The following is a 144179-nucleotide window of genomic DNA, read 5'->3' as shown; positions in this document are numbered from 1 at the left end:
TCTGTACTCAAACATCTAATACGAATGAAGGCAAATATATAAACATCAAATATGTCCAATACATATATCCAACCAAAAATATATTTGTGTTCTAGCCATTTATCACCTAAGATCAACATATAATCGATTAAAACATTCACTTGTTTTTACAAGTTTCATCTACATAAATACACATACTTCATAACAAGTTCCCAATCCATTCATCATTTCCTTATAATTTATTAAAACCAACATACTAATTACAAAAATCTATCCAATACATAAACATAACAGAAAATGTTCTTGAAACCCCATACATATAATCATACTCAATCCATCTATTATTTGAGTGCAATATAAACTCACCACCTCCAAGAAAACAATCCACAACCATTCATACCACAACATATACCATTCAAACCTTATCAAACAACTATTGAAATTACCAATGTCTGCCCAAAAAAATCAACAAAATAAACACTTCCTCACAACTCCATACCTCATTCTAACACTTCATATAGCATCCGATCACTCCACAAAATTCACAATTATCCCATCATTGTACACAACATCCAATCATAATACAAGATTCCATTCATGGCCCCGATCTTTCTATGCAAACACTAAAACAACAAAACAAATACTTCACACAGTACGTCATAACCACCTAGCTCCTCCCAACACTTCATATGGCCTTCAGCCACTTCACAAACTACATACTTTTTCCTAACACTTCACACAACGCACAATCACATCACAACTACACAGTTCATCCCAACACTTCACACATCATACAGTTCACAACACAATTACATAGTTCATCCCAAGATAACTACATAGTTTATCCCAACACTTCATATAGTGTACAGTTCACAACATCATATTACAAATTCACAATTTTATAATTTCCACTACATTGAAATCAAATTCCTCATGATAAGGAGCTAGAAATTATGCCACAATTTGATAGGATGTTGCGTGGGCTCACAGTGCTAAGGTGGGTTTCAGGTCTGGGTTGTTGGGTTTCTAAGGGTGGTGTGACTGGTCGAGGAGCTAAGTGAGATAGACAGTGGAATGAGAGAGAGAGAGAGAAAGAGAGAGAGAGATGAACGAGAAAGGGAGAGATCAGAGGGACATAGAGGTTAGGATAAACAGTGGCTAACAGTGGTCCCACGGTGGAGCTTGCTGCCATGGGTGCCTTGCGACTGAAATCCTAGGGCTAAGAGAGAGAAATTGAGATTGAGAGGGGAAGGATCAGAGGAGGTGAAACTCAGGCTAGAGGTTTCTAGAATCGCCACCATTAGTGGTTGAGTGTTGTGGAAAGGGCCAGGGGAAGACTGGATCTACAACTTTGCAAGGTTGTGTGTTGCGGGCAGCGGATGTGGGCGTGGCAACTTGGGTTTACCCTATGTTTGGGTGGTTGAGCTGGCAGTGGCTTGCTCACGATGGTTAGTGGCTGTGGGGGGCGGTAGAGCATGAGAGAAATGGGGTTGCGGTATACGATGGTGGCTCTAGGGCTGTCATCGCCCCTTGGCGGCCGATGCTGGGTTTTGGTGGGTGGGGTTGTTGCGGCTGGCTAGGTTAGAGAAGTTAGGAGAAAGAGAGAGAGAGAGAGAGGTTAGTGAGGAAGAGAGGTTCTATTGGATCATACAAACTATTGATATGACTATGGTGATGTTGGGATTTGATGGACTTTAAAGGATTTCAATTGTTTTTGTAACTCTTGGACATGTTATCAAGGTAGATGTTGAATCAAATGGTTCAGCGTGGGAAGATGTCTTAGAGTGAGAGTTGCTATTGATATCCATAAGCCCTTGTCGAGAGGTTGTTGGTTGAGCTTTAATGGGCATCACTACTGGATCTCTTTCAAGTATGAGAGATTACAATCATTTTACTTCAATTGTGGTATATTATTCCATCAAGGGAAGGGTTGTAATAGGCCGATGAGTGAACAAATGAGAGAAGGAGTGAACAAGCAGCAATTTGGTCCTTGGCTTCAAGCACAACCAATGAACACAAATATTTTTTATCTAAGTATGGTGATGCAATAGATTCTAATCAGTATCAATGGAGGCATGAGACAGAGGCCAGTGATGGTAGAGGGGATGAGGTTAAGGCAGACATGATTGAAGTTAAGGGGGGTTCTAAGGAGGAAACGAAAGAGTCTTCACAAAAGCAGGCTATCAAACATGAGGATTCAGTGAGGAAAGGGGTGCAGTTGGCTGCTGAGAGAGGGAATATGGACAAAATAGGAATCCAACATTCCAATCCTATTGGAAGAAGCCACAAGGTCAGTAGGGGAGATGGAATAGTTGCCTTGCAACAAGTAGAGGATAAAAAAGGAAGATCTTCTTTATTTGAGGAGACAAATGAGTTACTACAAGATAGTCATGAGGGCAATATGGAAATGGAAGTTTCTCATCCAACTTTGTCTACACTCACCATATCTCGAGACACTGTGGACTCAGCACAGACAAATCCTGCCATGAAAGGGACTTATTCTAAAGGGTCCACATGGAAAAGAAGGGCCAAGGCACCAAAAGGTAACCATCCAATAGATCTTGAGATTGAGTCTCAAAGTAGAAATAAGAGAGATGGGAATACTCAGCTGTGTGATCTCGATCAAACTGGAAAAAAAAAATTGGTGAAGTGTTGGAAAATTACAGTTGGTGGAGGCTGTTGTGGAGGCTCCAACAATAATGATGGGCCTGAGTTGGAACTGTAGAGGGCTTGGGAACCCTCATACAGTTCGAGAAAGTAAGGAAGACTAAATGTCCCAAGGTGGTTTTTCTAATGCAAACCAAGTGTGGAAGGAAGAAAGTAGAAGAAGTATGAAACTTAGTGGGTTTTGATAGAAGTTTTGTAGTTGAGAGTAGAGGCCTTAGTGGAGGGTTAGCCTTTTTGTGGAATAATAATAATGATATTTCTTCAGAAACTTATTCTCAAAACCATATATCTTTGTCTGTTAAAAGATAGGAGACCAATGAGGACATGTTGGTTACTAGGTTCTATGGACACCCTTCCACCTCACAAAGGGAGAGTACTTGGCAGTTATTGTGATTGATTAATCCTAACTCAGATAAGTCTTGGATCTGCTTTGGGGATTTTAATGAAGTGATGCATCAACATGAGAAGCAAAGGGCAACTCTAAGGCCTTACAACCAAATGGAAAGATTCAGGGAGGCAATGGATTCTAGTGGTCTGAGTGATTTAGGGTATGAGGGAACTAAATTTACCTGGAATAATGGCAGGAAGGGAGCCTATTTCACTAAGGAAAGATTGGATCGAGTTCTTGGAAATCTAACCTAGATTAACCATTTTACTGATCCTTGAGTAACTGCTCTTCCTGCACACTCTTCAGACCATTGTCCTTTAGTGTTTTTCATAGGAAATGGAAGGGAAAGTAGAACTGAAGGAGGTGGCAGAACAATGATTTTTAGATACGAGGCAAGTTGGGATTTAAGGGAATAATGCAATGGAATCATACACAACTGTTGGTCCCAGAATGATTCATGGCAGGGATCTCATTTGAGGGGTGTACACAATAAACTTCTAATCTATAGGGACTCTTTAATTAAGTGGAAACAACATTCTCTTGATAAACATAGGAGACAGGCCTAGGACAAAATCAAATTGCTTTCTAATCTGCAGAATGCTAATACTGGTGACTTGACCAGGGAAGTGAAACATGTGCAAAAGGAGGTGGAAGTTCAATTAGAAGAAGACAATGTAAGGTGGAGGCAAAGGGCTAAGCAAACATGGCTCAAAGATGGAGATAGAAATATCAAGTTTTTCCACAGAGCTACTAATTAGAGAAGAAGAAGTAATGAAATCCATAAAATTGTGAAGGAAGATGGGAATGTGGCTTTAGCAGGGAAGACATTTAAGATACCTTCATAATACATTACAATAATCTGTTTTCTACCTCTCAACCAGATAAGATTTCTGAGTGCTTGATGTATGTAGAGAAAAGGGTGTATGAGCAAATGAACAGCCTGTTATCAAAGGTATTCACTGCTTCTGAGGTAAGGACAACTTTATTTCAGATGAATTCAATATGATCCCCTGGTCCTGATGGATTCTCAGCTATGTTTTACCAAAATCATTGGGATATAGTGGGAGCAAATGTCACTCGAGCTGCTCTAGAAATCCTTAATTCTACTGGTGACATGTCATGCAGAAATCAGACTTATATAGTGTTTATTCCCAAGGTAAAAAAGGCTCAAGTAGTGACCGATTTCAAACCTATTTCTTTATGCAATGTTATCTACAAACTAATCTCTAAAGTTTTAGCCAACAGACTTAAGCTCATATTGCCTTAGATCATATCTCCCACTCAAAGTGTCTTTGTACCAGGTAGATTAATTCTTGACAATGTGATTGTGGCTTTTAAGGCTATGCACTCCATGAGTTCAAGGGCCAGCAAGGCTATATGTCTTTGAAGCTTGACATGAGCAAATCATACGATAGGGTGGAATAGAGTTTTTTTAGAGCAGCAATGGATAAGATGGGTTTCAGCTCTAGATGGATTGGCTTGGTGATGGGTGTTTTTCAACTGTTTCATACTCTATACTCATCAATGGTGTTCTTCAATCATGGTTTCAACCCACAACGGGACTAAGACAGGGAGACCCCCTGTCTCTCTATCTTTTTTATCCTTGTATTAGAAGTTTTGAGTTCACTCTTATACCAAGCTGAAGCTTCTAAGCAAATTCATGGGTTCCAATTTGGCAGAAGCAATTTAGGTATTAACCATTTATTTTTTGCAGATGATAGTTTGCTATTTTGTCGTGCAAATGGTGTAGAGTGGGCTAAGCTAATTGATCTTCTTGATATGTATGAAAGGGGATCTGGACAAAAACTCAACAAGGATAAAACTTCAATCTTTTTTAGTGCAAATACCAGAAGGGAAACTAGAGATTACATCCTTTGCATGGCTGGATTTAAAGCTACCTTAAGCTATGAGAAATATCTTGGACTACCTGTCCTTATAGGCAGGTCAAGAATACAAGCTTTTAAAGGGATCCCAGATGGAGTAAGGGCTAGAGTGAGTAATTGGAAGAATAAGCTACTATCTCAAGCTGGAAAAGAGGTCTTACTCAAGGCTATCATTCAAGCACTCCCCACCTGCTGTATGGGAGTTTTTAAATTGCCCAAGGCTCTTATTAGAGAACTCAATAGAGTCATGCACAATTTCTAGTAGGGACAACAAGAAATGGAGCATTGGGTTTCTTAGCATCAAGTGGGAAAGGCAAAATCAGTAGGAGGGTTGGGATTCAGAGAATTTGAAAGTTTTAACAATGCTTTATTAGCTAAACAAGGTTGGAGTATACAAAAGCCACTCTCCTTGGCATCTTAGGTTCTTAAAGTGAAATACTTTCCTACAAGAGGATTCTTGAAGGCAAAGGTAGGTGGCACTCCGTCATTCATCTGGAGAAGCATTTGTTCAGCTAGACACTTGATTGAAAAGGGTTCCATTTGGAGAATTGGTAATGGTCAGAGTTCTCTCATTTGGCAAGACAAGTGCTTGCCTATTCCCTCTAGTTACAAGGTCCAATCTGTACCACAAATTCTGCCTGGGGATGCCAATGTGGCTTCTATTATCAACCATACTATGAAAGAATGGAAGAAGGATTTGGTTAAGGAGATGTTTGGCAAAGCTGAAGCTGAAACCATCAATAAGATCCCAATCAGTTTCACTGGTGCAGAGGATAAATTAATCTGGTTAGGAACCAAAGATGGAGTCTTTACAGTGAAGAGTGCATACCATCTACAAAAGGAGCTAAATGCACTAAGGTATGGTCAGTCATCTTCTGTTGTTAAAAAGAAAATTGAGTGGACTAACTATTGGAACTTTCAAATTCCAAATGCTGTGAAGACTTTTTTGTCGAGAGCTTGTCTTGAGTCTTTACCTACAAGTTTTAATCTGGCTAAGAAGCAAATCTATGAATCCCCTAAGTGTCCTATTTGTTTGCATGAGATTGAAACTGTGATCCATATTTTGTGGAATTGTCCAACTGTTATGGATGTGTGGAGTCAAGGTCCATCTAGTTTGCAAAAAAGTTCTATCAGATCTGGAAATTTTGGTGAATTACTTGAGGCACTAATCTCAACTTGTGATCAAGAAACTATTGAATTGTTTGCTTTAACAAGAAGGAACATTTGGCATAGGAGGAATCTATTTATTTTTTAGAACTCTTTTACTCATCCCTTTGAATTGATGCAGACAGCCTAGAATCTCTACAAGACTTTAAAGCTGCTCAACCCAAGTATAGTACATCTTCTTGAGGGATGATAGAAGAGAATTGGATCTAGAATCCTCCTCCTCTAGGTGTAACCAAGATCACTTGGGATGCAGGATTGAGTGCAAGACAAGGCATGGCTGGTTTTGGTATAGTAGCTCATGATTCTCAAGGGAAAGTCATGGGCTTCCAAAAAAATTTCCAGAGCAATTTTATTTTATCCTTTACTTGCAAAAGCTCAAGGTGCTTTATATGCTATAGAACTAGCTATAGAATTGGGATGCAGCTCAATTATCCTGGAGGGTGGTTCTCTTTTCAATTGTCAAATGCTTAGAGTAACCAATGGATAGATGGGATCAGGTGGGGATGATTCTGAATGACACTAAGATTAAACTTTCAGGTTTAGTGAGTTGGGAAGTACTATTTGTTAAAAGAGTTGCTAATGTTTATGCTCATCAACTAGCAAAAGCTGCACTATCAATACCTGATGATGTAGTTGCTTTGGTTGTTAGTCCAGAAATTTTGCATTCTGTAATGTTTGATGAAGTTTAATGAAGTTTATGTTTTCTCAAAAAAAAAAAAAAAAGAGAGGACACCGAGAGAGAAAGTCTTCCCAAGCCCAATCAGATTATAGACATCTCTCCAATGTCAAATGCGAACAAATGATTATGTGCCCATCAAAGAGACGAGGAAAATAACAAATGAGTCAACATAGAAGACATTATGGTCCCACCACCAATTCATTAAAAATCCCAAATACTATCAAAGTAAACCCAACATAGTAACATTTTATGTAAATTATTAATTAAAAGCGATACAAATAGTACTTACAGCTATGAACACGTGTGAATATTACCAAAGCAACATCTTTAATTCGTGGATAAGGCATCCGGTGCTAAACTAAATATGCCAGCCATATCATGTACGAATTTCAAACTAACGAGCAATACTTCCAATTAGATGATTACAGTTGAATGATGAAAAACATTCATTAGATTTGAAGGCATGAAGCTGCAAGCATACCTAATTTTACATGTAGAATTGACTATTAACCAATAAAATACACCCCAGCCAAAGCAAAATACTATCAATAAGAATTAATCAAACTACATATGTCGTATGATGCCCTAAGTTCAGCAGTTTTGATTAATCGCCACGGCTCTAAAGAAAAAAAGCAGGAGTTACAATTGGCAGAGCCTTTTATGTATGCATGGTGCCAATGACCAGACATAGAGGTTGAGAGGTAGAGATCGAAAGCCTCGATGTAGAGAGGTTGGACGGAGGAGGGTGACAAGATTGAGAGAGGGATGACTCACCAAAGAAAAAATTATTTGCAAAGAAAGTAGAACCGTTGCTAATCACATAATTGCAAGGAAAATAAACTCATTGGTAATAAAATTATTTGCAATGAAAAAAGGTTATCTTTTGAAATATCAAGTAATTTGTAAGGAAAGCTCGAATGTTGCTACTGAACATTATTAGGACGGATGCCATGTACAGTGTCAAATCCCAACCAATAACCATCTCAGATCTATTGGTAATATCTAAGAAAAGTCCAGACATTGCTACAAAACATTATTATTTATGTGGAAATAGGACGGATGCCATGTATAGTAAGTCCGGGCGTTGCTACTGAACAAAACATGAATATAAAATGCAACGAAAATATGTCATCGCTACTTTCTTGGAAAATGACCATTTGTAAAGAAAATATCGTTGCAATTCGCATCTAATTGTTACTTCCAAGAATAAATGTAGTCGTTGCAAATAACTTTTTGATATTTGTTACGTAAAATTTTGTTGCAATTACATGAATATGTTTATTTGCAACAACAAATTTCGTTAAAATTAATATTCATATTTTGTTGCAACTATTAAATTATCTGTAAGGAGTTAATTCTCATTGGCAAAACTTGTTATTTGTTGCAAATTTTGATTCGTTGTAAATAAATTTGTAGGAAATGAGGTTTCTTTTGCAAAGATGAAAAAATCGTTGGAAATATCTATTATATATTTACTACGCAATTATGATCGTTTAAAAACTCTCGTTGCAAATATATATCCCATGAATATTCTGATCAGCTCACAACTATAATGTAATACAAACAATCTTATTCAATTTGGATATATACATGCGAGCATTTATCCGCCAGTTGGCTGTGAGAAGCAACATGTGATGTGAGAATACTTCCCTCTTGAATCTTGTCTCGGATTAGGTGACAATCCAACTCGATGTGTTTTGTTCTTTTCTGGAAAATAGGATTTGTAGCTATGTGTAAGGCAGCTTGGTTGTCACAGTAAAGTAAAGCAGCTTGAGGATGTGAGATCCTTAGATCAGTGAGCAAGTACCTCAACCAAGTGAGCTCGGATTAAGTGGAAGCCATGGAACGATACTCGGCTTCAGCTGAAGAGCGAGAAACCACGATTGTTTCTTTGCTTTCCAAGAAACAAGTAAGTTGCCAAGGAAGATGCAATACCCCGTGACCGAGCAACGAGTGTTAGGACACGAGGCCTAATCAGAGTCACAAAATGCCTTGAGTTGGAGTTGAGTTATAGAGGATAGCAAAATTCCTTGTCCTAGGGCAGCTTTGATATATCAAGTATCTTGTGAGCAGTGGCCAAATGTGTTGATGTGGGGTGATCCATAAATTGACTCAAAAACTGGACAGCATAGCATATGTCAGGTCTAGTAAAGGTTAAGTACAGCAAATGTCCAATGAGTCTACGATAAGAGCTAGGATCAAGAAGGGGATCACCAGAAGCTTGACTGATTTTAAAATTTTGGTCAAGAGGTAATTTGAGAGGCTTACTTCCAAGTGTGCCCGAGTTGGCTAAAATATCCAAAGCATATTTTCTTAAGCATAGGTGAATGCCTTTTGAAGATTGGGCAACTTCCAACCCGAGAAAATAACGCAAGGATCCAAGGTCCTTGATCTTAAAGTGAGTGTTAAGAAAATTTTTGAGAGAGGCAATAGAAGCTGAACAATTTCCAGCCACAATAATATCGTCAACATAGACTAATAATGCAGTAAATGAAGTGCTATCTAGTTTAGTGAGCAAGCTGTAATCAGCTTTAGATTGCTCAAAACCAAAAGCTATAAGAGAGGAAGAGAACTTTGAATACCATTGTCTTGAGGCTTGCTTAAGGTCATAAAGACTCTTAAGCAATTTGCACACTTGGTGAGGTCCTCCTTTGTTGTAGCTCGGTGGTTTATGCATGTAAATCTCCTCTTCCAAATCATTGTGGAGAAATGCGTTGTTAACGTCAAATTGGTGGAGAAACCAACCTTATACTACTGCCGCCGAGAGTAGAACTCTAACCGTGACCAGTTTAGCAATGGGAGAAAAGTCTCCGTGTAGTCTATCCCTTCTTGCTGTTTAAAACCCTTGGCGACAAGCCTTGCTTTTAGTCTTTCAATAGTCCCATCAGAATTGAACTTTGTTTTGTACATATATTTGCAGGCGATGGCTTCTTTTCTAGGAGGTAGATCAGTGATGAGCCAAGTGTGGTTTTGTTCTAAGGCTTGCAGCTCAGAATTCATAGTTTGACACCAGCCAGGGTCCTTCACTACTTGCTTATATGTTTGTGGCTCAGAAATATTGGAAATGTAAGTGGAAAAAGCAGTAAAGGATGGAGAAAATTGCTAGTATATAAGAAAGTTTGCTAATGAATAAATGTTACCAGATTCAGCAATAGGAGACTTGGACAGCGATGGTTGGGCAGCAGGAAGTGAAGCCTGTTAACAGTGAAATTCTTGTAGATACTGAGGAGCTCTCCTTACTCGTGTCAACCTGCGAAGGGGTGGATTAAGAGGGGAATTGGAAGTGATAGTTATGGGAAGTGTAGGGACAAAAGTTGAAGGTGAATTAGGAGAGATTATGGTTGCAGGTGGTGGAAAGGTGGTAGGTGAAAGAGTGGGTGCAGAATCAGTTGATGGAATAGGATTAGAGTTAGGAATGGAAGTTGGGAAATCAAGAAGGTTTGGTAAAGGTTTGGTAAAAAAAAAAAAAAAATCTGGTGTGTGAAATGTAGGGGATGATTTGGAAGACAATGAATGAAATGGAAATATTAACTCATGAAAAACAATATCCCGAGGGACAAATGTTGTTTTTGTGTCAAGATCTAAGAGTTTATATCCCTTGATACCAAAGGGATATCCAAGGAAAATACATATGCGACCTTGGGAATCAAACTTTTTCCTACCATGAGATAGTGTAGTTGAAAAACAAAGAGATCCAAAAACTCTCATGTGAGCATAAGTGGGTTTGGAGTTAAATAAAAGCTCATATGGAGTTTTGTTTTGAAGAAGGGGACTAGGGGTCCTATTAATGAGGTATGTGGCTATTAAGACACATTCATTCCAGTATTCAAGGGAAATGCCAGCTTGGATTTTTAGTGCTCAAGCCACATTAAGTAAGTGTTGATGTTTCATTTCCACAATACCATTTTGTTGAGGGGTGGCAACACAACTCTTTTGAGAGCTAAATAGTAGAGAGCATAAGGCACGGAGGTCTAGAAAATATTCTGTACTATTTTCACTAAATGGAAATGCACGATACAATGGAATCCTCATATAGATACTCTGCCCTAACAACCTAACAGAACCGTATACCCAAAATAGAATCAGCCAATGAAATGAAAAGTGAATAAGAAAAAATACATATAAACAGAAATAAAGGAGATGAATAAGACAAAGTACATATAAACAGAAATAAAAGAGAGTTTATCCTTTTCCAAAATGACTTCTAGCTGCTGTAGAACGACTTGTAATAGCTTGTTCATGCACAGTGTGTAATATAGAGATGCATAGATAGAAAGATTTGATTTAGAGAGATTGGACAGAGGAGGAAGACAAGACAGAGGGAGGGATGACTCACTAGTAGTGGCGCTCCAAATGATGTTGCAGCATGCTCCCAGTGGTGGTGTCGCAGCATCGAGGGGAAGAGAAGCGAAGTTGAGAGAGAGAGAGAGAGAGAGAGAGAGAGAGAGATGTGGGCTAACCATGCAGCGGTGGCAATGCTTGACCTTGGCGGTGAGGATGGACTTCAACTCCGACAATGGACCTACGACGTGTCTGATTTAATGTTGCAAATAACTTTTTGATATTTGCTACATAAAATTTTTTTGCAATTACAATATGTTTATTTGCAACAACAAATTTTGTTAAAATAATAATATTTTGTTGCAACTATTAAATCTTTTGTAAGGAGTTAATTCTCGTTGGCGAAACTTGTTATTTGCAATAAGTTTTGATCTATAACGTTGAAATGAAGTTTCTTTTGTAAGGATAAAAAAATCTTTGCAAATACCCATTATGTACAACTTGATTATGATCATTATAAAAATTCTCATTGACATATCTCTTGTGCCGGGAGGACATACCCTCCGTAGTATTGACATCATATGATTTGCTTTAAAAGAGAGTTTATTTTAAAATTATTTTTCAATTCAAATTTTTATATGTATATTTAATATTTTTAACAATCATAATGAGCTTCACAACAAATGATATATTTAAACAACAAATAATAAATATATAGTGTAATGTGCATGACTTGAGAGTGGTAATCATTAGAGGGGGCAATAAATTAAACATGATATACTTGATCAAGCAAGTCACTTGCTTAAAATGTCACATTCCGAGCCAAATATAAGCCTAATCATTCTTTTAAATTGTTTCAAAGTCTTTGGGACTCCGTTGGCTTGTAGAAATTAAGCAATTATCGATACTAGTTATGAGAATTTCTAGCTAAATGGATGTACCTATTACAATGCAAAATATTGATGAAATCAGGTTGATTGTCATTGGTAATGAGCAATGATTTCTTGCATTTCAATTGAAATACTAGTTGGACACGTGCCCCGTTCACTCTATATCGATTATTTGAAATTTTAAGAAATAAAAGTGACATTTTCAAAATAATGCGGGAGGAAAGTGCTAGCCCCCCAGGACAAGCAAACAATGCTTACACTCTGGGCCAAGCAAAACTACTCAAACCTGGAGCTAGCATAATGTGCTTGAACCCCAAGGCTAGCAAAGACTGCTTGAACCCATGGGCAAGCAAAGAGTGATATCACCCTGGGGCTAGCAACATCAGTAGCTCGCACCTGAGACAAGTAAAAGTCTTTGCACCCTAGGCCAACACCATGGAGGGCAACAGTGCTCCCCCCAGGGAGGCAACTGTGCTTTCCTTAGGCGCGCACCATAGAAAGAGCATGAAACTCATCCCCACGGTGAGCACAGTGGAGGAGCATGAAGTTAGCACTCGGGTTCCCCACTAGAGGCCCTTCGTCCAATCCTGTCGGGTGTGCTGGTTAAGCTAGAGTGAGTGCCTCAAGGAGGGGGGGGGGCAAGGCGGCATGGGGACTTCCGGTACCAGCTTGGGCCAACGCGCCACTCAGAGGGAAGCCATTCGGGAAACAGCAGGCCAGCTCAGAGGAATCTTGTCTCTATTATGTCTTTTCCATGGGCCTTCTTTGTTTTGTTTGTTCTTTGTCTTTCCTTTTCATTCCTCCTTTTTTTTTTATTATTATTTCTACTACCCACGTCTTCCAGAGAATTGATCATATGGTGGCCTGGACCATAGCTGGACGGCCTGACTTAGAAGTCCGTGGGCTGCGAGCTTTCACAGTCCAATCCCGCAAAAAGATACTCCAGGCTCAGGCAAAGAGAGATTGAATGGTGGAAGCCTTCATCGGCGTCTTTCAATGGTGGCACAGGGAGGAGAGGGAGAACTCCTACCTTCATGATGAGGTTGGCCGCCTCATGGGTGAGCTGACCAAGAGGGACGAGGAGGTAAATTGGTGCCACCTTGAGGCCAAGTCGCTTAGGTAGGAGCGTGAAGCCATTCAGGACAAGTTGTCCTAACAAAACAATGAGCTAGTAGAGAAGGAAGCATTGCCAGGGGCATGGAGAAGTCATCTGGGAGCTTGTGTAGTCCCTCAAATTCTTGGAAGAGCAATGCACGTTGGAGCTTGAGGAGCAAAAACGGCTTGAGGGTGAGGTCGAATCTCGGGGTCGACTGATCGAAGGTCGTAATGACTCCCTCTGGTGAATTCAGGAAGAGATCAGATCCCAAGATGAAGAATTAGGGTCCCTACGATCCAAGCTGACCATGGTCCGAAGTGAGGTCTGAAGGGCAGCCGTATCGACCTAGATAACCAGGTGGGAGTTGGAATCGATCGCGCTAGGTGGCGAGGAGAGACTCAGACACTTGGGGGAAATCTTCCCTCCTTTAATGGTTGAGGTGCGAGTGTGGAGCATTGACCTAGAGAACCAGGTGGGAGCTTGACTCGACTGCGTTGGTTGGTGAGGAGAGACTGGGACACTTGGGGAAGTGTTCCCTTTTTTGATCGTCGTGGAGCAAGCGTGGAGCATCGACTTAGGTAATTCTTGTGACATGTTAGCAAAGTGGGAATAATAGAGCACTCATATTGAAAAACTTGGTTTTCATGATCCAAGGGGAATCCCCCCTCTTTTGTGAAGTTCTTAAACAAAATGCTTCCTGAGGTGCTTAGTGTTTCACTGGCATGGCAGCCTCTTTCCTTCGGCGTCCTTAAGTCAGTATGTTCCGCGTCGATGGCAGGCCGTAACCATGTAAGACCTTCCCACCTTAGCTGAAGCTTTCCTTCTTCCTAGGAGGTCACTCTCGTTTCCTTCAGCACCAAATCCCCTTCTTTGAAAGACCGGGGTCTGACTCTTTGGTTGAAGTACTACTCTGTTTTCCTCTTGCCGGCTCCTATCCTTACCTTCGCTTCATCTCTCTTCGGTTCCGCTAAGTCCAAGTTTGCTAGCATGCCTTCTTCATTTGCTCTTTCTTCGAAATGATGAACTCAGAAACTTGACATGCCTACCTCCTGTTCATATTCATTAATGAAAAACTGGGTAGTCCTCAGATTTAATGATTGTTGGTGTTTATAAGAAAAGAGTTAGTAACTTTATTTTCTTGTTTCCTCTATCTCTTAAAGCTACTTTAATACATGTGTGTTCCCAGTCCGAGCAGATTATATTGATCTGGGTTTAATGTTTGTTGTTAGATGTGCCCAAATTAGTAGCAATTTTTTCGGAAAGCTTGATAGGAAGTACTTTTTGTTAGGAACTAAACGGGTCCAAACTTTGTTCTTGGTTGTGGTTTATGGGAGTTTTTTGGGTTTCATAAGCTTTTTGTTTGATTTCATTTGAAGGGTCATAGAAATCTTCAAAAAATTGACTAGTTTTTTTCTTTTTTCATTAGCTTCAGCTTCAAACTTTTATGGAAGAAAATTGAAGAAAAACTAAGAGAAGCAAATGGAGTCAAATATTCAACAACACCAAATGGAGGCAGATATTCAATGACACCAAATGGAGGGATAAAGGGTTACGGAAGTGAGACAGGGAGAGAGGGCTCGAGGATACTCAAACAGGAGGGAAGTGAGAGACAGATCGAGTAGATCTGGTAGAGGAGTGAGAGACGAATTAGAGAAAGGACTCCAAGTTACTTAGATGAGAGACAGGAGGGAGAAAGAGTTGTACTTAGACGAGAGATGGATGTAAAATCGTGATGTGGCGACCAGACCGGGTTTACCACATCGCGGTGTGTGGTGTTAGAGTAAACGACTGGCCTAGGAGTAGAATTTCTCAATAGGAAATAGCATAAATCAAATAACAACATATGACAACATTTTGGGCCTGGGCCCTAAGCCCATTATTTAAGTAAACTATTAGCTAAATTGGTATTTGTCCAGCGGCCCACTTGAAGCTTTGTCCACCGAATTAGAGGCTTGACAATAGAATAAGCCCAACATCATAGCCCTTCCAATAAGCCCTTCACCCAACTCAATCTCCTTCTAAGTATATTCCCCAACACGACAGACTCCTTCAATCTCCAGAGGCTTCGTGACATGTGGCCATCGAAATTGAAGTTGAAGCCATCTACAAGGCTAGCGCCTGGCATCGTAAAAGTCTTTCCCACCATTCTCTACTAGCCATGTTGATTTCCGCCAAAGATGCGGGTGTGGATTCTTTGGGTGCTAACTCAAACTCGATTGTTGATAGTCGAGGTTTCTTTGTGAAAGTTATTCTAGCGGATTGAGCAATACTTGCCTACGTGTATATATATAGAGAGAGCAATGCTACGTATAGTCTCCATTTGAGGATTGTATATTCAAGTCTAGTCAATTTTGTCTTTAAAATTTTTTAAAATTACAATAATATCATTCTCAAAATAATATTTTTTTCTATTTAATGAAAGGTTTGCACATGTAGTCCCTATTTGAGGACTGTAAATAGAATTTCTCATACATACATATATATATATATATGCGCGTGCATGTCCAACACAGAAAGCCAACATACCCATGAGTAGGGGTGATAAACGGTCCGGTCGGACCGAACAGACCGATCGGACCGGACCGAGACTAAGACTGGTCGGTCTCGGTCCACATTTTAGAGGACTAAAAAGTTTCGATCCGATCTACGTTCCACGGTCCAGCTTCTAATGTAAGAATGACAGAAACCTCATGTTATGGGTTAATTTTATCAAAATAAGCTTTTGATGGTATATTATCACAATATAGTAGTACGTAGTATGTAGTATATACTCACATGAATGAATGAATGGATATATAGCCACATGTGAAGATGGAATAGCTGCATACAGAAAAGCATGCACAAGAAATTTATATAATTTGCGCATTTATTTATTAATTTTCTATATGTAGTAATTCATTAATTATTATATGTTACATTAAGTCAATTATTGTAATTATTATAAAGAGAAACTGGAAAAGCATGCAATATGCATGAATGCATAACTCTTGATCTCATCTCATGATCAAGCTAGACGTTATTCAAGGGCAGAAAGTGATAACGTAATTAGGTGCACCGGAGCAGGTGAAGGTGCTATTCGCATCATTATAAGCATAGCTATAAGCTTGAGGGCACTGGTCCTTGAAGATCCTGGAATAGTTTGTGGGAGGACAAGAAACTGGAGTATTGAAATTTCTAGTACAGCAGTATTGTGGCTGATTGAATGCTATGCATGCGCTCTTGCATGCAATCACGCTCCCATTCCCATCTTTCACTTGCAGCTCTACTGGGCAAACTGCGTTCACATTGGCCGGACAACTCGAGGTCTTGCAATCACCGCTCCCGCCTTCTATGCTCACTGAAATAGGCAGGTTGAAGCCGTTGACAAGGCTGACATCGTAAAAGTCTTGACCACCATTCTCTGCTATGGTGATTTCTACCAAAGACGCTGGCGGCATGGCACCATTGCCATTGCATGCAACTTGGCCAGAGTCACAATTCGCAGTAGAGCAAGAGAACTTTCCTGAGGCGTCCATGGAGCAACCAGTTCGTGCCCAAAACCGGCCATTCCATGGAGCTTGGACATCTAGTGATCTGGATGTAGCTTTGGGTGCTAACTCAAATCTAGTTGTTGATAGTTGAGGTTTCTGATTAGTGGTTAGGGTTCCTAGCCAAATGGTATATGTACAGTTGTTGTTGAAAGTTATTCTAGCGGATTGAGCACCTGCAACATTCATACATATGCAACATCAAACAAAATAATCCCTTGCCACCACCAGTGAGGAAGCCAAGAGTGGGCGGGGCCAAGGGGCAGGCACTCCCAAGGCTCTAAGCAAAGGTTAATATTTAAGCATTCTTAATAAAATTTAATATTTTAAGTATATTATTATTCATTTTTATTTTATTTTATATAATACATTAATAGAATTCTTAATTAGGAGATTTATTAGAAAAATAATATTTACTTTTATACACATTTAAGACATAGGAGAAGATAAATAAAGTACTTTTATTTGTAGTCATTAATATTCTCTAAAACTTTTGTGAAGATTTTAAATCATAATTTTTATTTTTATTTTTGCTTTAACTTTTTGTATACACTTTTTAATTAAAACATTAGGTAAACTTTTTTTCTTTAGGTTTTGAGTTTATTTTTTATTTCTTGCGATTTAGTCATTTCTTTTGTTTATAATCATTTTGTTAGGGTTGTTCCTAAATTTCTCCAATTGAACTATTTATTCCAATATTCTAAAATACTTGGCCCCTTCAAAATCATAATCCTGACTTCGTCCGGCCTGCTTATCACCGTGCATATTTGTCGAACATCAGAGCCATTAGATCCTGCATCTTAGATATATGAAGCAAATGAAGTTAGTCAAATATATACCATATCAGCTAGTAAGTCACACATTCATTTCACTACTATTCACAGATATACTGAGATATTCTAAATATTCTAGAATCACCATACGGGAGAGAGAGAATCTTGGAACAAATCAAAGCACAGAGATAGTTAAATCCACAAGTACGTAAATTTTGCACTTCTCTGTAGTGTTTACATAGTGGACAGATTGAGGGTGGTTCTGTTAGTGCGTGTGGGGGTTGGGTGAGGATGACTGATTTTCAAATGTTGCAATAGAAACCTGAGTCCACCGATGCCTACTCTGAGTTTGAGCACAAGATGGAGGAATTGGTGCGTGGCCACTTGGATGATTGTATGTCATTTGCTTCATGTACCTCTACACACACTCCTGATGACGAGGATGATGAGGGTTATCAGCTAGTTTGGAGGAGGAGGAGGAGGTCTAATTTGGTGGTGATGATTTGGCAGAGTCATCTGCTACATGGTGTTCCCACTCTCATATTATGACTAGGTAGGCTTCCCGATAGGCGCAGGAGATGATAACCACAATTGAGAGGAGAAACCGCGAGTCTGAGTTGATGGCGCTTGCACGTTTGTCATGTTGGAAAGTCTAGTAAAGGGTTGAGAGATTACCTCAAGAACCACACCTTAATTTTCCATTGTACCGGCACCATTGTAGCAACGGTTGAAACTTGAGAGAGGAAAAACTTCTCTCTATCCCTAACCACCAACATAAAAGAATTCAATTGGCTAATTCTATTATCTATAGGGTGAGAGAAGGGGTTTCCAATATCTATTAATATTTTTTTCCCATCCGATTATGAGCCTCAAATCAATATAAGATCTATGCTAATCTATAATAAATACAATACGCATCCAACATAAATCATTCAATCACAAAATGAAAACTAACCAAGCATCTTCATCACATAATAAGTCCAAAATGTATTTGCAAGTATTTAATTAGTTACAATAACCATACAACGACAGGATGTATGAAGCTCAACAGGTACTCACAATCACATGACTTAGATAGATGAGATGCAAGTATGACGAAGAAATAATATGAAAGTGGTTAACACTTACTTTCATTAGAAGCCCAACATGATAAATCTGAATGTCCTGTGCTACGACTATGTTAATGTCATAAACATAATGTGCACACAATAACATATGACAACATAGTCAAAATTAACAATTCTCACACACATACAAAACTCCTACTAACTAAATACAATAGAAGGCTCAAACAAATGCATATTGGTTACTTGCTCCTGAAATATTTTTGCATCCAAAATTTTTGTCAGTAGATCAGCCAACATATGTTATGTGTAAATGTACTCAACACAAATATGAGACTCATCCATTCTCTTTAATAAATAAATATTCAATGTCAATATGATTGGAGTATGAAGAGCTCTTAGAGTTTTGAGAGAATGAAACTACAACAAAATTATCACAAAATATCTTCCATGGTCTCATAATAATATACACAATACTCAATCCTGAGAAAAAAGTTGAGGAAGCTATTAGTGCTTGTTTGACATTTGTACACAAAAAAAAACCCCTCCTGTCATCACGAATTCATAACCTTGAGTTGATCTCCTATCATCTGGACAACTTATACAGTCAACATCAAACTATCCAACTATATCTAGAATGTTGGATCACTAATATGTTAGCAAAAAACTTCTTTGCCCTGTAAGTACCTCAGTACATTTTTAGTAGGTTTCTAAAGATTCAATCCAGGACCACCCAAGTATATCCCAAGTACACTAACAACATAGGCAATATCAGGATGCTTCAATGCTTATTCATACATCAAACTGCCAATAAATAAGGTATATGGAATAAGTTGCATTTGGTTTCTCTCACTATCATTTTGAGGGTATTAAGATTTAGTTAGTTTATCACCTTTTACAAAAGGTGTTGTCCTTAGAGAACAATCTTGTATATTAAACCTATTTAAAAGACGAGCCCAGAGTGCCACTAGATATGTCACGAACAATCTGTATACCTAATACATAAAGGCTTCACAAATATCCTTCATGTCAAAATGAGAAGACAACATATGCTTTGTCTCAAATAAGAGCTCAATGTTATTTGCTACGAGTGATGTATCATCTATATACAGTACGAGAGGAAACATATTTACTCCCATTGAGCTTCAAATATATACTTTGATCAACAACATTCTCTTTAAAAAAAACACACAAAACCGAACAATCTCATCAAACTTTAAATACCATTTTCGTGATGTTTGTTTGAGACCATAAAAAAGAATTTTTCAGTTTGCACACTATATGTTGCTTTTCGTTTGTTATCAACAAAGTCCATAAGTAGATATGGAGTTAGATAATGATTGAAACGTCAACAATCTCCCAATATGTTCATCAGTGATGCACATATAAAGAATTAATCTACAATAGAGCATTGCTCAGTGAGTTGAGTAGGCAAGACCACTCTCAAAGCTAAATCCAAGTTCTTGATAGCTAAATTAATAGCAAAAGACTTGTACCAATCTTCCTAGTTGGTTCCGATTCGCGTCTTGATGACAGACAATTGTAGAGGCATGGTAAGATTGCCAAAAGTCAAGAATAACACAATTTATTATACATACACAAGAGATACTTACCCATAAATATTTTCATAATGAAAATATGATCTTCATCTCAAACATATGCTAGAATCCAAATGAGATAGTCCAAAATTCCCAAAAGCTGAGAATAGTACAAAGAATTATTATTCATACACAAGAAGTATGCACCCATAAATATCCTCATAATGAAAATATAATCTTCTTTTCAAACATGTTTACCAAAAGCTGAGGATAACATAAACTTTATTATGCATACATATAAAGTATGCACCCATAAATATACTCATGATGAAAATAATTTTCATTTCAAACATATACTAGAATTTGAAATAGAAAATAAATTATTATCCATAATCATGTCTTAATTTATGCTAGAGTCCGAAAAATATAATGGACTCCTACGCATGATAAAGAAAAAAAGTTAAATAAAACGACTTAGGGTGATCCCTTTATCAACTAGATATGTATGCGTCACCAAGTACTGCAAAATACTTAAAAAAAGAATTTATCATTCTAAGCATCCTCCCAAATAATTATTCACAGATAGGATGGAAGTAAATATTCCCATTGATCTAAGAATTTAAAAGTTTCATTTTCATCCTTTTGTTATAAACAACAATAAAATTCAATGACAGGTAAATACATAACCAATCAGAATTGTTGAATTGTTGATTTTATCCATCTTTCATTGTTTATGCATGCAAACAATGTACAAGTCTTAAAAGAAAATGCATGAAAACGTGCACAATATTGCAAATATGCATTTATTTAATTAGTTATTGGGAAATAAGGATGACAAAAAATAAGAATATTTTTGAATTCTTTTTCTAATAAAAAATTATTAAAGTAATAATAATAATAATAATTATTATTATTATTATTATTATTATTATTATTATATTATCTCGGATCTGGATTGGGATTCAAATCCGTGTTAAACAGGGCGACCCGATCAACTGGGTCAGCCGATCAAACAGGTCATTGTCAATGATCAAACAACGTCAAATAGTTCAAGGTAGGTATGGTTATAAGATTTGATCTAGGCCAATAAACTTAAACCCAAAAGGATTAAATTGAAAGCAACAATGGGCGGAATCACATCTACAAGCTTCAAGCCCAAAAACAAATAACACAAGCTTCAAACTCAACTTAATACCAAATACTGACTCAATGTGGGGCAGCGTCGTTTCTTTTTTTTTTTAAGAAAACCCCAGATGTAAAACGACGTCGTTTTACATCTGGGTGTTTTAAAAAAATTTCAGAGTCGGAAGTCGGAGCTCCATGAAGATCCGAACTCCGACTCCGACTCCGAGATCATTTCGGAGTAGCTCCGAACTCCGACTCCGAAATCCGACCACTCCGACTCCGTCGGAGTCGAAATCGGAGCGGATGTCGGGCGGAGTCGGAATTCTCAGAATTTTGCCTAGTCCTACTTGCATGAACCAGAATTTTATATAACAAATCTTATAATATTTATTGATTATTTAAAATTATTAAAAATATTTATATAAATAATGATCAATATTATAAAGATTATTTTTATATTTTTTTGTCTGTAAGATTTTGAAAAGAACCTAAAAAGACATTCGTCCTTACAAATTCTCCTCTCATTTTAAAATTTCTCATAATTTTAATTTCAAAAATTACTCAAATACAAAATATTTTTCAATTTTTATTTTTCAATTTTTTTACCTAATCATTATTAAATCATTACAATTTTTCCGAACTTCGAAACGAAACATAAAAAATAGTACAACTTTATCAAATTTAATAATAAAAATAATATTAAAAAATTTATATTCTAACAATATTTTTTAACTTTATCATATTTTTTTTTAATTTTTTCTCTCTTCTTTTCCTAAACTCAATAAAATATCTTAATTTAAACCATTTTATTATTATTTACAATCAATTTTATTATTATTCACAAAATTATCATCTCATGCATCTAATTTCTTAAGTCCCTTGACGTACTTTAATTTCATTGTAGAAAAAAAAGGCTCGACATAATGATCAATGTTTTAAATTCCATACTGTACCGACTGGTACGATTGGTATTTACCGTACCAAGTAGTGACCAGTACAGGAAATTTATGTATCGGGTCAAATACAGATCATACTGGTGCGTCTCAGTCAATATCGACCAATTTTTTATGTACAGGCTGATTACGGAGTACTGGCCGAAATTATTATTTTTTGTAATTAATGTAAAAATTCTGAGTTTTTCAAAATTTTTACTATAATTCTCACATCTGAAGACTATTTTTTTAACTTTTTTTAAAAGTAATTCTACATACAACCATGAAGTGTGTAAACGTCGCGTAATCGCTTTGAAAAAGAGTAGGGTTCACTATTAAAAAATTAATTTTTTCATGTGGATTCTATATTTTATTCACTTTTTTCAAAGTGATTACGCTGCAGTTACACAATTTACGGTTGCAAAAATATTTTCTCTTTTTTTAATCCCCTTTTCTCGAAGACTGAAAATCAAACCCCTACTTCCCTTTTGTGGTAAAGATGAGTAATTATTATTTTTAAATAATTGGATTGAGAACTTAGAAGTATTATTGAGTTTTATAAATATATGTTTTAACTTTTTAAGACTTGTATTGATATTATTTTAAAATATAATTTATATATATAATTAATTTATTATATATAGACTACCCCAAAACGGTACCAATACCCAAATATTTCACTAGTGTCTTAACCGAAATGGTATTCAAACCTTTGCTATTGATTATTCAATGATCTGTAATGCAGGACAAGCAAAGTTTAATTTGCGTCTATCTTGGTCTGATCGAATGAACGAAATTCATCGTCTAGCATATTTATAGCATTGCATCAATTTTCTTTCGGACAAATAATAGCAGTAATATCTGTTGAGATTATAATATAAATAATTTTTTTTAATATCAGAATAACTTTTAAAAAAGAGTAATTCTACATACAACCGTGAAGTACGTAAACGCCGTATAACCGCTTTGAAAAAGAGTGGGGTCTACTGTTAAAAAATTAATTTTTTTAATGTGGGTCCCATGTTTTATTCACTTTTTTCAAAGTAATTACGCAGCAGTTGCATAATTCACGGTTGCAAATATATTTTCTCATTAAAAAGAGTAATAATTGTAAGTAATATCACATAGAAATATGACTTTAAATTTGAGTAATTTGTTCTAAATGACGGAGAAAATATGGAACAAAGTGTTCCCCAATGATAATACTTTTGTGACGGCATGTTTCATCCGTTCCAAACGGCAAAAATGCTTATATGAGGTGAAAGTTGATCCCCAAGATAAAAACCCGATCACAAAAAAATTATTTCTGGCAGAAAGATCCTTGACAAGATTAAAAAAAAAAAGATAAATTATTTATGCAGTGTTGAGTGAACTCTCTATATGAACTTCTGCTCGACCTCCATGTTGGGTGAATGTCGAGTGAACACTTTGTATGAACTTCCACTCGAGCTCCATGTCGAGCGAGTGTTGAGTAAACTCTCAGTATGAGCTTCGTTGAGTACTATTTCAAGCGAGTGTCAAGCAAACTCTCTGTATGAGCTTTGCTTGAGTATGTTGAGCGCAGATCGAGTGAACTTTTTGTATGGAGCTTAGCTCAAGCCATGTTGTGGCAACGAGGATCTCCTGCATGTCCTTGAAGCGACGTATCACCAGTTGTTCAAGGTTATTGACTCGAGCATCCAGACAATCAAATCGAGCATCCATGTGGATCAAGTGATCAAGCACCATCTATATGGTTGGCTCAATAGAATCCGGTGCAGAAGTGAATGGTGTAGAGTTGGATGGAGCATAATTGGATGGGCAAGTAGTAGGTGCAGGAAGATCTAAAGGATGAGGACGAATATGTGCACGACTCAGCTAGATGGTCTTACGACCAATAGAAGCCTTAAGAATAATTCTAGGCTCGTGAGAATAAATAGTAATTGACTGGGACAAAACAATACGCATGATAAGATATGCAAAAGGTAATCCAGTCTTGGTCTTACTCGATTGAATAATTCGACAAAGGTGACTTTCCAAGTAAATGGGAACGTCATTGATCAAATCATAGAGCAGACTAGGTTTGTCTAGGCCTATATCACTCTGATGGTTTGTAGGGTAGAGATTAGTTAGCACTACATGAATGAGAAGGAGATAGTCATGTGGAAACTCGACTGTATTAATTGGTGTCCGACCATCCCAATTAATTTCATACCCACACGAGAAAGTGGCAATGGCGACCTTTCTGGGAGCAAAAGTGGAAGAATAAGGATAAGGGGGATCGGTTACATGAGGGACATTAAGCTAGTTAGCTAACATGCTCGGAGTTACTCGAAATTGAATGTTACGTAGGCTAACTCCAGATGAGTCGTATTTCGAGATGGCATGAATATTGGAGAAAAGCTCTTGAACCAACTCCACAGAAGGGGAGGGATGACCAGTGGTTAATGAAACTCACTGACGAGACTCAAATATGCGAGGCACTATGGTCTTGTGAAACTCACTCAAAACAATTTCACACTCAAGAATCAGATTGTAATGAGAGAAGTTTTGAGCGTTTCTTGCCCGAGGATCATAAAATTGTGTTTGGATTAATTTTTATCTCCCGTGATAGCAGTATCATAGAATTGATGGGTTGTTGCCTAGCATTAGTCCACAAAGCAACTAGTTGTTGCCTGTTGGAGATTCAACTGATCCTTAGAATTGATGGGTTTAGCAAGTGGAAATCAATTTAATGGACTTGAGATGACAAATCTTTCAATTTACTAAACAAACTTCTCAATGCAGGAATTTAATCAGAACTAAAAATTTCAAATTGTTTTCCCAAAGTAGAAACCTTCACATATTTGAGTTTGGAGTCTTTGAAAATTCTCACATATTAGCCATTATAATATTCTCACATTTCTTTCTTGTACTCTTAATTTACCTGTGAATGGACTGATGTTTTGGTTGATCGATAGAGCACTGCCCTATGGTTTTATGTCTATAGAAAGGTGAGTAAACACGTACGTTACTTGTTTCAAGATTCAGTACAGATATAGAAAATCCAAAAATTCATTACAGTTGTTGAAAATTCAAAACAAATGGTTAAAATAGTGAGATAAGATGAAATAGTTATAGATGATAACTAAAAGTTAAATAAAATATTATTTTTTAATATTATTATTGTTTTGAGATTTAGAAAAATAAAATTGTTTATTATATTTTATGTAAAAATTTTAAAAATTTGTAATGATAGGATGAGATAAAATAAATGAGATAAACAATTTCTGTATTTTAGAAAGTGATTATTAGTAAATTATATATGTTTTTGTTTTTTTCTTAATGATTAAGAATGTTAAAAAAAATTAAATAAATAAAAAATTTATAACTAGCGGTATCCCCAACTGTAAACCTAGGAGGCCCGCTAATACCATCCTGTAGAAAATTCAAAATAAATCTCGTTTACTTTCACAAAACTTTTAATCTCATCTAATCATTACAACTTTATCAAATTTTTATACAAAATAAAATAAACAATTTAACTTTTTTAAAATTTAAAACAAAAATAATATTAAAAATATTTTATTTAATCTCATCATGGGCGATACTGCTGCCACCAGTCACTTTAAACCAATGAGTGGCTCTACAGCCACCGCTCCCAGTAGAGCCCCCGCTAGTTTAATTTTTTTTTTTTCATACATGTATTTTTTAACATTTTAAAATATTTTTTTAAAAAAATAAAAAAATACAATATTATTAAAAAGTACATCCTTAATTATTAAGTAAAAAAAAATTAAAAAAAAAAAAAAAAACTGGGAGCGGGGGCTACCAGCAGGACATATACCATTTCCACCAGTCACTTCTTTTAAAGTTAACAAAACAAGAAGATAAGAAATACCCTCAGCTACTGGGGAAAGCTAATCTTCTCGGAGAAGTGAGCAAAACAAATACATGAACCTGCCCAAGGGGTAGCCAAATTATTGCAATGATGGAATGGGACACACCCAGTCCATATACTGTGTTGGACATTGAAGAAACATCACTAATTGTTACAAAAGTAATGAGATGATCTCCACCGACACAACGCCTCTCATTCCAAGTAATATCTTCAGCAGTATACGTCCATCACTTCTATTAAACATACATGACTTTTCCACCAGTGTAAAAGAAAAAAACATGACACTATCACCACAACAAATCATTCCGTCTCTACAAAGGAAAGAAACAAAACAAGTCAATGCAGACAACGATAACATTACGAATATGAAAAACTCCATTACGGCAATCAAAGAGCTGGCCACTGGTAGGAAAACAGCTCCAAACAGAGCAACCAATATCAGCTTCTTTAATGTATTTATCCTTTCCTATTAGGTTGTTTACAGCTTGCAAACCATTATAAATACTCTTATACAATCATGATTCAGGACAAGTTTGGATAATGGAATATACTATTCAGTATTTTATTATTATTTTTTTACATACTATTCATTGTTATTTAATATTATATAATTATATTTTCACTACTATTCATAGAATATCTGAAATCACCTCAGTACTCAAACACAACCAAGATTTCGTTTGGATCCTTGAATGAGCTCAGCTCATCTCAATTAGGTTTTGTTTTTTATCTATCCTAACATCTAAATATATAACTCTCAAATTACTAAATACCATTCAATTCAAAATCTCTTTATAAGTGTGATCCACAATTTATTTCAACTCAACACCTCTTTACACGTGTGATCCACAACCTTTTTCAACTTCTCATAAATACATCTACTCATTTTAATATCCAAACATATGAATTCATCTTAGGTGACTCCCATAAAACTCGTTCTACCATCTCAACTCGCTACTATTTATAAAAAATTTAACTCATTTCAATTCAGTTCAACATGGAGCTTAGTGATATCCGGTATCGGTAGTTGTTTTATGCAGAAGGACTTTAATTCAAATTCGTGTAAATGGGTGCAAGTTGGCTTGTCAAACATGCTACGTTTGCGCTTGAAGAAGATATAAACAAGTTTAGGTATTGAAAAAGAACTCTCTCAAAAAGACATAAGAAGCCCTTGTTCTGACTGTCTATCATATATACTATACGGGTGTTTAAAGGAGTCTAGGTGCATTTATGTAGAAAACAATACAAAATACAAAGAAATTACGAGAAATATGCATTATGCAGATCAATCCATGAGAATAGCGTTGCCTTTTAATGTGGAGTAATAATGTTGATTTTAGAAGAGATGAACCCAAGAAAAATGCATCCCTATTCCCAAACTGCCTCAATATCATAGATCTCACTCATAATTCTGAAGTATTTTCTGTGTTTCGATCTATCTAGACTGAAAAGGAGATATTAAATAGGTGCCGATGAGCGTTCTTAGCAGATACTTGTAATAAGATAATTTTCAGGGCAGCACAACCCTTAAATTCATAATCCAAGAAACAAACCAATGGTTATAAGTAAATAATCGAAGTGAAAAGATTAAAGTTGATTGGTAGCAGGAAGATTCTCCATTTTTAGCAAGGTTGAAGGCTAACTCCAAATTGTTTAACTGTACAAATAACCAGAGAAGAGAGACAGAAAAAGAGAGAGAGATGGATGACATGGCAATAGTGGAGTGGTCTTAAGATTCAGCTCTTTTAAACGTATAAGTCATTCATCCATCGCAAATAATGGATTGTGTTTGATTCTAAGTCAAGCTCTTACTCCAATTGGATTCCAAGGTCATTCAAAGTTGAAGATAGATGAAGATATTCCAACCAAAAGAAATAGTAGCAACAGAGGGGCGACTTGGGTTCATTTGTTGAGGACTTCATGGAAGATTGATTTCAACCATTTTTCTGTTTTTTACTTGGTCTCCTATAATGCTTGTATACCACATTGGCTTAAAATGGTACCCATCCCTGGATGATCATTGGGATAAAATCCAACTCGCAAGTTGTCCAAAACCTTTAGTCCAAAAGATGCTACATCGGCGTTCCCCAACCATACACGATATTCGAATCTCCTTCTAATCCAAAAATCATTAACCAATTCCACCTTATTTTCTTGACATACATGATTTGAGCTGTTATGAGTTATCTCAGCATCATAAATAAAACACCTAAACATACCATGTTCTTAAAATAACAGAACATGATACAATACAATTCCACTTATCTCCTCAAACTAGTGTGGCCCTTCAACATCTATTACCCATGCTTCTCTTCCCTTCAGTTGGGTATTAACCGAACTCTTAACAATTTCAATTTCTAATAAATCATCAAGATTGTTTGTTGGGAATAACTGTATATCTAAGACTAACTCGAAGTATAGTAGCGAAAATAAGCAAAAGAAAATACTGACAATCACATAGAAACAACACCAAGATTTAAGTGGTTCGGCTCAAAGTGAGCCTACGTCCACTGGTGGGGTCGGTATCAGAGCTTTCACTATCAACAAAGATGGAGTACAGAAGAATAATACAAAACTTCTTTCTCAAAGAAGTTATCTCTCTTGCTCTCTCACTTCTCTCAAGAAATCACTAAAACAAAACAAAAATGATTTCTAAAGTCTATTGTGAAAAGGAGGCGCCGTTTGATATTTATAGAAATAGTGAGAATTCACTTCTGTGAACATTGGCTAGAGCGAACTCTCGAGCGAGCGTAGGTTTAGGACATTTCGCTCGAGCTGAATGTCGAGCGAGTGTCGAGCGAAGCTCTCTGCCTGATTTCACTCGAGCGGGCATACGACATAGCACTATTTCAACTGAATTCAAGTCACCTCTTAACAAATATCCACCTTGGCTTGAACTCTGCCAATTCCAACACAAAAAAAACCTCTGACCACAAAACCAACCCCCACCACCAAATCCCTTACGGGAATCACAAAATGCGAACACCAATTAAGTCCAAACAGAGTTTGAACTTGTACACTGCAACTGGCTTTGTCATTATATCTGTTGGATTCTCAGTAGTAGCAATCTTCAGAATCTGTATAACACCCTCTGTAACAATCTCTCTGAGAAAATGATACCTGACATCAATGTGCTTCGTTCTCTCATGATACATTTGATTTTTGGTCAAATGTATTGCACTCTGACTGTCACAGAATACTAAAATCTCATCTTGCTGTAATCCCAAATCATTGATTAAGCCTTTCAACTAAATGGCCTCCTTAACAACCTCTGCTACTGCCATGTACTCTGCCTCTGTAGTTGATAAAGCAACTAATCCACTGTTGCTTTCCAACTGATAGCAGACCCACACAAAGTGAAAACATAACCTGTCAATGATCTTCTTTTATCTTGGTAAATAATCTGAATCAACAAAACCAGTAACTTTGGAACTGAGATCAATATCTCTATCAAATATTAAGCCAAAGTTCAAGGTTCCTCTTAAATACCTAAGTATCCATTTCACAGCCTGCCAATGAGTCTTACCCGGATTAGCCATATACCTGCTAACTACGCTCACTGCCTGTGAAATGTCCGGACGAGTGCAAACCATTGCATACATTATACTGCCAACTGCACTGGAATAAGGAACACTAGCCATGAACTATTCCTCTTCATCTGTCTGAGGAGATAGGGAAGCTAAAAGTTTAAAGTGTGTAGCAAGTGGTGTACTTACTGGTTTGGAATCAAACATTCCAAATCTCTAAAGAACTTTCTCAATGCACTTTCCCTGGGACAAGTACAACTTTCTAGCTTTCCTATTTCTGAAGATTTCCATCCCCAAAATCTTCTTTGCAACACCTAAGTCTTTCATTTCAAACTCATTTCTGAGTTGGGTCTTTAACAAACCAATGTCAAATATGCCTCTAGCAGCAATAAGCATATCATCAACATATAATAGCAAATAAATGAAAGACTTATCAGATAATTCCTTATGATAAACACAACTATCATAGTTACTTCTCAAATAACCATGATCAATCATAAAGGAATCAAAACGTTTATACCATTGCCTTGGAGACTGCTTCAAACCATATAATGATTTCTTCAATCTGCACATATGATCTTCTTTACTTTCAACAATGAACCCCTCTAGCTGATGCATATAGATGGTCTCGTCAAGCTCACCATGTAGGAACGCTGTTTTAACATCAAGTTGCTGTAGCTCTAGGTCATACAATGCTACTGTAGCAAGTAGCACTCTGATCGAACTATGTTTCACAACTGGAGAGAAGACTTCATTGAAGTCGATGCCTTCAATCTGACAGAAGCCCTTAGCAACTAAGCGTGCCTTGTATCTTGCATCTGTGTCAACCTGGATTCCCTCTTTCTTTTGAAGACCCATTTACAGCCAACAGTCTTCACCTTCCTTGGCAACAAAGCCAAATCCCATATTTGGTTTTTGTGAAGAGACTCAATCTCTTCAATCATAGTTGCGCACCACTGTGCAGATTCTTCGCTCTTGACAGCTTCTGAATAACTAGAAGGCTCCTAACCAACAGTATTCTCTGCCGTAGTAAGAGCATACATCACCATATCTGCATGAGCATATCTCTAAGGTGGTCTAATCTGCATCCTCTGTCTACCAGTCGCTATATTGTAGTCTTGCTCACCTTGTGCGCCGCTACTCGAATTAGAGTCATGCTCATCTGCAATAGCATGATCTTGGGTGCCACTGGGCAACCCTTGTGGTGCTTCCACCTGAAACTCCACCTGCTTTCCAATATCCTGTTCTTTACATGTAGACACAATAATCTCCTTTCTCGGATTAAGCATGGATTTTTCATCAAATACGACATCCCTACTGATCACAAACCTGGGTGATTTAAGATCAGCACACCACAACTTAAATCCCTTCACCCCACTGGCATACTCAATGAATATGCCTTTCTTTGCACTTAGCTCAAGTTTTCCATCATTAACATGGAAATATGCAGGACAACAAAAAATTTTCAAATTTGAATAATCAGCAAGAGTATCAGACCATACCTCATTTGGAGTCTTCAAACCAATAGTTGTGGCTGGAGAACGATTGACCAAGAAGCAGGTTGTGTTAATTGCTTCAGCCCAGAAATCTTTAGACAAGCCTGCATTGGAAAGCATACTGCGGGCTCTCTCTAAGAGAGTCCTGTTCATCCGTTCAGCTACCTCATTTTGCTGTGGAGCATGTCTAATTGTACGGTGTCTGGCAATACCTTCATTTTTGCAGAATTCATCAAACTCACCTCCGCAAAACTCCATACCATTGTCAGTTCGAAGTCACTTGATTTTCTTGCCCGTCTGATTTTCAATAAAGCTTTCCACTGTTTGAAGTTAACAAATACATCGTTTTTCTGCTTCAGAAAATAAACCCAAACTTTCCGTGAGAAATCATCAATGAACGTAAGCAAATACTGAGCTCCACCTTTTGATGGAACAGAAGATGGACCCCAAAGATCAGAATGAATATAGTCCACAGAACTTTTGGTTCTGTGAACCCCTGTAGAAAACTGAACCCTGCACTGTTTTCCAAACACGCAATGTTCACAGAAATCTAGTTTCTCTATCTTCTGGTCACATAACAAACCTTGCTTACTCAGAATAGACATCCCTTTCTCACTCATATGACCCAAACGCATGTGCCACAAACGAGTGACATCTGAGTCTGGATCATCTGAAACAGACACTGCAGCTGCACCTGTCACTGTAGAGCTCTGAAGGAAATAAAGACCATTTGTCTTATCTCCTTTCATCACAACCATGGAGCCCTTACTGACTCTGATAGCTCCACCTTCACCAGTATACTTAAAATCCAAAGAATCAAGAGTACCCAAAGAAATAAGATTCTTTTTCAACTCTGGAATGTGTCGAACATTAGACAATGTCCTAACAATTCCATCAAACATCTTTATCCTGACTGAACCAATCTCAGCAATTTTACAAGCCATATCATTCCCTAACAAAATGGAACCACCGTTGACTGATTCATAATTAGTGAACCAGTCCCTCTTGGGACACATGAAAAGTGCAAGCTGAGTCCATGACCCACTTGTCACTAAAGCGACTACTGGAGTCGCTAATTGCTAGAACAATATCTGAGTCGTTAGACCTTTCATCAGCAACACTAATGGCATTAAAGGAACTAGTGCCATCCTTTTTGTTTTTCAGTTTTGGACACTCATTTTTGTAGTGACCAAACTTATGGCAGTAATGACATTTGACATTTTTCTTACTAAACTTTGTCTGTGAACTGCCCCTGAATTTACCCTTATACTTCTTTGAACCCCTGTCAGTTGATCTACCCCTACTTGAGAACCCCTTAACAAACAAGCCACTAGCTTGTTCATTAGTGCTCTTCACACTCAATTTATTCCTCAATTCCTTAGAATTCAAAGCAAATTTTACATCTACCAAGGAAATTGTATTTCTACCATACAACATGGAATTTACAAAGTTCTCAAAAGATATGGGTAATGAACACAAAATAATTAACGCTTGATCCTCTTCTTCAAGCTTAATATCAATGTTCCTCAGATCCATAATGATTTTATTAAATTCATCTAGGTGTTCAGAAATAAGAGTACCTTCCTTTATTTTGAGAGTGTATAACCATTGTTTCAAATACAAACGATTGGTGAGAGATCTCTTCATGTATAGATTCTCAAGTGCAGACCAAAGACCACTTGCAGTCTCCTCGTCAGCAACCTCCCTTAAAACTCCATCAGATAGTGACAAAAGAATAGTACTATGTACCTTTTCTTCTTCTTCTTTTGAAGGAGCCGGAGAATCGTCTAATACCTTCTCTTCTAATACTTTTGACAAGCTCTGTTGTCACAGTAAAGCCTTAATCTTGATGCGCCATAAACTGAAACTGTTCTGACCGTCAAATTTCTCCACTTCAAACTTAGCCATAGCCATCCCACCAGATCATACTGAGCCAAGCTCTGATACCAATTTGTTGGAAATAACTGTATATCTAAGACTAACTCGAAGTATAGTAGCGGAAATAAGCAAAAGAAAATATTGACAATCACACAGACACAACACCAAGATTTAAGTAGTTCGGCTCAAAGTGAGCCTACGTCCACTGGTGGGGTCGGTATCAGAGCTTTCACTATCAACAAAGATAGAGTACAGAAGAATAATACAAAATTTCTTTCTCAAAGAAGTTATCTCTCTTGCTCTCTCACTTCTCTCAAGAAATCACTAAAACAAGACAAAAATGATTTCTAAAGTCTATTGTGAAAAGGAGGCGCCGTTTGATATTTATAGAAACAGTGAGAATTCACTTCTCTGAACATTGGCTCGAGCGAACTCTCGAGCGAGTGTCGAGCGAGCGTAGGTTTAAGACATTTCGCTCGAGTTGAATGTAGAGCGAGTGTCGAGCAAAGCTCTCTGCCTGATTTCGCTCGAGCTAAGTGTCAAGCGAAGCTCTCTGCCTGATTTCGCTCGAGCGGAGGTTCGCTCAAGCTAAGTGAACCTCCGCTCAAGCGAACATACGACATAGCACTATTTCAACTGAATTCAAGCCACCTCTTAACATTGTTGGTATACAAAATTGATATAAACACAAAATACAGAGGGTTAGTACCATATGAGTCTGGTGTTGGATGATGAATTTAGAAAACAACACAAAATACAGAGACATTACGACAAATATGTATAATGCATGCATATCGATGAATACTTATTTGTTTTTGTAGTATATGTTGCTCTCCAACTTAATGGAAATTTTATAATGGAATGAGAAGAGGTGTTTTCTGATTTTTCAGCTGAGATATACTTGTTGTAATAAGGATATAGAAGTAAACTTTCAGAGCAGCACAATACTTGAATTCATCATCCAAGAAACAAACTAATGGCTATAAGTAAATGAACAAAGTAAAAACCTTCCAAGCTAATTAATGTTTGAAATGCATGCTTGATACCAAGATGAAGCTCTAACTCCAAGTTTACCTTTGGATCATCATAGTCCTTCTCCACCAGATTTGGAAGTTTGATGCCCCTAGTTTAAGAATCCATCTTTTCTTCTGTGTAAGGCTACTGATTGGATTCCAAGAGTACTGTGAGATAGTGACATCATTGAGCTAATAAAATGGGCACTTGTTTCCAATGGCAAATACCAAATCAAGTCTAAAAGGCAGATAAAACAAACAAAAATGAAAATCCCAAAATCATTCAATCCATTTTTCGTCTTTCATGTGCATAGCTCTCGTGCTTGTATACAACATTGGCTCCGCAACTTCTATAAAAGGGTACCAGCAAATGATAAGGATCCCAAACATCGGGATCAGGACGAAGGTCTCAAATTGTCCAAAACCTTTAGCTCAAATGATTCTAAATCGGAGTACCCCACCTTTACATCATATCCGCTTCCACCTGTACCATCAATATTAATCAAATTGACCACTTCATCGAAATCGATACGGCATACATGATTGGAGTTGTTACTGGTTATCTCAGCATCATAAATAAAATCTGTACTTTCACAAGCTTCTTTATAAAACACAAGGGCATATACTACAATCCCACTTATATCTTCCAAATAGTGTGGCCCCTCAATATTTATTACCCATTCCTCATTTTTCCTCAGTTGGAAAACATCATCATTCCCACTCTTGACAATTTCATTTTCTAAAAATTCTTTCTGATACCGGAACCACTCTGGAATCTCATTTTCCAATAACGCAGTGGCCTTATAATGTCTCTGTTAAACCAATATCATCATCAGTTTACAAGTCATGCATCTTATAAAGAATTAAGAGAGAATGAGAAACATATATACATACCTTCCACAGTAAAGGATTTGGCACTTTATAATTACAAATCTCCTCATGCATTTTTTCGCATCCACCCAATTGAATCATTCTTAGCGACCTGATGTGGCTTCCATTGAATTTCAATATTCTTGATACTACGGAAAATCTTTGTAACGACATGCATCCCGTTGCATCTACACTTTTAATATTTGGTGGAAGTTCTAAGATTTCTTCAAGTTTCTCACAATCCCGCAAGTAGAGTTCACTGAGTGCAACAAATCCTTCGATGCACGTGGGAAGGCTAACCATCTCACTTTCCGATAGAATTAACTTGTTGAAAGTGGCCGAGGAATTAAACTTGGTAAATAAACTTGATTTTGGAAAGAAACTTGATTCTGTTTGGGGACAATTTGGAAGATTCAACACTTGTAATGTAGTTCTTGAATTCGTTGGATGCGACAATTCAAGGAGTTTTTCTTCCCTCGATAAAATCTGGTCTTCCACCTTTGGACCACCAATTCCAAGCGTGTGTAAATTTTGCAGTACAAGAATGTTGGTTTTTATAGCCATTTATAAATAAAACATCAAGTCCAGTGAGGTTCCTAATAGATAAAGATAGTTCTTCCACTGCGGTGCAAAGTAGATTTAATGAATGTAAATACTTCATTTCACAACCAATTTCAGGAAATTCATGAAGGTTTGAGCAATAACAAAGATTAAGGTCGCGTAAAGATCTCAACTTGAGTCTTCTTGGAAATATTCGAAGGTTAGAGCATTCGCAAAACTCAATTTTAAAAGATTATCCAAGGATCCAACAGAATCATGCACCTCAACTAAACTTGTACACTTTTCAACAATCAATTCCTTCAAATTTGACATGCTTGAAAGATCCGGGACTTTGGTTAACAAATTACAATCATCGAAACCCATAGTTGTCACATTCTATCAAAAAAGGAAAAAAATAAATAAATTGAAAGGAGTTAAAAAATAAATAAATTTAAAGAAAAAAAGTTATTGAAGATTATATTGGTACCTTGAACTTGATGAAGCTTAACTCCCTGATGAAGCTACCATGCATTTTGAAGATAATGAGTTGATTTCCATGAAAATTGGGTGGCAAAGACTGTAGTGAATATTCAAACCAATCAAGTACTTTCAACTCGTTGGAGAGATAATTAGGTCCATTTGAAAAACCTGCATTACGATTGATAAACACTCTAAGTCTTTTCATCTGTACAAATGCTTCGGGACTCAAAATAATCATTTCCTCGCCTTTGGGCATTTCTACTATAATGCCTTCGATTTTGTTTGTACCTTGAGACATGAGAAAATACATGACAAGAGTGTTAGTAAAACTAATGCATAAATAGAAATGCTTTGTTACCCGAATTTGGGTCCCGAAGAAGTGTCCCGAATGCCTTTTTTTTTTTTTTTTTTTTCCTTAGTGATTAAGGAAGTGTTTTTTAATGATATTGTACTTTTTTAAAAAAAAAAATTTATGATGATTAAAAAAATACATGAAAAAAAAAGAAAGAAAAATAAAAAAGTAAAGTATAATGTTTGGGACATTTTTTCGGGACAAAACTTCGAGAGCCGTAGCATTACTCATGCATAAAATGAAGCTATTTTTGGTATTTTCTGATTGTTGAAATTTAAAATACTAAATAGTCTCTCGTATAAAAAAAATAAAAATAAAAAAAATCAAAGAACGTCTCTTCCCAACTGACATGTGACTCGAAAACTTTTCACAAAATAAAGACACTCATGAAGAAAATAATAGGATATTTGAAATAAAAAAGGATGTTTGATACTTTTATTGACGCAACTTAATTAAAAAGATTCTATATATAACTTAAAATCATTTAGATTTATAAGATATATATATATATATATATATATATATTCCAGTAGGTTTCACTACTAAAAAAGGTAATAAATGTAAAACTAAATAATTTTTTTTTGGGACTCTTACCGTACTTTCTTCCAACACGTGATGAACATCCTCATGAAACCATAATCTACTACGTTCGCCAGGTTCTGTTGGTGATTGTAGTCGAACAATTTCTCGACCCATATATTGTAGCAAGTCATGCATCCAAACACTTTTATTCCACTCATCAACAGTGATAAGACACTTGTCTACAAGCCTCCGTATACCATAATCAGAAGAGAAACCACAATTTTCAAATATTTTAATGACATCAGCCAAAGGTTCTCCTTTGAAGAAACATGCAATATCAAGAAACATGTCCTTCTCATTATCTTCCAATCCATTGTAACTTACTCGAAGTACACTCTGAATATTTACATCGGGGATTTGTTTATATTTATTCAATACACTTTTCCATTGATGAATGCTTCGATCTTTTAGAGTTGAACCTATCACTGTTAAAGCAAGTGGAAGACCTTGAGCATATTGCAATACTTGTTTAGAGAGTTCCACATAATTGTCAAGCGGTTCATCTTTCTCAAAAGCATGCAAGCTAAAGAGCTTAAGAGCTTCATCTTTAGCCAAAATCTCCAACTCATATTTTGAAACAGCTTTAGAAAAATTTAATAAATGTTGATCTCTTGTTGTTATGATGATTCTACTTTCTGAACCAAACCAATCAAGAGCTCCAGCTAATGTTACTAGTTGGACCAATTCATCCACATCATCAAGAATTAGGAGAATCCTTTTAGAGCAAAGTCTATGCCTAATCACATTGATGCCTCTATCAATGTCATGAAAATCCAAACTTATTCCCAAAATCTTAGAAAGAAGTGTTTTTTGCAACTGGATCAGACCTTCTGCTTTTGAAGTTTCTCTAATATTTTTCAAGAAACAACTTCCTTCAAATTGATAAGAGATCCTGTTATAAATTTCTTTTGAAATAGTTGTCTTACCAATTCCACCAGTTCCAAATATCCCTACCATGCATATAATATCATTCCTTCCTATACTTAAATGTTGATAAATGTCTCGTACACGTGACTTTTTTCCAACTGGATACTTTGCAACATTAAGAAATGTACAATTCACCATTATTGACTCCACCCATTTACTGATGTCCTCAATAAACTCTGATTCATTCCTATCAATATAAAAGACAAGAAATTAAAATAGTTAAGACTTTTCACCGTAATACATGCATAAAGATGATTTGGTATACATTGTCTTTTTTTATCCATTGCAAAATGACACTAGTAGATTACCATGTCAAAGGTAGCCTTTCTTCTTCCTTATGCTCTTCTCATACTTACATTTTTCATTCTTTATATGAATTATTAAATATTTTATAGCTATTTTTTTTCCATTCTTGAATTTGTCCCTCCCTTAATTCTGAAACTTATAACTAAGAGTATTTTTCAGTCTGTATATCTCTAAACAAATGGATGCATAAAACATTTGTTTATTTTTATAGAACCCAAAAATAAAAGAAAAAAAAATAGAGAGAAGATTTCGATTTGTATATTTTCATGTTCTTCTGTTCTGTTTCTCCTCTAAACTTCATGTGAAATGAATGTGGTAGTACGATCTTAAATCCCTCAATAAGAAAAGATTTCTAATTTAAGTATGGTATGCAAAAGACTGATAAATATCAAATAGTTTGGAAACGCATCATATCTTAATCAATTTGCAAATTCTTAGATTCTCTTTAACATCACATATAAACAAATATAAAAGCATAGCTCATTAAAAGTACCTGTCCCCTAATGTGAATCCGAAAAAATTGGCTACTTTTTGTAAAGTTGCATTCCACTTTGTAACCTTTACTTCATCCTTGATCTTACATCCAAGTTTGGCAAATGCTTCTCCAAAATTTCCTTTTTGATGTCGTACTTCTGACGGAGATACATCGTAAAGCAAGGGTAGGACAATTTGTTTTACCTTTTCCTTACACTCAAGGATCTTTAGTAGCTCATCTAAACACCATCTGGACGCTGGATAGTTTTTAGAGAGTACAATTATAGAAATCATTGATCTTTCAATATCTTTAAAAAGTTTCGGCAAAATGTCTTATCCTCTTTCAAGATTCTTGTCTATACAGGTGTTGATTCCCCTGTGATGCAAAGCATGGTATAGATGAGAAATAAATTTTTGGCAAACATCCTCACCTCTAAAACTCAAGAATACATCGTGAGTCCACGAACGGATGGAAGAAGAAGAAGACGAGAGCGAGGAAGAAGCTCCTTGTAAGGCCATGGAAGAAGTCATCTTCTGATGCTCACGAGAGAGGTGCAATTATAAAGAAGTGGGTCAAAGAAAGGGGAAAAGTGGGGATGTGCTATTGATAGTAATGGCTGTTCAGAAACCGCGTGTGTAGGTAGTCCGAGTCCCCACATGAGCTCCCTTGTCCGTCCTTTACATAAACAGTACTCTTTCATGCACCTGCCTTGCACATATTTGGAACTTTGAACTCTGATTTATGCGAAACTTGTTGGGGTATATGTGGAGACTGGTTTGGAGCTGAAAAAGTGTTTGCTGAAAGTTGGCTCGACAGTTGGCTCGAGCCAAGTTCGCTCGACTTCGCTCGACAGACCGCTCGAGCGAAGGCAAGTCAGAGAGGTTCGCTCGAGTCTCGCTCGACACTACGCTCGAGCGAGACACAAACCCTAGTGTTCGCTTGACACTCCGCTCGAGCCAATGTTCATTTGGCTGTTCGCTCGAGTCGCGCTCGACACTCCGCTCGAGCGAAGTACGCAGATTTTGCCATATTAGGGTTTCCAGCGCCACTCACTATATATATGTCATATTAGACTTGTGTTGTACGGCCAGAAACATATTTTGAGAGAGAACAATTGTCTTGTGAGTGCATATTGTGTGAGAGAGCAAAAGCCCTAGAGAGTGTGAGTTGAGATTGAGTGATTGTAATCTCCTCTGGTTAATAAGATTTCTGCAGCTCCTGTGGACGTAGGCAATTTGCCGAACCACGTAAATACTGTGTTGTGTTCTTGATTGTGTTGCTTTTACTTTATTTGTCATCGTTGGTGTGTGTACTTTGCATAGTATTTCACAACAACTGGTATCAGAGAGCCAAGGTTGGATCTGAAAGAGAATGATGGCTGGAGATAAAGTAAACGCACCCGAGATCGAGAAGTTTGATGGCACTGATTTTGGATACTGGAAGATGCAGATTGAGGATTATCTCTATGGGAAGAGGCTCCACCTTCCACTGTTGGGAAAGAAGCCGGAGAGCATGACTGATGCTGAGTGGACCCTGTTAGATCGACAGGTTCTAGGTCTTGTTCGGCTGACCTAGTCCAGAACAGTGGCACACAATGTCAGTAAGGAGAGAACCACGGTGGATCTCATGGCGACTTTGTCAGGTATGTATGAAAAGCCGTCTGCGAACAATAAGGTGCACTTGATGAAGAAATTGTTCAATCTGAAGATGTCTGAAGGTATGTCTGTAGCCCAACACTTGAATGAATTCAATACGATCACAAATCAACTGTCTTCTGTAGAGATTGAGTTTGATGATGAGATCAGAGCATTGATTTTGTTGGCATCGTTGCCAAATAGTTGGGAGGCCATGAGGATGGCTGTGAGTAGTTCAGCCGGCAAGGCAAAACTGAACTACGATGACATACGTGACATGGTGCTTGCTGAAGAAGTACGTAGGAGAGACTTTGGTGAGTCCTCGGGTTCAGGATCTGCCTTGATTGTTGACAATAGAGGCAGAGGACATGGCAAGTCAAGCTCCAAGAGCAGGGGAAATAGCAAGATGAGATCTGGGCAGCAGATCACATGCTGGAGTTGTGGCAAGCCGGGCCACATCAAGAGAAACTGCAGGAATCAAGAAATTTCTGATGATGATGTTGTAAATGTAGTGGCTGAAGAAATTCATGATGCCTTACTTCTTGCAGTGCACAGTCCGATTGATGATTGGGTGTTAGATTCAGGGTCTTCGTTCCATAGTACTTCACATCGAGAAATCATGCAGAATTATGTTGCTGGTGATTTTGGGAAGATGTATACGGCTGATGAAAAGACACTAGATGTAGTGGGAGTGGGTGATGTGCATATCACACTTCCAAACAGGAGCGTGTGGACTTTACAGCAAGTCAGACATGTTCCAAATTTGAAGAAAAACCTGATCTCTGTGGGACAGCTTGATGACAGCGGTTTTGCAGTAGCGTTCTCTGGAGGGGCTTGGAAGATCACTAAGGGTGCGCTGGTCTTAGCGCATGGTAAGAGATCTAATTCTTTGTACTTGACATCAAGATCCAGTGATGTGCAGGGAAATACAATAGTACAAAAAGGCAGGTTTGATCGCGCGAAACATGTGAGGAAGCCAAAGGGAGTCAGCTTTGTCGTTCCTCATGAAAGTCTGGGAAAGTTGGCTAAGGTTGCCAAGATCGGTTTGAGACCGGATACTCCTAGTGCAGTGGGAGTTGTGAGTCGCCCTAAGGGCGATGTATGTAGAAGACTGAAGTCGGGCTTGACTTCAGTGCGTCTTCTAGCTTGAAGACGGGAGCTGTGAGCTGCAGAGATGATAGGGCTTGGCTAGAAACAATGGCTGGCATGTGGAGACCCAGTCTCCAAGTGGGAGATTGTTGGGGTATATGTGGAGACTGGTTTGGAGCTGAAAAAGTGTTTGCTGAAAGTTGGTTCGACAGTTGGCTCGAGCCAAGTTCGCTCGACTTCGCTCGACAGACCGCTCGAGCGAAGGCAAGTCAGAGAGGTTCGCTCGAGTCTCGCTCGACACTCCGCTCGAGCGAGACACAAACCCTAGTGTTCGCTTGACACTCCGCTCGAGCAAATGTTCATTTGGCTGTTCGCTCGAGTCGCGCTCGACACTCCGCTCGAGCGAAGTACGCAGATTTTGCCATATTAGGGTTTCCAGCGCCACTCACTATATATATGTCATATTAGACTTGTGTTGTACGGCCAGAAGCATATTTTGAGAGAGAACAATTGTCTTATGAGTGCATATTGTGTGAGAGAGCAAAAGCCCTAGAGAGTGTGAGTTGAGATTGAGTGATTGTAATCTCCTCTGGTTAATAAGATTTCTGCAGCTCCTGTGGACGTAGGCAATTTTCCGAACCACGTAAATACTGTGTTGTGTTCTTGATTGTATTGCTTTTACTTTATTTGTCATCGTTGGTGTGTGTACTTTGCATAGTATTTCACAACAAAACTAGTCCAACAGCTGAGAATCATATAAGATATTTGATTAATTAAAGATAATATATATATTTTTATAATATTCACTATTTTTAAATATTATAATATTCTTTTAAATGTTTTAAAGAATAAAGATGCAAAGAATTTTTTATTTATTTTTAGCAAGAAATCAAGAACAGAGTTGAGGAACCATGCATTCATCTTTGTGAAATCTCAAAAGTCTTAAAGTTTGTACGGGGAATTAATTAGTAGGTATCCGGTCTGGATGTTAATTTTACACACAAGAAGTTTAGTTCAGATCAGAACTCTGTGTGAATGGGTGCAAGTTGGCTTATCAAACATCCTTGTAATGCATGTTTGTGCATGAAGAAGATAAAAACAAGTTTAGGTACTGACAAAGAGTTTTCTCAAAAAGAAATAAGAAGCCGACCTGGTCGATCCACGAACGGATAGAAGAAGAAGTGGACGAGAGGCCGGAGGAAGAAGCTGCTTGGAAGGCCATGGAAGAACTAAGAAGACATCTTGTTCTTGAGTTTTTAATTTACAAGGGAGGTACTTTGTATGCTTTTTAAAGTGATTGGTTCGATCTGAAAGCACTACTAAAGCAGACTACTGCCAAAAATTTAAAGCACTTGAAGAAATCAATAAAGAAGAATCCAAAAGTCTACAAGTTGATAGTAATGGTTGTTCAGAAACCGCGTATGTGGGTCCGACTCCCCACATGAGCTCCCCCTGTCCCTCCTTTACATAATTAACAGGACTTTAAGCGAGCAAGTAGGAAACAGAGTGACTCTGGAGTCGACACCAAAACTGTTTGACAGAACCAAACAACATCAGCTACTTCTGCAGATTATTCCCAAACTCAGAGAGAGAGAGAGAGAGAGAGAGAGAGTAAAGTCCCAAATAAATTGAGTTGCAATGCACTTGGTATTTCAAGCCGTGATTGTTTAGCATAGCATCAGTTCACTTCTGCAGATTTCAATGGCAAAACATTATTTGATATGTTATAGATTTAAATACAAGACGACAGGTCACATATCTTCATTTAGGTTTATATGTTCTATCATTTTGAAGTTTTAAATGGTGGCTTTTTCATACCCAAAAGGAAATCAAGAAAATATTGTAGAATTTTCAGAGGAAAAATGTCAAGGGTTGTGCCGAATTAAAAATGTCAATGGTTTGCTGGTATTTGTGTTGTTGGGTTCTAGGCATATAATCTTAGATAATACATGCTCATGCCGAATTATTATATTTTCTCATGTTTTAATATGATAATTATATGTCAATTCATACTATAGATTCCTTCAGAAGTGACACTTCTACGAATTTAACATATTTCTTACTTACATATCTATTATACTTTTTATATCATTTAATAGTTTTTTTTTTCAGAATTTGATTCCAAATCGAGCTTTATTTATGTTGATGATGAGTCACTCAAAACTTATATTCTGCATATTCTATATTGTATATTTGTTCAGTCATTTGGGACCCAATCTATGCTCTGGCTCCACGTTTTCCTTTTGTTACCTTTGCTTATCAATAAATTAACTATCATTGACAAAAGGAATATAATTATATATATATATATATATTTGTACGCATTATTTAGAAAAAGGATGAGAAAAAAAAAATCGAAAGAACCAAAGTGATGACATTACTTTTTTATAATGGAATAAAAAGAACCAACGACGGGTGCGGAATTTTCAAAAGTAGAGGAATCATTTCTCTTACGTAGGAAGAAAAAAAAACCGACGAATTTCTACCCGGCTCGAATGGGTTGGGTCGGGTCGTATTTTCCTGGGCATGGTAGCGGGTCAACTGGGGTCGGGCCAAAAAACTAGTGGGAGGGCCGAATATGCAGGCCTGGTTGTAATTGTATCATTTTGACATAAAAAAATTACTATGCCGCCCTATTGTTATCATTCCATATGACCGCTCAGCGAATTTTTTTTTTTTAGTTTTTACTTTTTATTTAATGATTAAGGAAATAATTTTTAATATATTGATGTATTTTTTATATATTTTTTAAAATATTTAAAAATAATAAATAAATGTGAATAAAAAAAAAATCATTAATTTTACACTAACGGTCACTTGCAAGGGTAACTATTATTTATTATATTTTATTTGTAAGTCTATCATCTAATATCACCTCATAGAATGACGAGAATTAAGATGATGAATAGATTTTTTCATATTTAAATGGTAACGTGGCACTACCATATGTCCCCTCGTGGCAGTGCCACGTCTGCTGTGAAATGGCGTTTCTGTCCCTTAATTATCCATTGCAGATCAAATTGTGCGAGGAGAAATTTCAAATTGTGTTCTTGCTTGTTGATGTTATCAACAGGTGAAAGGTTTTATATATACAAGAATTCTTACGTTTTCCAGCGATTATAAAATCGCTGCGAAACATATCGACGCAAAGAGATCTTTTTTGCGTCGATTTCGGACTCGCTGCGGGCGTCTAACGCATGTGTACTTGCACGCTAGGTTTTAATTAAAATGTTTTTTGTGGCGATTTAATGTTACTTACGACAATTTTGTGTGTCGCAAGATAAAATATTGTTTTATGTCGCTGTGATTTTCGCCGGGATTGAAGCATAGGGGCGCCAAAAGCCATGTTTCCCCCCAAACTTATTTCCCCACATGTTTTCCCTCCTGCACTTCGACCCTAAGCACCAACAGACTCCATTTTCAAACCCTGCAAACTCCACCCTTACAATGTTCTCTCACGACGTCCACTCCTCTGTAGTGAGCTTTTGGCTCATTTTCCGAGTCCCATTTCCCCACACCGGCCTTCTCCCTTCCGTCGTTCTTGGTTCACCAACTTCACAGAACTTCAAATCCCACAATTAACTACCCTAGTGTGCACTCGACCTTCTTTCCACTTGAATATTGTCTCTCTTTGGAAAGCTAGGTCCTACATTTCCAGCTTCCCTTACAAATTTCAGTTTCGTGCCTCCATTTCGACATAGAACTTATGATTTTGGGGTTTTCAAGAATGATCGATCGAGGCTCCAGGTATCTCTTTTTGCCATTGCATTTATCTTTCCCCTTCACGATAGGTTGCATTACAAAAGTAGTTGTTTTTAGACGTACAATCATTATTTTCCCCTGTGAAACTAATGTGCATGTTCCTCTGTTTGAGGTTTAATGTTGTGTATCTGCCTCTTGTGTTTGAGCTACATCAGTTGTGGGTATTAGATAATTTTAATTCACCAAATATTGCTTTTTTTGCTGAATCAGAAGCTTTTTCTTGTAGAATTTATGGCCCTGTTTTTTTACCTTATTTATTGTAAGTAAATTAATTCTTATAATGCTTGAAGAAAGTGCTGCAATTTTTCCTAGAGTATATGAATTTGTGAATTGCTGCACAAAGTTGGGGATTTACATACAATACGGGCATTTCACGTAGCTGGCCCTTGTATATTTCAGAGTTACCCACCTTGTTTGATTTCTTGGTTCTGTTATGCTGCTAAAAAACATAATGATAAACAACGTGCAAAACTTGAACTTGCTAAAAACTAGAAAGTTCACTATCATCAGCTATAGGTCAAATGGCATCTCTTTCCCTTGTACGAATGTTCAGAGGGTGTCATGATTGTTTTAAAAATATACATGTCTGCTTATATAATTTAATAATGACAAGGGAAAAAAAAAACAGTTAAGGCTTGAGTCTAAAGGTCCAAAACTTGGCCTCATTAAGATAGAGGGATTGATGATCACACCTCAACTATTAGCAATGCTTAAGCCACTTATCTGTACCATCACCACACATAGAAGAAGTATACGCTTGGACTTTTGGTGACGAAAAGCCCCTTTTCATATTGACATTTAAACACGTATAATAAACAATGAATAGGGTAACATACAAGAATTGTGGGTCAAAAGAAATGTGGCCACTACAACAGAACTTTCCCAAACCCCATACAACTGGATATTTCACCCTTGGAATCAAAACATCTATAACATGCAAGCTGCTTAGTCTGAAAGAGAAGTCCAAAGTTACTTTATTCCAGATATCGGGCTTGCATAATGCAGCGATTAATATTTGAAAACTTGAAGGTTGGGAATGCAAAATAACATTAAGGCATGATCCATAACGTAGGGATTGTGCAAAGTAGAAGCAACCTTTTACATTAGAAGTAAAAAGCAAAATGTTTCCTAAGAAATATCAAAAGAGCACTAGTTTTCATGCTTTGTGAAGCGTTTTGTAAAAGAATAACTTTTCCTTCTTTGATTTTCGTAGCCCCAACAGTCTCTTCTTTGGAAAGCATTGTCAAGTTTTGGTATTAGGGCACACAATAAATAAGTTAAAGTTAACAAGGCATAAAAAAACAGGGTTATTAAGAAAATCATATATGAGCATCTATTCCTTAAACCTTAATTATGTTGCTACTTTAGAATCACCAACAGAGCATTTTGTGGAGGACTAAGGTAGGTTTTGATCACTTCTAAACTCTCTCGCTCTCTCTCAAGCACAAACTAGCTCTCCTTATCTATATTGTTATATTCTCTTCTACTTTTGATCTGTTATTTCTTTTATAACTTTGCTCCCATCTATGAAGAAGCTAGCCACCCTTTATCTTATACTGCTTTTACTTTCATTTTACAAGATTTCCCCTTTTATCCAATATTTTTCACTTATTTACTGGGAAATGTTTCTCTTTTCCTTCTTTTAAAACTGCTTCCCGATCCTCCTTAGCTGATCTCATCTTGATTCTACTTTTATTATCCTTCCAAAAACTATTACTATCTAGGCCTACGAATGATCTATTTTAACCTAATAATAGAATGCACATAGTCTACCTTCACTTGCTCTAGAAGCAACATGAAATAAAGTGAAAGAAATATAAACGGTTTAACTTTGTTAATATGAATTGCATGTTTCTTTTTTTTTGGTAAGTAATAAATTATTTCATTGATAAAGAAAGCAGGCATAGCCCAGGTACACTGGAAGTATACATGTAAATACACCTATTTAGAACTAGAAACAGTTACAAGGAAATCATGGAAGCTGAGACCATTCAAATCTAGAGCAATGGCCCACAAAAACAAAGTCATCCAGAAAAAATTCCTAAACTCTTCCATGGAGCGCTCATGATCCTCAAAAAGTCACTCGTTTCTTTCACACCAAATACACCAAAACATACAAATGGGAGTCATCTTCCACACAGCCTTGATCTGTGGTGTTTCAGTGATCCCTCTCGAGCTTGCTAACAGTTCCACCACCCTACCCCGCATTACCCAAGCTATTCCCATTTTGCTGAAGAAATAACTCCATATATCTCGAGTAAAATCACAATGTAAGAGTAGATGGTCCGTCGTTTCACCACTATTTCTGCACAAACAGCACCAGTCCATGATGATAAGGCCACAACGTCTAAGATTATCTATGGTCATAATTTTCCCTAGAGCTGCTGTCCAAACAAAGAATGCTGCTTTGGTTGGTGCTTTACTCCTCCATATGGTCTTCCATGGAAAATTATGCCTTTGTTGCATAGTAATAGAGTCATAGAAGGAGTGTACCGAGAACTTCCTTTCCTAGAGGGTCTCCATTCCAACGAATCTTCAGCTGTGGCCGCAATAGGATTGCTGTACAACAAGTTCAGCAACTCCACCAAACAAATCACTTCCCAATCATTAGCATCCCGAGTAAGGCTAATATTCCACTCCTGTGAACCTTGGTTAATTACCCGCAAATCAGCCGCCATAGCTTCCTTCTCCCTTGCAATACTGAAAATTATGGGATAAGCCTCCTTCAAGGCCGTGTCTCCCACCCACACATCCTTCCAAAAGCTGATCCTACTCCCATCCCCCAAACACAACTGAGTATGACTAGCAAAGGAGCACCAACCTTTCCGTATATACTTCCATAGCCCCACTCCATAAGACCCCCTACCTTCTTTAGAAACCCAACCCCCTCGTTCACGACCATACTTCAAGTCAATCACCCCTTTCCATAAGGCTCCCCTCTCATTGTTATAACGCCACAACCATTTACCTAACAAGGCCTTATTAAAATCTCTCACATTCCTAACCCCCAAGCCACCATCCCTCAAAGGAGAACATACTTTGTCCCACCCCACCAGGTGGAATTTAAATTCATCTCCTATTCCACTCCATAAAAAGTCCCGTTGAATTTTCTCCATTCAAGTTGCAATACTTACAGGAAGAGGAAATAAAGATAAGTAGTATGTGGGAAGGTTGGATAAAGTACTTTTGATAAGCGTGATACGCCCCCCTTTAGATAAATACAATCTTTTCCACCCGGCCAGCCTCCGCTCAAATTTTTCCAGCACCACCTCCCAAATTGTCTTAGCTTTGAAGGAAGCCCCCAACGGAAGTCCAAGATACTTCATTGGCAACGAAGAAACCACACAACCCAATATGTCAGCCAACCCTCTGATATTGTTTACATCACCAACCGCAACCATCTCCGTCTTAGTAAGATTAATCTTCAACCCGGATACCTCTTCGAAACAAAGTATGATGGCCTTCAAAGATTGAATATACCCTACATTTGCCTCACAAAATAGCAAGGTGTCATCTGCAAACAAAAGGTGAGAAATAATGGTAGAGCCGTGGATATCTCCTACTGAGAAGCTAGAGAAAAAATCTCCCTCTACTGCAGCCGACACCATTCTACTTAGCGCCTCCATAACTAGAACAAACAAGAGGGGTGACAATGGATCACTTTGACGTAGTCCTCGCGAGCTATTGAAGAACCCCACGGGGTCCCCATTTACCAAGACTGAGAAGCGAGCCGTTGACACACAATACCTTATCCATTTCCTCCATCTTTTCCCAAAATCACATCTCCCCAACATATAAATCAGAAAATCCCAATTAACATGATCATAGGCCTTTTCCATATTTAATTTGCATATAATACCTGGAACTCCCGACTTGATCCTGTTGTCCAAACATTCATTAGCTATAAGAACCGGGTCCAAAATTTGTCTCCCTTTCACAAAGGCATTTTGTGACTTAGAAATGATCTTCGTCATGACCGAACTCATCCTATTAGCAAGGACTTTTGAAAGTATCTTATAGACACTACCCACAAGACTAATCGGCCTATAATCTTGTACCTCTATTGCAACAGCCTTTTTAGGAACTAGAGCAATAAAAGTAGCATTTAAGCTTTTCTCAAATTTGCCATAAGTGAAGAATTCCTGAAAAACCAACATTACTTCCTCCCTCACCACTTCCCAACAAGATTGGAAAAAAGCCATATTGAAACCATTCGGACCTGGAGTTTTATCTTTATTCATTTCCTGATTACTTGTTGTACCTCTTCCTCTTCAAATGGTCTTTCCAACCAAGCCGAACTATTTTGATCAATGGCCTCAAAGGCTAAACCATCTACAGTAGGCCTCCAGGTCTGGGATTCCGACAACAGATGTTCGAAATGGGCAGCCACATACTCCTTTATCACAACCTGATCTGAGGATGCACCACCATCTATATTTAGGGACTCAATGGAATTGAACCTCCTATGTGCATTAGCAACTCGGTGAAAAAACTTTGTGCATTTATCCCCCTCCCGAAGCCACAATGCCCTTGACTTTTGCCTCCACGAGATCTCCTCCATTAGAGTTAGACGTTCAAGTTCAGAAACTACTTGATCTTTTCGGTTGTTCACATCTTCTACACCCTCCAAGCTTTGTAATTCTTGAAATAAGCTCTTCTTCTGTATAGTTACATCACCAAATACCTGTTCATTCCATGTCTTCAAATCCTTCTTCAAAGCTTTCAACTTTCCAGCCAATGCATTGCTCAGATTACCCTCAAAGCAGTATGAATTCCACCATTGTCTAATCATGTAACGCCCCAATGGAAGGCCCAACCCACATGGCCTATACTCCAAAAGGACTAGTCAATGATACAATTGGAGCCCCATTAGAACCTTATAAAGAGCAAGAACTTCTCCTTCCCAAGCAATGTGGGATCCCATACACCACCTACCCTTATCCATATCATATGGGGTATCGCAAATCAAGTCCACAAACCCCTCCGTTTTTAACCACATATTCTCAAACTTGAACGGCCTTCTACTCCCTTGAATGCCACCACAATCTAACAAGACAGGGAAATGATCTGAACATATCCTTGGGGGCCTTTTCTGGCTTAAGTCTGGATATTGTAGCTCCCACGAGGGAGAAATGAGGAATCTGTCTAGTCTTGACCAAGCTTGATAATTAGACCAAGTATAATCACCTCCCATTAGAGGTATATCCATCAAATCTAACTCAAAAATGAAATCCGAGAAATCCACCATAGCTTGATTTTGTCTTCCCCCCCCCCCCCCCCCCCCCCCCCCCCCCCCCCCCCCCCCCCCCGATTTTTCGTTGGGAAATCTTGTCACGTTAAAATCCCCTCCAATACACCAAGGAGCCTCCCACCAAGAGCATAAGCCAACTAGCTCATCCCAAAGCAACCTCCTCTCATTGTCTAAGTTAGGGTCATATACCCCAGCAAAAGCCCATATGAAGCCATCCTCAATATTTTTATACAAGCACCCCACCGAATATTCTCCCACAAACTCATCAATACTCTCCACCACCCTCTTATCCCACATCATCAACACTCCACCCGAGGCCCCCTTCGAAGGTAAGTATGCCCAATCTACAAATTGACAACTCCAAATACTCCGAATAATTCTTCTATTGATAAGTTTCAACTTTGTTTCCTGCAAGCAAATGATGTCCAACTTCCATTGCCTTAATAAGGCTCTTATTCGAAGGCGTTTATTAATTTCATTCAGACCCCTAACATTCCAACTCAGAATTTTTGGCTTCATTTATCAATTGTTCCAACCCTCCCCTCGTTTCTACCACGACTTGCACTTCCCTCATTTCCATCGTAATTAATGGACCATGTCAACCTCTTCAACTCCCTCTCCCTTTTTAACCCTGCACCTTGATGTCCTGCCTCCATGGCTATAATCAATGCCTTGAACTGCTCTTCATAGCCCTCACACGAATTCCCATACAACTTTTCAATTCTTCTATCCTTTTCAACACCCAATCAGAGGACACACTAGGAGGTATCATACTTATAGGGGTAGGATCCTTTCCTACTGACTCCTTCCCCTCTTTTGAGTTTACACAAGGATCATAAAGCATCAACTGCTGCCCTTCATCTAACTCCCCCTTATCCGACGTACCCCCACACACCGTAGTCTCACCGTGAGTCGAATCTGCCCCCCTCACTCCAGAGCAGCAAAATGATCTCCTCAGACTCCCTCCAGAGGCTCACCGTGAGCCATATCTGCCCCCACCACCTTAGTTGTACCTGACCCAAGGGAGATAGGTCAAGGTTTGTGACAAGGCTCGTCGGAATATTCTGAGGCAACCCACCCAACAACGGCCCTCCCTAAGCACCCCCCGAACCTTCCACTTCAACAATACACAGTTCCTCTGCATTGATTTCCCCCACCTCCACTTTTGGCGTCCGTAAGACCACCGACGGACCACCACCTGAGTCGCCGGAAGTGGTCGGCCCTTTCTGTGTCAGACCCGACTCATAACTCGGGCCCGGAGTAGGCGTATCGGGTACCACTGGTTCACCCGATACACTGCCCGAAATCGGGCCTCTCTGCTTCCAGGCCTTACGTGGGCTTCTACTTGGGCCCGACCCATGAGCTATCTTCTTCCCCTTCCGGTCTTCTTCATGGCCCACGACAGTCTTCTTTCCAAACTGATCCCAACACAATACTTCTTCCCGTATGCTATCTTTCTCCCCTGCTGGAACAAATTTCCTCTTATCATCACTTGGACCACAGCCCACTCCCAGTCCCAAGCCCATTCGTCTTTTCTCCTCTGCACACTGTAACAACCCATTGATATTCCGTTGCAACAAATCTATCTGACATTTCATCTCCTGTAGTGCACGCAACTCCTTTTCCTCAAACAAATCGACAGCCACTCTATCACCTTTCTCTCGAGCCTGCACCCCCTCATAAGTGGCGGCCCTCCTTTGCAGACCTGCTCCACCTCTTGAGCATGTCAAGGTGTCAGAACTATGGCCTCCCCTTGTACTGTCTTTGTGTAGCAGTGCCTCCCGATATGACCGAAATGGTGGTTGTTGTGGTGGCTGAGACACAGGACCACCTGTCCATGCAACCTCCCTCATAGTCTCCCCCAGCTTCCTCCACCCCCTTCCCTCCCTATCTTCTGGTATGAATAAGATGTTTCGATACCCACCTCCACCATATTCCATCAATGCCATGAAGGAACCTCTTGAGTTGTGACGCCTCTGTGCAATATAGCCCCTATCTCCTTCCCTATGGGCAAAATAAAAGTCCTTCCTCACAGTCTTCAAGCAATCTTCCAACGCTTTGATGAACCACCATGCTGTGCCTATCCCCAGTCTAATCTCTTTCACTACCTTCCATCCTTTCTCAATCAAATAAACAAACATCCCATCCCTTACTACCTCAAAAACTTTAGATTCAATGAGAATCTGCTTCACAGTACCCATAACTCACTACAATCAATCACTAACTACCACCACATACACCAGAAAATCACCAGAAGAAAAAACTAGGATTTTCCTTCATTAGAGGTTTTTGTCACAAGAATTGCAGATTTCTGCTCTATGGTTTCTTTAGCCTTCTGTACTGCATTTCATCTCTAAGCTGCGCCTTCCTGGAAATAACATCTCTATAAGTGAATCAGGACTAGTTTTATTAACTCCTCACTTTCATGCCTCTCCTCATTGTCCATACAAGCATATTTGGGGGATCCGATTAGCCCCCCGGGGTGATTATTGTTGTAGAAATTTTTTAGCCTCTCTCTCTCAAAAATGCAAAATCAGTTCCTACATTTGTTGGCGTAGTTAATTATTATTAAGAAAGGATACGAGAATAAGAACATACCAGTGTTATCTTCAATCTGGTTTAGAACCAATCTGTCTCACCTTAGTTTCCCCACTTTCCTTCTCCACTTCAACCTTAGGCCTTCTGGTTAAGTAACAAACCAGTACGTTGCTGGTTTCTGCCTTACTTTCACCAATTTCACTTATATGTGTCTCTGTTGCTTCAATAAACCAGTGGAAGATTGCTCTTCCACTGGGTTACTTTGCAGTAACTTATCCTGCATATTGGTTGTCTTCCACCAAAGGCTGGCCTGGATTCATTTGCACTCTGTTTGCTTTTGGTTGGGCCAAGCTTTCCTTGGTATATTACATGCTCATTCCTTGCTTTAATCATCCTGAACTAGCAGATAATTACAAGCAGACCAACACAGCAAACATGTTGGACAAAATGGATTGAGATCCACTAGGACCACCTCTCAGAAAGGCCTTATCCTCTTCCTCTCCCTCTCGCTCTCTCTCTCTCAACATTAAAGGGTTTATACACAATGCCAAAGTCCATACAAACTGTATGTTTAAAATAGGTAAGGATTGGAAGGCACATATATATTTGTGACTGCATATATATATATCGTTGTCAATATATATGTAATGTATTACCAACTATCCATTCCAATCCTTTATACATAAATCATGAGGACTTTATATAATATCCATGGAAGCATTGTCTGTAGTTCTGACTTGCTTCTGCCAGTATATTAAAAAGCATTTTAATATACTGGCAGATTTACAATGGCCTTGCTCCTATTAGAAACGAAGTTTTGTCTTTGACTTCTTGAACTTGAGAGTATAGTGCCTTTAATTATGTAAGAAGGGAGTGATCCTTTTTCTTTCACAAACGGCTAGTATCAGATTTGTTGCTGTTGGTGTACTCATATATAGGAGTATATATATATTATATTGAGTATAAAACGGACTATTGCTACTGGTCTGTCTAGTAAATATATTTCTATGCTTAATTTCCATAGAAATCTGTTAAACACATGCACCAGCTTAATATATATGACTATATATATGGAAATTGAGATTTTTTTTTTTAATACGATAATGAACTTCCATTCATGATGTCACATTACAAAGTTTTCCTCAGATAACCTTATGCACAATTTACTCAGCACCCTTCTCGGTCCAACATTGAAATCATTCTAAGATAAAGCAAATTTTTATAATATATGTGAAACCCTGTTGTTGCCTTCCCTCTTCACAAACTAGATCTGCCCATTCCTAAAAGCTCTATCACTTATCACATCCTTAAGCTCTATGCTTAGCAACAGATGCTCCTATCTTATCACTGTATATCATTTTTTTTTTTGAATAAAATGCAAGTAATATACTTTCAATATTTATAGCCTGAATTGCAGTGGCTTGTTAAAAATCCATAGTTCTGATTGTTGACTATGCAATGAGGAGGATCTCACCAGAACTATTAATGTAATTCATGGGAACAAGTGTTATTGCTGCAATTGTTGTCCATCCAGTCATCATTCTAGTGCTACCCCCCAACCTTGTAGTTTATTACCTTCTGGGAGAGATATAAAACCTGTAAAATAAGAAAAACAATGTGAATGAAAAGGACAGGTGCAAGATTGCACTCTCCCCCACAAACCACAATTGGAAGACGAGTGTGGATTTAGGCAGATACCTGACAAGCCTACTTCTTGCTAGATCTCAATATTTAGAGTTTGAAGGCAAAAATAAGTGCTTCCATGGAAAAAAGGTTGACTATGACTTCATAAATTACACCCCAAAATTGGACAAAGATTCAGTGAGCTACACAATTATAGAATTGGCCATCTTTTTTTTTTTCTTTTTTTTTTTAAGAAAATAGCCACCATGCACCCACCAATTAAAAAATGGCAGCATGTTGTTTAATTTGTATTTTATAGAGTTATTTATAAAAAAAAATAGAATGGTATAGAATTATAATATAAAGATTATGATAGACATGTACATGAAGACATAGCATGTTGACTGGAAAATTCAAAACAAATATGTTTTTTTGTTAATGATGGATCTTGAAAAGTTCCCGGTATGAGGTGAAGGACACTATCCACATTTTGGGAATCCAATGCTTAATTTTTTTTTTTTTTAAGAAAAACATGGGATTGTTTGCTACCCTCACTAGCTAATCCTAAACCATTTCACCTAAATCAGTCATTTCTATCTTTAAAAAGTTATAGATAAAGTCACTTTTTTTATGGAGTTAAGTGCAGTGGATTAGAATATGAACACTATAGTTGATTGCAAATGCAAAAATAATGGACAAAAAGCACTAATTATATGTCATTTTTGTTTTTATTGGTTTTGAACTACATGATGGATATATGTTTGATAAAGAAAGATGGATGCTCATTATTCCTAAAAGGGAAATTATATGTCAATATGTAATTGTTCAAATTACATATGATTGGTTGGGGGATTGGTATTCCTTCTCATGAGCTTACAGTCATGTCTTTAATGTTAAATCAAATGTTTTTCACTAGATAAATGATGCTCCCACTGTAACAGAAGGAGGCTACTGTTTATACACTCTTTGTAATGACATTATGCAATCTGAGAATAATCCCAATAGGAAAAAGTTACTTTATTGATGAAGATTTTCAGCAACCAAGTTCCTCTCATTTCAACTTTCTATAAAGTTGTTTAATAATACTAATACTTATGGCATCTACTCAACTAATTTTTATTCTCAATGTTGAACCCCCATGCACGACTACTCATGTTGTTATTGTGGTGCATGTTTTTCCGTACTCCTTTTTTTTTTTTTGATGGATTAAGGGATAGGACTAGATCATTTTCAGGTTAAGCACCATTTAGAATCTCAAGTCTTTGTAGAGCGACTACTTTTGTCATTGACATGTTTGCTATTGGAATTACATTGTAATTTTTTTTGAAAATAAATGTTTACAATTTATTCATCTTCCATTCATTTATCATCCTCTCATTATTCCATAGGGTGATATTAAATGTTTGATAAATTTTTTGCCTTATTTTCCACTTGTTAATCAATCATTAAATCCAATATAATGATAAGCGGGTATCACTCAAATAATATTTTTTTAAAATATTAGTTATGATTAGAAAATAGTAAAATAAAAATGAGTCGGGACGAGCTTTCATATTATAGATGCTTTGTCATATCAAGATTATACAGATTGAACTCTTTGATTTAATAGATCTCTTATAAGAAAACGCAATATGGATGAGTGAAATTCATAAACTCCTCTCCACTTGACACTCATCCCAGGATCTAAATCATTTAGATAAAAGTAGGTTGATTCCAAATCACAATGAGTTTGTGATATATACATTGGACCCAAATAAAACATTTTTCATGTTTTGGGTAACCAACTTTTAATTTTCTATGGAAGCTTATGAACAAAAAATTAACAACATTATTCTATCCTCTTATCTTTGTGGAATGGATCACATGGAATTTGACTAGAAATATTTTGTCTTCTAGGGTTACTTAATTAGTGTTATAAAATCTTCATATTTGATGACAAGTTCCTACCTCCTAATTCATACAAATTACAGTCCATAATTAAGCTATAAAAATCTCTTAACAATCTCTTGAAATCTCTTACCATATGTTGGTTGGACAAGCATATCTGAATTGATTATTGTTCTCTTTCCTATCTTTACTATTGGTCTCTATATATATGTTGCTGGTATTAATATTAGATTCTGGTAAATATATCATGGCATTTTCTTTATGCATTCCTTTTTATTTCTTACGATTAGTTGTTTCCTAATCAAATGTGTATGTGTGTATAATTAGGAAAATTTAAAGGATGAGGTGACAGAGATAGTTGGCGCTTTCCGTGCGAGCATCTTCTTACTATATTGGAAGGGGGCCCTTTTGAGGTAATTACCTTAGACATAATTTTCCATGACTGTTTATTTTTTCTACATAAACTGTTTATATCTGAGGAACAATAAGCATTTGTTTGACTGAAATGTGCTATGCCCGTCTCGGCCAAGCCCAGTTGTTGTAGCATATGGCTTCTTTTACATGTATACGTTACTTTAATGTAAAGACTTAGTTTTAAAACTAAGTTTTCTTAATTTCTGGAAAAGAAGCATACCTTTGATTAATTTGGACTTACTTTGTATTGCTAAGTTGTAATACACAAGGGGAACATGACATAATGCAATGATGAGCCATAATTTTTATCGAATATTGGTAACGTTTTACGTTAATTGTGGTTTGATTCAAGTTAATACATTCTGTCGTGGTATTATGGTGTGTATATATGTTCATGAAGATATGTCTCAGATGCCGACATCATGGTAGTTTCGGTTTGCAAGGTTTTCAAGCATGGGTTTAGGCATAATTCTCATTTAGTGAAATGTGCAAGTTAGAAATTTCAAATGCATTTTGGGTTTGCCGAAATTGGTTTTGTGATACTCATATTTTAAGTCCATCACTATTTAGAGTATAATTACATGTAAGTTTGTGAGTCAAGGTAATTTCGGCGGGTCAAAATTCAACTTCTCAAACTTTTATAGGTCCAATTGAAATTTCTGAACATTGAAGTATATGAGCATATTGCTGTTTTTAAAAGTTTAGTAGTGGATGATGAGTAACAAAAGAGGTGTATTAAGGCTTCCTAACTTACTGTAGCATTATTGAAGTCGTCGCCAATTTTTATGCACTAACTTGCTTCCATACCCAGAGTATATGCTTCGTGTTTAAGGAAACATTATGACTTTCACATCATGTGATCTCAAGGTTTAACTGAGATTAAAATTTTTACAACGTTGAATGAACTTCCTTTCTGAACCATATATCCACACTCTGACCCTCTCTCCATATTGAGGATGAGGTCGACATAAAAGTACCATATGACATGAAAGGATAATCATTTCAGAACACTAACAATCCCCCCAATCGCATCACGCTTCGGTAACTCCTCCAAAATTAAAGCCTCGTTAGATGTTATGGCTACCTCCTACCATTATAAATTCATGATCAATGCGGGGAAAAGGCGTCCATGAACAAAAGGTCATTTAAAAATTAGTTCTACAAGAGTCATTAAACAATCATCCATATTAAGAAACTGGTCCTTCCTTTTCACAACCTCCCTATTACTGCCCTAGTACCGTCGTTTACATTCAAGTACATATGAGCACGAACTTACTCATTGATTAAATAATTGTTTTCCTTATAAGTAATGATAATATTCAAGTATACCAACTACACGCTTAGTTCCAACTCGTGTGGGTGGACCATCAGTTAGCATCTTTATATGCGCCAGTCTGCCCTATACCAACAAATATCACATATAGTACTTTGTTTAACATTATGACATATTTTCTGCAGCACTTCACTACTCCTGCCATAAACACAAAAACCTGTTCAACACTACCTTCATCGCTCCACAATGATCTGCATGACAACCCCGGTTAGTAATTAGTATCGTTTTCTCCATTTTCTCTTGTGGTCCATAGGCAAGTAACTTCGACTTGGCTGCTTATTTTGCTCACCAAAGCACTTTCTCAAATTCTTTACCTGTCGTCCTATAGCTAAATTGATGCATATTATCTGATTAACTAATATGCTGATTTCAACCATTTTAGATGGACGAAAGCTTAAAGTTCGTACAGGAGAGCTGATATGTTGATTTCAACTAATATGCTCATCTTAACATTCAAACGTAGCCTTAAAGTTCATATGGGAGAGCTAATTAGTGGATATCTGGCCTGAATGCTTGTTTTACGCAAAAGGACTTTAGTTCAAAACCGTGCGTAAATGGGTGCAAGTTGGCTTATGAAACATACTTGTAATATATGTTTGTGCTTGTAGAGAAATAAGAAGCCGACCTGGTCCTGATTGTGAATCTCTGCATATATACTATATGCGCAGTCTTACAAAGTTTACAAGTCTAGGTGCACTTTTATGCTAAGTTTTGAGCCTAGCGTCCAATAGATCGAATAAAAAGTGATATATATAGGCGCAATATCCAGAAAGGTTACTATAAGAGACATTACGATAAATATGCGTTATGCATATCAATCCATGAGAACAGTGCCGCCCTTAAATGTGGAGTAATAATGTTGATTAGATAAGATGAAGCCAAGAAAAATACATCCCAGTTCCTAAACTACCACTAATATCATGAATCTCAATCATAATTCTAAAATGCTGAGAAAGCATCAATTCTAGGTTGTCACACTACTATTAAACCTGTTCTAAACAAGGTGTACAATACCAAAATAATACTAATAACACATATAATATATAATTATTTTGAAAATATGTCCAACAAGTATAGCTCCTGAAAATTATTTAGGAGATTAAATTGGAAGGGAACAACCCAAGTGAAAGAGCTTGGACTAGGAGTGCATTGGTTGTTTCCTTACTCCAACGACTGCAGTAACTAACATTCGGATAAAATCCATTGATTCAATAATTTAGTTATGTTTTAAATTTCATATAAGAAGCTGTTTCAGTCCTACTGATGTGATGCTCTCAAACTCTTGCTTGGGATGGAATGGAGAGTTGAAGTGTCAGGATATGCAATATATGGTTACATATTCCCGTTCATGACAATTAATATGTAATGCCATTTTAGTGTACAACTAGCAGTATGTAATAATTACAGCGGAATAAGGGTGACTTATAAAAATTTTATGCTAGAATGAACTAAATATCCCAATAGATGAATTAACCAACAATAGATATTGTCTTACTTAAGAGGTCCACATAGTAATGCATGTTTAGACAAAAAGTGGGAGATAGAATCTCCTTAATACAGACATTGCATCAAAGTTCATAGTCAAATCAATTCTCTCATCCTCTCTATGGTGTATAGAGCCATTGCTATAAACACTAATCCAGCCTCCACTCAGGATTGTGCTCATCCTCAACCATGGTTCATCATGTTCGTCGTATGCTGATCCTGACACAACTTCTACCATTCCAGAAGAAATGATAGTGGGACTACTACAGTGAGATTTTTTGAAATCTCAGTAAGTTAAACAACCAACTTGCATAGAGATAAGATATGCATGATTATGATAAACATGAGACGCATGCAGAAAAATCTGTATTTGTCTCCCGTGCATCCAGATTCCTCAACATCTTTCATAAAAACTTTAATGCACATTGTCTTTTAGAGAACATTTTTTACTTCATCTTTTCAAAAACTTAACATTTCATAGTTATGAAATCCATCATGAATATAACATATGGTATCGTCACAACTCCCTTATATGCACCGTGAGTACCTGTCGGTGATCGTAGTACAACTCATGTTGAAACTACGTCTTTATCTGCAGATATTGTAACCCAATGCATTGGTATCGTAACATTTTATTATAACATATCATCATTATAACATATCATCATAACGTATGAACCTATCATCATTAGATGCCATATTCCACTTTGCTCCGGCATTCTTTAAAAAGAATACATTCGAAATCCGTTGACGATTCTTTGTCAACTTAGGGGTTACGACTCTATTTTTACTCACTCTAGAGTGTACAGATGAGTTCCATTAGGATGATTCTCCATCATAGCTTTTGGGGTCGTGACCAAAATTTATTTTCATGCCATGTTTGAAAAATGCAGTTCATGACATATGCATATGTAGTAAACTTCATGTGAAAAATGACATTTATATGCAATATGCTAAAGTGGTGAGAATTTCATATGTCATGTAAGCAAGTAATCAAATCCTCAATGATGTATCATATGATGTTTCATGCTCAAATAACATTTAATAATAAATGTGGCGTTTATACAATAATCATAAATAAATTCTCTAATAGTAAGTTCTTTCCGGGTACTTAGTAATTTGGTGCGGCTGTAATAAGAGTTTTTCTAAGTTGGAAATTGTAAAGTTAAGGAAGATCTTCATAATCAAAAGGGTTCATACAATGATATTTATAAAATTGCTCCTACATTTCTCGAAATTGCCACTTAGGCCCAAAACATTCATTATTTGCATTTTAGACCCAAATTTTACCAAATTTCACAAACCTTATATTTTCCATGTTCTAAATCTATATATGATCTTAGAATTGCAAGAATCCATCAACTACTATACAAAAATCTATCCAACCCGTGACATGCATTTTGTGGGCCTTTCTGTGATTTCAAGCACATAACCTCTTTGGATGCATGTGTGATCAAGTTTTATCAAGTAGAAAACGTTAAATCTGATCTTGGAAACATGTTTGTAACTTAGGTTCAAGTCACACGAGTTTACCCCAACACTTATACATTGGTTAACACCAAATCATCATAAAACCTTCAAACTGAGTGCATGCATGATGTTTCTAGCTTCTCTTTGTCAATGTGGGTTTTAAAGCCTAAATAAATCATGCATTCTAGCTCTCATCTTGATAACAAAGCATTTCTAGATGCTTATGACTCATACTTTCCAAACTTAGCCAAGATTTTACAAAATAAACTTGAAACAAGTGGAAACTGAAACATGTTGGATGATCAACACAAGATATAGATTTATAAACCTATGATGACATGCTATTTTCCTCAAATTTAAACCTTCAATAAATATTTCAAGATATTAGTAAAACATATAAGATCATAACAAGACATGTCATGGCTAAAATTTCATCCCAAAACAATTTATTCAATCAAAACTCCAAATCTGAACTGAAATGCATCTCTTCAAGTTAAACCTCATATAACTCAATCAAATCTTCATTCTCACGGCATAATTCAAAGCCTAACAAAAAGGTAGGGTAGGATTACTCACCAAACCGTGGCTTTTGATGCTCCAACAAATCAACTCACTCTAAGAACTCACTCTCAACCACTAGGTTTCACCCTTCTCTCACACTAGGAGTATTTTGCTCCTAGGAACACAGAGAATGCAACCTGTGTAGATTAGGGGAGTTTTAACATCAAATCCCAAATGGCAACCTTAATTTCAATGGCAAAGATGAAATAAAGTCATGAATATCATGTTTCATTGAAGTTTGAAGAGTGTAGTTCTATGATAAAGTCACTATACCACAACATAAATTGGTATCAACATGGTGCAACAATATATCTCAAATAACAAGTCAATATTTCTTTAAGCAGAGGTCATAGAAGTAGTGGATATGTGAAGGAATATGTTTATCGAACTTCAGGCACCAAATTCATGGGGGCAATGTCAAAAAAAGGAAATAGATGCAAGCTATCTTTGTTTGTGTCCACACTTGCCCTGGGCCTTTTTACTCATAAGTTAACGTGAATGACATATCTTTCATATTGTTCATACCTATCTTGCTTGATGGACAAAGAGATACACTCATCACTGAAAACTGTGTAACTGAAGTGTTGAACTAGTTTCAATTGACACTATTAATTATATATTTCCAAATATTTCTAGATTAAATTGAAATATTGATATATTTCCAAAGCTCTTACTTGATCAAGAAAAGACAGGTTTATACATTCTTGAAAATGTAAAAATAAATGAGTGGTAAAATCATTGAGCTAACAAATGAATGGCAAATACCAAATCAAGTAAGTCTTAAAGACCAGAGACAACAAACGAAAATCTCACCTGAAATTCCACTTGGGCTATCATTTAATTCAATCCATTTTTCTTCTTTTATGTGCTCTGCTTTCATGCTTGTATACAACATTGGCTCCCATACTTATATAATACCATACCGAGAAAGGTTCCAGAAGAGAATCACTTGGAGTGGGAGGAATACGAAGTTGAACCCTCAAGTTGTCCAAAACCTTTGACTCAAATGATTCTAAATCAGAGTACCACATCCATACTTCGTATTGGTCAAAGGCTTTGATACAACTCGATGGACTATCGATACAGCATACACAATTTGAGCTGTTAATAGTTACCTCAGCTTCCAATAAAAATTCCTCGTTACTAAGATCTTCATCAAAAAATGTAACGACATATATTACAATCCCGCTGATATCTTCCAAATAGAGTGGCCCCTCAATATTTATTACCCAATCTTCATTTCCTTTGATCAATTGGACATCATCATCCCCTCTCTGAGCAATTTGATTTTCTAAAAATTCTTTATGATGCTGGAACCACTCTGGAATCTCATTTTCCGGTAACACAGTGGCATTATAATGTCCCTGTTAAAACAATATCATCATCATCATTTATTTTAAAGTCATGCATCCTATATAGAATAGAGAGAGAGAGGATAAGACACATACATACCTTCCACAGTAATGCATTTGGCACTTTATAATTCCAAATCCTCTCATGCAATTTGTCGCAGCCATCCAAGCTAAGATAATATAGAGATCTATTGTGGCTTCCATTGAATTCCAATATTCTTGATAGTTCTGGAAATCTTTCTAATGACTCGCATCCAGAAGCAAATACAGATTTTATATTTGGTGGAAGTTCTAAGATTTCTTCAAGTTTCTTGCAATATCTCAAGTCGAGCTTATCAAGTGGAACAAATCCTTTTATACCCGTGGGAAGGCTAACAATTTGACTTCCCGATAGATTTAAATAAGGCAAAATGGCTTTGAAATTGGAAAAAAACTCAGTAAAAAAACTTGATATTGGAAAGAAATCTGATTCTGATTGCAAACAATTCATCCAATTCAACACTTGTGATTCCTCCAATATTTTCTGGAGTTGTTCTTCACTCAATGTTATCTCGTCTTCCATTGTCGGAGACTCAATAGCTAGAATGGATTGTGGATCATCCACCATCTTCTTTAGCAGATTTGCACAACCACTAATCTGAAGCTCTCTTAAATGTTGCAACAGAGGAATGATGCCAATTGGGAGACGCTTAAGGTTTTTGCAGTTACCTAAATATAAATACTTAAGTCCAGTGAGGTTTCTAATGGACAAAGGTAGTTCTTCCACTGCACTGCGATCTAGATCTAAATATTTTAAAGATTCCATTTCACACAGAATTTCAGGAAAGCAACGAAGGCTTGAGCAATATCGAAGATCAAGGAACAATAAAGATCTCAACTTGAGGCTTCTTGGAAAAATTCTGAGGTTAGAGCAATCGAAAAACGACAAATAAGATAGATTCTCTAGGGATCCAACAGAATCATGCACCTCAACTAGACTTGTACACCTATGACAACGTAAATCCTTCAAATTTGGGACGCTTGAAAAATCTGGAATTGTTATTAAGACATTGCAATCATAGAAATGCATAATTGTCATATCCTGTTAAAAAAGAAAAAAACAAATGGAAAGGAGTTTAGCACATACATAGATTATAGAAAAAAAGTTATTGAAGATGATAATTGCAGGCGCCTTAGATTTGATAAAGCTTAACTCCTTGACGAAACTACCACGCATTTTAAAGATAATAAATTTATTTTTGTGAAAATTGTACGTACCTTAAAATTGATGGAGGGCTTGATGAAGCTTAACTCCTTGATCAAGCTACTATGCATTTTAAAGATAATGAGTTTTTTTCCATCGAAATCGGGTGGCAAAGATTCTAGCGGATATCCAAACCAATCAAGTACTCTTAACTCTTTGGAGAGATAATTAGGTCCACTTGAGAAACTTGCATTACGATTGACAAACACTCTAAGTCTTTTCATCTGTGAAAATGCTTTAGGATTCAAAGTTATCTTGTCCTCGCCTTCGGGCATATCAATTATCATACCTACAACTTTGTTCGTGCCCTGGTATGTAAGTGAATGCACAAAATTGTTAGCAAAATTACTGCATAAAGTTAAGCATCAATTTTCTCATTACTGAATTATTAGGATATTAGAAACGATAAATGATACTTTTATTGACTAATCTTAATTAAACAAAATGATCTATTATATATAACTACAAATTCATTTTGATTTACAGAATATATATATATATATGTTTACATATTTCATTTATATATATGTATATTAGTTTATAAGGCCAGAATTTTCTGTTGGATTTCACTTTTAAAAACGGAAATAAATCTAAATTAAACTCAAGTTTTTTTTACTCTTACCATGCTTTCTTCCAACACTTCACGGATATCCTTGTGAAACCAAAGTCTACTACGTTCACCAGGTTCAAGGGGTGATTCTAGTCGAACAATTTCTCGACCCATATCTTGTAGCAAGTTATGCATCCAAACATATTCACCCTCAATATTAATAAGACACTTTTTTATAAGCTTATCAATACCATAATCAGGAAAAAAATCACAACTTTCAAATATTTTCTTGATCTCAGCCAAAGATTCTCCGTTAAAGAAAAAGGCAATATCAAGGAACATTTCCTTCTCCTTATCTTCCAAACCATCATAACTTATTTGAAGTACACGCTGAATATCTTTGTGGGGAATGCTTTTATACTTATCCAATGCTCTTTCCCAATGGGGTATGCTTTGGCCTTTTAGATCAGATCCAAGCACTGTTAAAGCTAGTGGAAGACCTTGAGCATATTTTATTACTCGTTTAGAGAGTTCCATATACTCATCAAGTGGTTCTTTTTTCTTGAAAGCATGCAAGCTAAAGAGCCGAAGAGCTTTGTTGTCATCCCAGTGCTTCAACTCGTATTTTGAATCATCATCTTCAAATAAATTTAGTACTTGTCGATCTCTTGTTGTTACGATGATTATACTTCCTAAACCAAACCAAGAGCGATCTCCAGCTAATTTTTTTAGTTGGTCCAACTCATCCACATCATCAAGAACTAGTAGAACCTTTTTAGAGTGAAGTCTTTCCCGAATCATATTGACTCCTCTGTCAGCATCATTAATATTTATTTTTTCCCCTAAGATCTCGGAAAGAAGTATTTCTTGCAGCTTATCCAGACCTTCTCTTTTTGATCTTTCTTTAATATTACTCAAGAAAGAACGTCCTTTAAATTGATCTGATATCCTGTTATAAATATCTTTTGAAAAAGTTGTCTTTCCAATTCCACCAGTTCCAAAAATCCCCACCATGCGTCTGATATCATTCTTTTCAACACTTAAATGCTGAAATATGTCTGGCTCTATTTCAATTGGATATTCAGCAACGTATAGACGTGTTTGGTTTTTTATTCTTGAGTTGACCCAATCAACGATGTTTTTGATAACTTCTGACTCATCATCCCTATCAATAAAAAAGAGAACAAAGTTTTAAAGAGTCAGACTTTTTTCACAGGTACATGACATGTGTGAAATTATATCTTGTTTCTGCTTTTTTTTTTTTTTTTTAATTTCTCTGCGACAAAGTGACAGCATTAGATCATTACTATGTGAAAGGGTAGCCTTTCTCCGTCCTTAATCTGAGTGTTTCAATATCAGATTGTGCATTCGTCAAAGGGTAGACTTACTTTTCATTCTTTTGTATGTATTAATAAAATTTTTAACTTTTTTTTGTATGCAGACTTAGATCAGACTTATAATCATTTAAGAGTATGTGTGAGTCTTTAAATATATGTAGAAACAAAATGAAACTAAAAACCAGTACTACTTCTAATTTAAAGCCCTTTTTTTAGTCATCAGTACTCCAAATCTTATTCTTTCTATAGCTATAACACAAATAATAAACAATTCCCACCCTTTTTTTTTAATTACCTAATTTTTCTAACAATCCGATCATTGATCAGTTATTTGATGGACGAAATTCCATATATATTCCTCTATTCCTTTGCTTTTGCTAGAAAGAAAATATATGTATTTTTATTTATCTCATGTTCTTCGATTTCTCCAATAAACTGTATGTGATCAAACTAACTTGGTAGTGGTAATATATATTAAATCCCCTAATATCTCAATAGCATCATACATATATATATTTATATATATATATATATATATATGCTCACACATACACATGCAAAGAACATCTATATAGGCAAAGCTTACCGGCCGATCGCTGTATATTCAAACCCGGACAATTTGACTACTTCTTCTAAAGCTTCCTTCCAAGACTCCAGTTGCTTTATGTCTGCATCCTTGATTTTCTTTCCAAGTTTAGTGAATGCTTCCCCAAAGCTTCCTTTTTGCTCTCGTATGTCTGATGGTTTTATCTCATAGAATACGGGTACAACAATTTGATTGAATAATTTTTTGCACTCAAGAATCTTCAATAGCTCGTCTAAACACCATTTGGATTCTGCATAATTTTCAGAAAATACAATGATCGCAATCCTTGACTCTTCAATGGCTTTAAAAAGTTCAGACGAAATTTGCTCTCCTCTCTTAAGGTCGACATTATCCTTGTAAGTTTTGATTCCATTTTGAAGTAAAGCTTGGTATAGATGAGAAATAAACTTTCTGCGAACATCTTTACCTCTAAAGCTCAAGAATACATCATAATTCCGTAGAATGATGGATGAAGGAGATGATGATGAAGAAGCTCCTAATTGAAAGGCCATGCGGAAGGAGATGATGAAGAAAGAAGAGGAAGAAGCTCTTAATCGAAAGGCAGACCAAGCGGAAGGAGATGATTATGAAGAGGCCAGGAGGAAGGAGGTCCAATTATAGATCAATAGGCATAGCAAATAAATAATTATAGAGAAGTGGGTAGGCAACAAAGTCGACCACGCTAGTTGACTTACCAATAAAAATAAAATAAATTTAGATGTTAAATTATTTGTAATAATACGCCAGTGTCACATAAAATACCAAATTGTGGCTCTATTTTTAGGAATATATATATACCTCACCCATCTATCATTTTACATATTTGTACATATATAAATTGATTTTTATAAAGAATAAAGTTAACTCAATTTCAGCCTATTATCACTACAAGAGAATTGGTTTTTTGGAGCCAATCATTTCGACCCAAAAAATCTCATTTCTTGAAACGAAAAAATTTCATTTTTAAGTTATCTCAAGAATTCTTTCTCAAAATGTTTTTTTCTGACTAAATTTGATTTTCGCTCCAAAAAAAAAAAAATTTATAGACGAAATTGGGTTGAGCCAATCGTAGGTGTTCGAAAGGACTTTATTTGGAGATAAAAGATTTTTGTTCCAAAAAACTGTTCGAATAGAAAGAAATCAGTTTGAAACACGAAACCGTTCGAACTATATAGAAATTTGGTGTCTTCTGCTATAGATGTCTATCTGACTCAATTGGGTTGTTGTGGCTTGGAATGAAATATGAGAATTGATTGGCTGAAGCCACAAAAGCCAAATTATGATTTAATTCATGTTTTGTTTCTTAAACTGAAAATTTCAATGCCTCTTTCGCCTCCGGATGATTAAGTATCAAACGAATTTAAGTATCAAACGAATTTAAGTATCAAACGAATTTTGAAGTCTAGTTTGGTAGGCTGTAAAGTAACATTAAAAACAAACAAAGAAATATATAATTAGCCCTTCATCTAGTTTTTGTTGTTGTCGGATTCCTTTGTTGATCAGGTCACATGGTAAGGGTCCACAACGCCGGCCTCTCATTCCAAGTAATATCTTCAGCCGTGTAGGTCCATCACTTCTATTAAACATACAATTGACGATGACTTTTCCACCAGTGTAACATAAAAAACAGGGCACTAATGCACTATCACCCCAACAAATCACTCCATCTCTCTTAAAAAAAAAAAAAATGTTAATGCAGACAACGGTAACTTTACAAATATGAAAAACTCCATTACGGCAATCAAACAGCAATCAATATCAAATTTTTAAATGTATTTATACTTTCCTTTTAGGTTGTTTACAGCTTGCAAACCATTATAAATAATACTCTTATATAATCATGATTAAATAATAGAATATACTGTTTAATATTTTATTATTTATTTTTTACTACTATTTATTATTATTTAATATTCTATAATTACCTTTTCATTACTATTCACAGAATATCTAAAATCACCTCACTACCCAAACATATATGAGGCTGGTGTTGGATGATGAATTTAGAAAACAACACAAAATACAGAGATATTACGAAAAATATGTATTATGTATGCATACTCACGATGGTTTATGAATATTATGAATATTCAGTAATTTAAGATGAGTTAAATATTATGAATACTCAGCTGATTAATTATCGATGAATACTCAAATATGTATCATGAATACTTAGCTCCTTGTAAGGCCATGGAAGAAGTCGTCTTCTAATGTTCACGAGAGAAGTGGGGATATACTATTGATAGTCATGGTTGTTCAGAAACCGCATATGTGGGTCGTCCGAGTCCCCACATTAGCTCCCCTGTCACCCCTCCTTTACATAAACATGCAGTACTCTTTCATGCACCTGCCTTGTAAATATTTGGAACCTCTGATCTCTGATTTATGCGAAAGTACTAGTCCAGTTCCCGAGAATAATATAAGATGTTTCATTAATTAAATATAATATATTTATTTTTATAATATTCACTATTTTTAAAACTTATGACCGGGTCGAAGGCGATGGGAAAGTCAATGATGCATGCCATGAAGGTATGGTCGTCTTCTACTAATTCAAACAAAAGGACAAAGAAATTAATAATGAATTTATCTACCGACTTCCAACGTAAAACAAACGACTCTAATGCTAATTAATTCATTTCCTTATGAAAGCACATATACTGCCCAAAGAGCTGTTTTCACATGACCAGGAAATCAATATATAGAGAATAATCCATAAACATGACTCTAGCCAAAGTCCACATGGGAAATATAAAGAATAATTTTGTCATGTGAAAGGAAAACTCTACTCCCACCGAGGAGAGTCACGACTCTAACCACTCGCATCATAAAAGATAAAAAAAAGGTTATTTCCGACTTGAGGAAATCAATAAAGAAGAATTCAAATTCTACAAACCACGTATGTGGACAGTGTGTTAGACCCCCACGTTGAGTTACTTCTAGAGATGCTGCACATGCCCTAGTCTTGGTGGGGACATGCACCTTGGCTAGCCCACAAGCATGCCTTGGCTCGTGGGGTGACACGCACGGGGCGCCTAGCATGCATGCATGCCTTAGCCCGCGCGATGACACTCACGAGGTGCCCAGCATGCGGGCTGGCAAGACTAGTGACTGCCTACCCATGCGCGCAGCCTTACGCCGCGCGCCCATGTGGGCGGCATTGCGCACAACAGCGTGCCGCGCGCCCATGCTAGTTCCAGTGTGCAGGCCCATGCGCACGCTAATGGGCAGCGTGGCCCTGCGTATGCCCATGTGCGGCAAGGCCATGTGCGCCCCCATGCAGCTCACGGCCAGCCTAGCCAGCGCGCGCCCTCCCATGCCCACCATCCTACCGCACGCCAACGAGGTTAGTGGCATGCCATCCAGCGCACGACCCCAGCCCGTGCCTTGCAGAGCAGGCTAGTGGCATGCCCACCAGGCATGCCATCCAGCGCATGACTCCAACTCGTACCTTGCAGAGCAGGCCAGTGGCATGCCCACCAGGCATGCCATCCAACTGCATGGCACCTAGGCCACCAACCTGGGCCATGCAGAGTGCACACACATGGCTCACCATCAGCAAGCCATGCCGCACCACCTAGCTATGGACCAGCCCGAAGACCAACATGCAACCACTTAGCCCACCATGGGCCCATGCATGCCACGGCCAAGAGTGGTCCATGCCACTATCTTATTTCTTTTTATTTATTTAATTATTATTTATTTTCAAGGGACCTATTGGGGGGTTTTCAATTTGTAACTCTTACAAATAGGATCTTTAGTCCTTTCTTTTACATTTTTTTGGAAAATTCCTATAGGAAAGACTATTTTTTGAGAGATCACAAACCGGTGCCATAGCACTTGGGCTTTTTGGGTGAAATCCGTGGATTCCAAAGAGAGAATCACACTTTGCAATTCTTTGAATAAGTGTGATTCATTTATCTTGTTATTGCAACTTGATTTAATTCATGAATCCAAGTTGTGTTAATCAATATATCATGTTTATTCAATTCTTGTGCAATTCGTGAATCAAGTGTTGAATAGCTTTGTTTGTTCTTTTGTTCATTCAAGTTCATAAGTATTTTTACTTTTGTTCTTGAGTGTTCTTCATATTGTTCTTGGTGTTCTTCATAATTTTGCTCTTCCAATCCATCCAATTCATAAAAATCGACCAACCTAGTGTTTGTCAACTTTCCATATTTGATTTGCCTCATCAAACCCTAGCCTACCCGAAACACACTTTCCCCCTTGGTGCAAAATCCTATTCGGCCACTACTTGCCATAATTGGACTTGACCTAGCCGCCCACTCCACTTGCCAAACTAGTGTTCCTATAATTTAGGAACCCTAGTTGACCCAAACACTTCACCATAGTCGGTCAAGTCCTTTCCAAATTGAGTTCCTAGATTTTAGGAACACCTTCCTAAAATCACTCTCTAGCCTTGTTTGGCCAACCCTAGCCGACCACACCTTTGCCCTAATTCCAAAACCCTAAACACAAACCCTAGCTGTCCATCATCACTCTCCTAAACCCTAAACCTAAAACCAAAGTGGCGCCAACCCTAATCCCTTCCATTGCCGTGCACCACTTTCCACCAAAATAGCCATACACTTTCCCAACCATTCCCACCATTCCATACACCCATTCTAGCCTAAACACTTAACCTCACCATACCTAAATGGTCATCTTGGCCACCATTGATCAAGAATCAAGCAAGAGAGGAACAGAGGTTCGGTCATCACAAGGTCACCATTGGCGTGGAGTTCATAGTGTTTAGGGACTTGACCGAGGTTCCTAACACAGTGGCAGCGCTCCCCTGTCCCACCTTTACATAAACAATATTCTTGCATGCACCTGACTTGCAAATATTTGGATTTTTTTTTTCATTTAAATATAAAGAATAATGCTAATGCACTGCAAGAAAAATGAATATTTGTGACTATTTTTTTTTACAGCGAAAAGACTATTTACGACGAAAACAGACTCATTTTAACTAAAAATAATCATTTCGCTGAAAATACCTGGTCCCAAATAAACAGTTTTTCTTGTAATGAAATATCCCTAATTTATAAGACTATAAAAATAAACCAGAGAATCGGCCTAGACTGACTAGTTCGGTCCAAGACCCGTTCCTTCATTTTAAAAACCAGTCAAAATCAGTCTGCTTCCGATTTTACGTTTTCCGGCACCGGACTGAATGGTTCATATGTATATGTATATATATTTTTAATTAATTTTTAATATTATATATAATTTTTATAAAATATATAATTATATATGAAATAATGTTATATTATAATCTATAACATAAAGTTTAAATATTAAATATCAACATTTATTTGATCATATGTTTTAAATATAAAGAATATATGTATTATTACATTTTATGGCTTAATAAATTCTTAACATATTCATTTTGAGAAATACATTAGTAATACAAATACTAAAACTGGAAAACCGAACCGGACCGGAACCAATAAAACCGGAAGTACCGGTTTAAGAGGATAATTGGTGCGATATCGATTCTAGAAAATGCAAAACCGGTGTATACGAGTTCAGTCCCAAAATTTGTCCAAAACCAGACTAAACCGGATCAGTTACGCCCCTACTAATTTATACCATTCACTTTTTCTCCTTAACTTATTAAAAAAATTAAAAATACAAACATAAAATGATGAGAGAATATAAGATTTTAGTCTTCCTCTTTTTGGATTTTCTTGGGTAATTTTATTTTGAATATATATTTTTAAATTTTTTTAATAAACCACGTGGCACAAAAGATTCTACATCAGTGTACCTGGCCCACCCATACATGATACCTCACTCCCCTTTTGATCCAAAAATCATGAACCAATTCAACCTTATTTTCTTCATTTCTAATAACCGGTAAAAGGTAGTTGATGTAACGCCCCGTCCTCGAGGGTCCGGAGAGTTAACTCATATAACTTGATAATCAACTCTAACAAGACTAGAGTACTTCCAAATTCAAGAATATATATTTCCCAAACTTCAAATCAAACGTAAATACTTCAATTAAATAAACCATATAAACTCATTTATCCAATTTTCAATCTAACAACCCAAATAAAATCAACTCTTCTTCATGTCTCAAATAACAAACTAGAAATAATGTAACATTAACATAAGTCTCCATAAACCGTCTAAATCCACTGAAGCAAACTTAAGAAAATATAAACAACTTCTAACATCAACACTAATACTACGGGATACCCAACAACCATTCACTGCTAATCTTCTCCATAAACTCTAATACTGATCCTCAGCTGAACCATCAATGTCATCTGAAATATTATGAAGATTAAAGGGGTGAGTTATCAACAACTTAGCAAGCAGAGAGCATATACTAGCATGTAAACATGAGCATTTATAACATTTGATAAGCAGAACAAAACATTTACTTTTGGAATGCAGAAACAAAACTTTGTACAAAAACATTAGAGCGAAACTTCCAGAAAATAAACTTATTCCCAAAAAAAAAAAAATCCGTTGGCATTTCCAAATTGAAACATTATAATTAAATCATCTCTTAGTATCACATCGGAATAATACCATGTTTAACCTCTGTGGTAGGGTTATAAACCACCATTATAACCGTGGCTAGGCCATATTCCATGTTTCACCCCCGTGGTAGCGTTATAAACCACCATTATACCCGTGGCTGGGCCATATTCCATGTTTTACCCCTTTAGTAGGGTTATAAACCACCATTATACCCGTGACTGGGCCATATTCCATGTTTCACCCTCGTGATAAGGTTATAAACCACCATTATACCCGTGGCTGGGCCGTATACCATGTTTCACCGCCGTGGTAGGGTTATAAACCATCATTATACCCGTGGCTGGGCCTTAATAGAAACAGAACAGATATCATCGGAATCCGATTACAATCATATACAGAATCAGAACTTCATGCTAAGTTTTTCAGATGACTCATCATATCAAAACAAAATACTTAATTGCTTTAGATCATTTCACGTGTTCGAAATAAACGGACACCAAAACATCTACATTTATTGAAAGAAAAAACTTTTAGACTTTCATATTCGCTCTTTTTGCATAGTTCAGAAACATAATGCACAAAACTAGCTCATGTCTACACCAGTCATGACAGAAAATACTTTCTCTTATAGAATTTATGCATATGCAGAATAAACATCTGAGGTCGTTTTTAGATTTCTTTTCAAAAATAAACATGAATATTTTCAAAGTCAACCTCATTTCATTTCTTTTATGCAAAACTAGTATATGAATCCCGCTTACTTGACTTCTTCGTATTATCAACACCTTGAGTCGGAACTCTAGTAGTAACACCACCTAAACAAAAACATATATCCAACATTTAATAACCAATCTAGTAGGCTACTATTTATTGATAAATAAATCAAAACAGTCCCTTCACAACTCAATGACTATCATAACAATTAAACCCGAATAGCTCTTTCCTCAAACCATTCGAATTTAAAATCCAAAACAACCACCTTTTATCAACACCAAATCAACCAAAATTATTTCCAAAACCAACGACAACAACCCCAAAGATTATAACATACCCAACCAAACTTCACCTCCAACCTTCAAATAAAGTTTTCAGTGTCCGCATCAATATTTTATTCACTCAACAATTTAAGACTTGCATAAAAATTCAAAACAACTAGCTCAAAACACCCATCAATTTACACTAAATAGTCTCAAATAATAGTCCAAAACATTCTCACAAATCCATCCAAAACCATACTCCTCAACATCAAGAATTCCATCATACTCAACCACCATCAAATCAGTAACTCTATTACAATTTCATAGTCCAAACCTAACATTCAAAACCACCAAAAGCTTCGGGGAACTTATCCCAAAAGAAATCACAAAACTTTAAACCACTTCGAATGAGCCGTTGCAATTCACTGCAATCCACGCCCCAAAAAGAAATATGAAAAACTCCATTTCGGCAATCAAACAGCGATCAATATCAAATTTTTAAATGTATTTATACTTTCCTTTTAGGTTGTTTACAGCTTGCAAACCATTATAAATAATACTCTTATATAATCATGATTAAATAATAGAATATACTGTTCAATATTTTATTATTTATTTTTTACTACTATTTATTATTATTTAATATTCTATAATTACCTTTTCATTACTATTCACAGAATATTTAAAATCATCTCACTACCCAAACATATATGAGGCTGGTGTTGGATGATGAATTTAGAAAACAACACAAAATACAGAGATATTACGAAAAATATGTATTATGTATGCATATCGATGAATACTCACGATGGTTTATGAATATTATGAATATTCAGTAATTTAAGATGAGTTAAATATTATGAATACTCAGCTGATTAATTATCGATGAATACTCAAATATGTATCATGAATACTCAGCTCCTTGTAAGGCCATGGAAGAAGTCGTCTTCTAATGTTCACGAGAGAAGTGGGTTGAGAAGTGGGTTGAGAAGTGGGGATATACTATTGATAGTCATGGTTGTTCAGAAACCGCATATGTGGGTCGTCCGAGTCCCCACATTAGCTCCCCTGTCCCTCCTTTACATAAACATACAGTACTCTTTCATGCACCTGCCTTGTAAATATTTGGAACCTCTAAACTCTGATTTATGCGAAAGTACTAGTCCAATTCCCGATAATAATATAAGATGTTTCATTAATTAAATATAATATATTTATTTTTATAATATTCACTATTTTTAAAACTTATGACCGGGTCGAAGGCGATGGGAAAGTCAATGACGCATGCCATGAAGGTATGGTCGTCTTCTACTAATTCAAACAAAAGGACAAAGAAATTAATAATGAATTTATCTACCGACTTCCAACGTAACACAAACGACTCTAATGCTAATTAATTCATTTCCTTATGAAAGCACATATACTGCCCAAAGAGCTGTTTTCACATGACCAGGAAATCAATATATAGAGAATAATCCATAAACATGACTCTAGCCAAAGTCCACATGGAAAATATAAAGAATAATTTTGTCATGTGAAAGGAAAACTCTACTCCCACCGAGGAGAGTCACGACTCTAACCACTCGCATCCTAAAAGATAAAAAAAAGGTTATTTCCGACTTGAGGAAATCAATAAAGAAGAATCCAAATTCTACAAACCACGTATGTGGACAGTGTGTTAGACCCCCACGTCGAGTTACTTCTAGAGATGCTGCACATGTCCTAGTCTTAGTGGGGACATGCACCTTGGCTAGCCCACAAGCATGCCTTGGCTCGTGGGGTGACACGCACGGGGCGCCCAGCATGCATGCATGCCTTGGCCCGTGCGATGACACTCACGAGGTGCTCAGCATGCGGGCTGGCAAGACTAGTGAGTGCCTACCCATGTGCGCAGCCTTACGCCGCGCGCCCATGCTCGTTCCAGTGTGCAGGCCCATGCGCACGCTAATGGGCAGCGTGGCCCTGCGTACGCCCATGTGCCGCAAGGCCATGTGCGCCCCTATGCACCTCACGGCCAGCCTAGTCAGCGCGCGCACGCCCATGCCCACCATCCTACCGCACGCCAACGAGGTTAGTGGCATGCCTCACGGCATGCCATCCAGTGCACGGCCCCAGCCCGTGCCTTGCGGAGCAGGCTAGTGGCATGCCCACCAGGCATGCCATCCAGCGCACGACTCCAACTCGTGCCTTGCAGAGCAGGCCAGTGGCATGCCCACCAGGCATGCCATCCAACGCATGGCTCCAGCCCATGCCATGCAGCCAGCGCCTAGGCCACCAACCTGGGCCATGCAGAGTGCACACACATGGCTCACCATCAGCAAGCCATGCCGCACCACCTAGCTATGGACCAGCCCGAAGACCAACATGCAACCACTTAGCCCACCATGGGCCCATGCATGCCACGACCAAGAGTGGTCCATGCTACTATCTTATTTCTTTTTATTTATTATTTATTTCCAATGGACCTATTGGGGGTTTTCAATTTGTAACTCTTACAAATAGGACCTTTAGTCCTTTCTTTTACATTTTTTTAGAAAATTCCTATAGGAAAGAGTATTGTTTGAGAGATCACAAACCGATTCCATAGCACTTGGGCTTTTTGGGTGAAATCCGTAGATTTCAAAGAGAGAATCACACTTTGCAATTCTTTGAATAAGTGTGATTCATTTATCTTGTTCTTGCAACGTGATTTAATTCATGAATCCAAGTTGTGTTAATCAATATATGATGTTTATTCAATTCTTGTGCAATTCGTGAATCAAGTGTTGAATTAGCTTTGTTTGTTCTTTTGTTCATTCAAGTTCATAAGTATTTTTGCTTTTGTTCTTGAGTGTTCTTCATATTGTTCTTGGTGTTCATCACAATTTTGCTCTTCCAATCCATCCAATTCATAAAAATCGACCAACCTAGTGTTTGTCAACTTTCCATATTTGATTTGCCTCATCAAACCCTAGCCTACCCGAAACACACTTTCCCCCTTGGTGCAAAATCCTATTCGGCCACTACTTGCCATAATTGGACTTGACCTAGCCGCCCATTCCACTTGCCAAACTAGTGTTCCTATAATTTAGGAACCCTAGTTGACCCAAACACTTCACCATAGTCGGCCAAGTCCTTTCCAAATTGAGTTCCTAGATTTTAGGAACACCTTCCTAAAATCACTCTCTAGCCTTGTTCGGCCAACCCTAGCCGACCACACCTTTGCCCTAATTCCAAAACCCTAAACACAAACCCTAGCTGTCCATCATCACTCTCCTAAACCCTAAACCTAAAACCAAAGTGGCGCCAACCCTAATCCCTTCCATTGCCGTGCACCACTTTCCACCAAAATAGCCATACACTTTCCCAACCATTCCCACCATTCCATACACCCATTATAGCCTAAACACTTAACCTCACCATACCTAAGTAGTCATCTTGGCCACCATTGATCAAGAATCAAGCAAGAGAGGAACAGAGGTTCGGTCATCACAAGGTCACCATTGGCGTGGAGTTCATAGTGTTTAGGGACTTGACCGAGGTTCCTAACACAGTGGCAGCGCTCCCCTGTCCCACCTTTACATAAACAATATTCTTGCATGCACCTAACTTGCAAATATTTGGATTTTTTTTTTTCATTTAAATATAAAGAATAATGCTAATGCACTCACTGCAAGAAAAATGAATATTTGTGACTATTTTTTTTACGACGAAAAGACTATTTATTACGAAAATAGACTCATTTTAACTAAAAATAATCATTTCGCTAAAAATAACTGGTCCCAAATAAACAGTTTTTCTTGTAATGAAATATCCCTAATTTATAAGACTATAAAAATAAACCAGAGAATCGGCCTAGACTGACTAGTTCGGTCCAAGACCCGTTCCTTCATTTTAAAAACCAGTCAAAATCAGTCCGCTTCCGATTTTACGTTTTCCGGCACCGGATTGAATGGTTCATATGTATATGTATATATATTTTTAATTAATTTTTTATATTATATATAATTTTTATAAAATATATAATTATATATGAAATAATGTTATATTATAATCTATAACATAAAGTTTAAATATTAAATATCAACATTTATTTGATCATATGTTTTAAATATAAAGAATATATATATTATTACATTTTATGGCTTAATAAATTCTTAACATATTCATTTTGAGAAATACATTAGTAATACTAATACTAAAACTGGAAAACCGAACTGGACCGGAACCAATAAAACTGGAAGTACCGGTTTAAGAGGATAATTGGTGCGATATCGATTCTGGAAAATGCAAAACCGGTGTATACGAATTCAGTCCCAAAATTTGTCCAAAACCAGACTAAACCGGATCAGTTACGCCCCTACTAATTTATACCATTCACTTTTTCTCCTTAACTTATTAAAAAAATTAAAAATACAAACATAAAATGATGAGAGAATATAAGATTTTAGTCTTCCTCTTTTTGGATTTTCTTGGGTAATTTTATTTTGAATATATATTTTTAAATTTTTTTAATAAACCACGTGGCACAAAAGATTCTACATCGGTGTACCTGGCCCACCCATACATGATACCTCACTCCCCTTCTTATCCAAAAAGCATGAACCAATTCAACCTTATTTTCTTCAATTTCTAATAACAGGTAAAAGGTAGTTGATGTAACGCCCCGTCCTCGAGGGTCCGGAGAGTTAACTCATATAACCTGATAATCAACTCTAACAAGACTAGAGTACTTCCAAATTCAAGAATATATATTTCCCAAACTTCAAATCAAACGTAAATACTTCAATTAAATAAACCATATAAACTCATTTATCCAATTTTCAATCTAACAACCCAAATAAAATCAACTCTTCTTCATGTCTCAAATAACAAACTAGAAATAATGTAACATTAACATAAGTCTCCATAAACCGTCTAAATCCACTGAAGCAAACTTAAGAAAATATAAACAACTTCTAACATCAACACTAATACTACGGGATACCCAACAACCATTCACTGCTAATCTTCTCCATAAACTCTAATACTGATCCTCAGCTGAACCATCAATGTCATCTGAAATATTATGAAGATTAAAGGGGTGAGTTATCAACAACTCAGCAAGCAGAGAGCATATACTAGTATGTAAATATGAGCATTTATAACATTTGATAAGCAGAACAAAACATTTACTTTCGAAATGCAGAAACAAAACTTTGTACAAAAATATTAGAGCGAAACTTCCAGAAAATAAACTTATTCCCAAAAAAAAAAAAAATCCATTGGCATTTCCAAATTGAAACATTATAATTAAATCATCTCTTACCATCACATCGGAACAATACTATGTTAAACCCCTGTGGTAGGGTTATAAACCACCATTATAACCGTGGCTAGGCCATATTCCATGTTTCACCCCCGTGGTATGGTTATAAACCACCATTATACCTGTGGCTGGGCCATATTCCATATTTTACCCCATTGGTAGGGTTATAAACCACCATTATACCCGTGACTGGGCCATATTCCATGTTTCACCCTCATGATAAGGTTATAAACCACCATTATACCCGTGGCTGGGCCGTATACCATGTTTCACCGCCGTGGTAGGGTTATAAACCACCATTATACCCGTGGCTGGGCCTTAACAGAAACAGAACAGATATCATCGGAATCCGATTACAATCATATACAGAATCAGAACTTCATGCCAAGGTTTTCAGATGACTCATCATATCAAAACAAAATACTTAATTGCTTTAGATCATTTCACGTGTTCGAAATAAATGTCATTTATTCAAAGAAAAAACTTTTAGACTTTCGTATTCGCTCTTTTTGGATAGTTCAGAAACATAATGCACAAAACTAGCTCATGTCTACACCAGTCATGACAGAAAATACTTTCTCTTATAGAATTTATGCATATGCAGAACAAACATCTGAGGTCATTTTTAGATTTCTTTTCAAAAATAAACATGAATATTTTCAAAGTCAACCTCATTTCATTTCTTTTATGCAAAACTAGTATATGAACCCCGCTTACCTGACTTCTTCGTATTATCAACACCTTGAGTCAGAACTCTAGTAGTAACACCACCTAAACAAAAACATATATCCAACATTTAATAACCAATCTAGTAGGCTACTATTTATTGATAAATAAATCAAAACAGTCCCTTCACAACTCAATAACTATCATAACAATTAAACCCGAATAGCTCTCTCCTCAAACCATTCGCATTTAAAATCCAAAACAACCACCTTTTATCAACACCAAATCAACCAAAATTATTTCCAAAACCAACGACAACAACCCCAAAGATTATAACATACCCAAACCAAACTTCACCTCCAACCTTCAAATAAAGTTTTCAGTGTCCGCATCAATATTTTATTCACTCAACAATTTAAGACTTGCATAAAAATTCAAAACAACTAGCTCAAAACACCCATCAATTTACACTAAATAGTCTCAAATAATAGTCCAAAACAGTCTCACAAATCCATCCAAAACCATACTCCTCAACATCAAGAATTCCATCATACTCAACCACCATCAAATCAGTAACTCTATTACAATTTCATAGTCCAAACCTAACATTCAAAACCACCAAAAGCTTCGGGGAACTTATCCCAAAAGAAATCACAAAACTTCAAACTACTTCGAATGAGCCGCTGCAATTCACTGCAATCCACGCCCCAAAAAGAAATTCACAGCAATCTCTAGTTAAAGAGAATGTGACCTGCACAAGGAAGGCTTGAGAAGTTGAGTGTGGGCGACGGCAAGCCAAAGTGGAGTGGTTTGTGTGTGTGAGCAAAATCGAGCAGAACCAAAATAAAGAGAAGCCGCGCGAGCAAAACCAGAAGAACAGGGAAAAGAAAGAAGAAAAACCATAAAAAGAAAGAGAGAAAAGCGGGATTGAAGGAAGAAATTACCAAAATTTGATCAGATGCTGAACGAAATTGTAGTGGAAATACAATTTGAAGTTCCAAAACCTTGAGTTGAGCGCACGGTGAAGAGATGAAGAAGAGGAAAAACAGATGAGAGGAACCGATTGAAAAGTCTGCAGAAGTGAGCGAAACCGATTCTTGAGCGTGGTAAGAGATGAAAATCAACTGCTAGAGTAATGGGTTGGTGCGCACGGTTGAGTAAGATGCGGAAATGCAGAGCAGTGGGGGAGAAAACGCGAAGACGAAGAACAGTGCATCCGGAAAAGGGGAATTAACCAATCATCCAAACGACGCCGCTCGGTCTCGCATCACATGCTTGTGGGCTGGGCTTCGTGCATCCGACTAATTTCAAAGGGGCTGGGCCTAAAGCCCGGTTATTACAGTTGATATATGTAGGATCATCATCTGTTTTCGAAACACAGAGGTTCAAGGACTCTTAACAATGGAATCTGATTTTCCGAAACCAAAGTGGCATCACAATTATGTTCCTGTTAAACCAATATCATCATCAATTTTAAGTCTTGCAAACTATAAACCAAGGCACCCACAAGCTAGAGTGTATGAGAGAGAGAGAATAAGACACATACATATAGGGGTGTAAATTGGTCCAGTCCGGCCGGTCTAATAATTTTTGGTCCATCCTTTTTTTCAGACCGGACCGGACCGAACATCTATAGGAACTAGACCGATAGCTATTGGCCCGATCCAGTTCGGTCGATCCGACCTAATCATTTTATTATTTTTTCATCTTTTTTTTCCAAATAAAATAAAAAAATTATTTAAATTTCTAAATTAAAGTTAAGTGAATTATTAATATGGATTATGTGACTAAATCATTAAAAAAATATTTTACTATAATTATATTTATGATGTTGATAGTTGCTACTTACTAACTTAGACTTTACTCTTTAGTATACGTAATTATTAATAATGTCATACATTTTATATATTATAAATGAATATCAAATAATTTCATTATACATAAATTATTCATGCTTGCTTGCAACTTAAGCATTTAAAAAAATGACCTAATTATTTTAATTAAGGGTAAATAGTAGAATATTTATGAATGTATCATATATTAACTATTTATATATAATGACATAAATTATTACATGATTTATAATTTATTATTAATTGATAATATATATTATTTTATATTTTATATAATGAATGATAATAAATTTGAGTAAAAGGACGAGGAAATTACGGGGCATTAATTTAGGACTGAGAAAATAGGTGGGAAAGTCATTGATGCCATGAAGGTATGGTCGTTTTCTACTAATTCAAACAAAAGGACAATAAATTAATGATGAATTTATATACCAACTTTCAACGTAACACATATGACTCTAATGCTAATTAATATGCTAATGATCATTTCCTTATGAAAGCACATATACTGCCCAAAGAGCTGTTTCCTTATGATTTAATTCATGTTTCTTTTTTAAAACTAAAAATTTCAATGCCCTCTTTCCCCTCCGGATGATTAAGTTGTGAAAAAAAAAATTAATTGAGAAATAATAATTTAAGCTAATTAGGTTGATGAAAAAAATTAATTGAAAAACAATAATTTAAGTATCAAATTAAATTATTACTTAACATATGGCTAGTGAAATTGCAAGATATGAAAGAAAAAATTAAAAATATTATTATTAAAAAAATAATATTATATTATTATTTTGATGAATCTAATAGCTAATCCAATGTAAGATTATAGATAGGAAGGTTTTATATTTATGAAAAACATGTACTTCATCAAATTTGATGAGTAGAATGCTAGTACTTTGAGATGACACATCTTTCAATTTAATAAACTAATTAGTTCTTAATGCAGGAATTTAATCAGATCTAAATTTTCAAATTGTTTTCCAAAGTAGAAACCTTCACATGATATTTGAGTTTGGAGTCTCTGAAAATTCTCACATATTAGCCATTATACTATTTTTGATAAGATGAATATTTCTTTCTTTCTTTCTTTCTTGTACCCTTAATTTACCTGTGAATGGACTGATGTTTTCGTTGATCGATAGAGCACTGCCCTATGGTTTTATGTCTATAGAAAGGTGAGTAAACACATACGTTACTTGTTGCAAGATTTATTACAGATATAGAAAAGCTCAACATCCAAACGGGACCTAGTGGATCAATATGCGGTCTCGATAGTTGTTTTTACGTATAAGGACTTCAGTTTAGATTCATGTAAATGGGTACAAGTTGGCTTGTCAAACATGCTAAGTTTGTGCTTGAAGAAGATATAAACACGTTTAGGTATTGAAAAAGAACTTTCTCAAAAAGACATAAGAAGCCCTTGTTCTGACTGTCTATCATATAGTACTATACAAAGTGTTTAAAGGAGTCTAGGTGCATTTATGTAGAAAACAACACAAAATACAATGACATTACGAGAAATATGCATTATGCATATCAATCCATGAGAATAGCGCTCCCTTTAATGTGGAGTAATAATGTTGATTTCAGAAGAGATGAACCCAAGAAAAATTCATCCCTATTCCCAAACTGCCTCTAATATCATGGATCTCACTCATAATTCTGAAGTATTTTATTTGTGTTTCGATCTATCTAGACTGAAAATGAGATATTAAATAGGTGCTGATGAGCGTTTTTAGCAGATGCTTGTTGTAATAAGAAAATTCTCAGGGCAGCATAACACTTAAATTCATAATCCAAGAAACAAACTAATGGTTATAAGTAAACAAACAAAGTGAAAAGCTTACAAGCTAATTGGTAATAGGAAGATTCCTCACTTTTAGCAAGATTGAAGGCTAACTCCAAATTGCTCACCTGTATAAATAACCACAAAGAGGGACATAAAAAGATAGAGAGATGGATGACAGTGGCAGTAGTGGAGTGGTCTTAAGATTCAGCTCTTTTAAATGTACAAATCATTCATCCCTCGCAAATAATGGATTGTGTTTGATTCCAAGTCAAAGCTCTACTCCAATTGGATTCCATGGTCATTCAAAGTTGAAGATAGATGAAGATATTCCAACCTAAAGAAATAGTAGCAACAGAGGGGGGCTTGGGCTATCATTAATTCATTTCTTGAAGACTTCATGGAAGATCGGTTTCATCCATTTTTCTGTTTTTTACTTGGTCTCCTTTCATGCTTGTATACCACATTGGCTTATTGTCTAAAACCTTTAGCCCAAAAGATGCTACATCGGTGTACCCCAACCGTATATGATATCCGGATCTCCTTCTAATCCAAAAATCATTAACCAATTCCTCCTTATTTTCTTAACATACATGATTTGAGCTGTTACAAGTTATCTCAGCATCATAAATAAAACACCTAGACATACCATGTTCTTAAAATAATAGAACAGGATACAATATAATTCCACTTACCTCCCCAAAATAGTGTGGTCCTTCAACATGTATTACCCATGCTTCTCTTCCCTTCATTTGGGTATTAACTGAACTCTTAACAATTTCAATTTCTAATAAATCATAAAGATTGTTTGTATACAAAATTGATATAAACACAAAATACAGAGGGTTAGTACTATACGAGGCTGGTGTTGGATGATGAATTTAGAAAACAACACAAAATACAGAGACATTACGACAAATATGTATTATGCATGCATATCGACGAATACTTATTTGTTTTTGTAGTATATGTTGCTCTTCAACTTAATGGGGAATTTTTTAATGGAATGAGAATAGGTGTTTTTTGATTTTTCAGTTGAATGTTTTTAGCTGTTTTTTGATTATTCAGCTTAATGTTTTTAGCATATACTTGCTGTAATAAGGATATAGAAGAAAACTTTCAGGGCAGCACAACACTTGAATTCAAATTCATCATCCAAGAAACAAACTAATGGCTATAAGTAAATGAACAGAGTAAAAACCTTACAAGCTAATTAATGTTTGAAATGCATGCTTGATACCAAGTTGAAGCTCTAACTCCAAGTTTACCTTTGGATCATCATAGTCCTTCTCCACCAGATCTGGAAGTTTGATGCCCGTTTGGGTTCGTAAGTGATCTCAACTCATCTCACTACTATTCATAAATTAGTCTACTTACCATATGTACAACGTTCTATACTTAGTCTCTTGTACATCTATTTATTTGTAAAGTTGAATACAAATCAAATATACAGTTTGAACAAAATACTTCTCCCTCTTGTTTCTTAACAAAAGTAAAAACAACGCTGAATTTTTATTTACTATATTCTTTTTCTCAAGCCAATCCATCCTCCTTCATTAACTTATCCTGTTTTATTGTGCTTTCAAAAGGAAGTAAAACTAGTGGGATTGAGGCACTTTGAATTTAAATTGTAAGTTATATAAGTTTATAGATCATAAATTTTAAAAAAAATTATCTGTTAGTTTATTTAGGACACCCTCAATGGTTAGCACACCACCAATAAAGATGTTAGAGTACGTGTTTAATCTAATAAAATCTATAATGCTCTCATATTATGAAATCTATAAAGTCTAGCGTCTATTTGATTGTTAAACCAAATTCAACTCATCTCAAATCAATTATTAATTAGACCCACTACTTTTTAAACTTTTCTTAAAAGAGTTAAACTTATCTCAACCTACTTCATACATTTTAACCTAAAAGTTAAACTTATCTCAACCTAAAAAAGTTAAACTCACCTCAATGGGACCCACAAAATACTACAATTTATAACTCAACTCATTTAAACATCCAAACGTAGCCTTAAAGTTCATACGGGAGAGCTAATTAGTGGATATCTGGCCTAGTTGCTTGTTTTACGCAAAAGGACTTTAGTTCAAAACCGTGCGTAAATGGGTGCAAGTTGGCTTATGAAACATACTTGATTTGTAAAGACTGAGACAAAAGAAACAGGGAAAAAAAAAAGCTAATAGCTATCATATTTATGCTATATCAAGACTTAATATTGGGCAACTGATGATATTCCTTCACTACATCAAGGGTGGCTCCAAACTTGATTGAACCAAGTATATTAATGAATGCTGATGTTATTGGCTTTTATGGCTCTGAAGCTTCTAAAGGACAAGGATTGGAAGCAAGGCTAATGTGCCTGTGGTTATTTAACAACACATAAAGAATGCAGCGCAAGCAAAACTCAATATTAGTAAATAGTTTTTTTTTTTTTTTTATGTTTGGGAACCTCTCCAAGGCAGGACCCTTCGGACCCACCCCTGTGGAGTAAACCCCGGTCCAGTGCACCACACCCTCGGAAGTTTCCCTACACGGAATTGGTTAAATCGCTAACTTTTCACCAGGGGGTGTGGCCTCAAAAGATTGTTTGCACTCATGAGGTGTTGAACTTTGGACCTTGAAGGGAGTGATACCCCAAGACCAAGGCCTTCACCACTTGGGCTAACCCCTTGGGGTTCAATATTAGTAAATAGTTCAGAGAGAAAAATGATAAATCTTCAATCCTATGAAGAACCTAGAAGCTTAGTAAAGGAAGAGATGTTAAAGAAACTTACATAAGCTGCTATGAAATAAATCCTAAAACAAGCACTGAATGCTGAGTTCAAAATAGGCACAAGGATCAGGGATGTCAAACTACCACAGATTATATTCTCAAATAAGATAATTGTAATTCCAAACTGACCTCATAAGACGAAGGCCAGAAATCCCTTATTCAAGTAGCATATAATAATGTTTCAATGCAGTGCATAAACATGAGATACATCATAAACATGACTTGGATGCCTGTAAAGTGTTACATCTCATGAAAACCACTTGGAAATATACTGACTGAACCAGTCTGAATTGGTCAGTTTCAGCCCATTTCTACATCAGTTTTGCTTGGTTCACTAGAATGAAAATCTGGCCATGTAGGTTCCCCTTATGGTTTATATGCTTTATTTTTTAGAATCGTTTAAGAAAGAAGACGGTACCCATAATTTCTATGGTTTATATGCTTACCTAATCCTACCTCCTCGTAAGTATTTCCTCTCAATCTCATAAATTCTTTCAATCTACTCAGTCAGTTTCCACCTTATGGTTGGCATGGATCTTTGTTTAGCAGCTGGGTAAACTAGGGGAAAACTTGAAATCTTAGTATTAATTAGGGACTGAATCCAACGAAAGCTGATTTGAAACTTCAAATTAATTGGTTTCTTTTCTTTGGATAGTACAGGAACTCCCACGTTGTGTCATTAATTTTCTTTTCTTTCGTTCTCAATTGTAACTAGATTTTATTAGGGGCAAGGTCTTGGGATTTTTGTAACTCCCTTGCTCCTCTTTGTATAAGGTATTCATCCACCATAAGTGAGAGCTAATCGATAAAATTGGGATACCGTATTTTTTTTTTTAAAAAAAAACTTCAAATTAATTCAGTTTCAGAGGGATTGGATAGCATCGGTGGGGAATTTTTCAACCAAGTCAATTCTCCCCAAAACCGACCATTCATATTCCTAGGTGGGGGAAACCAAGAGATTATTATTATTTATTAAATATTAAATCCATATAGCACAATTGTCGACCTTGCCTGAGATGTAATAGATCGTACAACAACTGCTAAATCAATGTCTAAAAACTAATGCCTGATTCTAGAACACAGGTAAGTCCAATGGTGAACTAGGTGACAGGTAAGTCCAATGGTGAACTAGGTGCAATCATTTTCACTAGCTGTTGAAGCAAATGAATTGTATACAATCACATGGCAATCAAATTTCAACTAAGTCCAGTGAAAATGAGTCCCTCAAAAGTACTTCACACCCAAATAGTTTTTCACGAAACTACACGACATTACATGATCATCATTTTAAATTAAAAATTAGAGCACAAATTAAACAGTCAAAGCATTCTCTTAAGCAACTGAGACTTAGAAAAAGAAATGAAAAGGGCAAAGTCAAGGCAGAATTGCACAATATCATTAATGCTTTCATATAGTGCTTAAATCACAAGTATTTATGGAATAATATTTACCTCAGGGTGCACGATTCCGGATGTTCCCATTTGCTTCCCTTTATAAATGATACTAGCTTGGGTACCCATAACAAACTCAGGATCCTTCAAAATATATCAAGCGGAGAACATCAACAACAAACACATACATATAGAAAATAAACTGCAATGGGAAGGGGAGAGAAACTCTAGAGCCTTACATCTGAAGGCTTTAGATAGAATGTTGTATTGTCATCAGGTGGAACAAGCCCAATCACTAGCATGATTCTTTCCACCAAGCCATGAATTATCTGAAAATTATAAGTCGGGAATTAGAAACACTAGTGAATCACTTCACAAGTAACACATGAATTGATAAGCCAACAATCTTTGGATAACATTCTTCATTTTTTTCTTTTGTGCGCAGGGGGTAGTTTGGGATCTGAAACTAAGTATTTGTCATGTTCAATTGATTATGCTAAGTCGGCAAGATCTAGAGATTCTTAAGGGTTTGACAATGACAACTAGAGAAACATGAGGAAACATGCATACAAACTTTTGAGAGTTCTCTAGCACAAGTGTAATTGTTGGGGAAATCATGTCTTGATACACGACTGAAAATTATAATATATGAATTACCAGTTATGCAAGTCATCATACAATAAATAGAAACAAATAGCAATTACTCAAAAACTCAACGATTAGCCAATTTGATAAAAAAATTTCGCATAATCACAACTTCATATATTCAAATGTTAATAACCAAGCTGAGTATGATGAGATCCTCATGTACCTCATATCCTGCAGTAGCACCACAATATAGAGCAGCAAGCTGGCGATGATTTGTTGCTCCTACATCTGTTGTCTCATCCAACAGCATTGTCACCCACTTCAAAAATCTAAAGACAAAATTAGAAATGAGGGAAATTTTTCCAGAGATGTACAACAGAAAGTGCAGGAAGAGTATTACCATGCAAGATGAAGATATGAAAAAAAATCCAATAAATGCAAATAATGCTAAAAGATGTCACTATTACAAAGTGTGCAGAGATAGAGAGACAGAGACAGAGACAGATCTTCAATTGAAACAGTCGGAAATAATTTAGTACTTATAAACAATTGGAAAGGAATGACAAGTGCTTTAACAACAAGGAGTGTGCAGTGGGGGAAATCTGGAACTTTTTTGTATTCTCTCTTTTCCAGTGGTTTTCTGCTATTGTATTGAAGTGAGGGAATGTTCATGAGTTTTTATCTTCTTTCTAGCCTACTAGAATGTAATTAGGTGTCTTACTTTGTATACTTCCTGTGTACTTGGGCATTACCAAGTTTCATTCACATCAATAAAGATTATTACCTATAAAAAAAATGAAGGTATTAACTAATCAAGAATGTGAATTGATTATATTATAACCGTTACATAGCTTCTAAGAAATTCATAAGCTGCCTTCTTTTTCCCTAAATGCATAAGCTGTCTATTAATGGATTAAATAACACATAAAAGATGCTATATTTAATTCAATAGTTTTTCATATTGGGTATTTAGTAATGACAATGAAAAAAAAAACATGCAATAAACACATAAATGATTACAAATAAGAGATCTTCAACTTGAACCATAATTTTACAAACTTTGTATTTATCAACACACAATTAAACAACATGACTACATAAGAAGAGCATTAGAACTAAGAATAATGACCCAACATAATTAAATAGTATGCAGTACTCGAGAATTAGTAAGCCCATATGCTCAGAGATATGTTAATATGATAGAAACTAAACAGACTCAACCATAGAAAAATCAATGGTCTATTGAAAAACAACAGTGCACCTTTATGGGCTTTGGATGGCCTTCGTTCTGTCCAACAGTTTTCAATATACCAGGCATAAGACTGGTACGAGTAGTCTGTGGAAATGGAGCAATGTGTCAAACATTAGATAATTAAACAGAAAAAAAAAGATACGTATTGTTAAAATTCTTATCATGTGTCTTCATCATGTTTAATTTAAACATTATAAATTTCAACTGATGGGAACCAAGGTGGGTCTAGTCTTAAAGATATGTTGCAAGTTTCAGATGAGCCAAATACATGTTAAAGGGCTTAAAGGATGAAGATTCAGCTTTGATTCATTTGATAAGCTATGGAAAGGGCAACAACATGACTTGAAGGCTTTGGGCACTTTAAGGCTTTCAACTTATTTAATTAATTTAAAGGACCTATTTTATTAGTTTGCAATAATTAGATTTATTATAGGAAACACTTAAGGGGGCCTATGCAAGGGCATGTTGAGAAAATTATTATTTTATTGAACTAGGTTTAGGGTTATTGTAGCCGAGTTACTGTAGCGTCGTACTGTAGACGCAGAACTGTTCACTCAGGGGTATTTTTGGAAGATGGAGCCTTATTTTGGCTAGGGTTTTAATTAGGTTTTAGTTTAAATACACTTTGTTGCCTCATGTTCAGAAGATTATAAAATTTGATGAATTTATTCATTGTGAGTTGAGTTTTACTCCTCTTGTTCTTAATTGAACTTTTGAACTTATCAAACGTAAATCACAACCTTTGTTGCGTTCCTCCTTTGTAATCTTGGTTCTTGAGACGGGTTCTTCAACGGGTCTAGATTTTAATATAATATCGGTTCTTGAAACGAGTTCTCATCGGGTCTAGGTTCTCCATCCATTGACTTGATTTTAGCTTTCTTGGGAAGTTTTCAAATTGATTGTGGGTTCAAGGGAATTCATTCTCGCGGGTTCATATCATTTGGTACTCAGAGCAAGGTTTCCAATCAGGTTCGATTCTATCTTTTAATTCTAGCATCCTTAAATTTAATTCTAGGGCTTCATTGTTCTAGGGTTGCCAAAAAAAAAAAATAGAAACAAAAAGTAGGCTGCCGAAATTCTTTGGGTTTTGGGTTTGGTTGAAATTTGCATCACCTAGGCTTTCAAAATTCTAGGGTTTCCTGCATGTCTAAGTTTGTCAATTGCTTGGAGTGTCGTTCCATTCATTCTCTTCTACTTCCTTGTCCATGCTTGTGTGTTTGAATTCAATTGCTTGGTTTTCACAATTGAATATTGTTGTTTGTGGTTGAATTAGAGAAAAGAAAGGAAAAGAAAAGAAAAGAAAGGAAAAGAAAAAAAAAATCGAAAAAAAAAGAAGAAGAAGAAAAGAAAAGGTAGCATATTCAAAAGTTGCTACATAGTTACAACAAAGAGAAAGGAAAACATTTGTTGATTGAGCTTTATCATCAAAGAGGCTGAATACATCTTTCTAGTTGGTATCCTCTTTTATAATTACTCTTTCCCTCGTATAAATTCCTTGAGTTTCATGTCATTTTATTCCTTCATTGTTTCTTGGATCTATATTACTGGTTGGAATAATACAAGGTTGTATTGTCTTGATTTAGTTCAACTAGTTCTTAAAGAACTTGAGCGAAAAAATTATTGAGGTATAATGCAAGAGAGTGTGAGACTATTATCTGGAAAAAGCCAATTAAGAGTGAAACACGAATGAAGTGCCATTATTCGAGTGTAAACACGTAAGAGAGTGTGTGAGATTTTCCACTAACATTCTTTTTGTGCAGCACATTATGATGTCTCATAGGAGTAACTCATCACCAAAGAGGATGGTAGATAACTCATCCTTTCCGTTGCAAGCCATGCAACAACAGTTTGAGAAGTTGAACTTGGTGTTGGGTGAAGTGAGGGATAGGATGGATCATCAAGATGCGGTAATTAGAAATCTTCATGGCAGGAGAGATAGGAGGCGTCCTGAGTTTAGTGTTGAAAATGGGTATGAGAATGAAGAGTATGGTGATTCTCTTATTACCAGGCATGCACTCAATACAAAAATTAAGATGGATGATATAGAGCAGCAGAGTGAGAACATTTTTTATACTAGATGCCACATCAACAACAAGATATGTAGTATGATCATTGATTTGAGGAGTTGTATTAATTTGGCTAGCACTACTTTAGTTGAGAAATTGAATTTACGTACCTTGAAACACCCTAGACCATACATGTTGCAGTGGTTGAGTGATTATGGGGAGGTTAGGATAAATAAGCAAGTGTTAGTTTCTTTTTCAATTGGGAAATACTAGGATATAGTCCTTTGTGATGTAGTGCCTATGCATGCTGGTCATATTTTGTTGGGGAAGCTATGGCAATATGATAGGAAGGTGATCCATGATGAGTTAAGGAACATGTATATTTTTGAGAAGGATGGAAAAAAATCAAATTTGCTCCTTTAACTCCAACACAGGTTCTTGGGGACCAACTGAAATTGAAAAGTGAGAATGAGAATGAGAAAAAAAGAAATATTGAGGCTGAAATAGAGAAAGAGAGAAAAATGAGAGAGACAAAAAAAGAGGGTGAGACTAAGACCTCAAGAGAAAGAGAGAATGAGTTGAAAAATAATTGTCAGGTCAAGAGTTCAAAAAAAGATGAAGGAAAAGAGAGTGATAGAAGAAAAAAGAGTGGAAAGCAAAAAGAGAGTGAAAGGGAAAACGAAAGTGAAAAAGAAAAAGAGTGTGGAAAGAAAAGAGAGAGTGAAGAAAGTAAGAGAGAAACAAAGAGAAAAGTGAGAGTGAGTTTTTATGCTAAGGCGAGTCTTAATAATAACGAACTTGACGTATCTTTGCCTAGTGTTGTCGTCTTTTTGTTGCAGGGATATGAGGTGGTGTTTCCTAGAGGTGTATTTAGTGGATTGCCACCTATTAGGGAGATAGAGCACTACATTGATTTTGTGCCATGTGCAACAATTCCTAACTGACATTTCTTGGAAGAACATGAGTCCTTGACACACTTAAAGGGACAAGGTAAGTTGTTGCCTAGAATGCGTGCTAAGCGGGAGGACTGTATTGAGACTTTTCCTCATGTAATTAAGTACACACAAGGTAAGGAAAGTTTTGTGGTTGATGCTTTAGCAAGAAGGTATGTCCTTGTCTTCATTTTAGATGCAAAATTGTTGAGACTTGAATATGATAAGGAATTGCATGCTAATAATGTTGACTTTGCTAGTGTGTATGGAACATGTGAGAAAGCATCGTTTGGTAAGTTCTATAAACTACATTGGTACTTGTTTAGAGAGAATAGATTTTGTGTGCCTACCCGTTTTATGCTTAAGTTGCTTGTGTGTGATAGACATGGTGGTTTGTTGGGTAACTTTGGTATAATGAAGACTTTTGATATGATACAGGAACGTTTGTGGGGGTATCATTTGCCATTTATTGACTTGTTGCATGAATGTTTGTGGAAGTATCATTCGTCATTGATTAACGTGTTGCATGAACGTTTGTGGAAGTATCATTTTTCATTTATTGATGTATTGCATGAACGTTTGTGGGAATACCATTTGCCATTCATTGACGTATCGCATGAACATTTGTGGAAACATCATTTGTCATTCATTAACGTGTTCCATGAACATTTGTGGAAGTATTACTTGCCATTCATTGCGTTTGCATATAATTAGAGTAGTCATTTTGGTGTAAGGAAAGATTTAGGTTTGTTTCATGAACGTTTGTGGGAGTATTGCTTGCCATTCATTGAGTTTTCATATAATTGGAGTAGTCATTTTGGTGTAAGAAAAGCTTTAGGTGTGTTTCAGGAACGTTTGTGGGAGTATCATTTGCCATACATTGACTTGTTGTATGAACGTTTGCAGGAATATCATTTGCCTTTCATTGAGTTTGCATATAATTGTAGTCATTCTGGTGTCAAGAAAACTTTAGACATTTTGCATGAACATTTATGTTGGTCTAAGATGAAGAGAGATGTCAATCGTATTTGTGGCAGGCGCATTACATGCAGAAAGGCCAAATTTAAGCTTTTGCCACATGGGTTATATACACCCTTACTTGTTCCTAGTGAGTCATGTGTAGACATATCTATGGACTTTATTTTGGGGCTGCCTAGGAAAGAAAGGAGTAGAGATTCTATTTTTGTGGCTATGGTTGGATTTATAGACTTTACATATAATAGGACTATGCATACTACCACTTTATATTCTCATTTGAAATTGTTTATAGACTTAATCCATTTACTCCTTTAGATTTAATGCCTTTATCTGTTGACAACAGGAGTAGCTTGGTTGATTTGTTCAAATTCTTGAATAAATTAATGATAATGCATATGAAATTAATGATAATGTTACTGACATTTTTCCCTTTGATCCAAGTGGAGATTCGAGGTTGAATCCTTTTGAGGAGAGGGGGAATGATGGGAACCAAGGTGGGCCTAGTCTTAAAGATATGTTGCAAGTTTCAGATGGGCCAAATACAAGTTGAAGGGCTTAAAGGATGAAGATTCAGCTTTGATTCATTTGATAAGCTATGGAAATGGTAACAACATGACTTGAAGGCTTTGGGCACTTGAAGGCTTTTAACTTATTTAATTAATTTAAATGACCTATTTTATTAGTTTGCAATAATTGGATTTATTATGGGAAGCACTTAAGGGGGCCTATGCAAGGGCATGTTGGGAAAGCTATTATTTTATTGAACTAGGTTTAGGGTTACTGTAGCCGAGTTACTGTAGCGCCGTACTGTAGACGCGGCACTGTTCACTCAGGGGTATTTTTGGAAGATGGTGCCTTATTTTGGCTAGGGTTTTAATTATGTTTTAGTTTAAATACACTTTGTTGCCTCATGTTCAGAAGATTATGAAATTTGATGAATTTATTCATTGTGAGTTGAGTTTTACTCCTCTTGTTCTTAATGAACTTTTGAACTTATCAAAGGTAAATCACAACCTTTGTAGCGTTCCTCCTTTGTAATCTTGGTTCTTGAGACGGGTTCTTCAACGGGTCTAGATTTTAATATAATCTAGGTTCTTGAAACGAGTTCTCATCGGGTCTAGGTTCTCCATCCATTGACTTGATTTTGGCTTTCTTGAAGAGTTTTCAAATTGATTATGGGTTCAAGAGAATTCATTCCCGCGGGTTCATATCATCAACTGAACCACATGAAGAAAGAAGAAAAAACAGACAGCTGAAATCAAATAAACTAGGAAGAAAACCTTCTGTTTAGTGTTGGAAGTAGACAAGATATTAAACTACCCCATGATCTGTTTTGAGTAAAGGAAAAAAATGCATTCACTTCAATAAAAAAAATGGAAATGCACCGGCCTGCGAATCAGGAGAGCAACTTCCATAACATCTACTTATTAAAATAAAAAAAGAAAAAAAAACTTTGATAACATCCTAAAATTGAGACAGACAATCTTGCGAATCAATCAACTCAATTCTGCGTACCTAAAATTCATTACTACGTGAAGAAAATATCTGGTTCAACTCTACGCAAAGTACTTATCATGCATGCTAGAGATCCTAATTGGGCATAGAAAATCATGCAGTTCATAAGCACATTTTTTGTATAATTTGGAGGATTGCGTATAAGGGATAGCAATCAACCCCAATATAGCAATCAACCCCAGTCATGAAACAAAACTCAAAAAAAAAAAAAAAAAAAAAGAAAAGTCACAAAAATTATCTTCTGAAACATATTTTCAATGGACCCCAAATCAGCAGAACACTGGTGAGTTCTAGATTATATGCAAAAATTTCTTTAGTTTCAAATCTGACTGCCAAATCAGTAGAACATAAATCAAGAAATTACATAGTAATATCTTCACAACTAGAATTGTGCATGAGCAATGTGCATGCAATCACCAATATCTTGATCTAAGACTCACCTTGTAAAACCCCATTGTGACGCCCCGACTCCCACGTACAAAAGATAAGGGAATCGTGACGTCAGGATGGTGACAACACGGTCACGCATCCCAACGAAATGTGCTCAAGTGTGTGTGCAACATGCAAAGGTGCACAATAAAAGTCGCAGCGGATAATATAAATAAGTCAACTAAGTACCAGAAATTTAAATACAAATATTCAACACAATTTATCTTTAAAAATATACAATCATCCCAAATATAATACAAAGGTAAATACATAAATTGATAAAAACATAACTCACTAAACAGGAGCAATCCCAGATCACTCCTCCAACGGAGCCAAGCTAAGGCTCGTCATCATCATCTGCATCAAAATCTGCGATACCATAAAATGGTACCACAGGTAAGTATAAACCAAACAACTCTCGGGATAAAAATACATTAATGCAACCAACAATATAGCAAAATACATTTAGCCATAAAATACTTTTTTTTTCCCAGAAAAATGATTATTTCCAACACACGCCAAAAATCTCATTTTGGCCCAAAATATCCGTAAAACATTTTCCCATAAAATGATTCACACAAACAATCCATGTATCGGACACTGTAGGCGGGAATCGCAGGCGGGACTCTACCACCGTCCCTGCTTACCACCATCCCTACCGCGTGCACCGTAGGCGGGAATCACAGGCGGGACACAACCACCATCCCTGCTTACCACCATCCCTATCGCGTGCACCGTAGGCGGGAATCACAGGCGGGACTCTACCACCATCCCTGCTTACCACCATCCCTACAGTTCCTTTACACACAATGAATACTTAACAGAGCACTGTAGGCGGGAATCACAGGTGGGACACAACCACCATCCCTGCTTACCACCATCCCTACAGTCTCTTTTTCTTTTACTCACATGAAAATTCAATTCCAATAAACACATGAACATGTATGCAATCATGCGAAAATCCAGTTTTCTTTACAAACATGATCATGCATGCAATATGCGATGTACATGAACAAGCCATAACCAACAACCAACAACCACAATTCACAATGCAAACAAACACACAATTCCGTCCACAATCCATCCGACCCCCGAAACTCCTCGGACTCAGTCCGACAAAACAAACCAATTCACAGATAATATGTGTTAGTGCAAAAATATATTTAAATCACGAAAGTTCTTTAAGGAAAATACTTACAGTGCAATATAATAATATCCGAAGGATCTCGAAGCTGCAAGTGGTGATTTCTGAGCAACACCACAGTGTAAAATACACTGTGGCCGTGGGTCACAGATACCCACTTTTCAACGAGGGCAAACGAAGACCCAAAAATGGTAGGGTAGGGCCTAGAGAGGTCGGTGAAGCCAATGGTGGCGGTGGTTTGCCGTGGGTGGCGGCGAAATGGGCGGTAGAAGACCAAAATGCCCAAATCGGAAATGTAGATGGTGGAGCTTCACCGGTGACGGATCGGAGGTGGGGTTGGGTCCAATGGGTTGCCAAGAGGTCGGGGATGAAGTGGTAGGAAGATGGTGGCCAATGGCGGTGCGACGGCGGCGCAACAGCGGAACGAGTGCCGCGGCTTCGAAGGGCTACTGGTGGTTAACGGCGGCACGGATGGAGGTGAGGTTGGTGGGGTGAGGTCGCCGGCGGCTGGGGAAGCTAGCGGGCTGGGCGGTGAAGGCCACCGCCGGCTCACGGCGGCGCTGGCGTGAAGGTGGCCCGCGGATTTGTGGGGTGCGTGTGGGCTACCGGCGGCGAGGTAGGGGCTGAGATTTGGGAGGTGAGGTCGCCGGAGGGAGGGGGAGCTGGTCGGCCGGGCGGTGTCGCGCACGGCGGCGCGACGGCGGCGGGCTGGGGGAGAGGAAGAACGGACGGAGAGAGAGGGAGAGAGAGGGAGCTGCGCGCGGAGGAAAAAAAATAAAGAAGAAAAAGAAAAGAAAGAAAAGAAAAAGGAAGGAAAGAAAAAATGGAGGGAAAAGAAATGAGGTCCAATCCTCATAACTTGGGTCACAAAAATGATCCAACGGAGATGATTTTAAAACCACAAGTTAAATAAAATAATTTAAACGTAATGGTAAAGTCAAATTGAAATAATTAAATCCCACGGTAATTAATTTAAATATTAAAAGTAATTTAAATGCATAACAATAAATAAATATTAAGAAGGCACATAAAAATAATTTTCACCAATTTAAAATCATAGAAATAAACTTACTAAAAATCCAACCAATTTTAAAATAAGAGGATAAATTTTTGAACAATAAAAAATAATCCTTTAGTAAAAATACACTGAAATACGGGGTGTTACACCCATCGCTCATCAGCTCTGAAATTCTTCTCCTATATAGCAAAACACAAAGTTACAAGCAATCAGTTGTAATATTATACATTGACTCTGCAAGTCCGCACTATTTTCTCATTGAGTAAAAAAAAGGATGAAGCTATAACATGTAAAAGGAAAATTTTCTTAAACCACTGCCATTTCTCAAAGTATTAGAAAATTGTGGTAAGAGAGCGAATTCTCTGATCAACCAGAGTTTGTGAAAAAACATCACATTATGAGATTAAGAATTAGATTGCTAGAAAATATGAACGCTAAATCTTTCTCTCAAGAAAAGGGATAGGGAAAAATGTGGTGTGCCAAGACAATAAAAAACGCTAGAAGAAAAACAAAAGGTCTCTTATTTGAGGCATCAACTTAACCTTCTGCCTTTGGGAGCTGCCAACTACGCGATTCTAAAGTTTTAAAATAGATATCATACCAGAAGAAAGGCTAGCTTAGATATCAAGCACAATACACCAACGGAAGCGAGATGGAGTTAAAATTTTGAATAATGAAAGATAAAATTTTAATCCAATTTTCATTTTATCAGGGAAAATTCATCTTTTATTCAAAAGTCTTTTAAAAGGTCCTTCAAGCAGTCTGATATTTTCTTATTCACTAGCCTAACTGATGGTTTTGTATAATCCTGATTCTCATGGCTTTATCAGGTAGCACTGATGACTTTATCAGGGATCTAACAATAGGTAGCACCGTAACATTTTTCGCACGGACAACTTACGTAGGGGAGATCCTTACCATGGATGGCCTAAGGAACCCTAATATTATTTTTGCTGATTGGTGTTGTATGTGCAAAAATAGCGGAGAATTTGTAGACCACCTTTTACTCTATTGCTAGGTTGCACTCTTATATGTCTATTTTTTTTTTTTTTGTTGGAGAGAAAGGAATGACAGAAATTTTGAGAACCGATATATATAGCAGATGATGGAGGATGGAAAACCTAGAAACTTTTATTCTTCAATACTCTCTTCCTTTGGGTATCAGTTATATCTTCTTCTTCTTCTTTTTTAATTTTTAATTTGGTGTTGCCCTTGTATACATTCAGTATACCTGAGCCATGCATTTTACAATTCTTTAAATAATTTTCAATTACATAGAAAAAAATAAGAGTACCTGTTTCAGAGGCGCAAAATTTATACTTGAAGGTGGCAAGGCCTGAAATAGACGAAAATGAAAATTGTAAGTTACTGATGTCAGCAAATGTCTCATAATTTCATACAACCTTTGGCGTATCATTTAAATTGAGAAACTTTAAGCTCAATAACCTTAGAAAAATATGAGAGAGGAAGGCAACTTGCCAAAGCAAACATGTTTGTGGTATGCTCAACAAACTATGAGAGAGAGAAAGAGAGAGAGGAAAACATATTCAATAACCAGACAAAGAATAAATTACAAAAACAAAGAAATCAGACACAATATAAAAAGCAACTTTTACTAGCAATGAGCCAAGGACTGAACAAGCCAAAACAGAAAGCAATAAATTTATCCAATCATCCAGAATAAAAAGTTCCTAACTCAAAACTCAGTTCTAGCAGATGGTTTTATGTCTAATTCACATGCAGCTTCAAAGTATTGGCAGACAAAAGGGTTGATAGGTCCACAAAAAATTTTTGGCCTAGGGCTGGGACTTCCTTCTTCCTCCCAAAGCGATGTGAACTCAGATAAAAGAACTACCCGCCATACACTCAGCCATAGTTTCTCTCATACTTCAATGACACATATGAAAATACACAACGACATACAATAACAAGAAGAATGAATATCAAATAAACATACCTCATATGTGAAAGGGCCATGTAATGTATCCAAGTCATGGGTCCCAATTGCAACTAGGGTTCTTCGCCTAAACAAATATTAAATGTGAGTTTGTGAAAGGATAATTTACATAAAATCCTTAGAGAACCATCCAATAAGCAATTTAGTTGATAAGACAATACTAAAGAAAAGTAAACATAAAGCCAAGAGGAAACATATAACAAAATTGAGAGTAAAAGGTTGACTAAACTTTCTGTTTTGATAATTAGCAAAATTTTATTAAAAGGCACAATCCAAATACACAGGAAATATACAAGAAATATACCTAATATATTTTTCCTGTATTCTTTTTTCTGATGAGCACACTAACAGATACTAGTTTGTGAGGGATGACACAGCCCCAGTTTTAGAGGGTTTGGCTTTGAATGGCTGGCATACTACCAAACAGCATGGAAGCAAAAACAGCGCAGCTTCAAATTTTAGGTCAAAACTAAGAAAAAATAAAGAGGCACATGATATTTTTCATTACTTCATTCACTCTGTTGTTTGTTTTATAGTTATTCCATAAATTAAACAACCCAGATATAGACTATAAAAAAAAAACCCTTTCCTACCCGGATTTAGGGGGACAAACACAATCAAAGTTTATAAAAAATTATAACTTTATAACGTTCAAAAACATTGTGGACACACAATCAGGTGGACATAGAAGCTGATAAGTATGCCAAGATACATACGATAAATGAAGCTGAGAGTCAAAATTCATTACCGACAAATGTTCTGATGGAGCTTATCTTGGAGATCAATAAAGCTGTTATATGTTACTTCATCAAACTTTATACCTCTTAAAACAGCACAAAGAACATAGGGACGAATTGAAGACGTCTGCAAGGGGAAAAAAGTGAAAAGTTCATACCCCAAAAAATCAACTGTCCCACTCTAGACAAAACAATAACCCATAATAGACTTGTGAGTTTATGAGAAAACACCTCTGGTTTCACGTGCACTTTTGTAACACCCCGTATTTTAGTATTTTTTTAATTGAAAGATTATTCGTTATTAATTTAAAAAATTTATTCTCTTATTTTAAAATTGGTTGGATTTTGAGTGGATTTATTTTTATGTTTTTAATTTTAATGAAAATTATTCTGAAATGCTTTCTTATAATTGATTATTGTAATACATTTAAATTGTTTTTCATATTAAATTAGCTTATTATTGGGTTTAATTAGTTATTTTCATTTTAATCACTGCGTTTGAATTATTTTATTTCACTTGCTGTTTTAAAATCGTTTCCGTTGGATCATTTTTGTGACCCAAGATGTGAGGATTGGATTTCATTTATTTCCCTACATTTTCTCTTTCCTCTTTTCTTTTTCTTCTTTTCTTTTCTCTTCTTTTTTTTTCTTTCTTCTTTCTTCCCCTAGCTCTCCCGCGCACTGCAACCCCCCCTCCCTCTCTCTCTCCGTCCGATCCTCCTTCTCACCCCAGCGCCACCGTGCGCCGGCGGTGGTCGACACCGCCCAGCTTCCCAGCACCCCCACCCACCGGCGACCACCCCCTCCGGTTTCCAGCCCCAGCCGCGCTGCCGTTAGCCTCCAAGCACCACATGAAGCCGCGGCATTCCTTGCACCGCTGCACCGCCGTCGCGCCACCTGCGGCCACCATCTCTTCACCACATCATCCTCGACCTCCTAGCAACCCAATGGACCCAACCCCACCTCCGATCTGTCACCGGTGAAGCCCCACCATCAATATTTCCGTTTTGGGTGTTTTTACACTTCAACCGCCTATTGCGCCGCCACCCACGGCCAACCACCACCACCACTAGCTTCACCGACATCCCTAAGCCCTACCCTATCAATCTCGGGTCTTCGTTTACACCCGTTCAAAAGTGAGTTTTTGAGACCCACGGCCACAGTGCATTTGGCACTGTTTTGTTGCTGCGTTGCCGCTTCTAGCACCTCTGTGATCTTTCAAAAATTATATTATAGCATTGTAAGTATTTTTCCAAAGAACTTTTGATATTTAAATGTATTTCTGTGCTAATTCATATTTATTGTGTTGGTTGTGCCGGACTGAGTCCGATGAGTAAGGAGATCGGTTGGATTGGATGATGGAGTTGTTTGTGTGAGATTGGTTTATGCTATGAAATTTGTTTGCTGTTTCGCATTTAAATATTGGTGTTTTGAGTTTGACATTGGTCATGATGAATATTGATGATTTTTAGGAGGTGATGATATATTTTTTGAATTATTGGTTTGCTGTTTTGGAAATGTTTAGAAGGGTTTGTTGGGGCCTTTTAACATCTAGAAGTGTTGAGATATTTTTTTTTCTTGTTGTGGAGTTGTGAACGGAGTAAGAGTAGTGTGTAGTGTCGTCCTGGTTAAATTGTTGACGATTGCTTGGGAGTATGAGCTGCTGAAATAAGTGTGAGTTAGTGATAATCGGAGTTGACATTGGTTTTGATGCTTGTATTGGACAATACTGAGATTGGTATAGAATATTTTTGGGTTGAAGTGTGGGCTGTCCAGATTGTTATTTGGTTGTTAGATTTGGATTAAACTTGTTGAATTATGGTCTAGAAATTGGGTCTTAGGTTGTCTAAGACCAATTTTGTGTTGTTGGACTTTAATATTTAGTTTATATATTTTTTATGAATAGGTGACGAGACGGATAGAGACCGTATTCAAGTCATAGATAATGCACTGCAGGAGTCAGGTAAGCGGGGTTCCTATGCTAGGCCTTACACGAATTATTTGAGACTGAGGTAGATTTTCTGAAAACTTTGCATATTTTTGTGGTGAAATGAGAACTTGGGAAAAACAAAACCAACCTCGGTCGTTTATTTGCATACAGATGAAATCTGTACGAAAAAGAGAAAAATATGTTCTGACATGCATTGTGTAGACATGAGTTAAATTCTGTCATGTGATTTCTGAAATCTGAAAAATGAGCGATATTGAGAATATGAAAAGTTGTGCATTTATTTGAAAAGATGTTCTGGCTTTTGTGTTCAGTGTGTGTAAACTGTCTGATTCTGTTTTGATACTCTGTATTATTTTGATATAACATCTGAAAACCTTTAGCATCGTGTACTGGTTTTCGTATCTGACTCTGTCTCTGCTTTGCTCTGCTCTGCTCTGTTATGCTCTGCTCTGTTTGGGTTGGTACCAACTTCTCTGTCTCTGAGTGCACCTACTTTGGAAATAAAGTAGTTTTATTGTGGTCTTTCCTGTGTGCACACTCGGGACTCCGAGAAGAATAAAGGAAAGATTTCACCTCTGTCTCTCCCTGGTTTGGCCACCGGGGTTAGCACAATCCTACCACGGGGGTGAAACATGGTCTCTGCTCTGTTTTGATCTGATGATGATACTCAGTTTATGTTATGCCAAAACACTATGGGTTTTACTTGTTTTAAAACCATCACTCTGTTACTTTTGAAAATATGTTTTGTTCCGCATGATAACTTTGGAAAATATTTTGTTGTGCATGCTCTACTTTGTAAATGCTCATGTTTGCACGCTAGCATATGATTTCTGCTTACTGAGTTTTTGATAACTCACTCCCTATCATTATAATATTTCTCAGATGATGTGGAGAGTTCAAATGAGGACCTGGATTAGATTGCTGTTTGTGTTTAAGCTGAGGAGATGTTGGTAGAAGAAGGACTTCTGGTGTTCTTAGTTTTAATATCTTTGAGTTTTATTAATATCTTGAGTTTCAGTAAGATTTATGAAATTATTGGTTGGGTTGTTGTGACTACCGAGAGATTACGGACTCCTTAGTTTATTTTAGCTGCAGTAATGACTTTGTGAAGTTTTCAAGGTGGTTATTTAGAACTCTTGATATTGAGTTTTGCTATTAAAGATTTGAGTTTTATTTTAGTTGTGTTGGAAAATAAGTTCTTAAGTGACAGGTTGTAAGTCTCCAGACCATCTGGGTTTGGGGCGTTACATTTGATATCAGAGTCAGGTTTGAATTCTGCATACTATAAACCTTGGAGGTTTAGATTTTAGTGTAGGAACTTGAGGAATTTAAGGATGATCATGTGGATATTTAAGTTTGAGATTCTAAAAAAAAAAAAAAACAAAACCCTTGTGATTGATTTTGATGGGATTTGAGGATTTAGATTTTTGCAAATTCTAAGAAATGATTTTTATAACATATCAGGTTTTAGATCCGGTAAGCTTATTCTGTAGGATGCTGAACATGATTTGGAAATGATCTAAGGTTTAGCTTTTGAAGTTGACCTAAGTTTGACCGAAAGATAGGTTTGAGATTCTGCTGACTAAAAACATTTGAGTTTTGGATATCCGTGGATTTAGGGAGAAACTTCAGATTTGAGGTGTAGATTTGTATAGAATAAGAGCTGATTTTGTGAATATTTAAGGTTTTAAATTTTGTAGACTTTATGATTGAGTTTTGAGATTTTGAGGTTTAGAGATTTTAGATCCGACAAGCTTACTTTGTGGAGTATAAGAGATAATCTTTTTAAGATTTAAAGTTTAGATTTTTTTTGTGGTTTGGTTTTTAAAGATGTACTGCAGTTTAGAGCGATGTTGGGTTTACAATATGAGATGATAGGAGTGACTATACGAGTTGGTTAAAGATATGGCTAAGAATGGGTAAAACCATACGTGCAGTACCAGAAAAGTTTAAAGGTTTAATTTAAAATTATTATTATTATTATTTAAATTGAATTTATTTGGTTTTGTTTGATTTTATTTTATTTGAAATGAAATTATGTTATTTTATTTATTAATTTTATTTTATTTTGTTCGTTTCGTTCAAAACTGAAAAGCGGGTTAAAGATTAAGTTATGGCAGGAATACGGTACGACTGAGAACGCTATTGTTATATTTAGCAGAGTAAGCTTGAACTTTTATCGACTTGGTGTGCATTTATAATATCAAGGTTTGAAAGGAACGGCATAGTCTGGGTGATCTATTTGGGGAGTAAGATATTTGAGGTTTTCGATTTCATGGATGTATGACACGAGGCTTTAGGATAGAAGATTGTAAGTTCAACGAACTTTAAGGATAGACTTACGGAAATTTCACCAAAAGTTTAAGGTTTTGCAGACTTTAGGGAATGATTGTTATCATTTAATGTTTTAGATTTTGAAAGCTTCGGGAGTCGATTGTTTTATTATTGGATATAAGTTCATCGATCTTATAGATTTCAGAGAATGATTCTGGTATAATTTAAGGTTTTAGAATTACATATTTGAAGGACTGAATTGAAATAAGATTTAAGTTTTTAATTCTGCAGGCTTGGTGTGCTAACTTGATTTATTTTGGAGACTGATTAGTATGTGACCATTACGATGGGATTGATTAGAGTCGAGTTATTGATATAGGAATTTTCAAGGAGATTAATTCTTTAGAGATTGAAGGTATTGATCTAGTTTGGATAATGATTGTTATTAGTTCGGGGTTGTAATGGCAGATTTTGGGATTTGATCCATATCAATTAAAGGATGATAGTTGGTGTAGATTCAAGAAGGCATTCTTGGTGATTTTGAGGAAAAAGTGTAATAATTCATGGTTTTGGGAGATCAAACATTTTTCTACCAAAATGTGATAAGAGTTTTTTGGTCAATAGGTATGGAGCCACCTTATACTCGATGATGTTGTTTTCATGAGGACGTAAATTTTATGCATGTGGTGAATTATTAGAGTGCGCAGTAGGAGCGTGATTTTTTGGTTGTAATTAGGAGTTCAAATTTTGTGTTGATTTTGAGAAATTAGTCGTGACTTGAATTTTTGAGACGATACTTGTAGTTGGAGACTAATCACTCAGTTGTACCAATTATGTTATTGATGGTTAACTTTGGAAATGACTATTAGGTTACCAAAGGTGGAATACAATGAATATTTGGAAGTTATACCGTAGGAGTCAATTGAGGTTAGTATAGATTATCAAATAGAGCTATTAATCATTGTGATTCCTTGGATGTTGTATTAAGGCTCTTGTGGAAAAATGAGATTTTGGATATCATAGTCACCCTAGGAATACTGGACGTGTTGTGCCACTGGGGGACTAATTCGAGTATGATGGAACTGCCAATGGAAATAGACTTGAGAGAACATTACTCATGCTTGTTGGGAGTTGTTGATGGTATGGTCTTTTCAAGCGTGTTTTGGGTTGTATCTTCTATCCTGCTTTAGCGTCATGTTTGACCTTACAAATTTCGAGGACGAAATTTTTTTTAAGGGAGAGAGGATGTAACACCCCGTATTTTAGTTTTTTTTAATTGAAAGATTATTCGTTATTAATTTAAAAAATTTATTCTCTTATTTTAAAATTGGTTGGATTTTTAGTGGGTTTATTTTTATGTTTTCAATTTTAATGAAAATTATTCTGAAATGCTTTCTTATAATTGATTATTGTAATACATTTAAATTGTTTTTCATATTAAATTAGCTTATTATTGGGTTTAATTATTTATTTTCATTTTAATCACTGGGTTTGAATTATTTTATTTCACTTGCTGTTTTAAAATCGTTTTCGTTGGATCATTTTTGTGACCCAAGATGTGAGGATTGGATATCATTTCTTTCCCTACATTTTCTCTTTCCTCTTTTCTTTTCTTCCTTTTTCTTTTTCTTCTTTTCTTTTCTCTTCTTTTTTTTTTCTTTCTTCTTTCTTCCCCTGGCTCTCCCTCGCGCTGAAACCCCCCTCCCTCTCTCTCTCCGTCCGATCCTCCTTCTCACCCCAGCGCCACCGTGCGCCGGCGGTGGTCGACACCGCCCGGCTTCCCAGCACCCCCACCCACCGGCGACCTCCCCCTCCGGTTTCCAGCACCAGCCGCGCCGCCGTTAGCCACCAAGCACCACACGAAGCCGCGGCATTCCTTGCACCGCTGCGCCGCCGTCGCGCCACATCTGGCCACCATCTCTTCACCACATTATCCTCGACCTCCTAGCAACCCAATGGACCCAACCCCACCTCTGATCTGTCACCGGTGAAGCTCCACCATCAATATTTCCGTTTTGGGTGTTTTTGCACTTCAACCGCCTATTGCGTCGCCACCCACGGCCAACCACCACCACCACTAGCTTGACCGACATCCCTAAGCCCTACCTTATCAATCTCGGGTCTTTGTTTACACCCGTTCAAAAGTGGACTTTTGAGACCCACGGCTACAGTGCATTTGGCACTGTTTTGTTGCTGCGTTGCCGCTTCTAGCACCTCTGTGATCTTTCAAAAATTATATTATAGCATTGTAAGTATTTTTCCAAAGAACTTTTGATATTTAAATGTATTTCTGCTCTAATTCATATTTACTGTGTTGGTTGTGCCAGATTGAGTCCGAGGAGTAAGGAGATCAGTTGGATTGAATGATGGAGTTGTTTGTATGAGATTGGTTCATGCTATGAAATTTGTTGGCTGTTTCGGATTTAAATATTGGTGTTTTGAGTTTGACGTTGGTCATGATGAATATTGATGATTTTTAGGAGGTGATGATATATTTTTTGGATTATTGGTTTGCTGTTTTGGAAATGTTTAGAAGGGTTTGTTGGGGCCTTTTAACATCTAGAAGTGTTGAGATATTTTTTTTTCTTGTTGTGGAGTTGTGAACGGAGTAAGAGTAGTGTGTAGTGTCGTCCTGGTTAAATTGTTGACGATTGCTTGGGAGTATGAGCTGCTGAAATAAGTGTGAGTTAGTGATAATCGGAGTTGACATTGGTTTTGATGCTTGTATTGGACAATACTGAGATTGGTATAGAATATTTTTGGGTCGAAGTGTGGGCTATCCAGATTGTTATTTAGTTGTTAGAGTTGGATTAAACTTGTTGAATTATGGTCTAGAAATTGGGTCTTAGGTTGTCTAAGACCAATTTTGTGTTGTTGGACTTTAATATTTAGTTTATATTTTTTTTATGAATAGGTGACGAGACGGATGGAGACCGTATTCAAGTCATAGATAATGCGCTGCAGGGGTCAGGTAAGCGGGGTTCCTATGCTAGGCCTTACACGAATTATTTGAGACCGAGGTTGATTTTCTGAAAACTTTGCATATTTTTGTGGTGAAATGAGAACTTGGGAAAAACAAAACCAACCTCGGTCGTTTATTTGCATACAGATGAAATCTGTACGAAAAAGAGAAAAATATGTTCTCACATGCATTGTGTAGACATGAGCTAAATTCTGTCATGTGATTTCTGAAATCTGAAAAATGAGCGATATTGAGAATATGAAAAGTTGTGCATTTTTTTGAAAAGATGTTCTGGTGTAAACTGTCTGATTCTGTTTTGATACTCTGTATTATTTTGATATAACATCTGAAAACCTTTGGCATGGTGTACTGGTTTTCGTATCTGACTCTGTCTCTGCTTTGCTCTGCTCTGCTCTGTTATGCTCTGCTCTGTTTGGGTTGGTACCAACTTCTCTGTCTCTGAGTGCACCCACTTTGGAAACAAAGTGGTTTTATTGTGGTCTTTCCTGTGTGCACACTCGGGGCTCCGTGAAGAATAAAGGAAAGATTTCACCTCTGTCTCTGCTTGGTTTGGCCATCGGGGTTAGCACAATCCTACCATGGGGGTGAAACATGGTCTCTGCTCTGTTTTGATCTGATGATGATACTCAGTTTATGTTATGCCAAAGCACTATGGGTTTTACTTGTCTTAAAACCATCGCTCTGTTACTTTTGAAAATATGTTTTGTTCCGCACGATAACTCTGGAAAATATTTTGTTGTGCATGCTCTACTTTGTAAATGCTCATGTTTGCACGCTAGCATATGATTTCTGTTTACTGAGTTTTTGATAACTCACTCCCTATCATTATAATATTTCTCAGATGATGTGGAGAGTTCAAATGAGGACCTGGATTAGATTGCTGTTTGTGTTTAAGCTGAGGAGATGTTGGTAGAAGAAGGACTTCTGGTGTTCTTAGTTTTAATGTCTTTGAGTTTTATTAATATCTTGAGTTTCAGTAAGATTTATGAAATTATTGGTTGGGTTGTTATGACTACCAAGAGATTACGGACTCCTTAGTTTATTTTAGCTGCAGTAATGACTTTGTGAAGTTTTCAAGGTGGTTATTTAGAACTCTTGATATTGAGTTTTGCTATTAAAGATTTGAGTTTTATTTTAGTTGTGTTGGAAAATAAGTTCTTAAGAGACAGGTAGTAAGTCTCCAGACCATCTGGGTTTGGGGCATTAGAATTTTAATCATTGATTTTCTACTAATATTAACCACTTTATATGTCAGCATCTCCTGTAGCCCATTGAAGATTCTAAGGGCTTGAGCAATCCCTTCAAGGCAAAGTAAATCATATATGTGCACATAAGAAGGAAAATAATTATATTTACTTGCATTTTTTACTACTAGAATAAATAAGAATCTTGCTAAGGCCTTCCTATATTTCAAGTTAACACAAGCGATTTACCTTTCAAAAAATAAATAACCAATATGAAGGGGGAATAACTAATTCATTCACTTCAGAAACTCAAACATAAAGCAAATCCCTCTTATTGGGGAGAAATATAGTACGTGAGAGCATATACTCACATACTGTGTTCTCAAAAGAAAACCAAAACGTAGTGTGTGAGAAGAAGAACAATAACGAATGTTAGAACAGGACATTATGAGTTCCTTCTTCCTAAGGAACAAATCAACTAACGGGCGCCGTTGAGAAACTCAAATTCTAACTTCAAAATTTGTATAGAAAAGGTTGAAGTGTCTCAACGGAGAAACCACTAAAATTGAGTAAACCAGTTGATAAAATGCCTATTGGCAGGGACTTCAATCTTGTAGATAACTTCTTCATCGTCCCCATCTTCCAAATGCTTTTCCTTTCTAATAATCGCTTTCTCCGTTGTCTGAAACAGTCAAAGAAATACATTCTTGACACCCAAGAAACATACCACTTCAAAATTATCAATAGTAACAACAAAACGAAAAAGGAAAAATAAAACAGAGCCCAAAGAGTGAGAAACGCTTACAATGTCGTCGAGCTTGATGCCGAACTTGAAGCAAAGGTCTTCGAACTCTTCCTCAGCTGTGACATTCAACACCAAAACACAAAACAAAATAAATGTGAACAAAGTTTCTTCCTTTGAAAAAAGAGTGAGAGATGGGGGATTGAAAGCTCACTGTAAGTTTGCCCGATCGTTGCGAAGAGACGATCCCTTCCCATGCTGATAGTAGGCATGGTTGGACAATAAGAAGAGAGAAATGTGCAAAGTAAACGACTAAGCAGAAAAAGAAAGCAGGTCTTGGAAAAGCGCCAATCCTAGGTTGTCGGGTTTTGTAGTTTTCTTTCTGATTCTGTTAGCGTAAACTGGACGAAGATTCCCTATGGCCCCCTCTAAAAGCTCGTATTCGGCCTCCCGTCGAGTGGGAGTAAGGCTGCGTTTGTTTAGCTGAACTTAGTTCTCTATTAATAGTAACGAGTTGAAATGATAAAGTAAATTTTATGAAGCCTACTTAAGATAAATTTAGTAGTATTTAGATGTTAAAATAGACTTAAATGTAATTATGGGAGGTTGAAATAGGATAAGGATCCTGCATGTAAAGAGGTGTTGAGTTGAAAAAAGTTGTAGGATTCATATGTAAAGAGATTTTGAATTGAAATGAATTTAGTGATTTAAGAATTGAATATTTAGATATTAGAAGAGATCAACCAAACTCAATTGAGCTAAATATAGTCAAGGAAAGCCCTAAATAATCTTTCATCAGTCTTTGTAATAGTCGATCATAATTTTATTATTAAATTATTATATTTTCAAATTATAAAATATTTAAAATTTAATTATAATATTTAAATTTAAAAAAATTAAAATTAAATTATATCGTATAAATATTTTTTTATATGTATTATTTACTCGTTGATAATGGTTTTGGTTGGAAACACGAAGAACACACCACCTGTCGATGAATAAATTCATTCGTTATCAAAACCCAAAAGAAAGAAAATTTCCGTACGTTATCATGTTCTTTCTTTATTTTATTATTTTTTGAAGAACATGTGCATACTTTAAACCAAAGAGAGAATAATTTGAGATAGAAATGACTGAAAGTCTTACCAAAAGCAATAGAAATGACTGGAAGTCTTCCAAATGTGTCGGTACGGTTAGAATATTGCTATACTTCAAATAATGGTGATACGATTTAGTTTTTACAATGAGAAAGCCTATTTTACCTCTCAACTTGACACTTCTATTTGATCATTAGTTAAAAAATTTTTTTTTTATACTATTTAGTGATTAAGGAAGTGATTTTAAGTGTATTGATATATATTTTTTTATTTTTTAAATATATTTAAATATGTTAAAAAAATGTGAAAAGAAAAAAAAAAGATTTTACGCTGGGCGGTATGCCCAGCGGTCAAAATGGGACGGCATAGTAGCCGCCCCCTTTTATAATATTTAGTTTATTGTATAAATTAATTAGTTTTGAGAAAAAATGGAAAAAGTAAGATAAGACACAAAATTATCATCTTATTTCATCATTATAATTTTTTAAAATTTTACACAAAATATAATAAACAATTCAACTTTTTTAAATTACAATTCAATTTTTTCAAATTTCAAAATAATAATAATATTAAAAAATAATATTTTAAAATTTCATCTAAAACTAAAAATTATCATCTTACTATCCAAATCTATAATTATTACTAATTGATTTATATAATAAATTAAATATTATAAAGAATAAATCATATCACCATACATATGTTAAATATATTATTGAAGGGACAACGTTCACTCTTCGCCGGTAGACCACCCTTACTCCTTGATAGGCCCACAGGCCGAAATCAGCTACGGAGTAATCACCAATGGGCGCATTAGTAACGGACCCCGAATTAAGAGGCTGCTCAGGGATACAATCATATTTGAGAGGTAATTTAGACTACGTTTAGATGTTGAAGTAAGTTGAGTCGAATTAAGTTGAGATAATAAAATATTTTAGAATATTAATTTTTAATATTATTATTATTTTAAGATTTGAAAAAGTTGAATTGTTTATTATATTTACATTAAAATTTAAAAAAGTTGTAATGATATATTGAGATGAATTTAATAACCAAACGAAGCCTTAGAGACTGGAAATGTCTTCCCTTTATCCATCCATTATCTGGTAGTACTCGATCCTTATTTCAAATAGACGATTGAGTTGTTGCATAAGCCCTATCACTCCGTCCTATACTCTATATATCGAAGGAAAAATCCACATTCGAGGTAAGTTGATTTGAGTCTCAAATTCATAAAGAGATTATATAGGCATAAGAGGCTTTTGATACCCTTTAGGCCTTCTTTGGGCTTTCTTGTGCAGGTTCGCTAAGCGTGTTCACAAATATGCGAAACACGTTCACAATAATTATGAATATATTTTATCAGAAGTATAGTAATATTCTAATTCGTACATTAGCATGTTATTCCAATAGAAGTTAAATCTGAAAAATACAAAATTTTTTTTTTCATTTTTTTACTTATATAATTTGGAAAATATTCAACTTTTAAATGTCGTAGTACTTATTTCTTAACCAAAATGATTGAGACACGGGCAACCGAACATATGAGAAAAGGATGAAGGGTGAGCTAGAGGTGCTACCCGCATGATGAACAATGGTTAGTGTTCACTCATCGTTCATATGAGTAGTGAGTGAAGAATAAATCATTGTTCATCCTTTATTTTTTATTTATTTATTTTGCATTAGCGGATAACACCCCTAAGAAAAATTGTGCATTATAAAAATTAAACAGTAGATTTTCTTAGTAATCTATGGCTAAACACTATGTAGATGAGTAGTAAGGATATCATTGACCTGTACAGGTGAAGCAAGTTTCTCTTAAATAAGGCATTGGTCACATTAAATGAGCATTTTCTAGTTCTGGCATAGAGCAATATGGCCAGAGTCTTGGCATATTGCGACTTGCATGAGAAAAAATATTTTTAACTACGTGTCTTTTTTCCAAAAAAACAAAAAAGAGAATTGCCCTTCAATTTTTCTGGTAAACCCTCACTTGTGATCAGGGCTGCAACCCGATGAATAGCAGCCGGTTTTGGACTTGATCCGACCCAACCCGGTACTATTTATGTGCCAAACCGATCCGATCCGACCCACACTTGACAGATCGGATCGGGTCTTTTTTTAAAATAATAATAATAATAAATAAATAAATAATTTACTTTTATTTTTTTATTTTTTATTTTTTTATCATCATCATCTTACCTACCCGCTACATTAGACTAGACTTAACTAGAGGCTCAAGTCGTGCACAGAAACATGAAGACTGGGACAAGACACCAAGAAACATGAAGAAGACGAAGAGATAAATATCTCAAATCTCACCTGGATCTTTAGATCCAACTGACAAGAGCAAGCCCTGGAGGAGAGTACTGCCAATAAATGCAAGAAAGTGAAGTGCTCTGGTTCACGTTGGCCTTGGTTTAGAAAAGTGTGTTGTGCTGCTCGTCAAATCCCAACAACCAAAGCATAAGGGAGAGGTAATTCTTCCAGACCCATTTCTTTTTTTTTTCCCATAATTTTTTATTTTGTAAAGGTAGATGATTTTCTCCCATTTTTCTGCATGCAATCGGCCCCAAAGAAAAATAGCAACTCTCCCAAATGGCAAATATCATCAAGAAATATAGCAAAAATCAATTCATAGAGACTGACGGGCTTAGTCTAGAGAGAGAGAGAAAGAGAGAGAGAGAGAGATTACCGGTGGCAAGGCGTTGGTGGTGCTCGGCGTGAAGACTAATGGACTGAAATGAAATGGAGAGAAGCTGAAGAGGGCGACAGTGGGTGGGGTTCCGCAGTGGGGAGGAGATTTCACAAAGGTTTTCGGTTTCGACATCTCTAAACCCGTTATTAAACTTTGACCCGATGAACTCGTATTTATTCAGGTTGGACGGATCGGGTGTTACGGACGGTGCAGGCCAAAGCCCTTTATGCACAAGCATACTTGTGATGGAAGAATACCTTATATGTCTCTAACTATATATCAAATGAGTTTTATGTGGTTTAATAATGTGGGAGTCTAGCTAGGATGGATATAAAAGAGAAAGCAGAGAAGCAAGAGAGTCGATAATTGTCCTGCACCTTTTCTTTAAACATTCTAATTTTCTCTCGTTTCCAAGAAAACATATAAATAATTTTTATATGTATTATTTACTCCTTGATAAGTTTTGGTTGGAAACACGAAGAACACACCACCTGTCGATGAATAAATTCCTTCGTTATCAGCCCAAAAGCAAGAAAATGTCCGTATGTTATCATGTTCTTACTTTAAACCAAAGAGAGAATAATTTGGGATAGAAATGACTGAAAGTCTTACCAAAAGCAATGGAAATGACTGGAAGTCTTCCAAATGTGTCGGTACGGTTAGAATATTACTATACTTAAATAATGGTGATATGATTTACTTTTTACAACATTTAATTTATTGTATAAATTAATTAATATTAAGAAAGAATGAAAATATAGTAAATCAATTAGTATGAATTAATATAATTAATTTACAGAATAAATTAAATATTATAAAAAATAAATCATATTATCATACATATGTTATAAGAGTTTTTCTATACAACCTCCACCATATTCTACATTCCATACATTTTTAAATTTTTAAATTTTTTAATATTTTTTTTAAATTTTTTTTTGAGTTTATTCTTTTTAAATTATTTTAAATTTTTTATTTATTATTCATATAATAAATATTTAATAAAAAATAATAATAAAAAAAAAATATAGAATGTGAAGTATTAAGTGGTTGTGAAGATTTATTGATGTTAAAATATTATTAGAAGAACAATGATCTCTCTTTGTCAGTGGACCGCCCTTAGTCCTTAAAGGCCAAGGGTCTATCAAAGGCTACCGACCAATATCTGCTACACTCGAGTGTCCACAACGATTATGAATATATTTTATGGTAGGTATAGTAATATTGTAATACGTACATCAGCATGTTATTCCAATAGAAGTTAAAACTGTAAAACACAACCTTTTTTTTTTTTTTTTTCATTTTCTTACTTATATAATTTGGAAAATATTCGACTTTTAAATGTCATAGTACTTATTTCTTAAACAAAATGGTTAGTGTTCACTCATTGTTCATATATATATATATATATATATATATATATGAGTAGTGAGTGAACAATAAATCATTGTTCATCCTTTTTTATTTATTTATTTATTTTGCTAGATTTGGATACTAAGAGTATGCAAGTACTCTTAAAATATCTCAATATTATTTGTTATTGTTTATTATTTTTATCTATTTTTTATTACTATTCATTATTATTTAATATTTTATCATTACTTTTTCACTGTTATTACTATTCTATATACGAATTTCCTAGCATTACTTTGCTTGTAGAAGTAGATTTATGGAAAGTCCATTTTGCAAAATTGTGCATTGGAAAAACTAAACAGTATATTTTCTTAGCAATCTATGGCTAAACACCATGTAGATGAGTCGTAGTAAGGATATTGACATGTACAGTGAAGGAAGTTTCTCTATGTAATAAGGCATAGGTCACATCAAATAAGCATTTTCTAGTTCTGGCATACAGTCTTGGCATTTTGCGACTTGCATGAGAAAAAATATTTTTAATTACATGCCTTTTTTTTTATTTTTTAAGAGAATGGTGCTTCAATTTTATTGATAAATCTTCACTTGTGATGAAAGAATACCTTATATGTTTCTAACTATATGTCAAATATGAGTTTTACGTTGTTTAACAATGTGGGGAGTCTAGCTAGGATGAATATTAAGGGTTGGTTTGGATGCATAAATTATCTCATCTCATCTTATCATTACAACTTTCTTAAATTTTTATAAAAAATATAATAAATAATTCAATTTTTTCAAATCGTAAAATAATAATAATATTAAAATAAATAATATTCTAACAATATTTTATTCAATTCATCTAAAATAATCTTATCTCATCTCATCTCACTGTCCAAACGAATCCTAAGAGAATCGAGAGGATCAATAATTGTCCTAAACCTTCTCTTTAAACATTCTAATTTTCTCTCGTTTTCGAGAAAACATGTATACAAACAGTGATGTTTCTCATCAAAACATTTTAATTTAATCTCATTCTTAATAAAAACAATGTGCGGGCTTGGTCTTGTTTTCTCTACAAATAAAAAATCTTAAAAAATAGTAAGTGCATTACTGAATAAATACTACAAGAAAATTACTTATTTGTAGTTAGTTATTCATGCAAAAAGGATTATTTCGTACTAAAATGACTTTGTTTCCATCGCAAATAATAATTCTCATCGCAAATAATTTGTCACAAATATTCATTTTTCTTGTAGTGAAAGTTTAATATGTTGCATAAAATTACTTAGTTCATTACTCGTGATTAGTTTATTGACTATATTTCACAAAACTAAAATAAGTTCTCTCTTTCATGTGTTTTGATGGTTGGGTCTTAAAACAAATGCAGGAAAAATCCACTAAGGGGAGAGAAGAATGGAGTGGTTTGTTATGGTTATTGTAATTAAAAAATAAGTCCGTAAATTATATTGGCAATTCGAGGTGCCAAGGCCTCCAACACTTAGTCAATTATGGGATGCAAAAGTGCTTCCTTCATTGATTATACTTGCTAAATTTAAATAAGCAATTACATAACAGACCACTTCTATACATTTACCATGACCCAACAATACTAACTGACCCACATAACAACCGACCCACTTACTAGTAACTGGCCCTCTAAATGAGACTTAGTCGAAACCCAAAACAAAGCATGCGTAATTCATAACTGACCCAAGTGAAATGACGACACTTAGATAATACTTAGACAATAGAACAAGAATATTGGAACCCTATGTAACAACACTTCCTCCCTTAGAAGACCTTGCCCTCAATGTCTGGGAACCATCGTCGTAGAGTGGAGAAATCCTCCCAAGTCACGTCTTCCTCAATAGTTCTAGACCATTGTACCAACACCAATATGTTAGTCGTGTTTCCTCCTTGCTTAAGTCTTCTCTGTAGAATCTTCTCTGGTTTAGGAGCAAAGGCTCCCCCTTGAGTCACAATCGACATATTAGCATTAGGTTGAATCCCATTCCCTAGCTTTCTCTTAAGACACAAGATGTGAAAGATAGGATAGATGCGAGATTTGGGAGGTAAATTGAGCTCATACACAACTTTTCCAACTCACCAGATGATCTTAAAGGACCATAGTACTATGGCACGATCTTAAGATTCTGACGCATGGTCACTGACCTGTGGGGACACAACGTGAGGTAAACAAAGTCTACCTCTTTGTATTCTTTGTCCGTCCACTTTAGATCTGAGAAGAACTTCATCTTTGACTGCGCTTCCTGCAGATTTTCATGTATGAGAGTTGCAATGAAATCCTGGCTTCTTAATTCTTCATCAACAACTTGTACTTTTGTGGATCCTAGCTCATAAGGCAGCATTCGAGGAGGAAGCTGGTAGTACAGAACTTCGAATGGTGAGACCTTTATGGAAGAGTGCACTAAGGTATTATAGGAATATTTTGCTATAGGTAACCATCTCACCCAATCTTGTGGCTTGTCACTGGAAAAACATCTAAGGTAACACTCAATCACCTTATTCGTGGCCTCGATTTGGCCATCAGTTTGGAGATGATATGTTGTACTGAGTAAAATATCTGTGCTACAAATTCTTAATAGCTCCTTCTAGAAATGACTTGTGAACACTGGATCTCTATCACTAACAATTGCTTGTGGGAACCTGTGAAATTTGAAAAAATTTTCCATAAAGGCTCTTGCTATGGTCATAGCAATGTATGGATGAGTGATGGCCATGAAATGGGCATATTTGCTCAATTTGTCCATTACCACCATAATCACATTTTTACCACCTGAATGAGGCAATCCTTCAATAAAATCCATGTTAATATCCTCCCAAATTTTGAAAGGTATTAGCAAAGGTTGAAACAACCCCCCAGGGTGGAGGGTTTCAACCTTTGATATCCATCAGGTATAAGCTCGGACATCACTTCTTAATCCAAGCCAGAAAAATTCCCTTTAATTCTTACATGTGTTTTCTACACTCCCATGTGGCCCCCTAATGGAAAGTTATGAAATTGATGCAGGATTTGCTGCTGGAAAGGCACCAAAGACCCCGGATGAAACCTGCCTTTGTAAAAGAGTAGTTGATTTCGGATTTGGTAAAAGGGTTAAGTCCAAGATCCCTTGACGGTAGTGGCTAAATAGCTGCTGCAACTGGGGGTCTTGGGGGGTAAGCTTTCTTCAACTCCTCTATCCACTTTGCTTGCACTATACTGATTGCATGAAGATGATGGTTTAGTTATGTGATTGTGGTTATGGTTGGTGTTGGGATGGAGGGAAGTATTTGGTGAATGGGTGGGATGAAATAAGGGTAATCTAGATAGGGCATTAGCTGGTGTGTTGGTTTTTCCACTTTTATATTCCACTATAAAGTCATAATAGTGAAGCTTAGATACCCACTTCTATTAGGCTAGGGTCCCCACCCGTTGCTCTAACAAGTATTTTAATGCTTACTGATTCGTACAAGCTTTAAAAGATTGCCCCAACAAATAGTGCCGCCACTTCCTCACTGCCATAACTAATGACAATAATTCCTTATCATAAGTAAATAGGTTCAAATTCTTACCCCTTGCGTGCCTGGCTAAGATATGTAATGGGCTGTCCTTCTTGCATTAAGACAGCTTCTAGAGCTACCCCTAATGCATCACATTCTACAATAAAAGTTTTAGAAAAATTAGGCAACCTTAAAATAGAAGGATGTATGATTGCTTCTTTGAGTTGATCAAATGCTACTTATGCCTTCTTAGTCCATATAAAAGAATTATTCTTCAAAAGAAATTAGGCAACCTTAAGGCCTTGATGTTTATTAGTATAGGCCAATTTTGCATTGATGTAATCTTTTGTGGGTCAGCCTTTACTCCTTCGTCCCACGTATTCCACTTCCTTATTGCCAAAAACACATTTGGATTCTTTTGCAAAGAATTTATGAGTTTGTAACGTTTTCAAGACAATAGAAAGATGCTGTAGATGTTTCTGTAGTGTCTTACTATAAATTAAGATGTCATAAAAAAAAAAAACAACACAAACTTTCTTAGGTACAGCCTGAACACTTCATTCATCAACCCTTGGAAGGTTGATGGAGCATTGGTAAGCCCAAAGGGCATAACCATAAACTCGTAATGACCTTCGTGGGTTCTAAAAGCAGTTTTAGGGATATCATCAAGATTCATCCTTATTTGATTGTATCCCGAGGGCAAATCAAGTTTAGAAAATATTACTTCCCCATATAGTTCATCAAGCAATTTATCAATATTAAAAATAGGATACTTATCTTTTATAGTATCCTTGTTGAGGGCACGATAATCCACATACATACGCCAGCTGCCATCCACCTTTCTCACTAGTAGCATTGGAGATGAGTAAGGACTTTTATTGCTCTGTATAATGTCACTTCTCAACATTTCAGCCACGAACATTTCAATCTCCTCTTTTGATGATACGGACACATGTAGGGTCTTACACAAGTAGGCTTGGCTCCTTCGTGCAGCTGTATTTTGTGATCATAGCTCTTAAGGAGGGGCGTAGGTTCAGTGAAAATACCCTGAAAATTTTCCTACATTTGCTTTACTGTAGGTAAAACAGCCTCCTTAGAGTCCAATGTAGTTCCATCCAAAACTTGAAGCCATAAGACTTTAACCAATTAACCAATTAAGCTGGTTAATGTGCTATTCTTTTTCAAAATTCTTTGTAGGTAATTGCAAAGCCTACAACTTAACCTTAACATCTCCCACTAAAAACAACATGGTTAAGTCAGAAAAATTTTACAAAATAGACCCTAAACTCCTTAACCAATCCACCTCCAATACCACTTCCCACCCACTAAGTATCAACACATAAAAATTAGTAACAAATTGCAACTTTTGTAAAGTAACAGGGACTGCCTTACAGTAACCAAGGCAAGGGTGGGTAGCACCATTCTCCTTGCAACCGCTTAGTTTTAGGTGCTAGAGACCCTGGTATGGCATGTAATGAAATGCCTAGCAATTCCCCTATTTCTTCAACCTTGGTCTCCTCTATTACAGCCAAAGCTGCATTTGTTTTCTTAGGTTCTTCCTCCTCTTCTACCCCCATTCCTTCCAGAAGAAAAGTTTTGGGCTGTTGCACCTATGCCCGGTTGGAACTTCTCATTACAATAGTAGCATAAACTCCTTTCTCTCCTTTCTTTCATTTGAGTGGATGATATTCTTTGAATGGGTAAGGTAGGTCTCTTGGATCTATTGTAAGGGGCTGAGTTTGGATATAAATTCTTGGTATCTGGTCTGTTTGGAAGGGATGATAATCTTAATATAGGTGCTAGTGCTGGTAATTTGAGGGGTGAATTTTGGTTGTTGGTGTTTTAAGGTTGGTTTCGGGGCAATAATCCATGGGGTTTTCTTAGGACCTCCTCCTCTTGTAATCTTGCTAATCCAAATGCTATAGAAAGTGTGTTAGGCTTGAACATAATAATAATAATTCTAAGATCATCCCAAAGCCTACTAAGAAAGGTACTGATAAGAAATTTCTCCGTTACTCCATTGATTTTATTAGACAAGGCTTCAAATTGGGACTGATATTCCTCCACCGTAGTAGTTTGTCTTAACTTTGTAAAAACTCCCACTAGATCCTCATAAGCAGAGGGTCCAAATCTGACGGGCTGTGACCAACTCATCCCATGTGTGAATTGGTGTGGCGCCCCTGACCCCCATGTACGGAAACTTGGGAATCGAGACGTCCGGATGATGACAACACGGTCACACATCCCAACGATAGTGCCAAGTGTGTGTACATGTAACAGTATATAATAAACAACGCAGCGGATAATTAAAGTAAGTCAACTAAGTACCAGAATTTTTTTTAATACAAATTTACATATGTAAAATGTTTAAAGAGAGTTATACAGTTGTTCCAAAATAAAATATAATACAAGTCATAAAACAATTACAAGTGATCCCATATCACTGATTCGGCAGAGCCGAACCATCAGGCTCGCCCTCAGCATCATCTGGATCGAAATCTGCGTTATCATAAACAATATCGCAGGTAAGTATAATCCAAACAACACTCGAGAATAAAAATACATTAATGTAACCAACAATTATGCATGCATATGATGAAGTATGCATTATGCCCAAAACATCATTTTCCCTAAAAATTAACATTTACCCACGCACGCCAAAATGCCATTTGGCCCAAAAATAATAATCTGTCATTTTCCCAGAAAATGACCCACACAAAACCCTTTTATCCAACACATGCTATTTTCCTAGAAAATAGCCCAATAATCCAATTATCCAAGAACTCGTCATTTTTCCAGAAAATGGTTCATTAACCAATTTTACTGTATACACCATGATCTCTCCTATGGATCATCCGCACACCCTGACTCCCTTCGCCACACCACGGGTAACGACCGTGCGTGTGACTTCGTAACGAGCGATGCCAAGTTCCGCGCCCAGAGCATTCATGGCCAAGCATCCTCTAACCCCCGCTAGCAGAGGGGCCACGGAGTCGGCACGAGATCGTTACCATCCCATCCGATCCCGTTGTCGCCCAGCGATAACCCAGGGGACGTCACTCAGTATATTCCGCTCCCAAGTGACCAGATGAGCTCCACCGAGATAATGCCCCATCTCGGCTTGGGGTCATGATACACACACACCCAAAAATCATTTCTCACATGAAAATCCAGTTTTCAATAAACATAAGAACATGAATGCAATTACACGAAAATCCAGTTTTCATTTACAAACATGAACATGCGTGCAAATGCAATGAACAAGACAGGACACCAATATCCAGCAACCAACAAATGACAACACAATCCAATCACACAAACAACTTTATCCTCCAATCCATCCGACCCCCTTACTCCTCGGACTCAGTCCGACATAACCAACCAGTTCACAGTAAAATGAGTTAGTGTAAAAATATATTTAAATCACGAAAGTTCTTTGGGAAATTACTTACAATGCTTTATTATAATTTTTGAAGGATCACGGAGGTGCAAGAGGTAGCGGCACAGCAATGGAATAGTGCAAAATGCACTGTGGCCGTGGGTCTCAAAAACTCACTTTTGAACAGGGACAAACCAAGACTCGAGGTTACTAGGGAAGGGCTTAGGGATGTCGGTGAAGCTAATGGTGGTGGTGGTTGGCCGTGGGTGGCGGCGTGAGAGGTGTTTGGAGGCCAAAATGTTCAAAACGGAAATGGAGTTGGATGGACTTCACTGGTGGAGGATCGAAGCTGAGAATGGGTAGTTTAGGTTGCTGGGAGGTCAAGAAAGATGTGGTGAAGAGATGGTGGCCGGAGGTGGCGCGACGGTGGAGCAAAAATGCAAGGAATGCCACGGCAGCGCGAGAGAGGCTGGAAATCGGAGGGTGAGCTCACCAGCTAGAGGGGAAGCAAACGGGAGGGGCAGTGTCGACCATGGCAGTGCACGACGACAGTGGTGTTGGACGACGCAACGGACGGGAGGAGGAAGGGGCTGCACGCAAGAGATAAGAGAGAGAGAGAGGAGAAAAAGAAATGGGGGGAAAAGAAAATGAGAAGAAAAGAAAAAGAGGAAAAAGAAAAAGGGAAAAAGAAAAAGTGAGGGAAAGAAATGAGGTACAATCCTCACATTTTGGGTCACAAAAATGATCCAATGAAAAAGATTTCAAAACAACAAGTTAAATAAAGTAATTTAAACGTAATGATTAAATTAAAATAATATAATTAAATCTAACACAGTAATTTTAAGACCCACAAACAACTAATTTAAATTAAAGAACAATTTAAATACAAAAAAATATTTAATATTAAGTAAGCATATCAATATAATTTTCACAAATTAAAAACCATAAAAATAAACCAACTAAAAATCTGATAAACTTAAAACAAGAGAATCAATTTTTAAATTAATAAAAATAATCATTCAATTAAAAATACACTAAAATATGGGTTGTTACAATTGGGCTTAAGTCCATAAGCCAACAATACCAAGAGTGGGTCTTGCCCTCCATGTAGAAAAAAGCTATCTATCGCCTTTGGTCATCAAACCTATGCTAATAAGAAAAGAATTGTTGTGCCTTAAGAACCCACTCCATAGGTTCAAACTCGTCAAACTTAAGAAAATGTAACCTTAGTGACCTTGCATGTATCCCCCATTTCCATCAAAGAAAGGATTATTGCTAACCTTAGTGTTCTTATTTGAGGATCCTTCACCTTATTGCTGATTTGCCATTATAATTTACTAACTGCTCATAAATGGATGCCAGATTATTAAGCTATTGCAACATTGCTACTAACATGCTCTTCTAATTCTCTTGTTCTTCACACAGATGTAGAGTCTCTCCCTTCAATGTTGCTACTACTTCTGACAATTGCGCCTAAAGCATGCTCTCCGCCATGTTGCAGGAACGTGGCTTTGAGACCACTATTATTATAATGCCATGGTCCCAGTGGGATCTGAGAGTTACTTACTATTACTTAAACTCACATTCCAACAGTATATTTTTAGACTCTAAATTCTCAATGCCACATAACAACTATTGTTTCGAACCAACTACCTCAATATAATCAACCTCCAAAAATACCCAGTCATCAGAACATAACAAAATTACTTAATAAAATTCATTAATACTTATAGAAACTTTCTGTACTTAATCTATTATATTTAAATCATCTCACCCTTACTCCATAATCTTGATTCTCAGGCGAAATATTCAATATATCTTATAATATTGAGGAGATAAGGGGTGAGTTATCAACAATTCAATAAGCAGAGAACATATATAGTATGTAAACATGAGTCTTTTCACAAAGTTAGAATGTAGAACAAAATATTTTAGGTTCAGAATGCAGATCCAAAAACATGCTAACAGAATGTCAGGGCGACAGTTCAAAATGCTTATATTAAAAAATGTCTTTTGGCATAACATAACTGAATATCATCATCATATCATATCATATCAAAACATAGACCATGTTTAACGGTCGTGATGGGATTGTGCATTCTGAAACTAAGCAGAATATAAATCACCATGATACCAAAGTGATTGCACTTAAAATAGAGACCACTATTATGTCTCATGGCAGGGTCAGATATCACTATTATCTCCCATGACAAGGCCATATGTTACTATTATGTCCCGTGACAGGGCCAAAAGTCATTATTATCTTCCTGGACAGGGCCAGATGCCACTATTATCACCCATGACAGGTTCAGAGGCCACTATTATTACCCGTTACGAAGCCATATATCTGAGCAAAATAGAATCCAAATCATCGGATTATAACTCAAAACAGAATCAGATACATATCAGAAAGTCATGCCAAAGGTTTTTTAGATGCCACATCATATCAAAACAGAGTACTGAACAATTTCATATCATTATCACATATTCAAAAACGGATTCAGAACATTTCCATATAAGATGTACAAAACTCGCAGATTTCATATTCACTTTTGCACATTTCAGAAACTACATGTCAAAATATTGCTCTACACCAGTCATGCCATTAAGCATTTTATCTTTTATACAGATTTCATGAGTAATGCAGAACACTTAACTGAAGTTGTTTTCACATTTATTTTTAAAACATACCATGCACATTTTTAACAGATCAACCTCAGTTCATTTTCTTCTTAAGTAAAGTCTAGTATAGAAATACCGCTTACCTAACCCTTCAACTTTTTTGGAAAAACCTTTAAACTGTGTTAAGCAGAAATTTGATCATTACCTAGACAAAATTAAAAATACTATAAATTAATACAATTAAACTGGCACATCTAAAATAAACAACACAACTAAACAACTTCTGTGGCGCCCCCAATCCCCCTTATATAAATACACAGGGATCGAGACGCCAGGATGGTGACAACACGGTCACACATCCCAACGAAGTGCCAGTGTGTGTACATGCAACAGTGTACAAATAAAATAACGCAGCGGATAGTCAACTAAGTACCAGAATTTATTTACAATCAAACATCAGTAAAAATTTAAATAGCAGTTATACAGTCATCCATAAAAATATAATACAATAGTTTTCAAATAAACAAACGAGTGATCCCAGATCACTCCTCAGGCGGAGCCGTCTCCTCAGGCTCGCCCTCCTCCTCCTCATCTGCATCAAAATCTGCGTTACCACAAAATGGTATCGCAGGTAAGTATGACCTCAAATAACAACGTAATATAAAATGCATTAAATGCAACTAACATGCATGCACATGATGAAATATACATTTTTCCACAAAACATCATTTTCCCCGAAAATGATAATTTTCCAACACACGCCAAAATCCCATTTTGGCCCAAAATATCCGTAAAACATTTTCCCAGAAAATGATTTACCCAGAAATCCAACTCGCACTATTTTCCCAGAAAATAGTGAAATAATTCCAAATGCACCATGCATTATTTCCATATGCACCATGGCCTCCCCTATGGACCATCCGCACGTCCTGGCTTCGTAGCGGTGCTCAGTTCCGCGCCTAGTGCGTACATGGCCAAGCACCCACACTACGCAACGAGCGATGCTCAGTTCCGCGCCCAGCGCGTACGTGGCCAGACATCCTCTAGTCCCCGCCAGCAGAAGGACCACGGAGTCGGCACGAGACCATCTTGTCCGATCCCATTGTCGCCCGGCGACAATCCAGGGGACGTTACTCAATATATTCCGCTCCCGAATAACCAGAGGAGCTCCACCGAGTTAATGCCCCATCTCGGCTTGGGGTCGTGATACACACGCACCAAAAATCCATTCTCACATGAAAACCCAGTTTTCATAAACACATGAACATGAATGCAATACACGAAAACCCAGTTTTCTTTACAAACATGATCATGCATGAAATAATGAAATGCACATGTACCAACACCAATCCAACGTCCATCAATAACCAGTCCCAACAAATCCAATCAAAACAACTTATCAACAACCAAACCAAATAAACCAAACCAACCAAACAACTCCAATCACAAATCCATCCGACCCCCGAACTCCTCGGACTCAGTCCGGCATGCCAAAAATACAGTGAAATGGGTTAGTGCACAAATACATTTAAATTACGAAAGTTCTTTGGAGAAATACTTACAGAGCAATATAACAATTTCCGAAGGATCACGAAGTTGAAAAAGGCGACGTTTGAGCAACACCACAGTGTAAAATACACTGTGGCCGTGGGTCACAAATACCAACTTTCAAACGGAGGCAAACGAAGACCCAAGATTGATAGGGTAGGGCCTAGGGAGGTCGGTGAAGCTAGTGGTGGTGGTGGTTGGTCGTGGGTGGCGGCGAAATGGGCGGTAGAAGACCAAAATGCCCAAATCGGAAATGTAGATGGTGGAGCTTCACCGGTGGCGGATCGGAGCTGGGGTTGGGTCCAATGGGTTGCCAAGAGGTCGAGGATGATGTGGTAAGAAGATGGTGGCCAATGGTGGTGCGACGGCGGCGCAGCGGCGGAAAGAGTGCCGCGGCTTCAATGGGCTCGTGGTGGCTAACGGCGGCGTGAATGGAGCTGGAAATGGAGGTGTGGCGTCGCCGGTGGCTGGGGGAGCTGGGGAGCCGGGCGGTGTCGACCACCGCCGGCGCACGGCGGCGGGCTGGGGGAGAGGAAGAAGGGACAGGGAGAGAGGGAGGGAGAGAGTCGCGCACGGGGAAGGAAATCAGAGAGGAGAAAAAGAAAAGAAAAAAAAAAGAAAAGAAGAAAAGAAAAAGAAAAGGAAAAGAAAAATAGAGGGAAAAGAAATGAGGTCCAATCCTCATAACTTGGGTCACAAAAATGATCCAACGGAAACGATTTCAAAACCTCAAGTTAAATAAAATAATTTAAACGTAATGGTAAAGTCAAATTGAAATAATTAAATCTCACAGTAATTAAATAAATATTAAAAGCAATTTAAATGCATAATAATAAATAAATATTAAGAAAGCACATAAAAATAATTTTCACCAAATTAAAATCATAGAAATAAACTCATTAAAAATCCAACCAATTTTAAAATAAGAGAATAAATTTTTAAATAAATAAAAATAATCCTTTAGTAAAAATACACTAAAATGCGGGGTGTTACAACTTCACTACAATAAATCTCATGGTTCCAATTCTTCTAATCCAGTTACTACGCATCTCCAACCCACAAAATAACTTCCCAAACCCCACCCATTAGAAGCGTTCACACTTATACCATTAGCATACCCAATATCCAGTCACAATACAAACTACAAATATTTTATACCAACGCTTCGAACGACACCAACCTCATCACAATTACCTATTTTATCTCAACATTTCATAGGGACCGCGACCACTACGTAGATTCACAAACAGTGCTATAAAGCAAGTCCCAACACTTTAGATAATTATTTCGATCAAAACCACATCACCTACACCTAATTCTTAGTCTCTCACTTCCCATCACTTCACAAAGCACACAATCAACATCACAATACATAGTTTCCCCAACCACCGATTACAACCATTCACATACGCAACAGTTTCAACACGACAATTCATAGTTAACCCAACACATGAATTTCTAGAAATCAAATGTTAGTTATACCTCTATGTTTTTTTACCCCCAAGAGTAATCGTCCGATGTGAAGATGTTGTTGGATTGCTGTGAAAATGGGGATGCGTGTGCGATGGAGGTTAGTAGCCGATCTAGGCTTTTGTAAGTGATGGCATGGGTGTTTGTCGTGGTCTTAGGTGGAGCCAAGTGGCTTGTCGTGAAGACTGGAAGAGAGGGGCTGGACTACAATGGCACAAAGAGGGGCAACAAGCCCCGATCTGCATAGAGATTGAGAGGGAGATCAACTAAGGAAGAGTAAGATAGATAGAGATGGAGAGAGAGAACTTACCAACATCGCTAAGGCAGTGGGGCTCAAATATGGACTGTGAGAGTGTGTGGTGAATCTTAGGGTCATTCATAAGAAATTAGTGGTTGCTGTTGGTAGTTCTCGTTATTGGGTTTGCTCGACGTGTGGTGGTGGTGATTTAGATCTTTAGGACAAGAGAGAGATAGATCAGCTGGGAGAGAACTTGTAAGAGGGAGAGGGAAACCATGGGGAAGGATTGGTAAGTACGGGGTAGGTGAGATAGAGAGGGAGTTGAGGTTTCAATCACAAAGAGGGGGACGTGCAAAGGGGTGGTGTCGTGGGGGAGAAGTTGTGCTTGGGGTTGTGGAGCAGTGTGACAGGAGAAGAGGGGTTATCAGGGGATGGAGGAAGAAAGGAGATGGAAAGCAATTTTGAGAGTGGTAAAACGGTGCATTTTGTACCTAGCTTGTAACATCCGTCCTTGTGGTGAGACTTTTTATAAAATGATTTTAGAAAAGACGACTGAAATTACCGTTTGATTTAAAACTTTTTACTTCCATACCCAGGGTGCAAGACTCTACGTTATAAAATAAAATGTGCTTTGAGAATAAAAGAGATTTACAGTAGAAACATCAATTTTAACAATAAAAAGGCCTTTCATACATTTAAACACTCATGCCTAGACTTCAGTGCTCTTCCCCTTGGGCCGTGTCCGTCCTAACGCATGCTACTCCTTTGGTTCCTGTGGGGGGGAAAGGCATGCATAAAAACTAAAATGAGTCGATGACTCGTAAGCATTACTTCATACAGTTAAAATATAATAACATAGGTTTTCATTCTTGCATTCATCATATCATACATACTATACATACATGCATGCATGCGTTTGTTTGAAAATATCACTGGACGGGATTTTTCTTTAAAAAGAGGATTTCTCTTCGTAAAACGTTTCTCTCGTCAGTGCCTTCATTTCTTAAAGAATGTGATGTATTCTTACGTTTATACATTCTTTCTTATCACTTTCATTGGTCGGTACACACCGTTACACCCTGTGTGTTGGGGTTAACAGTCTTCCTTTGGACTCGGACTCCGCTCGTGGCCACGGGTTGGAAATCCCTTTTTAGCCAGGGGCAGCACTAGGTGCACTACCAACACTACTTACCCGGCATTGAAATCTGCCCATTCATTCGGTACACTTTTCATTCATTCATGTGGTCGTTACGTATTTTCATACATTAAATGTTCAGTCATTTCTTTTAGTTCAGTCCTTTTAGTCATTTTTCAGTTTATTTCAGCTCTATCTTTTCAGTTTATTCATGGAAAAACATCGTTTAAAAGCATGGGCTTAAACATCGTCTTTCATGGCATCATTTAAAATATCGGTTCATAGGGACATTTTAAAAAATAAAATACTTTCTTTACGTCATTCAAAGCATCAATTAAAGCATCAGACATTAGCCTCAACGTTTCTTTTCGTGGAAAATACAGACAATAGATACAGCGTATAGTCATCCATTCACATGCGTACAATTAATACTTTTGGGTGCGTAAAATGGGGCTGCCAAGGAGGGCCGCACATACTTATATCTTTGAACGCTTATACTTAGCACGTTTTCGTAAAACATCTTTCGTGTCGTTTAGTAAGGCCCCGTAAGGGAAAAACATTTCCTTTTCGTTTCTTGTATTTTGGAAAACTCTAGAAGAGTATGAATGTAATACTTACCTGGAATGAATGTAATACTTACCTGGACTCCATGCTTCTTTCATATCATGCAGTCCATTCATGTGCGTGTCAGATGACAACCTACATGCATACACATAACCTTAATGTCATTCTCTATCTAATGCATAAGCAACTTAAACTAGAAATTGAGCTACACATCACTTGGAACACTCTCATTCTATCCCGTGCTCTTACGTGCCCTTTACTATGCTAAAACCTTCGAAATCTACTTACGGTCACTACCTCTTCCAAACTCGACATTTTACTTCGAGTGCTCATCTCCTAAGGTGAAACCATAATTCAACTTAGAATTAAGACACTAAGACCTTCGTCTTACTCTTCCTATTGACCACATTCCGACGCATGATTCCGAATAACGGAATCACGCATCCCAATCCTAAACAATACACCCGTCACTACCTCCATACATCCTAACCCATACTAAATCCTCATTCCCAGCCATACAAGTCACACAGCTCTAAGCCAACTCTGAGGCTTAAGCACTGTGTAACTGTGCTCAGGATAGATTACCCATTACATATGGTGAATCCGTCTGGCACATGTGTCTAACCAGATTACACATGTACCTTACCCCTTTATCACCTTAGATCAACATATGACACATTGATCAACTGCTCGCAGGGACAAGTGTCATACTCCGATACCAACCTTCTCTTAACCCGGCTAGCATGACTCTTCATGCTATCCGTCCCTTTTGACAATTTATCACAACACTTAACACGACAAGACTCCATTCACAACTACGTCTTAAGTCACGTCATATAGCTCGAGACTACTCCCAAGCTACACCGTGACCATGTCACATCACCTGACATCTCGCTACATCATTTCTACGCCAACTCTTAACTCATCACGACTACGGTCCCTCACGTACTCCTGTCACATCGTGACTTCTCATCACGTTCCTACTACGCCATTCCTATACTAACTCTTTACCTTTTACAAGCACAACTGCCAGTAACCATGTCACTTCGTGACATTCCCCAATCATGCTTTCGCTGCACACTCTTACACTTGTTCTGCTACTTCACACATACTCCCAGCCATAAGTCAAACATGGTGACACCTGTCACCTCAGACTACAGGCCATGTCACAGCTACTTCGGGACACTATTCTACAGTTCCCGAAACTACTCACCACACTCTACGCCCATCAACCACACAACTATTTTTATCTCTACGACACGCCACACGATGTGTCGCTGTACCTCATGGAGTACACTCCACGTGTACTCCCTTCACACACGCTACTCCACATCACCACTACGGCATACATGCCATATGGTGCATCACTCCACTACATGGAGTATACTCCACGTGTACTCCCTTTACTCACGCTATACCACATAGAGATTACTCTATGTGCACTCTTCCCATTTCACATGCCACGTCACCAATACAACATATACTCCATAACCACACTACATAGCACAGTCCACAACACTTCACAGTACACTTCCCAACTATGTCTAACACTTCACATACACAGCACCTCACATCTCCATACTACACAACGAACTCCACAATACTAACAACACAGTCCACAACCTAACCAATCAACTAATAACATAAATAACGAGGGATAGAGGGTTATACCATCAGCGAGATAATCCGTGCATTGCTCATTGATCGTCACAGTCGATGACGTCGGATGGGTTGTACGTGATGGCTAACCCACAAATAGTGGCTATTTGGGCATTTGGATAGCTAAGAGCATTGGCGTTGGCTTCATCAAAGTTATCTCTAAAATTTGATGAAAAGTACATGATTTCTATAAATCCAAAACTTTCCTAGCCATAACTCCACATTGAATTAGCCATTGAATTCATCAAAATAATAATATATTTTTATTTTTTTAATAAAAATATTTTTATTTTTTTTCATATTTTACAATTACACTAATCATATGTTGATTAATAATTTAATTTGATTCTTACATTATTATTACAAGACGGTTGGAGATTAAACGTGAATAAAAAATACCTTTGGAGATTAAAAATGAATAAAAAATAGATTTGATGAATGAATGAATAGTAGACCTTCAAATTTGAAGAAACCTATACATTTACTTTAGCTTAAAGTTTCACATTTATCTATTTGACTAATCCAATGCAGCCCTATTTTGATGAAATTCATCAAATTTTGCATTTGGCTAGGCTTTTGATGAAGCCAATGTCAATGCTCTAAGTATGGTCTTGGAAGGGCTCATGGTGGCCTCGTGGTGGTGGTGAAGGGGCGTAACACGACATATTTGGCTGTGTACAGTGGCTGCCCACCACATAAGGTGGTGGTTCTGGAAGGGGCTGAGCATGGAGGGGCTTGGAAGGACCTCGGCGAGGTTATGGTGACGTCGGGGTGGCTCTACAATGGTAGATCTAAGCCACGTGTGAGGGAGAGCCCATGAGAGAGTGAGAGAGAGTGGGCATGCGTGACGGGTAGATCGGGGCCATGGGTGGTTGGGGTAGGCCGATGGTGGCTAGAGAAAGCTCGAGACGGTGGCTGGCTGCCATGGGTGGCGATGCACAGAGGTGGAAAGGGGAGAACCCGTACGTGAGGGAGGAGTTTCTTGCAGCTGAGGAAGGACTATGGGCTTCAGGCCAAGGGGAGGAGGAAGGGGAAGGCTTAGGGGGCTCATGGTGGTACTTGGTGGTTGTGAGTGGCTGCGTACTGCAATGGAAGGGGCTATGCAAGGTGAAACTGTGCATGGGTTGCTGCGTGCATGCGAAGGGGAAGGTAGCTACGAGGTAGAGGCTGGGTTTAGTGGTGGGGGCTCGCTGACACAAAAGGAGGCCGTTGGTGGTGGATGTGAAACTGGGCGGTGCATGGCGGCGCCGGGCTGGGCAGAGGAAGAATCGGCTAGGGAGAGGGGGCGTGCAGCGTGTGACATAAGGGAAAGGGAGGAGAGAGAAAGGGAAGGGAAAAGTGAGGAAGAAAGAGAGGGGTTTGGGTATTTAATTCAGGCCCTTCATCTTGGGGATCTACAAAATGATCTAACGGTGGAGGATTAAAACACTGATTTGAAAATGCGTAAACGTTAACTTAATTAAAAACACTGAGAGGAATTAAGGTAGAATATTATTTAAACTAAACTTGAATTTATAAAATAATATTATTTCATCATTAATAAATGATGAAGTCTTATTTAATATCTTTAAAAGAACCATTTAACTAATTAGAGTTTTCAGCATAATTCAAATCTCATATTATTTTAAGCAACTAAAATCATTTTAATATCAAATATTAAAATGATTTCTAACAATTATAATATTTTTTGAGCTTTTAAAAAATATTATAATTATCTTATTTAAAATCAAACTTAGTTTAATAACAATGAAAATACCCATATAAATATTTCCAGTGCATTTAAAATACTGGACGTACTTTAAAAATCACATAATATTTTTAGGAACAAGCCATCAAGATTCGGCATGCATAATGGGACTCGCAGTCACTGGAGAGAAGGCAGAGTATTACATAATTTCTGTCCTCGGAACTTCCTTACATCAGAAGGAAGGAGTGGGGTGTTACATAGCTAGGTTGTGTTTGGCACTTGGGCTTGGGCCTAAGCCTAGAGTGTTACAGTTATGGTTACTGTAATTAAAAAATAAGTCTGTAAATTATATTGGCAATTCGAGGCGACAAAGCCTCCAACACTTACTCAATTCTGGGATGCAAAAGTTCTTCCTTCATTGATCATACTTGCTGAATTTAAATAAGCAATTACATAAAGGGCCACTTCTACACATTTACATTGACCCAATAATAGTAACTGACCCACTTACCAGTGGCCCACTAAATGAGACTCAGTCAAAACCCAAAATAAAGCTTGCGTAATTCATAACTGACACAAGTGAAACAACGACACTTAGACAATAGTTCAACAATAGAATGAAAATATTGGAAGCCTAGCAGCACGTAACAACTTGATGAAGAGGAAAAGGAGCCTCTGGTTGCTTGGGTCTAAGAAAATACAGATCTAAAAATGGCTGGTGAAAAGTCGACTAACGGAGAGAATATAGAAAATGAGATGATTCCTCTTTGTTCTCAGGATTCAATTTGTTGCTGATAATAAGAATATAATATTTATTGTTGGCGGTGGATTATAAGCAACCAAAGATATATGAACTCTTACGACGAAGAAATATCTTGAAGAGAGCATGTTTGGACAATTGGATAACAAAGAGAATAGTCCCTTGCATCCTGAGGTAAAGCTTAGAGACACATAACCATTGCGAAAAGAAATGAAACCTAAGAAGTGCAATGGCTCATAATCGGTAAACACTACTTTCGAAAAGATCACCGCTTCACAAATGCAACACTTCAGATATTTTTTCTTGTAGTCATCATCATCGATGATCGACTTTAACAATTAGAGTGCCACGTCGGAATTGTATGACTCCGCTTTTATATATAGTAATAGATAAGTACAAAAAAATAAGGCTGCTACAACCATAAAAAAGTTGCATAAAAATAATCACACAAACAATTTCTTGCAGGTGCGTTGGACATATGATCAGACATGCTCCATTCAAGTATTTAAATAAGTTTTTAAAATTGTGCCATGCGTAGGCATGTTTTAAGTTTTTGCAAGGTCACGCGTGTTAATTAACCAGAACATGTACCAAAGAAAACCATGAACCATAACATACAATATCAAGACATTTGAAATATATTATAATTATGTAAATAATAGTGAAATAATTTGAGTTAAAATATTTTATTAGGTTTTAAGAAATGAGAGAGAAAAAGTTAAATAAAAACATTAAAAAGTTCAAGTTTGATCAATATAACTTTTTTACTATTATTTTTATTTTGAAATTTGTAAAAGTTATATTGATTTTTGTTTTTTATGTTTATAAAAATTGTTATATTGATGTTTGTGTTTAGATAATAATTAGGTATTGATTAAATAAAAAAGTGGAAGACTTGAAATTGAAAATATTTTATATTTGAGTGATGTTTATGAATGAAATTATGAGAAGTCTTGAAAATTTTGAGAAGTTTATATCTCATCTTTGAGTCCAAACAAGCCCCATGTCCATAGATATCCCATTTAATTTAAAGTATAACTAGAGAAAACTTAAAAACTTAAATAGACATCTACCTGATCACGGCCAGTGGGAAATCCATATAGTTGATCACTCATGGATTACCTGTCGATCGTTTACTCCTACGTGTTACCCTCAAATTTTTTTGTACTATCAACTGTAACACCGCATGCAATAATATTGCAGGAGTAAGACCAATTTTGATAGAAAATAATTGATAGAAAATAATTGACAATAAATAAACAGTTTTCTTGAAGTTTATATGAAAGCAAAAAGAATATTAAATTTTTGTAACGTTTCATTTTGCTTTTTTATATATCCTCAGTTGAGAGTTTATTGAACCCTACTCGATCACATTTTGGGGCTTTGAGTGTTCTCGGTTAATCTCAAGATCATTTTGCCAAATTTTTTTTTATTCTCTCAATATTCATTTCATCTCAACTTATCTCATCTCAACTCCTCTTAACTCATCTCATATAATTATTACAACCTTTTCAAATTCCTACACAAAATAAAATAAACAATTTAATTTTTTCAAATTTCAAAACAAAAATAATATTAAAAAAATATATTCTAGCAGTATTTTATTCAATTTTTAATTGTAATTTCAATTCATCTCATTTTATCTCATCTCATCTAATCTGTAAAAATAAACGAGATTCGACATTAGAGTACTGCGTCATTGAGTACTGTTCCCCACCTAGCCATAAGGTCACCAAAATAAAAATCTTTAAATTCTTGATTTGGTAAAAAACTGTTCGTTGGGATATTCTTCCCTAGCTAGTGGCCAAAACTCCAAAGTCTTATTAATGGATGTATCGTCCGAAGCTACATATGAAGTTGTTCATTATTATCTCCACATATTTTCCATAAATCAAGTCTTAGTATAGATATGCACATTCATGTTTCGCCGAAACCTTTATCACTACAAGAAACATGGCCTTTCCCGGCGCTCAAATTCGCCACAATTAACCCCAAAAATCGCTGCAAATACTTTTTGGCAGCGATTTATGCTGCGCCGGAGAGTCGTCGCAATTGTTGAGACATTTAAAATTTCAGCCAGCGAAATCAAAAAATTGCTGTGAAAACTTTTTATTTGCAGCGATTTCATTCCCTGCTAATATTATTAATTACGCCGCATAAACGTTGGCATTTCAGTCTCGTATCGCTGTGAAAAATTATTGGCAGCGTTTTATACCGTCGTTAATACACAAAAAATCGCCGTAAATATCTTCTGATTAGTTGCAGCGTTGGTAAAAATCGCCCCGAATATTATTTTTTTCGTCGGTATAAATCGTCGCAAAATTACTCGGGGAGGTTATGTTCGCTGCAATATGTCAGTTGCAGCGCTGCAATTGTCTTAATGTCTTGTTTGTGGTGAAATATTTTGGCCGCAAAAAATAATTTGCAGAGATTTTCTGTCGCAGCAAAATATCTTTCGGCATATTTGTTTTTCACGTCCAACTACGTTCGCCGCAAATAAGGATTCAGTACTACTATTTGTCTTTTATCGGCGAACTGTAAATCGCCTCAAATAACACTTTTATATATGGAAACAGGAATATGCCAGTATACGTAGAAAATTCACCATTTTCTATGGGTACCTAATTTCCTGCTCCAACTCATTCACAATATTACCAAAAATCAACTTTAATAATCCAATACTTGTAACCATAATAGCATATATTATGATAAATTCAAGTATTCATCCAATACATACTCAGTACATCCAATACATACATACACTGGCATATGGTGCATTAATGGAAGGCAATAAAGTATTACAAATGGGAGTAGCTAATGTCTCTAACAAGCTTTAAAGTACATAAACATCCACAATCCAAATGTACCAATTAAAACAAATATGAAAACAATAGTAAGGTGGAGTTCATCCGCAACTTCGCACATATTGTTCATCCATCTTGATCACCCATATTGTTCATCCATCTTGTTTATGCGTGTTCATCCATATATTTCCATTATCTCATTCAATCCATACATACACTATAGTTCGACCACTATAGTGTTTGCCCTAGTTGTCCATATCCCATATTTACCATTCATCCATCATAGTCATTAGCCCTAGCCAAAATCCACTTAGCCTCTATCTTGCCATATACAAATCTTGCCTTATTTGATAACCCTAGCCTTCCATAAGGATTTCCTAAACTCTAGGAATCCTAACCCTAGCCACCCTTCATCCAATCCATTGACCTAGCCGAAATTCCCTTGCCACCATCTTTCCATATTAGTCACTTACCATACCTAGCCTCCATCATCTCCATAAACCCTAGCCAAAACACTTGTCTTCCATAAACCCTAACCATCCCTCAAGAGTCCCACTTGACAACTTCCTTAATCTTAGGAAAGTTGACTCATCCCTAAAATCACTCAATCACTCAAACCACCCAATCCCTTGATCCTAGGAAATTCCATTCCATCTCTTATCCCTTAAATCTCTCCATTCATCTAATCACTCAATCAATCGCACAAATCACTCATCCCCTAGAATTACTCTAGTCAACTAAGACCTTCTTCACTTACCAAAACCAAAACCCTATCTTTCCTTGATAGATTCCTACCACTTAGGAATCTTCCCTCAATCATCTCTATCTTTCCAAAATCCTACCAATCCCTCAATCATCTCCTACAAGTTAGGAGCTCATATTCCATCTTCCAAGTCCTCCAAATTCGAAATACATTCATTACCTTAACCAATCTCTTAATTCTAGGAACTTCCCTAGAATCACCCCATTCCTAAAATCTCTCAATTCTTCCAATCCATCTAGTCAACCAAAGACTTCCAACCTCTTGCCATATTCAAACCTCATCTTCCTTATATTATCCTAACCAAACCCTTAATTCTAGGAATTTCTCTAGAATCACTTCATTCCTAGAATCACTCAACTCAATCAAGGACTAACATCATCTTGCCATATCTCAATCCAATCTTACCATATTCAAATTCCATCTCCAAATCCCTAAACTCTAGGAACAACTCTAGATTCATTCAAACACCATCCATCTTCATCCACTTACCTTATCCAAATCCTATCTTCCTCATCTTATCTTTAATCAATCCCTAAAGTCAAGGAGCAACTCTAGACTTATTCAAACACCTTCCAACCCTAGCCACCAAACCCTAGCCTCATTATTCCACATCATTCCAAACCCTAGCATCCCATCCTAAACTCCAACCCTAGTCCATCTCTTCCCAATCTCGAAATCATCCTTAACCACCATACAAAACCCTAGCTACACTTCACCATACCAACCTTAATCATGATCCAAAAGGCCCCAACATCAAGGGAAACACTCAAGTCGTTTCACTTAGCATCAAACATCCATATTCATCACTTAGATTACTCGAACTCATCATCATTACTATTTCGCCACTAAACACCCTACCTTCATCAACCTAGGAACTCATCATTACCATCATACATTGCCATTATTGTTTAAAGTCCAAGTAAGAGGGCTAAGGCAATTAGTCATCACAAGGAGAACCAAGGCGAGGACAACCCAATGTTTAGGGACTAGACCAAGGTCCCTAACAGGACCACTGTGAGCGCCGTCATGCATAGCCACTCTCAACCACCTCCTTTTAGCCACGCGACCCTCCATAAGACACCACACACACTTTTCCGTCGTCCCTAACCCACCAAGCCACCCAACCCACGGGTTGTAGCCTAACCCCACTTCGTTCTGCCATGCTTTGCCGTGGTAGCTTTCTTCACCACTCACCAACATGCTAGAGCTACCATCCTCTTTTAGAGAAAACCCACCAAAAGCCAACTATCTCGCCAAGTTCTGCCACTGCACCTTGCACTGTTGTTGCCCCGTCACTGTTCCACCACTTCTGGCATCACCTCGGTGAGCTAATCTGCCTACGTTGATTAATTTAAATATTGTTTGCAATCTTATTATTTTCCTAAAGTTTTGGTGTCTGTCTGCATAGCAACGACTGCACAAGATACCCTAGGCAGCGTACCTGATCATCCATAAGTCTACTATCTAGCTTTGTAAGTAATCTTCCGATGCGACCGCTTGAGATTAGAATAATATTATGACACTAACACATTTTATGAAATCTGGTTAGGTGAACTATGCTTAGGGCCAGTGAATTGTTAGGGATTAAATTGTAGTTGGGATAGAATTAGACCTTGGGCCATAAAACAGAGGATGGGAAAAAGCATGTAGTTGTGATTATTGTATGTGAAACTGGATGATTGAGATTGTTGTGGTTGTATATGTGTGTTGAGTGATCTGCCATATCATCCAATATACTGCTTATCATATGTCTGTGCATTTTATATTATTGTTATTCGAGCTGTATATATAACTGGGTTGTGTTATGTCATGTTGTATGAACTGGATTATGGGTTTGTATGTGCTGGCTATGACATGTGAATGTGTGCGTATCATGACCCCAAGCCGAGATGTGATATTATCTTAGTGGATCTCCTCTGGTCACTCGGGAGCAGAATAAACTGATGTGACATCCCCTGGGTTGTTTTTGGGTGACAACGGGCTCAAACGAGATGGTAATGCTCTCGCACCGACTCTGTGGCCTCTCACTAGTGGGGCTAGAGGATGATTGGTCATATATAAGCCGGGCGTGGAGCTGTGCATCGCTCGTTTTGAAGCCACAAGCAAGGACGTTACCCCTGATGTGACGATGAGAGCCAGGGTGTGCAGATGGTTTATAGGGGAGACCATGGTGCATGCATAATAAAATAAATGAATATGTTTGTGCCAATGAGATTTTTGGCATGAGTGATTAAACATGTCTTTTTGAGAAATGTTGTGGATTTGTTCTTCTATGTTTTACCGTATAGATGTGGATGTGTTGGTAGTATTAATATGTTTTAATCTGTTGGATGTTGTTTGGTTGCTTACTTGCTGAAATTTCATAATCTCATTGTGGTGTATCACCCTACGGTTTCGTAGACTTTGATGTAGAGAATGTGTATGAGCCTTAGGGACTAGCTCCGCTGGAGGCATGACTTGTTGATATGGTTGCATTGGCGATATGAGATTTTGTTTTAGCTATGTTATGTTGTCTTCTTTTATTTTAATTACTTGTTGGATGACTGTATAAACCTCTTGGAGGAATGGGTTGTAAAGTTTAAAGACTTTATGATACTTAGTAGAAATTTTTTTTTTTTTTTTTCCGTTACGATTATTATATTGTACACTTATTACATGTTGTACACACTATGAGCACTTGTCGTTGGGGTGCATGATCCATATTGTCATCATCCCGATATCACAAACTCCACTAAAATGAGGCGTGGGGGTCGAGGGCGCCACAGTTTACCCTCAGTTTCCCCTCCACGTCTACCACTTTTGCAAGGCTATCTACAGCCTCAAGCAAGCTCCACGCTCCTAGTTCTTCAAGGTCATCTCGAAGCTTCTTGAACTTAGTTTTATTTCTTCCAAAGCTAACACTTCTTTGTTTATTTATAAAGACAGAAACTCAAAACTATTTGTTCTCATTTATGTTGACAACATTTGTGTTACCAGCTCCTCCCCGAACGCCATTAGTAAATTGCTTTGTCGTCTCTATTCCGATCTGCCCATCAAAGATCTCGGTCAACTTAACTATTTCTTAGACATTGAAGCTCACTTTGATATGGATAGACTTTTTCTTTGCCAGCATAAATATATCATGGATGTGCTTCATCGTACTAACATGACGAATGCTAAACCAGTTGCCACTCCAATGTCATCATCATCCACACTCACATTCTTTGAAAACGACCCATTTAATGATCCCACATTATATTGTAGCATCGTCGAGGCTTTACAATACGTGCTTTTAATATGACTTGATTTATTTTTTCTTGTCAATTGTGTGTACCAATATATGCAGCATCCCGTTGTTAATTATTGGAGTGCTATTAATCGGGTCCATTGATACCTCAAAGGCAGCTCCTTGCACGATTTCCATATCTCACCTAATTCTTCATCCTTATTGCACACTTATTCAAATGATGATTGGGCCAGTTGCCCTGATGATCGCCTCTCTACAAGTGGTTGTCTCACCTTCAAGGGCCTTAATCTCATTTCCTGGAACTCTCATAAACAACACACAGTGGCCCGTTCAAGCACTAAAGCTAAATATCATGCCTTGGCATACTCCACTGCAATGTTTACTCAGAGAACTTGGCATTTTTCTTCACCAACCTCCCACCTTGTGGTGTGACAATACTGGAGTAACTTATCTCTCTGTCAATCTTGTCTTTCATGCTCATACGAAACATGTGGCAATTGATTTCCATTTCATTCATGAAAGAATTAATCAAGGTCACCTTCAAGTTCATTTTATATTTGGTAAGGACCAAATTGCAGAAAATCCATACAAAACCTTTGATTGGACCGAAATTTTCTTCACTCTGTATCAAGCTTAGTGGATCAAGCTCACTGTTGACTCCATCCCATTGAGCTTGAAGGGGCATAATAGCTCACTTACCTCGTGCTACTTACCTCTAGCTCATGCTAATCTTGATAGCTCATGTAATTTTGTTGCCTTACACTTGTTTATATTCTATTGCCGTTACACAAGAATCATTGAGTTGAAATACAAATCAATATTTTACCATACTTTCACATATAAAGAAAAATTCAAAATAGAAATATAATACATTTAATAGAATATTGTATGTATAACGAAAAGTGCATCATGTGTCAAGCACTATTTATCATTCAAATAACATAAAGACGCCCAAAAAAAATATCAAACAAAAAACATATGCATGTGTCTAAAATTGTAACTTACGCTATTTTAAAGAAATAAATTATTAAGTATTGAATCTAAATCAAAGTTTTTAGCTATTTCTCTTTCAATATACACAACTAAATTATTTGCAAGATACTCATCCTCAACTTTGTTTCAAAATTTTATTTTCACAATTTTCATAGGTAAGAAGGCTCGTTCACTAGTCGTTATAGATACTGAAAGAGTCAAAACAAGATGCGTTAATATATTAATAAAATGATATGTCTTTGATTTCTCTATCTCTACCAATTATTGACATAAGTCTACAATGGATGAAAAAACTTCACAACATTGGATTAGTAAACACATCAACTTCAAAATGCTTTACTTGAAACCTCAAATTAATTTTCTCATTCTCAAAAGTCTGAAGAGCATAATAATTCTCTGCAATACAACATATATAATCAATATAAAGGGATTTATTGCACCATTTGGATCCAAAGTTGAGCTAAATGTTAAAAGTTCTATTTCTACTTCCCCAACTTTACTATCAAGCTCTTGCATTTGAAAACCTACGGTAACATTAAATAAGAGCACTCATATCTAGAATGTCAATATCATTGCTTAAAGAAACAAATAACATTCTCAAGCAAAATTTTCTAACTTTCATCTCTCAACTTTTGGATGAGTGCTTTAATACTAGTAGAAACAAAATGGATGACATTCAAGATGTCTTGAATTTTTTATACAAAACTTGACAAATAATATCAGTACTACCCTTCATTAAATGTAAAATAAATAAGAATTGGAATGATGAAATCATTTCGTAAGCAGTATTCGCATCCCTGCATTGCAAGTGGTCCTTTTCTTATGATTCAAGTATTGAGAAAGAGGCCCAAAACAGTTTTTACTAGAACCCCAATGAGACTTAGTGGCATGCTTGACAATACTAATCTCATTAGTTCAATTTCTACTTTCAAGTTCACCAATAGCTAGCATATGTACAATTTTTGCTACTTGAGCAAATTGTAGTTCATCATGACGCTTACATGAAGTATCAATCATATGATAATGAAATTAAAATTTGATAAATATCTGTGAGTAGAAACTTTCTCTAGATATGGCAACTAATAATAACTCTAATTGGTGAGCAAAATAATGAACATAATATGCGTATAGACAATCTTTATGAAAACAATATTTTCAATTATTGCCATTCACCATGCACATTGCAAGTACCATCACATCTTTGTTCAGGAATACTTTGAATATCAAAACAATGATAAGAATAAACTAAGGGTATTTAATTCTTCAGAATTAATGTCCTTTTAACATGTACAAGGTAAAAAAAGTGCTCTTATATGAAAATTATCATCGTCAATAAATCTTAATATAATAGCCATTTGTTCCATCTAGAATCATCTCTTATCTTATCAATAATAATACAAGATCCAGAATTACTAATGTCTCCACCGATTTTATTTCACACTTTCTTTTCAAGAACTTCTAAAACCTCTTGTTTGATTTTGGGTGAAATCTACTTTGAAGATTTAAGAGCATTTTCTAAAGTAAGTTTTGCAACTTTATCATTGTGGCGCCCACGACCCCCATGTAAGGAGACACGGGAATCGAGATGCCGGGATGATGACAACAGGGTCACACATCCCAACGTTAGTGCCAAGTGTGTGTACATGCAACAGTGTACAAAAACAACACAGCGGATAATTAATACAACTAAGTACCAGAATTGTTAATACAATTTAAACAATCAGTAAAAAGGTTTAAAAATTATACGGTCATCCAAAATAAATATTTTACAAGTCTCAAACCAAAACGAGTGATCCCAGATCACTCCTCGGGCGGAGCCGAATCCTCAGGCTCACCCTCAGCCTCATCTGCATCGAAATCTACGTTACCACAAAATAGTACTGCAGGTAAGTATAGACCAAACAACTATGAGATAAAAATACATTAATGCGACCAATATGCATGCATATGATGAAATATGCATTAGATCCAAAAATACTATTTTCTTCGAAAATAGATATTTTCAACACACGCCAAAATCCCATTTTGGCCCAAAAATAATACTCGGTCAATTTTCCAGAAAATGACCCAAATCAATAAAACCTCATTTCTCCCAGAAAATGAATCACATAAAATCCTTTTAATCAACACACGCTGTTTTTCCAGAAAACAGCCCATTATTCCATTAACCAATGCACCATGATCTCCCCTAGGGATCATCCGCACGTCCTGGCTTCGTAGCGATGCTTAGTTCTGCGCCCAGTGCATTCGTGGCCAAGCACTCACTACGCAACGAGCGATACCCAGTTTCGTGCCCAGCGCGTACGTGGCCAAGCATCCTTTAGCCTCCGCCAGCAGAGGGGCCACGGAGTCGGCACGAGACCATCTCGTCCGATCCCGTTGTCGCCCAACGACAACCCAGGGGACGTCACTCAGTATATTCCGCTCCCGAGTGACCAGAGGAGCCCCACCGAGATAATACCCCATCTCGGCTTGGGGTCGTGATACACACGCACCCAAAATCCTTTAACACATGAAAACCCAGTTTTCATGAAACACATGAACATGAATACATGTACACGAAAACCCAGTTTCCTTTACAAACATGATCATGCGTGCAATATGCCATGTACATGAACAACACCAAAACCAACAACCAACAATTCACAATACCAACCAAACACACAACTCCGTCTGTAATCCATCCGACCCCCGAACTCCTCAGACTCAGTCCGACATGTCCAACTAGATCACAATAACATGAGTTAGTGTAAAAATATATTTAAATCACGATAGTTCTTTGGAAAAATACTTACAGTACTATATAATAATTTCTGAAGGATCACGGTGGTGCAAAAGGTGGTGGCTCAGCAACGAAACGTGTAAAATACATTGTGGCCGTACGTCTCAAATACCCACTTTTGAATGGGGACAAACTAAGACCCGAAATTGATAGGGTAGGGCCTAGAGAGGTCGGTGAAGCCAATGGTGGTGGTGGTTTGCCGTGGGTGGCAGCGCAAATGGTGGTTTTAGGTAAAAAAATGTCCAAATCGGAAATGCAGATAGATAGGCTTCACCGGTGACAGATCGGAGCTGGGGTTGGGTCCATTGGGTTGCTAGGAGGTCGAGGATGAAGTGGTGAAGAAATGGTGGCCGGAGGTGGCGCGATGGCGGCGCTGGACCGAAGAGAGCGTCGCGGCTTGGTGTGGTGCGTGGGGGCTGTTGGCGGCGCGAGGGAGGCTGAGATTGGTGGGGTGGTGTCGCTGGTTGGTGGGGAAGCTAATGGGAGGGGCAGTGAGGTGCACGGCGGTGCGACGGCGGTGGGTTGGGTGAGGCGACGGACGCACGGGGAAGGGGAAAG

The 144179-nt window shown here is 36.8% G+C and overlaps 5 protein-coding genes, 2 long non-coding RNA genes and 1 pseudogene across 8 annotated transcripts; all 8 read right to left on the bottom strand.

Annotated features, from left to right (window-relative positions):
- Positions 1 to 16007: 16007 nt before the first annotated feature.
- On the bottom strand, positions 16008 to 17413 carry LOC121242024 (thaumatin-like protein 1b). Its single transcript, XM_041139906.1, has 2 exons — positions 17267 to 17413; positions 16008 to 16733 (listed from the first exon to the last, which is right to left on the bottom strand). Exons 1-2 carry the CDS (start codon positions 17283 to 17285, stop codon positions 16051 to 16053), a joined length of 702 nt encoding a protein of 233 aa, XP_040995840.1. The 5' UTR covers positions 17286 to 17413; the 3' UTR covers positions 16008 to 16050.
- Positions 17414 to 34028: 16615 nt separating this feature from the next.
- Positions 34029 to 35347, bottom strand: LOC121242023. The gene is made up of 2 exons (XM_041139905.1): positions 34657 to 35347; positions 34029 to 34574 (listed from the first exon to the last, which is right to left on the bottom strand). Exons 1-2 carry the CDS (start codon positions 35194 to 35196, stop codon positions 34158 to 34160), a joined length of 957 nt encoding a protein of 318 aa, XP_040995839.1. The 5' UTR covers positions 35197 to 35347; the 3' UTR covers positions 34029 to 34157.
- On the bottom strand, positions 34832 to 38927 carry LOC121242022 (disease resistance protein Roq1-like). Its single transcript, XM_041139904.1, has 4 exons — positions 38313 to 38927; positions 36599 to 37700; positions 35660 to 35941; positions 34832 to 35568 (listed from the first exon to the last, which is right to left on the bottom strand). The coding sequence occupies exons 1-4, from the start codon at positions 38585 to 38587 to the stop codon at positions 35362 to 35364; spliced, it is 1866 nt and encodes a 621-aa protein (XP_040995838.1). The 5' UTR covers positions 38588 to 38927; the 3' UTR covers positions 34832 to 35361.
- Positions 38928 to 59234: 20307 nt separating this feature from the next.
- Positions 59235 to 64074, bottom strand: LOC121242021 (disease resistance-like protein DSC1). 2 transcript variants are annotated; one of them, XR_005935878.1, is made up of 5 exons: positions 63951 to 64074; positions 62794 to 63774; positions 62155 to 62705; positions 61357 to 61478; positions 59235 to 59541 (listed from the first exon to the last, which is right to left on the bottom strand). XR_005935878.1 is itself a non-coding variant. In XM_041139903.1 (4 exons), the coding sequence occupies exons 1-3, from the start codon at positions 64005 to 64007 to the stop codon at positions 62184 to 62186; spliced, it is 1560 nt and encodes a 519-aa protein (XP_040995837.1). In that variant the 5' UTR covers positions 64008 to 64074; the 3' UTR covers positions 59598 to 61478; positions 62155 to 62183. The 2 variants fall into 2 exon arrangements, 1 of the variants encoding a protein (XP_040995837.1); XM_041139903.1 differs by lacking the exon at positions 59235 to 59541 and having other exon boundaries at positions 59598 to 61478.
- Positions 64075 to 64537: 463 nt separating this feature from the next.
- On the bottom strand, positions 64538 to 66921 carry LOC121242336 (disease resistance protein RUN1-like). Its single transcript, XM_041140214.1, has 2 exons — positions 66410 to 66921; positions 64538 to 65651 (listed from the first exon to the last, which is right to left on the bottom strand). Exons 1-2 carry the CDS (start codon positions 66919 to 66921, stop codon positions 64538 to 64540), a joined length of 1626 nt encoding a protein of 541 aa, XP_040996148.1.
- A 5552-nt stretch (positions 66922 to 72473) lies between these two features.
- LOC121242020 lies at positions 72474 to 73731 on the bottom strand. Its single transcript, XR_005935877.1, has 2 exons — positions 73672 to 73731; positions 72474 to 72690 (listed from the first exon to the last, which is right to left on the bottom strand). It is a non-coding gene; the product is annotated as an uncharacterized LOC121242020 (long non-coding RNA).
- A 4976-nt stretch (positions 73732 to 78707) lies between these two features.
- Positions 78708 to 81175, bottom strand: LOC121242019. Its single transcript, XR_005935876.1, has 2 exons — positions 79892 to 81175; positions 78708 to 78924 (listed from the first exon to the last, which is right to left on the bottom strand). It is a non-coding gene; the product is annotated as an uncharacterized LOC121242019 (long non-coding RNA).
- A 4523-nt stretch (positions 81176 to 85698) lies between these two features.
- LOC121242335 lies at positions 85699 to 109796 on the bottom strand (annotated as a pseudogene).
- Between the last annotated feature and the right edge of the window lie 34383 nt (positions 109797 to 144179).

Source organism: Juglans microcarpa x Juglans regia, chromosome 8D (genome assembly GCF_004785595.1).
Source record: "Juglans microcarpa x Juglans regia isolate MS1-56 chromosome 8D, Jm3101_v1.0, whole genome shotgun sequence".
In the NCBI taxonomy this organism is placed as follows: domain Eukaryota; kingdom Viridiplantae; phylum Streptophyta; class Magnoliopsida; order Fagales; family Juglandaceae; genus Juglans; species Juglans microcarpa x Juglans regia.
The sequence above is the reverse complement of the archived record's forward strand: the minus strand, read 5'-3'. Positions and strand labels throughout refer to the sequence as shown.

Bases quoted from the DNA above. Each gene is read 5' to 3' on its own strand.
- LOC121242023 (XM_041139905.1), bottom strand. From the start codon at position 35,196: ATGGCTATAAAAACCAACATTCTTGTACTGCAAAATTTACACACGCTT. The intron at 34,575-34,656 runs GTATGTATATAT...TTGGTTTAACAG, and splicing joins CAAATCCTTTACTGTGGAAG to AGACATTATAAGGCCACTGC.
- LOC121242022 (XM_041139904.1), bottom strand. From the start codon at position 38,587: ATGATTTCTATAATTGTACTCTCTAAAAACTATCCAGCGTCCAGATGG. The intron at 35,942-36,598 runs GTAAGAGTCCCA...CTCATGTCTCAA, and splicing joins ACGTGTTGGAAGAAAGTACG to GGTACAAACAAAATCGAAGG. The intron at 35,569-35,659 runs GTACCAATATAA...CTTTTTTGATAG, and splicing joins TAAGCTTCATCAAGTTCAAG to AATGTGACAACTATGGGTTT.
- LOC121242021 (XM_041139903.1), bottom strand. From the start codon at position 64,007: ATGCATAGTAGCTTGATCAAGGAGTTAAGCTTCATCAAGCCCTCCATC. The intron at 63,775-63,950 runs GTACGTACAATT...CTTTTTTAACAG, and splicing joins AGCCCTCCATCAATTTTAAG to GATATGACAATTATGCATTT. The intron at 62,706-62,793 runs GTATGTATGTGT...TTGTTTTAACAG, and splicing joins CAAATGCATTACTGTGGAAG to GGACATTATAATGCCACTGT.
- LOC121242336 (XM_041140214.1), bottom strand. From the start codon at position 66,921: ATGGCCTTTCAATTAGGAGCTTCTTCATCATCATCTCCTTCATCCATC. The intron at 65,652-66,409 runs GTAAGCTTTGCC...TTTTATTGATAG, and splicing joins GAATATACAGCGATCGGCCG to GGATGATGAGTCAGAAGTTA.